At 49.7% G+C, this 143,649-nt stretch overlaps 1 protein-coding gene across 3 annotated transcripts; it reads left to right on the top strand.

Moving 5' to 3' along the window:
- The first annotated feature begins 50,345 nt into the window (after positions 1–50,345).
- P2RY6 (pyrimidinergic receptor P2Y6) lies at positions 50,346–141,740 on the top strand. Of its 3 annotated transcripts, none has more exons than XM_043527595.1 (2): positions 50,346–50,496; positions 133,441–141,740. In XM_043527595.1, exon 2 carries the CDS (start codon positions 133,486–133,488, stop codon positions 134,476–134,478), a length of 993 nt encoding a protein of 330 aa, XP_043383530.1. In that variant the 5' UTR covers positions 50,346–50,496; positions 133,441–133,485; the 3' UTR covers positions 134,479–141,740. The 3 variants fall into 3 exon arrangements, with proteins under 3 accessions (XP_043383530.1, XP_007062367.1, XP_043383525.1); XM_007062305.4 differs by lacking the exon at positions 50,346–50,496 and adding an exon at positions 105,618–105,812; XM_043527590.1 differs by lacking the exon at positions 50,346–50,496 and adding an exon at positions 113,699–113,922.
- The last annotated feature ends 1,909 nt before the right edge of the window (positions 141,741–143,649 follow it).

Raw genomic sequence — 143,649 nt, 5'->3', positions numbered from 1 at the left:
ATTGCACTCCACTACCCCAGCAGCCAAAAAATATCCTTTGAACTCTGAGCGCTGCCTGCTGTGGGGTTGAAAAGTCACAAGAAGCCATAAATCACTCCAGGGGTGTCTGAACCTGAGCCAAGTGTCTGGTTTTAATCCAAAAGTTTTGCAAACTCCACTAACGAGTCAATGGCAATTTTGCTCTAGCTCGAGCAGACTTCAATCTCCTGTAGGTGCCTCTAATCTGGCCCTAAATTCTGTCCCCAGTGATGACATCAGTCGTAGATAGAACCACAATTCTCCTGCATATTCATTCTGAGGACCACTCCATAAGAGTTTCTCTTGTTGAGCCACCTCCCATCCCAGCCCCCAGCCTTGCATTGTTTGGTTCCCCAAAGCCTTGTCTACACTGTGCAAGAACACACTGAAGCAAACCATTGGCTAGAACACCTTCAGTTGTACTGATCCGCCTAACTCCACTCCACGGCAGGTAAACTGCAAACTTAGAAATAAAAGAGAGGGAGTTACCCAATTCCTAGTCCAATGCTCTAATTGTTAGACCCTGTTCCCTGCCTGTGTGCAGCTTCTATTAAGGTTTTCTGAAAGATATGATCAAGGGGGATGGGGACTAAACCCCCCCAAGGGAGAGGGCTGTTAAAAGAATCTTCCAATCTGTGTGCTTCAAAAGTCATTCAATCTATCTTTGCATATTGTAGGATCTTGCTTATGGTGTTTGCATAGAACAATACACATAATTTGGCTGAGGTAATAGATTTTGTGTTTGCTTTGAGTAAGGCCATTCCTACCAAGTTGTAAACTGTTTAGTGCATGTTTAATTTATTAATTCCTGTTCTATAGCAGCTCAACCAAGGAAGTTAACCTATAATCCATGATCATTGCAACGTTTCTTAAGCAGGTTGATAATGTAACAAATCTGTGGCCAGTTAGGACTTCATGGTCATCATGAGGCTACACATGGTGACTGTAGCAAGGTGCATGGAACTCGGAGAGAAGAGCTCGTGTTGTAGTAGGGAAGAGCTTGGAGAAGGCACCCAGCACTCAGTCTGTGTGCACATGGCTAGAATGCTCGCTGCAGTTGCTGCACCTTTGTAAATAGTTCTCTTAATAATAAGCCAGTTTAGTTCACAAGCATAGAGTCCTCTCATATTATTACCCAGCACACAGTACCTGAAAAAGTGACCGCTCAGTAACTCGCAGCAGCATCAGGGCTGGGACTGCTCCAAAAGCATAGCCCCTTCCCCCACTGCCTGGCTGTGGAAGTTTTGGTTTCTAGTTAACCTCTTTGTGGAAAATGCAACAGGAAAGCAAGGAACACAGACTTAGCGAAGGAGTTTTGTATGCACACATTCTTTACCCTTCACAAAGCACACTAAAGGATGACAGATCTTTGAAAAACAACATCATCTTGAATGCAGCCTGCCAGGTCCAATGTCACCCCTCCTGTGAGTGCTGGGTTTGGTCAGTGTCCTTAGGCCAGGCAGCCATTCCTGCCTCCTTAGCCTGGTCTTCTTACATGTGGTGGTGGATGGCCCTTTGTTTTAGCAGTCTCTGTCCCGCTTTTGCCCACATGTTTCTGCTGGGGGTGTTCTGGGATCCAGCCCCACATCTGCTTCTGTGCAGAAGAGTCCTTCAAAGTCTGGGACCCTACCAATAGAAAACCCATTGCTTCAGCAGGGGAGCATCATTCAAAGTTGATGGCCCTTGATGGTTCTGTCACAGCTTTTTAGACATAGTCTTTCCACCAGTTGTCAAGCTCCTGTTACAAAAAGGATGCTCTAATCCACAAATATTTCTGTTCTGTATTTGGGGAAAAACCAGATGATGCAGTCATATAATATCCCATTTACCCTTTTTAAATATTGCCACAACCATTAACTTTCTTCCAGTCTGCTGGAACTTCCCCAGTGCTCCAAGATATATTGAAAAGCAACATATTGTAAATGGTCCAGTGAGCTCCTCAGCCAGCTCTTTTAACACTCTTGAACGCCAGCGATCTGGACCTGCTGATTTAATATCTAATTTTAGTAGCTGCTATTTAACATCTTCTACTGGAATGGAAAGTGTGTCATCATGGGATGACCCAGATACTTATAGGCCTGTCAGTCTGATATCAATCCCAGTCAAGATAATGGAATGGCTGATACAGGACTCGATTAATAAAGAATCATAGGAGGTTAATATAATTAATGGCGATCATCATGGGTTTATGCAAGATAGCTCCTGTCAAACTAACTTGATATATTTTTTGTATGAACTTACATGTTTGAGCGAAGAAGGGAACAATGTTGATGCAATATTCTATGGCCTTGCCTACATGGCTCAGCTGTTCGGACTACTGGGGTGTGAATTGCAGTGTGCACTAGTGGGCTGTGCTGTAACTCCTCCATGTGGATGATTCAGGTACAAACAAAAAAGTATCTAGTTTGCGTTCCCCCCCAAATGGGAAATTGTCATTGAGCAGGTGTGTTTCTAGTAGGGATGTATAATAGTAAACAGTTAAACTGTTAACTGGTAAGCATTAGTCTTGCCGGCTAACCCAGCCTAACCGTTAACCCCCAGCCCTGGGCTGGATGGAGTAGCCCCAGCCCCACCAGCTGGCCAACCCCAACCCTGTGGGCCACGCCGGAGGGAGCTGGAGCCTCAGACCTGGCCCACGCCAGCTGGAGCAGCAGCCCCGTTGCATGCCGGCCGACCCCGTGCCCGCTGGCCGGAGCAGACCCAGCCCCTCTCCCTTTAATCGTTTAACCGCTTAACTTTTTAAACAATATTTACATCCCTTGTTTCTAGTGGGGTCCTGCAGAGAATGGCTCCACTTTTCGCCATGGGGTTCCCCGCCTCTCCTCTTCCCCCCGCCCCAAGGTCCTGCCCCCTGTCCAGGCCGACAGCTGGAGCCTGGTTGGGGAACCCAGGCAGTGTGGGCACCATGCAGCTGACCCTCCTTATGCAGGGTGTGGGGACCCCACAGCTGCACGGCACTTACCATGGCTGGGCTGCGGCTCCGAGGCCCCATCCCCTAGCCAGAGCCGGGTCAGGGAGAGCCACGCGGGCAGATGTGGGGAGCTGCAAACCCTTCACCCGCCCTGGGCGGGGGGCCTGCAGGGCAGGAACATGGGCTGAGGACTCCTCTCAGCCCCTCCACCCCGGACAGGTGGAGGGTCCATGGCTCCCGGCCCACTTCTGGCTTGACGGGGGCCCCGGGCAGAAGTGGCAGGGTGGGGCCACGGAGGGGGCGAGAGCCCCTGGGCCCCCACTTTGGGGAAGGCTCCATCACCCCTGGCAGGCATGGATCTTTGTAATTAAAATGGATGGCAGCATATGGCACTATAAGGCACTGATCAGTAGACAAAGCAGAGCAAAAGTGAACACTACATAACAATAGGCCTGATTCACCACTGTGTTGTTCTGGGTAACGTGGCGAATCAGACCTGCCTACAACAAACTTGACTGCGGTTAAGCAGCTGATGTGCTGAGATGTTTTCTCATTGTACTCCCCCATCTACCTATCACCGTCAGTTGTCTCTTGTCTTATACTTCAATTGTAAGCTCTTTGGAGCAGGGACTTTCATTTTGTTCTGTGTGCGTACAGTGCCCGGCACAGTGGGGTCCTGATCCATGAGTCAGGCTCCTAAGCAGTAAGGGTATGTCTACACAGCACCTAGACACCAGTGGCTGGTCCATGCCAGCCAACTCTGGCTTGCGGGGTTTGCATTGCAGGGATGTTTCCTTGCTGTGTAGACTTTGGGACCTACCTACCTTGCAGGGTCCTAGAGCCCAGGCTCCAGCTGAGCCCAGAAGTGAGCTCAGCAATGAAAGAGGCACTGAGCCCGAGCTCCACGAGCCTGGCGGACATACCCTAAGTTAACACAACTAATAAATAATAAGTCAACTTCAGCCTTGGTGTAAGTAGCTGGAACACCACTGGCTTCTTCAGTGGAGTGGCAACACCCCACACTAGCACTGAATCTGGCCAAATGAAACACATATTAGTGTTCAAAATGTATGGCATTAATGGATAAATGGGAGATTTGCTACTGGCCTCCCTGGGAGCAGTGTTTATAAGGACTATCATCCAGTTTTTCCCCCTCTATTTTTATTTTAATTGTGTGTTACTGTTTAGTCTCTATTTAAAAAAAAATCCCAGGATCCAAGAATAGAGAATTATATAAAATAATAGGAAGGAAGTAACAATTCCTAGGTTACTCAATGGGTTAGATTAAACATAACCCACAAGTTCTTTCTATTTATTCCAGAGCTGCTTTACTCAACCCAAATGTTCAGCTGTTAGGATAAGGCCCAGGAAGGAAGGATGGTCTAGTGGTTAACGTGCTGATTGGGAAACCGGCAGATACAATTCATTTCTCTGCTCTGCCACAGGCTTCCTGTGTGACCTTGGGCAAGTCACTTAAACTGCATTCACACTGCAAAATGACAGAGCTTGGACCTGAGTCACAGCAGGCCTCAGGCTCTGACCCATGCCCCTAGCAGGGCCCTACAACCCAGGTCCTGAGTCCTTGCTGACCGGAGTCAGACTGATTTGTGTGTGGACAGAAGTGGGGGTTGGGCTCAAATCTGAACCAGAGCCTGGGCTTAGTGTGCGGTGTAGACATACTTCCAGTCTCTCTCTGCTTCACTTCCCCACCTGCCTAATGGTGGTAAAAGCACTGAGCTACCTCACAGGGGTGCTGTGGGGATAAATATATATAAGGACAGTAAATAGAAATGTATCGACTTGTCTAGGCTTGAAATGCTACAGTGGCACAGCTGTATGGCTAGAGCACGTTAGTGTAGACTCTACCTATCCTGATGGGAAGAGTTCTTATCCACCCCTCTGAGCAGCAGTAGCGAGCTTGACGGAAGAGTTCATTCATCGACTTAGTGCTGTCTACAGCAAGGGTTAGGATAGCTTACCTACACTTCTGAGGGGTATGGGTTTTTCACACCCCTGAGTGACATAGTTAAGCCCACTTAATTTTCTAGTGTAGATCAGGCCTTAATCTACATTACTCAAGGGATGCTGTCAGATTAACAGTTATATCTGCTATTTTTTAAAAAAAAAACCCGTGTTTTCTTCATTGTGTTAGTAATAACAATGCTAGTTACTAAAACTAAGAGAACGATTAAAAATCAGACTTTGTCCCTAGTTATTCTGTTTGTATTAGCCCCTGCCCCAAAGAGCTAACCATCTAATGAAATAGTTTGTAAAAATGACTTATTTACTTTACAAAACCTAATGGATGGGCCTAACCTCTCTTGGGTTCATTTTTTGTTAAGGATCACCTTTCCTGTGGAGAAAAGCAGACTGGCAAATGATACATGTGGGTTATAATTCGTTATGAAGACCTATGGTGAGTCACACACTGACACTACACTGTGGGTCTGAGGGGGAGATTACAGTTGTGGCTCGTTCACAGAGGTCAATTGGAATTCCACGCAGGGAAGGCCTTGCGGGAACAGGGCTGGTCTGTGCGATTTGCTGGGAGCGAGAGAGTCTCGTTTTGCAATGGAAACCCCCAGGCAGAGAAATATTTTTTACAAACCATTTTAAACAAGATAGACTTGTTCCAACCTGCTTAGCTCACAACTATTGCAGGGCTGAAAAATGTGGACTCCACTCTCTTGATCGGAAGGCAGATCATCTCCTGCCGAGAAGCCCAGGGGTAGGGCACAGGGCTTGACCCTGCAGAGTTCCCAACTAACTGGTGGGCAGGGCTTTGGCCCAGATCCACAAAGGGACTTCAAGGCTGAAGTCCCAGTTGTAGGCACCACTGCGATCCACAAAACCCCTGCTTAGATGCCACATAATCCTACAGGGGCCTCCGTTGCCTCTGTAGAAGTCCCCAAGGCCTCTCAGCATGCGTGCTGCCGCCTCTCTCACACCTAAACCCCAGCGTGATCCTCACACCAGGGGAAGACGGATCATCATGCCTGTGGGGCCCAATCCGACAGGTGTGCGTTGGGCACACCCTATTCCACACCAATGGCTTGGTGGAGGGGAGGAGGCTGACTCTCTGGTAGCCTTGAGCCCAGTGGTTAGGGTACTCTGCTGGGACGTGGGAGACCCCACTTCAGTTCCCCCTCTGTTTAATGAGAAGGGCTCTCAGGGTAGTGCCCTAACCCCTGGGCTATAGAGTCATTCCCATGGTCCTGCTGGCCCAGGGCTTATTTCACTTGGAACAGCTTCAACAGGTGGGATTGAGCAAGCCCCACATCAGCCCAGTGGTTAGAGCACTTTGTGGATCTAGGTCTTTGACCCACAACCCTGGGGATTCGTGGCGGCCCACGGCTGTGAACTCTTTCTGCACTGTCTGCTGGCTGAGTTCCCCCACCGCCAGGAGGTAGCAGCCAGGGAGGGATGCAGCTGGGGATCATGCTGGCTCTCCTGCATATCAGCTGAGGCACGTGGGCGGCGGGTATAATAGGCCAGGAGAGGCTAAGACTCCCCTGGTGCAACCGCTGCTGCCCCTGCTGCCAGACGCCTGGGCCGTGATGGCCCTGCATCTTCCCCTCCCTGCTGGGCGTGGGCTTCCACGGGAAGTTTTGGCTTATTTATTATGCACCAGGCAGGTTCCCGGACGGGCGGCTGAGGAGGGGGTATCTGCTACTCCGCTTCCCAGGTCCCTTGGACTCCCCAGGGAGATTATCGATGAACACGGGAAGCGGAGTAGCAGATACCGCCCGCCCGGGAACCTGCCTGGCCCATATGAAAGCTCAGCGTTCTCTGCCCACCGCTGCCTGGCTGCTCCTCGCCAACACTCTCCACCCCCATCTCTGGAGGTCACCGCTGCTGCTCCCTCCTCTCCTTCCCACTGACCCCCCCCCCACTTGCTGGTTTCTCCTCTCCTTCCCACTGATTCCCCCCCCTCCCATTTGGCCCCCCGCAACCACTTGCTGGTTCCTCCTCTCCTCCCCACTGGACCCCGCCGCCACCACTCACTGGTTCCTCCTTCCCCGGCTCTGCCCTCCCACTGCCACTTGCTGGTTCCTCCTCTCCTCCCCTCCCCACGGGACCCCGCACTCGCTGGTCTCTCCTCTCCCCCACTGCTCACCCCCCCCACTCGTTGGTCCCTCCCTCCCCCGCTCCGCCCTCCCACCACCTCTCTCTGGTTCCTCCTCTCCTCCCCACTGACCCCCCAACATTTGCGCCCCCCCTCACTCGCTGGTCCCTCCTCCCCCTCCATTCCGCCCCCCCATTTGCTGGTTCCTCCTCTCCTCCCCACTGACCCTCCCCCCACCACTCGCTGGTTCCTCCTCTCCTCCCCACTGACCCCCCCCATTCGGCCCCCGCCACCACTTGCTGGTCCCTCCTCCCCCTCCACTCCGGCCCCCCACTTGCTGATCCCTCCTCTCCTCCCCACTGACCCCCCCCCCCCCACTGGACCCTGCTGCCACCACTCGCTGGTCTCTCCTCTCCCCCGCTGCTCACCCCCACACCACTCGCTGGTCCCTCCCTCCCCCCTCCCACTACCGCTTGCTGGTTCCTCCTCTCCTCCCCACTGACCCTCCCCCCCCACTGGACCCCGCTGCCACCACTCGCTGGTCTCTCCTCTCCCCCGCTGCTCACCCCCCCCACCACTCGCTGGTTCCTCCTCTCCTCCCCACTGACCCCCTCCCATTCGGCCCCCCGCCACCACTTGCTGGTCCCTCCTCCCCCCTCCCCACTTGGCCGCCTGCCGCCACTTGCCAATTCCTCCTCCAGTGGGAGGAGGGACGCAGTGAGTGGCAGCCGGGGGCCCAGCAGGGAGCGGGGAGGAAAGGAGGGACCGCACGCAGCGAGGGGTGGCGGGGGGGACGGAGAGGAGGGAGTGGGCGGAGCGGGGGTAGAGCCGGGGGCGGAGTGTGGGCGGGGCCACAGGCAGAAGAGGCGGGCCCGGGAGCTAGCCTCCCCGAGGGGAAACTTCACCCACTGCCCATGCTGAGGTGCCGGGATTTTCCACACCCCTGAGCACCGTCGCAATGTTGTCCGACCTTTCAAGTGTAGAGCAGGCCTTCGACTTGTGACTCACTCTGCGAGCGCCCTTGCAGGAGAGGGGGTGCCCAGCGTGAGCCTGCAGCTGAGAGCAGAAGGAAAGCTCTGTGCGTGCAAATGGTTAGAAACTGGCTGGTCCTGGCCAGCAGCCCTGAGAGAAAAGGACTGTGCCCTCCTTCTGTGACGCCTTCCATCTGAAGAGCTCTACCGACTTCACAATCGTTCATTAATTTACCCCGCCGCATGCTTGGAAGCTGGGGAGCGTCCCCATTTTACAGAGCGGGAAACTCGGCACAGAGCGCGTAAGGCTGCCTGTGCCTTCCCCTCCTCTCTCCACCAAGGGCATTTTCCTTTCTTTAGCCAGCGCCTCCATAATCTGACAGTTGAGCCCATGCTGAAGCAGAGGGACAGGTGTGGTAATTGGGAATAGCCCATTATCAATCCCTAGCTTTTACACAGTGCTTTTAATCCAGAGCTCTCAAAGCAGGCCATTTTACAGAGGGCCAGGGAGGGAAGAACTGGCTTTTGGCATTGGCTCTGCCACTGGTCTGCTGGGTGACCTTGGGCAAGTCCCTTCACGGCTCCCTGCCTCAGTTTCCCCATCTGTAAAATAGGGTAAATGACACTGACCTGCCTTGCAAAGCTCGTTGAGATCTCTGGATTAAAAGCTCTATGAACAGGGCTTTTGAGATCTACTGATGAAAAGCATGGTCTAAGAGGTAGGTATTATTAGACTGGGGAAAAGGTGCTTTTTAAAATTGAATTAGCTGACATGATTTGAAACACCCAGTGCAGACAGGCTTATAACCTTAAAATCATGTTAGCTGGTGGTGCTGTAACCTAATGGAAAGCCTAGGGTTACAGCACTCCCAGCTTACACTGTTTTATAGGAGTTAGGCTGTGTCTGAGCTGGGGTGAAATCCTGGCCCCATTGAAGTCAATGGCAAAACTCCCATTGACTTCAGTGGGGCCAGGATTTCACCTCTGGTGTTTCAAAGCATATTAGCTGATGATTTTAAAAAGCCCCATTTCCCTTCGTCTAGAGAGACCCTCGGTTGTTGCAGGGCCTGATTCTCCATTGCCCTCACCTTGTGTCATCATCCACCCCAGGGCAAGCTGCAGTTACCAAGAGCAGAAAGATAGCATTTCACACATAGCTCTGCACTGGTATGAACGACTGTACAAGGTGCAGGTGAGTCAGGCCCTCTGAGTTCTCCTCTTCAAGGGCTCAATCCTGCATGGGGCCAAGCACTCTGCCCTGATCCACCAAGGCACCTGCTTAGCTTTACTCACACAAGTAGTGACACTGAAGTCAATGGCCCAGAGTGCTCTGCACTTTACACTGCTAAGCGGGGAGGTCACACCGGACAGCAGAGTTTGTCCTGTTCAGCAGACAGACAGATTCCAGATTCTGCAGGGGCTTGTAGACACAGAATTTTAGCAACTCCGTTATTTCATAACCATGGCTTAGCACCAGAGCTGCTGTCAAAGGAGCTTAGTTTTCCTGCCCATTGATGGATCCCTTAGCAAACCACCTTCATATTTAATGTGTGGGAGAGGATGACAGCGCAAGAGAAGCCATCAAGCCGTTCCTTATGAACTGCTGTTTGTTTTAAATAAACAAGAACGCAGGAAAAGGGTATTTATCATCTGAGCAGCACTTGTCTCCGAGCCAAGGCCTGTTAAGGAGCGGCCCTTAGCCTAGACAAGGCAAATTTCAAAGAGGTTAGCAGAGAGACCAAACGTCAAAAGAACATGAGAACGGCCACACTGGGTTAGATCAATGGCCCATCTAGCGCAGTAGCCTCTCTTCCCACAGTACCCGGTGCCCAACGCTTCAGAGGAAATGAACAGAACAGGGCAATTTCAGGTGATCCGTCCCCTGTCATTCAGTTCCAGCTTCTGGCAGTTGGAGGCTTAGGGACACCCAGAGCCTGGGGTTGAGCCCCTGACCATCTTGGCTAATAGCCATTGCTGGACTGATCCTCAATGGGCTGATCCTCCATGAACTGATCCAGTTCTTTTTTGAACCCAGTTATACTTTTGCGCTTCACAACATCCCTTAGCAATGAGCTGCACAGGTTGACTGTATCACAAGTGCTTACTTCTAGTTTTCTCCGGGGGTGCTCCGCCCCTGCTCTGCTCCAAGGCCCCGCACCCACTCCACTTCCTCCCCCAAGGCCATGCCCTCACTCTGCCTCTTCCCGCGCCCCCTCCCCCCCCCCCCGCCACCAAACAGCTGTTTGGCAGTGGCCTCTGATCAGCTGTTTGGTGGCACCCCCGATTAGCTCATCCAGGGAACCGCCACACAGCTGATCAGCAGCGGCAGCACCGAACAGCTGTGGCTGGTGGGTGCCGAGCACCCACTATTTTTTCCCATGGGTGCTCCAGCCCAGTCATCCCTTCTCTAAGATGACCAGTCCCGGTCTTTTTAATCACGCCCAACAGAGCCAGACCTGCCCTGGAACTGTCTATATGCAGAGGAATTGCCGGGCTCATGCTCCGTCCAACCCACTACGCTGTCCCCGAAAGTGGCCAGGTCCAGATGCTCCAAGGACAGTGCAAGAAACCCAGCAGCAACAGATGTGCGATAATCTGGCCCCAGGGGAGTCTCACCTAGTACTTAGCAGCGAGGTTTTATATCCCATCCTAACCTCTTTTTGAAGCATTTAACACACATGGGAATCTAGGGAAGATTAGAGCCAGGGCCATTGGCTGCTCAAGCCACAAACTTCCTACCGAGCTCATATTTTTCCTGTAGCCTAGAATCGCCTGAAGGAATTCTTTATTTTTAAGGAAAGAAGCATCCGGTGTTGTTTGTTCTTTATTGACTCTTCTTTGGAAGTTAATTTGGCCGTTATCACTGGAGCTATTTATTTAAGTGGGCATAGCGCTGGTGCAAGGTACAGGGTGATTAATGGAAACCAAAGGTCTCTCTTTAGCCAGACAACAAGAACAGCAAAACCAGCAGCAGCACAAGCCTCCCCTAATACCGCCCTTACCTGACCAGGAGGAACTAGCTGTGGGAGTGGAACTTGCCCATTCTTCTCTCTATGCCGGTTCAATCTCCATTGAGACTGTTGACAAGAGCGCAGCGGTGATATGAGTTAGCTGGAAGGCACTTGAGGTCACTGATGGGTGGTGGTGCTAATGGGGCTGTTTGGAGGATAATACTCGTTGGTCTGAAATTTTTAGAACGAAGTAGAGCAGTCAGGTCTAAGGTGCCATAGCTGCGTTCTGAGCACAGGTACGTCACCGGGGCCAGTCGAAATGGATTCTCTCCAGCCAGCTCTGTGCTTCCTACTCTTGTTTACGCAGATTGTGTTTCTCCAGCAGTTCTCTCCTGCCTTGGCCAGACCTCACACTAGGGTGCACACCCTGATCGACAACTTTGGTTAGGGACAAATTTCCCTGATAACGCAACAAGGTGCATAATGTGCATTTTACACTGAACCTGTGATGCACATAACATTGGCCACTGCTGGAGGCAGGATACTGGATCAGGTGGATCATTGATCTGCCAGGAAGCATTTAATGTTGATGAGAAAAGCAAGCTGTGCCAGGTTCAAAGTGAGTGGGGCACCTGGTGAGCACAGAGCTGGGAGGAGAAGTCCACAAGAATTGAGGTGTGCCTCGATACCACAGTGAGGTAGCCAGAAGCATACCTAGATTTGTCATCTCCTCCTGCTCTTATCACATGGCTCCGTCAATGTAACACACAGGTGAGCATATTTGTCAAGTCCCCCTCTGTGCCAGTCCATAGAGGATAGGAGTTGTTACAGCCCCTAATTACAGAGGCTTGGTTCTTTGATTAATGTATAGGAACTTATGCTTTTCGCTCTGGGGGTCTCTGGTTCAATCCCCAGTTTGTTGTCCAAGAACGCAGCCACCATGTCAGTAAAGCTGGAGAAATAAGCTGGAGAAAAAAGCTGGATGGTGGATGCATGTTTGTTGGTTACCATAATCAGTGATGCACAGTGTTGGTTGATGCACAGTGACATTTGTGAAACCCCATGAGACCCAAAAGGCAGCTGTGTTCGTAATGCTGCTCCCCAGCCCCCGGCCATGACATCCAGTAAGCTACAGTGCAATACTCACAAAGTCAGAGGTTTGTTCAGACACATCCATTGTCACACGAACATATGTGGGCTCTCCGGTCCCATGAAGTGTTTTGTCCCATTGGATACAGCATGGTACAGATGGGGAGCATTTTGTGGGCTGCAAACCAGGTCATGTCATAACAGCCCCAAGTCCCTCCTCAACTAGCTGGATGCAAGTTCTTCTACGCTGTGTTTGTCTAGCACCGGGCAAGCTGGGACCGTAGTCCATGACTGCGGCTCTGAGGTCCTACAATAATACAAATAATAATCAGTTAATTTAGGCACGGTTTGGGGTGCCAGCATTGTAGCCACTGGGATGTCTCACCTGAGTAAAATTACTCATGTGTGTAAGTATGTGTAACTCGTGACTGGTCTCTGGGTTCTGCCTCTGCATGATCTAGAGAGGACTGGAACCTGCTACAGCCACCCTTTAGGTGAATTCGTCCTCCGACTGTAGAAGCTTCTGCTCTTAACATTAGAGATCCTGGCTTTGACTCCTGATGACAGCCATTGGGAGGGTTGTTCCATTCAAAGGCTTGGGAGCTCAGTGACCAGATACAAACTGGCTAGGTTTGGAAACTGAAGCCACGCCAACTGGGTTTTAAGCTACCTGGCAGTTAAGTCATCTGTCAATAGGATCTGAGCTCTCTGGATTACGAACTAGCTTGTTTGCTCAGTTACTGCAATATTTGCGTTAAAGAAAGAAGCCCGGCGTTGTTTCTTTTCTGTACTTGCTGTCAAAGCCCAGGCTAACAAGGGGCTGCCACAAGTCCGCTGCCCCATGACTCCACGGTGAGTTAACCACAATTCACTGCCCAAAAACTTCACTGATGCAAAGATCGGGTTGAGCAGCAGCATCTTACTCTTCTCGAACCTCAGCTGTACCTGCACTGAAAGCCCTGCAGCAGGAGCAGTGGAAGCTCCTTTAAAGTGGGGGGCCACCGGCGCCTGAACTGTGGCCACGCCCCCCCACGCCACCCCTTCCCCCCGAGGCTCGACCCTGCGCTGCCCCTTCTCCCTGAGGCCCCTCCCCTCATGCCGCCTCTTCCCCAAAGCCCCGCCCCCTCATTCCTCCCCACTCCCTCAACACTCACCCCTATGGCTGCTGAAAAGCTATGCCCTCCCACTTTTAAAAGTGATGGGGCCATGGACCCCTGTCCTCCCCCAATTCCTGCACCCCTACTCTGCAGACTAGGGAACACAGAGTTAAGATACGCACCAGCCCCACAACCTTAACACTGCCCCCTGGGGCTGGCAAGAGGATATTCAGCACACCTGTTCCAACCAAGCCTACCCCGTAATAAACAGCCAGGAGAAAAGCTACGTAAATGTGCCATTTTATGTTTTGGGTTGTGTCCGACAGAACTGTATTCTCTCATTCATGGTGCATTGACTGTCCTCCACCTTTGATCAAACAACCCCGTATTTACTCCACTAACTCCGCCCCGGCCCTTGCTGTGGCACGCCACTTTGATAGGCTCTCTGTGCATGGGGGGCTGAGAGCAGTCTGACTGTTGTTTATTGGAGGGGCTGTATCAGAGGAACCACTTGGCCAAATGAGCCCCCAACTAGCAGAGAAAGGCAGAACAAGAACCAATGGCAAATTCAAATTGAAAATAAGGCACAAATGTTTAACAGTGCGGGTGGTTAGCCATTGCAATAAACTACCCAGGGAAGTGGTGGAGTCTTCATCTCCTGATATCTTCAGATCAAGACCGGATGTCTTTCACAGAATCATAAAATCATAGGCCTGAAAGGGACCTCATGAGGTCATCTAGTCCAGTCCCCGGCACTCATGACAGGACTAAGTATTATCTAGACCATCCCTGACAGGTGTTTGTGCAACCTGCTCTTAAAAATCTCCAATGACGGAGATTCCACAACCTCCCCGGGTAATTTATTCCAGTGCCTAACCACCCTGACAGTTAGGAAGTTTTTCCGAATGTCCAACCTAAACCGCCCTTGCTGCAATTTAAGCCCATTGCTTCTTGTCCCATCCTCAGAGGTTAAACAGAACAATTTTTCTTCTTCCTCCTTGAAGCAACAATTTTCTGGAAGACTCTGCTTTAACCAGACACAAGTCGTTGGGTTCAATATAGGAATCACCAGATGAAATTTAGTGGTGTGTGCTATACAGGTCAGGCTTGATAATCTAATCGTTTCTTCTGGCCTTAAACTCTATGAATCTGTTTGCACCACTGTAATGATGCTGGTTCTGGCAGGACACAGCTGAGAATGCTAGTTCAGGACCAATTGCTTCAAGCAGAGCAGTTACAGCCCAAGGCTGGGGTTTCTGTGCACACCAAGGCAAACCAAACCAGCCAAACAGAGAGGACTTTGGTTTTACCCCACTGGCTAACCGCAAGTCACACAAGCAATTCCCTTAGATGCTCCAGTTTCCCAGTATCCCCACCAGTGCCACTCATTATGGGGACAAATGGTTATGAAAACCAATACCCCAGTAAAAGAAAAAGGGTTCTCTCCATCCCAAAGGACCGAGCCCCAGACCCAGGTCAATCTACAAATCAGATCTTACCCACAAATCACACTGTTGCCAATCCTTTAGCATCTAAACTCTAAAGGTTTATTCATAAAAGGAAAAAGATACAGATGAGAGCTAGAATTGGTTAAATGGATTCAATGACATACTGTAATGGCAAAGTTCTTGGTTCAGGCTTGCAGCAGTGGTAGAATAAACTGCAGGCTCAAATCAAGTCTCTGGAGCACATCCACAGGTGGGATGGGTCATCAGTCCTTGGTTCAAAGCTTCAGTGTAGCAAAGTCCCTCCAGAGGTATGAGGCAGGACTGAAGACCAGATGGAGGAGCTGCAGCAGCTTTTTATATTCTCTTGCCGTGAGGTCTCTGCTTTCTCTGTCCCAAAGGCAAGCTGTCCATCACATGGCCTGGAAAAACCTCAGCTTTCTGTCCGTAGGCAGGTCCCTGCATGCCTTGCTGAGTCACAAGGCGTATCTGCCTTCTCTCAGTGGGTCAGTTGTGTAGCTGATGGTCCTTAATGGGCCATCAAGCAGGCTAGGCAGAGCTGACACCAACTTGTCTGGGGTGTCACCCAGAAGCATAGCATAAGTTTGAAATACAGACAGTACAGAGCCAATATTCATAACTTCAACTACAAAAATGATACACACGGATAGACAGCATAATCAGCAAACCGTAACCTTGTCTTAGACACCTCATTTCACCCCCTTTATATAAGATTTTGTGCCACTACAGGACCTTGGTTGCAACAATGATCTCTACGGTCCCAGTTCAAGTCAACAACATCACAACCACTAACCGTACTCCTGGCTCTGATGAGACACAGCAGTTTTCAAATTGATCTGAATACGCGTGTGGATTTCAGAGCACCTTCAAATATTGGTTCTAACTGGAAAAGTTCTGCTGTTGGGGCAAAAGTTTCAAAAGCCCCTGTTGGCAGCTCCCCGCTACTAGAGCACAACGCAGGCAAACGGCAAGAACGTGCGCAGCAGACACGCTCCGCAGTGTGCCAGAGGCAGGACTGGAACTCAGAACCAGCGAGCATAGCTCCTGCTTGATGGCTACAGCACATTGTCCTGAGAGCCTCTGATTCTGGATGTGCCTGTTGCCCGTCGCAGAGCAGCAGTCCTGCAACACGTGCAAAAATCACCGACGCGAGCTGCCTTGGCGAGGCCCCTGTCACCAGAAGGAACGTTTGAAATAGAGTTTCCCCAAAGGGACAGTGGGCGCCAGACACTAGCTGAGTTGAAAGTTGAGCAGGGAGATACCACTTTGAGGAGGATCAGTGCAATCCTTTGAGACCCAGGTGCATGCAAAACAAAAGACAAGAACCACGTGATTTTTTTTTAAGGGGGGAGCTGTATCTTGCTCAAACAACCTCAAAGTTAAACCACTGACCCCATCCTGAGCCCTGATGAAGTACAGCACATTTCAAGGTGTATTTTAGAGCACTTAGAAAAACTGGCTATTAAAGATCCAACCTGCCTCTGCCTTAACTGCCCCACCACTGTAATGAAGTGTTGCCCTAACCCGACCCTCTCGCCAGTTAGTGGCCAAAATCCTATTACTTCAATGGGAGCAGAATCAAGCCATCTGTTCTTGTGTTAATTGGCTCTGTCTTGGGACTTTCATCTTGACCCTCCCCCTGCATACATTGTTCGGAATTTGTTACATAAACACAGGGGGAAGTGTCCTGTTGGGGCTCTGGGACAATCAGACCATTCTTACGGTGCTTTACATACAAGTGCAGAACTGTCCCTGGGAGACAATCAGACCCCCTGTAACAAGGCTCAGACAACAAACGCCAGATCATCCTAGTTAGGTCCCTTGGCTTCTAGAATCATAGAACTACAGGGTTAGAAGGGACCACAAGGGTCAGCTAGTCTAACCTCCTGCCAAGATGCAGGAGTCTGACCCCCCAGACAGTAACTGTATGACTCTCACAGACTGCGTTTGTCCCAGAACCCATGGGGAGGCTGGTCTGTGTTTGTCCAAACTCAGAGAACGACTCCCAGAACTCTTTCCACTCTACTAGTCCCAGTCTGCGATCTCTAATGGAGCCATTCATTTCACCTGCATCCCGGCACTTGTTCCCCAGCACTAAAGGCAGACAGCAGCTTAGCTCTGTTGCTAAAGGAGCAAACTTTAGCCCTCTTTCCAAAAACCAGTGAGCAGGATCTATCCACCCTGTCAACATACCCTTGGCTGAATAGCATCTGATGGGTAAATGCATAGATTTCAAGGCCAGAATGAAGAGACTACTAGGCCTAGTGTGACCTCCTGTATAACACAGGCTCGACAACCTCACCCAGTTACTCCTCTACTGATCCCATAATTTATCTTTGACTAAAATGTATCTTCTAGGAAGGCCTCCAGTCCTGATCTGAAGACTTCAAGACATGGGGGAGCCACGCTTCCCTTGGTAGTTTGTTCCAATGGTTAATCACCAGCACGGTTTGGGGGGGGGGAAATGTGCCTTATTTCTAATTTGAATATCTCTGGCTTCAGCTTGCAGTCATTGGTTCTTGTTCTGACTTTCTCTGCTAAATTAAAAAGCCCTTTAATACTCTGTATTTTCTCCCTGTGAAATCATAATCAGGTCACCTCTCAATTTTCTTTTTGATAAGCTAAGCAGATTGAGCTCCTGAAGTCTCTCCCGGGAAGGCATTTTTCCCAGCCTGGGGTCATTCTCACAGCTTTTCTCCGCACCCTCTCCAACTTCCCAGCAATTATTTTAATCAGGTCTAACAGGACCAATTCCTGTTCCCACTGAAATCTAGGAGAGTTTTGCCACAGACTGGTGGGAGCAGAAATTTGATCTGCCGAGCGTGACTGTGTAACTTACATGCCAAGATGCCATGGTGAAAAGTTCTGCATAAAAAACTTTTATCAGAGTGAGATGAGGTGGAAACCAAAAGAAGACGTAAGTCACACCAGTTTGGACTCCTTCCTGGGCTGCATGTCGGGGCAGAATCTGAACCATCATCTTCACCTCAGAGCTGCGAAAAAGGAGCTGGGAAGTAGCTCTGCACCATAGGTTGTTTAGATCCCTGCTTGAAAAGAAAATACCAACACGGAGGCGATTAAGACAAATCAAAGAATCTGACTGAAGCCACAGTCCCAACACCTGTTAGCATGTCACAAAGTCAAAGCTTCTGAATAGAGAGTGGGACAAAGGCGCCCTGCCTGACTGCACCTAGCCAGTCAATAACGGTGGCCCACGGAGACTGGACTCTCCTCTGTTATGGTTTCAGCTCTTTGTTCGTGGAACTATTGAAATGTTTGCAATTTAAGAACGAGAAATCTGGGCATTGTCGCTATTTATAGACTTGTTTACAAGAGGCTGCCAAGGCTTCTGAGGTTACGTCCTGGCCCATGAGTGTGTGTTCCAGTCGTGCGGCAAAAATAGAGACACCGTCCTGGAAGGATGTCTGGCCATTACACTGTAGGCTCAGTCCTCAGATCTGGCCAAACGCTTGCTGCTATTTATTATTTCTGTCTCTCTTGGGGTTTTATACTGCTCTCCATCACCTGTAGTATCTGGGCGTCTTCCATGTAAATCAATAGCAAAGTCCCTAGTGGACTTAATGAAGTCTAAAGATATGTCTACACTGCGCCCTAAGGCTTGGTCTACACTGGGGGGGATCGATCTAAGTTACTCAGCTTCAGATACGTGAATAACAGCTGAAGTCGACGTACTTAGATCTACTCACCGCGGTGTCTTCACTGCGGTGAGTCGATGGCTGACGCTCCCCTGTCGACTCCACGCGCACCTCTCGCCCTGGTGGAGTACCGGAGTCGACAGGAGAGCGCTCAGCGGTCGATTTATCACGTCTAGACTAGATGCGATAAATCGACCCCCACTGGATTGATCGCTGCCTTTTGATCCAGCGGGTAATGTAGACAAGTCCTTAGCCCAGGCTCGGACTCTGGTTTGAACCCACCCAGCCCCCTTCTGTCCATACACATTGGTCTGACTTGGGAGAGCAAGCAAGCACGCAAGTCCTAGGACCCTGCTAGGGGGGTATTCACAGCTTGAGTCCCACTGTGACTTGGGTCCAAGCCCTGTCATTTTGCAGTGTGGACACAGGTCAAGCCAGAGACCTGAGTTAGAAGGTCTTCATAGTGCAGTAAGGATGCATTAGCATGGCTGTGAGACCTGGGTCCAGCAATAGTAAACCCATGGGTTGGAAACACTGAATTCACAAGCCTGAGTCCCACAGACCTGGGCTTAGTGTGCAGTGTAGACAAACCCTCAGACTCTTCTCCCTTATTTGGAGGTGTAGCACCTAAAGGCTGCAACTAAGATTGAGTCCACACTGTGCTTGGCATGATAAAAACTCACAGTTGGATGGTGGCTGCCTGAAGATCTTAGCCTAAATAGGCAAGACAAAGGGTGGGAGAAAGGAAGGAGTACTATCCCCATTTTATAGGTGGTCGATTGAGGTAGGGACAGATCAAGGGACGTGCCCAAGATTACCCCAATGTGTGCTCCTGTCGCATCTTACAAGCTATGTTGGGGAGGCCTGGGTCAGAACTTAGGCATTCCTTGAGCGTCTCCTATCTAGGTAGTGGAAGAATTGTTAATGGTGGTTTAGCAGCTGCACTCTTCCTCCTGAGTCAAAAACATGGCCGTATGTTGTTGGAAGAGGTCTTGACCACACGGGATCATCAAAGAGACACTTTTCATAAGAGCAGGGGCATTATTCCCATGTCCTGGCCAAATTCCAAACCCAGAATCTGGCAAGTACATGCTGTCCCCCTGCAGCTTCCACAGGATATCGTCTTCGTCCTCACTTCCTGTCCTGTGTGAATGCACAGCCTTGCTGTGTGGGGTTAGACAGTGGGTGTGTTTGTGGAAGGAAAGTGATCCCTGTACACTCCTTGCCTAAACTGCCATGGTGCAACAAACTCAAATGAGTTAATATTTACAAAGCACTGTGGCATCCTCAAATGAAAAGCACCATGGAAGACCATCGTTTTATTATTCCAGAACTCACCCTTAGGAACCTGGAGGCTGGGTACCAACCCTAAGGAAATTTTTGCCCTTCAGGTTATTTCTTAAGCCTAATGAACACAACAGCAAATTAATCTTTTTTGTTCACCACTAGAAGATGTAGCAGAGAAGACTGTCCTGTGTTTCAGTGGTTCTGAACCTTTGGAGCTAATCCCATAATAAGAAAAAGGCAAATTCCTTGAATGACCTGACCTGCCTTCCGTTTTCTCCCTCTTCCAGGGTACTTCACACATTTCTGAAAAGCAGAACAGAAATACAGAAGCAATGTTACATGGCCATCTTCCCATGACAACTAGGCCCTAAGTTGGTGGGGGGGACATGACACAATGCTTTAGGGAGGGATTAAGTCTTAAATTAGACGTGGAGCATGATCTAGTTAGCTTGTATTTATAGATCAGGCACCAGGATGCATGGTTTCTACTCCCAGTTCTGCTATTTGCTAGCTGCGGGGCACATAACCTGTTTATCTAGCTGTGAAATTATGATAACTGTTTCCTGGGTGGTTTTATTCATTCAGGTTTGTATAATGCTCTGAGACCCTTGAATGGAAACCACAGGTGCCTGGCTCGGCTAAGGAGGCAGATGCTTATTTGTAATGAAGGGGCTTACAAAGCAGGGCAAAATTCCTGCCCATATTGGTGGATCATTAGCTGCCATGCATGCTCTGCATTGCCTTAGGGGGCAGCTACTTTTGTTGCTTGTTTATTCTCCTTGTACAATAAAAGTAAAAGCCCCATAAAAGCGGGTTTTCTTTTTTTCTTCCAGATCAGACCCTAATGTGATTTGTGCTGGGGGGCAGGGAATCCGGACCTGACCATAGAATAGTTTGATGGTCTCTCAATAAACATCTATTGTAGGAGTTCTGGTGGCGCCACCTATTATTAAGGTTGCCTGACACTTCCCATTATAAGACCCTGTTTTCAGTTGCTTATTACTTTGCCAAACTTTAAGTGTTTGGGCTGAAATTTTCCATGCCAGGTGTCAGGGTTTAGGGTGTGGGAGGTGCTCAGGGCTGGGGCAAAGGGTTGGGGTACAGGGTTGAGGGCTGCAGGGTGGAGCCAGGAATGAGGGGTTCAAGGTGTGGGAGGGGGCTCTGTGCTGAGGCAGCGGGTTGGGGTGTAGGAGGGGGTCAGGGCTCTGGGCTGGGGGTGCAGGCTATGGGGTGGGGCCAGGGATGAGGGGTTTGGGGTGCAGGAAGGGGTTCCGGGTTGGGGGGGCTCAGGGCTGGGGCAGGGGATTGGGGCACAGAGTTGGGGCGTGGACTTACCTCCAGCGGCTCCAGGTCAGCAGCACAGCCAGGATGCAGAGGCAGGCTTCCCACCTGTCCTGGCACTGCGGACCGTGCTGCGCCCTGGAAGCGACCAGCAGCAGGTCCTGCTCCAAGGCAGAGGGGTGCAAGTGGCTCCACACGGTTCTCGCTCGCAGGCACCGTGCCCTCCAGCTCCCATTGGCCAGTTCCTGGCCAATGGGAGTGCGGAGCCGGTGCTCAGGGCAAGGGCAGCACGCGGAGCCCCGTGGCCCCCCTGCCTAGAAGCCAGACCCACTGCCTCAGCCGGGCAGCACCACTGATGGGACTTAATGTCCCTGTCGGCGGTGCTGACCAGAGCGACTAGGGTCCCTGGGCGCTGAGCAAGGCGACCCAGTGTCTTACCTGCCGCGACCCAAACTTTGTAAAACACTGCTCTAGCGCCCCTGTGCTTTGGGGCAGGGACTTGACATTTGGCCAGGAGGTGGCCTGCGGGTCAGGGAAGTGCAGTTTGCTGTCCCTGTGGAAATCCCCCCAAATTTGGCCAAATTATAAGCCTTTGAAAAATGGCAGTTGGGACACACTTGGTAGAGACTTGCGAGCGTGTTAGAGCTTAATTCCCCAAAGATTCTGTCTGCACTGAGCATGCCCTAGCCCAGGGGTGAAGAGGACTTTCCCTGTAATTACGTTTTGGGGCTGTATTAGGTGAGGACCAGGTCCAGGCCCCTGAACTGAGAGCAGGAAGCCTGTCTCTTCTGTGTGCTCAGTGCCCCTGCCCACCTGGCTGGGCCCCGGCAGCTTGGAGGAGGAAGCTGCCTGACTTGAATCCAGACCTGGGGAGAAGGGGGAGTAGACTGGGACACAAGGAGGCTGCGGCTGGAAGGGACTGGGACTGGGAATTGAGAGGTGGAGATTGGGACTGGTTGAGTGAGGAGATGAGGAGAGAAAAACAAACAGTATGTGATCACATACTTAAAAGACTTTATCATAATGTATATGCACAAGGGGGCCAAATTAAGGCTGCAAGGCAACCTTGATTCTGAGATTTCCTAGCGTCTGAGTACTTGACTTTGCAACCTCAATAATGGTCTTTTAACATAGCTTTTTGTGCGTGCAACACTGCAAATAGACTGGAGCAATGGTTCAAACAACAAAGCAGACAGTCTCTGGAAAGTGCTGCACTAATTCTAGTCCATACATGTCTCCAGTGAAAAAGCTGGGACAATGAACTACTGGTATCTGTTGCCAGCTTCTAATCCTGGGTGGCACAGGAAAGGCCTGGCCATGAATAAAGGAAGTTACAGTTCAAACATTTGCTGGTGTTGCAGGCATGATGATGACACACCTGGTCCAGGAAATGTCAGAGGAGGCTAAGCATCCCTGGAAGGTATCATTAATCCCTTTGTTCTACAAGTCAGGATTTTTAATTCCTAGTGAATCTGAGTCCATGCGAAGGGCACTGAACACAGAGGTTCCTCTATGCACAGAACAGATACGTTTTTATTAACAGTTATTATAATTTGTATTGCAGTAGTGGCTAGAGGTCCCATCTGAGATCAGGCCCCCCAGTGCTAGACATATAGTGAGAGACTGTCCCTGACCCCAAAGCTTGCAGTCTAAATAGACAAGACATGCCGAGGGTGGGACGAAGGAGGTATTATCACCCCCATTTTACAAAAGGGGCACTGACACCCAGAGAGTGATATGCCCAGGTTGGACATGGAGAACTCAGCCCAGAACTTGTCAGTCCCAGTCCAGTGCTCTAACCACCAGGCTATTCTTCCTCTCTGTGTTGATTAGTGGGGCCTTTGGCACTCTGGGGCTAGCACAGAACTCTACTTTGTCATCATTTGCATTGTTAGTGCCTGGCAGCTCGATACAAAGCAAAGGGACGTCCGTGGCTGTCAAGAGAGAAGGAAATCATGTAGCCCTATTAGATCAATTAAAAACAACAGGCAGATGCACCAGCTGGCCACTGGCAGGCAGCGTATCTCGGGGTTCGAGGAAAGCTGGTGTTGCCTGTGGAAATTGCTTGCAAATATTCTGCCCATGGCTAGGTGGAAAAACCTATTCGTTTCTTTAATCCAGTGTAAGGATCTCCCTGTGGCATGAAATTAGTTTTACTCTTCCACGGTGGGATGGAATTTAATTGAGTCTAATCTGACACAAGATGAGGTGATGGGGGGAGAGAGAGGGCGGGAATGTTTCTGCTGCTAACTCCTAGGCAGTCTGGGAGCTCTGTGCTAAGTGATGCCGACCAACGTGAGCATCACTGGAGGGATTAGAGCAGTGTCCCTGAGAGTGACTTGACAGAGCCGTGACCCCTGTTCATTTCACATTTGCCAGGCTCTCCCTTGAAACTTCCTCTATATGAAACAGAGCCAAGAGCCGTTACCCCTGCTGGTCTCTGACACTGAGTGACACCAGCATCCACTGTGCTTTCTCCTGAACTAGTTTCAGGCCCACTCTGCCTCAAGAGGTTGCTGCACAAAGCAATGCATCACTGTGCTGGGGTGGGCCATTCAGCCCCAAATCTCCTGCTGCAACTTGATAGCATCAGGGCAAACCTTCAGCCAGGAGAGGTGGAAGCTCCCTAAAAGTGTGGGGGGGGGGGCCTGGTGCCCAAACCGTGGCCCCGCCCTCCCACATGACCTCTTCCCCGAGGCCCTGCCCCCGCTCGCTCTTCTCCGCCCCCGCTCGCTCTTCTCCACCCCCTCCCCCTGTTGCTCACCCTTATGGCCAGTAAAAAGGGATGGGTCCATGGCCCCCTGTTCCGGCACCCCTGGCTTCAGCCACTTGCCTGGAGGTGTGTTAGTTGCATCCTGCTCTCTCTCCCTAACAGCAGCCTTACGGCACATGTGTGGAGTCACGAGTCTGGTCTCAGTCCCATTTCCAGCAAACAAGCGTCCACCCTGCTAAATTCCTCTGCCATCTCTGAGGTCCCAAAGCCACTGCACCTTGGTAAATGGAGAGATAGCGATGGCCGGTAGACTGAGCTCCCAAACATAGTCATGGCGACTGAGCTACTTCACAGCCACAGGCCAGCGTGATCCCTCCGGGGCGGGGTTTGAGACACGTTGGCAGGGCTGGGTGTGGAAAGCGGATTGTCGCCCGTGTGCTGTGGATAAATAGAGGACGGGCGAGACCACTTTGAAGAGTAAATATTGATTATCTGTATGATGGTAGTGCCCGGGGGCCTCAGTCAGGGATCAGGACCCCATTGTGCTCGGTGCCGTACAATTCAATGTTGATAAGTACAAAGTAATGCACGTTGGAAAAAATAATCCCAACTGTACCTACAATTCGCTGGGGTCTAAATTCGCTGCTTTACCACTCAAGAAAGAGATCTTGAGGTCATCCTGGATAGTTCTCTGGAAACATCTGCTCAGTGTGCAGTGGCATCAAAAAAGCGAACAGCATGATAGGAAGCATTAGGAAAGGGATAGATAATAAAACAGAAAATATCATAATGCCTCTATATCAATCCATGGTGCACCCTCATCTTGAATACAGCGTGCAGTTCTTGTCGTCCCACCTCAAAAAAGATACATTAGAAATGGAAAGGTACAGAGATGGGCAACAAAAATAATTAGGGGTATGGAACAGCTTCCGTCTGAGGAGAGATTAAAAAGACCGGGACTGTTCAGCTTGGAAAAGAGACTACTGAGGAGGGATATGATAGAGGGCTATAAAGTCATGAAGAAAGTGAATAGAGAGAAGTGTTATTTACCCCTTCACATAACAAATGAACGAGGCATCACCCAATGAAATTAATAGGCAGCAGGTTTAAAACAAACAAAAGAAAGTACTTCTTCCCACAACGCACAGCCAACCTGTGGAATTCATTGCCAGGGGGTGTTGTGAAGGCCAAAAATATAAGTGGGTTCACAAAAGAATGAGAGAAGTTCGTGGAAAATAGATCCATCCATGGCTGTTAGCCAAGATGGCCATGGCTACAACCCCACTCCAGGTGTCCCTAAACCTTCAACTGCCAAAAGCTGGGACTGGACAACAGGATCACTCAAAATTTCCCTGTTCTGTTCATTCCCTGTGAAGCATTTGGCACTGGCCACTGTCAGAAGACAGGATACCATTTCTCTGATCTAGTATGGCCATTTTTATGTTCTTACAACCATATTAATTCTGGTTCCCACCTCTAACTCACATCCCAGTATCAAAACCTGTCTTACATAAAATATACACACTCTCTAGGTCAATCAGTAATTCTGTGTATGATGCTAATAATTCTGTTCATCTAAATCTCATTGTGGTTGTCCCCAGCCCCTTGTACTCTGTATTTGTAATAATCATCTATTATTGTAATGGATTAAATATCCATATATTCACACACTCTCCCCTCTCCGGAAACACCCCTGAACTCCGGACTCCGGAAACACTCACAACCCTGACTACCCACAGCCATTACTATGCTGTCCTAATGAGCTGGTGCCAGGATGACTCATGTTTCCTGGGTGATAAGTGCAGTGCATGTTCTCTCCTGCATCCTCAAGAATTCCTGTTCCAGTTCTGACCCAAATCCCACCCCCTCAGGTCAAGCAAAAAACTCGGCTTTAGAAAATCCCAGCAAAAGAATCAGTGTGATCCATTTCATGCTGGTGTCAAAGGCATCTACTAATCAAAGAGCTACAGCTGTTCCATTTAGTTGTACAAAACACATCTATTTAAACGACCCCTAGTCCCATTGTGATGAGCTCCTCGCCTCTTTTGCCAACTGATACAGCTTCCACCACCTCTTCCCAGCAGCCACATAACTAGCTTGGTCACAGCATAACAAAACCCCCACTGTTCTCCAGACTAAACTCTGCTCCCTATGGGGAGCCCTCTGCATTACTTAAGCCCAGCAACGGGGCTGTGCCAAGGCGGGGTTTATACTGAGGGTAAAGCAGCTGCTGCCAATAGAAAAGGGGTCTCCACGCTGCTCCCAAAGGGACAGGTGCTAAGCAGCAGCTAGGGGATGGGCACAGGACCTCTGCATAGGTATATCAGCCACTATCCTAGCCCGTGGGCTGTAAGAGAGAGGAGCATAGGAAGAACACCCCAGTGGTGAGGGTGCTAGCCTAGGCTCTCCGAGACCTGCGTGCAATTCCCTGCTTTGCTACAGGCTTCCCGTGTGACGTCGGGTAAGTCAGTTGGTTTCTCTGTGCCTCAGCTCCTATCTGTCAGAGCGGGATGGTAGCCCTGGCCATCTGCACTGGTGTGTACTGAGGATAAATACATTAAAGATTTGAGAAGCTCAGATTCTGTGATGATCAGAACCATAGACAGAAAGAAAATGAGCAAAGGGCTGAGTCTGAAAAAACCATTTCTAGCAGTGAGACCCACTGGATGGTGAACAGATTCCCCAGGGGAGTGCTGGAAGCTTGATTGCTTGAGATACATCTCTGCAGCAGGGAATAATCCTGCCTTGGGGCCTGAACCAAAGCCCGCCGAAGTCAGGGGGAGTCTTTCTATTGACTCCAGCAGGCTTTGGGTCAAGATCTCGTCCTTCTCTAATGTCTACAAGTGCAACTCGGATCTCTGCAGTGACTGTAAAGCTCAGATCCGCCTGCTTCAACAGCACTTGAACTAAGGGTGCATAGGGCCTATGACACTCACCGGAGCAGTTCTGGTTCCGTCCAGTAGAGGGCAGTGGTATTTACACACCAGCCAACTTCAATACATGTGAGACCAAACCACAAGCTTACTGGCAAGATGGGTTTTCCCCAATGTTACCCTGCTTTCTAAATTTGTAGGCACTATCTCAGGGGTGGGCAAACTTTTTGGCCTGAGGGCCACATTGGGGTTCCAAAACTGTATGGAGGGCCAGGTAGGGAAGGTTGTGCCTCCCCAAACCCTAACGCTATCTGCCCCCTCCCACGTCCCACCCCCTGACTGCCCCCCTCAGAATCCCTGACCCATCCAACCCCCCTACTCCTTGTCCCCTGACCACCCCCTCCTGGGACCCCCTGCCCCTAACTGCCCCCCTGGGGCCCTGCCCCATCCAACCCCCCCTGCTGCCTGACTGCTGACCCCTATCCACACCCCCGCCCCCTGACAGGCCCCCTGGGACCCCACCTCCTATCCAACCCCCCCGAAAGCCCCTTTCAGAATGTGGCCCTGCGAACATGGGCAGAGGACTCAGGAGGAGCAGGGGCAGCCGCAGAGAGGTGGTTTCCCCTTCAAAGCGTCGCTTCTCTCCGGCCGGCTGTGCGGCCGCCCGCTGCTTCTCCCGAGTCCTCCGCCTGCGTTCACCGCGCTCCCGCCACCCGCACCACCTGCTCCCTGGAGGCTGCAGGGGAGTCTCCCTCCCTGCTCTCCCCTGCCCCCGCCATGCAGCCCCTGGCCGCACGGGGAGCCGAGGCTGCGGGGGAGGGGGAACAGCTGGGGAGGGGTTGGGGAATAGCCTCCCCGGCCGGGAGCTCAAGGGCGGGGCAGGACGGTCCCGCGGGCCGGAGGTGGCCTGTGGGCCGTAGTTTGCCCACCTCTGCACTATCTTCTGTGTCTCCTGCACTCAGTAACACATCTTTACCCCAGCAAACCTCTTGGTTTATTGACGATCGGCTCCTCCTTCTCTTTGTCCATATAATCAGCTGGCCTGAAGGTTCCTGACAGCAGGGATGAGACAGGAAAGCGTCTAGCTGCGGGAGGGGCTTGTGTCCACAGCTGCCTTCTCAAGCGCACAGACACTTAGGCTGGGGCCCTTAAGCTTTGACGGATCTGGATTGTAGGCTGGCCAGAGAAGGACCCTTTTCTTTTTACCTGCCTGTAAAGTGCCCAGCAGCGCTCAGTCCATCACAGTAATAAGAATAACAGCATATTGGCAGCTGTGCCTTGCTCTGCTGGGAGCTCAGGAAAAGCGTATGAGCCAGGATAGCTGCAGGGTTAAAAGTCCCCCTACTAATTTCTCAAAATGCTGCTAAGACCAGGTCTTTCTGACCTGTCCATTGATTTTCCTTCCTCTTCACCTGCTCTCAGTCTAATGAAGGCCCCCTGGTCCTCATTAAACCTTTGAATATTGCTCTGCACTCATATCTGGGACTGGGCTAATGCTTCCTAAACCAATGTAGGTGGCATGGATCCATATGCTCCAGCCAAGCTTGTGATCAAACCAAGGCTTATTATACCCTCCTGTGCTTCCTTACACCGATAGATGTTCAAATCACGGCATGTATAGCAGCTAATTAACCCCCCCATCACCGCAGCGAGGTTGGGAATCATGATGCTCCACACTTGACAGATAGAGAAAATAAGTCTTCTGCCCCCTCCAGTGGAAACATCCATTCCAGCTTCCCCTCGGGTGGAACGGCTTGGATGGCTCTGGCTCCCAGCCCTGTGGACTCAGGGTGGATGTGAAAAGGCAGGGAAGGATCCTCATGCAGATGCTCCCAGGACCAAGGGTGTGGAAATGTTGTCTCCTTTGGTTTTTTTCATTCACCTTATGGGGTTTTTTTTATTCCTATCCTGCTTTCCCTAGTGTCCCCACCCCTTATTCCCTTGCATCTCTATTCTCTCTCTTTCAAGAGAGACCAGCTCAAGGCAATCTGGAGTCCTAGCCACAGCTCATATGCCAGCCCCATCCCCACTGCACCGCGCCCCCCCCCTTCCTTGAGGTAGCAGCAAGCGTTAATGTTAAGAAGAATGAGGCAGTTCACACCTCTTGGAGCTATTGTGTCAGGCTCTGTGCAGACTTAGGCAGGTCTGAGTTACACCCACGTCATGCCTTCAAGCTTTTCTTTGCACCCATGAGTGCTAGAAACATAGGTTTAAAAAAAAATAACAAGAGCTGCACTTCTGATTTCATCACGTGACTCCAAGAACTGGCGCTCTAAACATGGCTTGTACCTGAAGCCAGCCCCGACTAGATAACACACTCTCCTCACTTCCAGCTGCGGGTGATGGCTTGAGGGTGCTGCCTTGGCATGTAGCTAAGCTTCCAGCCCTGCAGGGATGATAGCAGCAGCAGCAGCTTCCTCCACCTTGTGCCTCACCCCGGCTTAGGGGTGAGAAAGTCTTTCACTCCCCAAGGCCATTTGCTCCTTGAACCTGCAGCAGAGAGGGCCAGCACAGAGGTTGTGGGCCTCCATGGCTGAAGCAGGCAGGATAGGAGCTGAGGACTTTAGTGGCGAAGGGCTCCATGTCCAACTACCAACGCTTCCCGCACCATCTCAAGAGAATGGCTCTCTAGCAGTGTGCCAGCATCTGCCTCTGCTACTCCTTAGCCTCTTTGTCACACGCTATCCTGAGTTAGGCAAGTCCTCTGCAAGGTCAAACCTCTCCCCACAGCACTCACTGTACCGTAGGGGGTATAAAGCATGCACTCTCATCCGAGGGCTGAGGGACAGACACAGGGCACTGGCTAATGCGTTTGCTCTCTCGGCTCCATAAACTGATGTGCTACCATGTGCATCCTCCTCTCAGACTTCATTTCATGCGATCTTAAGAGTAACTCTTTCCACCTCTCTAGCCCCTGTTAATTATTTGTGTTTCCATAGTACTTAGAGGACGCACTTGAGCTCCTGGCCCCATTGTGCTAGGCACTATACAGATACGTACTAAGAAACCAGATCTGCCCTGAATAGCTTCCAATCTAAGTAGACAAGAGGGACAAAGGGTAGAAGGAAGGACTACTAACCACATTTATAGATGGGAAACTGAGGCACACAGAGACTGTGACCTACCAAAATCACACTCGGTGTCTGTCAACGCCAGGAATTGAACCAGATCCCCAGCCCAGGGCCATGACCACAAGTGTCTTTATCCTCATTTCATAGACAGGAAAACCCAGGCACAAAGTGATTCAGTGTCTTTCCTGAGGTCCAAACTGAGAGTAGAACTCCGGCCTCCTATCCTGTAGCTCAAGCTATTCCTCTGATTGCCACCGTGACCCTTCATCCCTGGGATGGAGCGGGCAGAAGTTACCTCCTGGTTATGACTTGGGAGCAGTTACTGTGCAATAGGAAAAATCTGGGCCATTGGCGATACGGTTCTGGGGATTTAGCCAAAGACAACAAACGATTGAGGAAATAGTAACGAGTGGCCTGGAAGTTATTTTAAATCTCTCCCTGGCTGGAAACACAGAAAACAACAGAGAAGGCACCTGCAGAACGTGACCACTTTAAACCCCAGGGAGGCTGGGAAACGGGCTGGAAAAATAGACCGGTCAGGGGGTGAGTAGCTGAAGTGGCATTGTTTAACTTCCCTCTGCGTTGAGGGGCTCTGGTGCGCTGTGGGTATGGCTGAGGAGGAGTGTGGCATCATACTCCTTCAGAGCCAGGGGAACTGACCTGCAGGAGATCATGCTGATGTTGTCCACGTTAGCTTCCTCTGAATACCCCTCCCCACTGATAACATGCCACCTGGAGCTGTCTCCGGAGTAGCCACTACTGGGGAGCTGTGGGTTCTGCTCCGGGAGACCAGATCTATAGGAGTGTGGGCTGTTGGAGAGGGAGACACTAAATCCGTACATCTCCCAGCCACCGTGGCCCCATCACATCCCGGGCCAATTCTGCGGACTCTGGAGGTCTTGCAGGAAGCTGCATTGTTGTACCCCAATTCCTGAAAAAGTCGAGTGCTCTAAGGCTGGGTTATCCTCCAATTGTCCTAGTGAGAGTCTAAACACTTGGGGGCAGGGACCGTGCCTGGATGATGCCTGGCGTATTCCTGGGTGCGGGCTCACGGGAGCCCAGGGTTCACGTGTTGACTGGCTGTATGAATGAACAGTGGGGGGAAAAGGAAGGTAAGCGAGGGAAAGCTCAGAGAACCTAGCTCTGTGCTCTGGGAGGGTGGCACGTGGCAGGGGAGCCTCATCTAAGCAGGGAGGGAGGAAGAATCCACCTTCTTATGTTGCAAAAACAGATTCGCATCAGAGAGTGCATAAATTGCATTGTAGGGCTAGGCCAGGCAGGCTTCCAGGTCCCACATGGTGCTGGGGGAGCTCAGGGCAGCTGGGAGAGCAATCAGCGTGTGCTTGTCACATGGGGTGGAGCTAGGAGGGTTCTTGGCTGTCTGGACTGGGAAGATAAGAAGATGACAACCCAAGGTATGTCTACACTGCACTCAGAGGTGTGATGGGAGCACAGGTAGGTAGATCCGAGCCAGCTTTGATCTAGCTAGCTCCAGTACTGATAGCAGGAAGTTGCAGCCGTTTGGATGTCAGCATGAGCTAGCTGCCCAAGTACATGCCCAGGCTCCTGCATGGGTTTGCGCAGCCAGTGCAATTATATGATAAAGCTCGGGTACATCTAAGCACCTCTGACTGCAGTGTGGACGTACCCTGAGACGCTGCAGGGCGAGGGGAGGGCGTATTGGGTGGCGTTGCTCTTTGTTGTTCCAGCCCCAGCTGTTTGAAATTCTCTCCTCCTCTGAACCACTCAATCCTGCTGGGCCAAATTCAGATCTGGCACAAGCAGCTGCAACTCCACTGAAGTCAATTTCTCCTCCTGTCACCAGGCCCTTCCTGTCTTTGAATCCCACTTCAGGAAATGTTCCCCCTACATGTTTCCATGTAGTCACAGCTTTCAGCAGAACTGGGGTAATAACCTTTGGCAGCTCAGATTCACAGACTAGCTCAGTCATTTTTGTTCACTCACAACAAATTCCCCTCTCTGGCAGTGTGGATAGAGTGCTAGACCAGGAGAGCTGGGGTCTAGACAGTGCTGCCACTGCCCTGCTGAGTGATCTTGGGCAAGTCACTTCACTGGTCCGTGCCTCAGTTTCTCCATCTGTGAAATGGGGATAATGATATTGATCTCCTTTGTAAAGCACTTTGAGATCTATGGATGATAAGAATGAGGTACTTATATTTTTATACCCACAGGCAACCACTGGATTCCAGAGCTCAGGGGCTGTATTCCCAGGAGCTAAGGTGCTGTAGAGCCCAAAGTGACACATGCCACAACACAAGTTGCTCGCAAACTTACAGCTATCCCAGTGCTTGGAGAGGGCTAGGATTCCTCTCACCTGCAGGGCTCCAGTTGCACCTTGGCCGAATGTTTTAGTGGATCATGTCAGCTCGGAGCAGGTGACCTATTCAGTGTGCTTTGAGTCACTTTTCAAGCTATTCTTTGGGTGCACTTGCTCTGGAGGTTTATCCTGTAGGAGTTTTGTTATCACATGGCCTAAAAGAACTAAATTAAATTGTGTAGACGGGGAGAAGGCTTGTAGTCTGGAGAGGCTAGAGCAGACTAACATAGAACAATGGCCCTGGGGAATTGGAAATAGGACTTCACGAAGAATGGCTCTAAGTTAGTTAGGTGCCTAAATACCTTTGAGGATCCAGGCCTAAGTGAGTTGCCCAGATCACACAGGAAGTCTGTGGCAGAGAAGGGAACTGGACCCAGGCCTCTAGAGTCCCAAGTTCGTGCCCTAATCACCGAACCATGCTTCCTCCCTATTAGGGACAGATCGGTCCTGCTGGCACATGGAGTTACCCCTCCTGTCACAGCTGGGCTTGCTGGGCCCCAGGGGGGCTCACCCAAAACAGGTAGGCAGCAAACCTGCCTCCTGCTCTCAGGATTCCTGCTGGGGCTCGGAGTAGCTTTCACTCCGCCAGGGGCTCAAGCCGAGGCTGCTGAGGGACTGTGCTGACGCTGTCCATGCCCAGCACCACCCTAACAGGACAGTGCCATGCACTTTGGGGCCGTGGTCACGGGCAGCAGAGCCCCTCTGCAGATGTCTTCAAACCTCCCTCAACTCCCCCCCCCCCCCCCCCCCCGCTCTCTTAGACTCTAGTATTAGGGGAGCAGATTCAAAGGCAGGGGGAGACTTTCCATTGACTTGACTAGGCTCTGGGACAGGCCCCGCTTTGGGGGACAGAAATAGGAGGGGAAGAGGTGGAGCAATGCTGGGCAGATCGTGGGAGGCCGTGTTGCCTAAAGATAGAAATGACACACACAACCTGGCCCCCGGAGCTCCGAAGATTTAATTTTGGACTGAAGTAAATCCTGGAAACAGCCGTGAAATCTTACCAAAGGAAATGGCTCTGCACATCCAGAAGGCAGATCAGGATGTGCCTGTGTGGCTAGAGGAAGCCTGTGAAAAGACAAGAGCATTAATCATGTGTGTGTGTTTGGGGAGGGGGTGGAGGCCCCTTCTTCCGCTGGTGTCAACCGTTCATAGCGCTGAACTCCTTAAGAAGGAAAGTTTGACAGGCCCCTGCCTACTACACAGGGTCCATCTTCCTCCTAGCATCTGAGATCAGAATGAAAGATGGTGAACGTTTCGGGCAGAGGGCTGCAATGCAATATCCAAGCCAGTCAGCGCTGTATCTAGCTACCAGCGAGGGGACTTTGCTAAGAGAAACTGGGAAGGTCTTAAATAAAATCTAAATGAATAATGAACCATCAGGGCCAAATCTGTCATCTTGGCAGGCTTGTAAGAGGTAAGGTAAGAGGATGTGAGAAATGAGCTTTACTGAGATGATAAAGTCCAATGGGCAAAATTTTCAAACGTGGGTGACTAAAGCTGGGGTTGGCAGCACTGTCTAGTAGACAGAGCACTGACTGGGAGTCAGGAGACCTATTCCTAGCTCTGCCACTGAGTTGCTAAACGACCTTGGGCAACTCACCTCACCACTCTGTGCCTCTGTCTACCTTCCTACCCTTTATCTGTCTTGTCAAATTAGACTGTAAACACTATGGGGGCTTGGAGTGTCTCTCACTAGGTGTTTGTACAGCACCTAGCACAATGGGGCCCGGATCTTGCTGGGGGGCCTCTTGGCATTGCTGTAACACAAGTAATAATAAAGTTGGGCACCTACATAAGAGTGGCCCGGTTTTCAAAGGAGCTGCACACCCCACTCTCCTCAGGCAGTGGGAGCTGCAGGTGTCCTGAAAGTCCAAACATTTATTCAGATGCCTGAGCAGGAAAGTCCCCCATGCCTAGTTTTAGGCACCGAAGCTTGGAAATGTTCACCCATCTAAATAGAAATACATGTCCCCGCCCTCTCCCTCCCCCGCTGGTGGTGCCTAGGGGACGGAATTAAAATACGTTTGTAACAATGGACTAGAAGTGACCTTAACTCTGCTTGGAATGTCTCCTGTGTTTGGCCTGGGCTGCGAATTTCCTTTGCCACAGCCTGTCTCATCAGGTTTGTTCCTGTTGAGACAGATGCCAGCATCCCGCCCATTGACGGAAATACTGAAACAGTGACAGGTGTTTAAGTGTTCTGAGAATTCAGTTTCCCATGTTGAACATTTCACTAGTGATCTAAAATGAGAACAAACCACTGCCATTTTCCTTGAAAGCAATCCGGAGATAAGGGGCTGGATGGTGTGTAAGTATGTGCAGGGCTACTGAAGGCAACAGACTGTGCTTGTTTACTCTTTGATTTGCTCTGTGGAGGATGCTAGTGTCTATTGGCTAGGGCACTGGACTAGAGTGCTGCAAAGCTGGGTTCTGTTCTCAGATCTGCCACTGCTCTGCTGGCTGACCTTGGGCAAGTCACTGTGCCTCAGTTTCCCCTCTCACATTCTTTCTGTCTTGTCTATTTAAGAGGTGTGCGCTTCAGGGCAGGAACCGTATCTCACTGTGTTTATACAGTGCCCAGCACAATGACACCGTAATCTCAGTTAGGGCCCTCAAGATGCTACTGTAATACAAATAAATACTAATAGCAGGATGGGGAGCCCAGTAGCTGTACAAACACATAGCAAAATAAGATCCCTCTCCCAAGAAAGGCATCCCAGAAACCGTGTGTAACTACCACTCAAACACCGCAGAAATACAAAAGAAGCCTGTGGCAATGATAGATATCCTAGGAACAGAACAGGAGACGAATGGCATAACTCACATGCCTTGTGCGTGGCAAAATGGATTTATTTCAAATACCTCCCCCTGGGCAAGCTTATAGACCAGCAGTCGTGCATGTTCCGAAGCTGCAGCTTCTTTAAAATGTTACCTAACCAGGAACCAGAGTGGATATGAATCTCCTCCCATTTTCACTGCGCTATATCCGAGTGTCTGTATTGAACTCAGCGACTGGAGTTATCCTGGTATAAATCTGGCCTGTGAGACCTATTCTCAGTATCAGAATTAAAGAAGCAATTGCACATTTGTCACGATGACTAATTAACCATCTTCCAACACTGATGTGATGAAACAATGACCTTTGTGGCCACGCTCAATATCATCAACGTTAAAAAATAAAACAAACCCCACGCATTATAAAACAAACTACAGCTGTACAAAGTGAGCCAAGGGAAGTAACGTGCAAAGCAAGATGCATTATCAAACCCTAAGGCAAACAAAGGGCTTAGCTCGCAGTGGCCGAAGAGCCTATGATCCTTGGTAATACAATTATAGAAAATAGAGTGCCGAATGTACAGAAAATAAAGCAGACACAAAGTCTCACAAGGCCAAATTCATCCACTGCAGTCAATGCACTCACCCCAGGGATTAATTTAATTCATTAGTGGCCTCCTGCTTGACAAAACAAAAGCCTAAGATCCTGGGTCCAGATTCTCAATGGGAGTTAGGCACCTAAATACCTCCGAAAGTCTGGGCTTTGGTCTTTAACTTTATCCAACCACCTCTCCTCAGAAGGTCATTTGCCACTCTGTGCCTCAGTTTCCTCATCAATGGGGATAATGATACTTACCTCCTTTGTCAAGCGCTTTGAGACCTACGGATGCAAAGCGCTAGAGAAGACCTAGGTATTATTCGTAACTCTTTCGGGCCCCATTGCTTGTGAAACGGAGGGATCACTGAGATGACCTATTTTAACCATTGTAAAGCAATGGACCAATGGAGCCTTCAAACTCTCTCTTACACGACTAGCCTTTACCAGTTGAATATTCCCATTGACTGGTTGTGTGCAAGTAAGGGTGTGCAGGGCCAGGATCTGTCAGCCATTGGAGTGCCTCCAGATTTGCATTCGATGAAGTGAGCTGTAGCTCACGAAAGCTTATGCTCAAACAAATTGGTTAGTCTCTAAGGTGCCACAAGTCCTCCTTTTCTTTTTGCGAATACAGACTAACACGGCTGCTACTCTGAAACCTGATCTTGTGTAGCTGAGATCAGAATCTGGGCCACGTTCTCTAGTCTCAGTTAGGGTCTGTCTTCACTGCAGAGTTAACTTGAGTTATCGCCACTCGAGTTAGCCTCGCTCGAGCGAAAGCAGCCCCGCTACGAAATAACACTCCAGCTGCTGTGTCCGCACGGGCGCTCACTCACTCGTCTGAGTCGCTAGGACTTCCAGAGGTGCACCCCATGGTTCCGTGCAGTGCGGTAAACTGAGATGCTCTATGAATTCTTTCCCAGTGAATTGTGGGAGAACTTTGCTGTCCTTCTGGGGAACTGTGGGAGGACTAGCACTTGAGTGGAGCCAGCGTGCATGCATCCGCACTACAGAGCAGCCAGGCTAGCTGATGACGAGCTGTGCTAACTTGAGCTTTAGCAGCCAATCGGAGGTAAAAGCACCATCTCACGCGCGCTATGGGTTGTGTGTGCGGATGGGACTTGAATTAGGGGCAACACTCTAGTTATAACTAGAGTTAAATCTGCAGTCAAGTCAAGCCCTTGGTACCACAATCTAGACAGCAAAATAACAAAGCCACCACATGCACATTACAATCAGTGATGGGTCAAGATCCAGATAGGGTTTGGGGTTCAACCAGAGCTGAGGTGTGTTGTTATTATACAATAGCACCTAGCAGCCCCAGTTGACATTGGGGTCCCATTCTAGTGGGCACTGCACATATACATACTGAGAGACAATCCCTGCCCTGAAGAGCTTACAATCTAGATAGACAAGACAGACAAAGGATGGGAGGAAGGGAGCACTATCCCTATTTTACAGATGGGGAACTTAGGCACAGAGAAACTAAGTGATTTGCCCAAGATCACACAGGGAATCTGCTGCAGAGCTGGGAATTGAACCCAGGTCTCCTGAGTTCCAGCCTAGTGCCTTACCTATAACAACATAATTTCTGGGTTCAGCTGTGACTGAAGTAGCTCAAGCTGTTTTCAGAGATTCGGCCCCCATTTATACCAGACACATGGGCCCCTGTATAGTTTTGCATCCTACACAGAACCAATGTGGTTCAGATCTGGGGATTCATAACTCCTGAAACAAGCAAATAAACAATTCTGGAATTGGAAGGGGCTTGGGCTGGGTTCAAAGTCCTGGTCTGTGCCCGTCTGTAATTACAAATGGAATCTGGAAGAGGAAATTTCTTTTGATTATCCGAAGTGCTGCCAAGTAACTTGTGTAAACTATAATATAACAAAAAGGAGAACTCTTGGGATCAAAGATTAAGCCCTTGTTTGATTCAGTTCCAAACATCACTGGATTTATTGTGATTACCACATTCAGCCTAAATAATCAGTCTAGGACTTGGATTTCTTCTTCAAAGGAACCAGGAAAACATGGGGCAATTCCCTAAACCTTGAACTTTTTTCAAAGGATACAAAGATAAGACATTGGGTCCGGTTTTATACGGTAGTAACTGCCGTCCCGTTAAATAATCTAATTTGAATGCTAATAACTTTGGGGTTGATTTTCAGAAGTGTGGGATTCTGAAGCACTGAGGCCATTAGACTCTCCATGAAACTTGTGGCTCCTTAGGAGCTTTTTGGTAATCTCCCCCCTTTATTTCTGTAGTTATCTAATCGTTGTCGATTAAAAATATCAATGTCCCAACAACTTTAAGCAATCTTCCATTTGTACTCATGTCAGGGCTGTGAAAATACCTTTGTTGGTTTGTTTTTTCTATCAAGAAACCCAACCTAGTGGTATTTGGGGTATTTTACTGGGATTTTCAGGTTTTATTAAAGTTATTATTTTGAAGTTCTGTGAAGAATTTACATGGCCCCTTTACTTATATACACACACACACACACTACTAGAAATATTCAATCTGTGAACGAAAATTTTAATTATTCTGATGGAACCATCAATGTTCTTCTCAGGTCTAAAGGGGGAGGAGACTGGGTGGAGTCATTTGGTGACTGGGAAAAGGGGAGTGGTTAGTAGTTAGAATCCACTGTCATTGCATGTGGACAAAATGGAAACGTGAGCTCTTGGGGGGCTTGGTTTGCTGGAATTTAGAAACTTCTGGAAGGTGGGAAGGGCACCTGATAACGAGGTCCTATAGAAAGCTGTTTAGCTAATCTTACTTTTAGTCTTTAGGCTGCAGAGTATTGAACTCACTAGGTGATTGTTTCTCATCCCAGCAGGGGGAACTGTGAAAGCTGCTGATCAATACTACGAATAGGTAATTAGTGTTCAGTGATTTACTAAACATCGGTGTATGAATTACCAGCACAAAAGAGGTAATTAGTCTGTTCTTCCATTGGGAGACTCATTCATAGTCTAAAAGATATTATCCCTGTTATCAAATTTTCCCTGATATTCTAAATTATCTTCAATAATTTTTCCTTTAAACACTTAAATATTTCCTTTTCCTCCTTGGTATTTATACTTTTCAATTATCTGTCCCCTCCTGGCCATCTCTTTGGCTACACAAAGAAATTAATTCAGATTAAGGTAGGGTATGAATTGAAAGCGGAATACATATGCCTGACTAACTTCCTATGTGAATGCTCTTATTCTGGAATAAGAGTGTTCTATTGTGAATTAGCTTAATCCCTGGATTAATCCACTGGAATAAACTCATTTCAGAATAAGAGCATCCACACAGTAAATTAATCAGGAACAGCTATTCTGGAATAACTCCCTGGGCAGACAAACACTGAGATAAATAATAAATATGTAGTTCTTTTCATCTTTCTATAAATAAATGAATGACCTTAGTCCCCAGATAATTTTTGATGTTTTAACTCACATCTTTCTGTTTATGAGGAGGCCGGGACTCAACATGTTATTCCAGCTGTTATGTCATCAACATCTGAAAGCTTCCTGGGAGATGTTTCTGTGAGTAGAGCCGTCCGTCACATTGGCCTTTCTGGCTGCCATATTGCATTGTAAATTCAAATCTCACTTGCTCTCCAGTCACCATTAACCAGGTTTCTCCCTCCCATTGGATATCGGCATTTCAGATTCTTTTTCCACAAATGGAATAGCTACATTTTCCCAAGCTCGACCTCATGTCACTATTTCCTGCCCATATTTCTAACCTCTCTGTTATTTCTTTGTGCTTCCGGATACTATCAGCATCTCCCCAGTTTATCATTATTAGCTAACTGAGGGCCAGATTCTGCTACCCTTATTCATGGTGAGTAGTGCTTTACTCCTTAAGTAGTCCCATTGAAATCAGAACTGCTCCTTCATTATCATGGGGCTTTAGCCTTCTTCCAGATAGCTAATACCGATGGATCAATAGGTAAGGCTGTAAGAAAATGGCTGGCCGTGATTTTGTTGCAGGAACCAGAAGTTCTATGGCTTGTGTTACACAGGAGGTCAGACTAGGTGATCATAATGATCCCTTCTGACCTTAAACTCTATGACTCTATGAACTGTTAACACACACCACAACTTTTTATAGTCGCCGTAAACTTGAGTGGGGTTGCGACCTGGTGGGCCAGGTCGCAATGCGACTTACTCAGATCTGTCTGGGACGCCCCTCCGTCACGCTTGCCTTCGAAAGGCCAGCGAGACACACTGCGTCTCTTCTGTGCTGCTGCCCGCCTTTGGAAGGCAGGCTGCATGCCTGGAACTGGAACTTTAACAAGCCATGGCCGCAACTTTTGAATAAAAAAAAAAAAATCACAACTGTCTTAGAACATAATAACGGCCATATTGGGTCAGACCAAAGGTCCATCTAGCCCAGTATCCTGTTTTCTGACAGTGGCCAATGCCAGGTGCCCCAGAGGGAATGAACGGAACAGGTAATTATCAAGTGATCCATCCCGTCGTCCATTCCCAGCTTCCGGCAAACAGAGGCTCGGAGCTCTCAGAGCATGGGGTTCCATCCCTGACTATCCCATCTAATAGCCATTGATGGTCCTATCCTCCAGGAACTTATCTAGTTCTTTTTTGAACCCTGTTACTGTCTTGGCCATCACAACATCCTCCGGCAAAGAGTTCCAGAGATGGACGGAGCATTGTGTGGAAAAATACTTCCTTTTGTTTGTTGTAAACCTGCTGCCTATTAATTTCATTTGGCGACCCCTAGTTCTTGTGTTATGAGAAGGAGTAAATAACACTTCCTTATTTACTTTCTCCACACCACTCATGATTTTATAGATCTCTATCATATCCCCCTTAGTCGTCTCTTTTCCAAGCTGAAAAGTCCCCGTTTTATTAATCTCTCCTCATATGGAAGCTGTTCCATACCTCTTACAGTCTTGCAGCCTTATCAATAGGTGTTTTCCATCTCTAACTCATAGGATCAATCAAATGTAACTAGGGACTGGAACTAGCTCGGAGGCTCCTCCTTAGACCCCTCTCCTGCTCGATACCTGCTGTCCGTTGCCACTCTTCCTGTTTGCTTTCCGTCAGCAGGTTTTCAATCCAGGAAACCAATTTCAATCCAGGCCAATTTGATTTAATTTGGCAAGAGAGGAAACACTATCAAATGCTTGACTGAAATCCAAATGTAATTTCACCTCCATTTCCTTTGTCATTCATTTTAAAACGAGGGGCAGACTTTAGGCTGACGCACAGAAAGGCACGGCCCAGGGGGAGGGGAAACAAAGGTGACTTGAAGCTATCCATGTTCTGGGCTGCTGCAGAAGCCACAAAGAAGCCGGCATAAATCAGAGCAGCCCCAGGAATTGCTCTAATTTATAACAGCCTCCCTGCTGCAGGCTAGAATTCCCATAATGCTGAGGTGCATCCAAATCGTCCCTAGACATTTTGGTGCCCTACGCAGCCCTCCCGCGTGGGGGGTGGCCCCAGGCTTTCGTGGAGGGGCAGGAGCAGGGTTGGGAGGCAGGGGGGAACTGCCCCCCAGCACGAGCTGGCAGAGCGGAGTGGGTTGGGGCCGGGTTGCTCCACTTCCTGCCACCCAGTGATTGCAGGGCGGGCCCGACCCCTGCTGTAGTCCCCCGGGACATTGCTCAGGGGAAGGGGTGGAGTGGGGGCAGGGCTGGGGCGGAGCAGGGGCAGGGGCTTTGGGGAAGGGGTGGAGTGGGGGCAGGGCGGAGCAGGGGTGGGAAGAGGCAGGGCTGGGGCAGAGCAGGGGCCAGGGCCACAAGGAAGAGGTGGAGCAGGGGTGGGGGCAGCTTTCCTGGCCGGCTAGGGGATCAGGCTAGCCACTGGAGCAGCATGCAGCTGCGTAGGGCACCAGGAAATTTGGGGCAATTTGGTGCCCCAAATTTCCTGGTGCCCTATGAAGCTGCGTATTTTGCATATGGCCCTGGTTGCAACCTTTAGGGTTTCCACTTTTCTAACTGCTGGTAACTGGACCCTGAGGCCCTGCCCCCTTCTCCACCTCTTCCCCCACAAGGCCTCGCCCCATCAGTCGATCCTTTCTCCCCCTCCCCCAGTCATTTGCTGAATCATCTCCCCTTCCCCCCTCCCCACCCCCCAGGTGGTCTCCCTCTGCTGGGGGCTGGAACAGGAGCTGCTGCAGCCTGACAAGGAGCCTGCCTGCAGGTAGGAGGCGGCCCTGGCTGAGCAGGGGTTGGCGTGGGTTAATGACCCGGTGCTTCCCCCTGCCCCACGATAACCAGACTTTTGGTGTCCAGCCTGTACATCTGACTGGACACTGCCAGGTCCCCTTTTTGACCGGACTTTCCTGTCGAAAAACAGGCATCCGACAACCCTAAATGGCACCTGGACACAGAAGCCAAAAACTGGACTGTCCGGGTAAAACCCTAATCCCTTTCATCACTGACACACCACCGGCACCAGCGCTGCTAAGGGGAGATGGTGTAGGATTGCTTATGCCAGCCCTGTGCTCCTCCTGCTCTGGACAAAATTCTTCCTCAACCCCTTGCAGCACATAGGGGCTAGGTGTAGGGCCGATAATTGGTCTCAAAGCTTGACTGCCAAGATCTGGTCTTTAAGGGTGTGACGCTGCGTCCCCCATGCTGCAGTGGAACGTTGACAAATACACAGCTGGAATCAGTCTGGCTCATCTGTGCATTAAAACAGGTATCGAAATTATAAGAATGTGTTTAGACTTCATTGAATGCGTGTGAGTTGTTGCCTGCATTAATCTCACTTGTAACCTCTGTATTCCATATTGTAAAGTAATATTTGAGTGGTTGTATTGTGAGCCTCTGTTACCGTGTAAATCACCAGACAGGAGAGACACAACTAGTGGGAAGTGCCAATCTGCAACAGAAAGTGTTACGTCCTGCCCAACAGGCACGGTCCATCAACGCCAGAAGGACTATAATGGGATGTTAAAGGGGACAAAAGACTTGGTTGCTCTGCTCTTCTCCCCCATCAAGATGAGTCATGCAAGTGGATTCCCCCCCATCATCTGAGTTTTGCTGCTCAGACCACATGGCAGAAGGGGGTAAAAACCCCAAATAGAAGGAACTGAGTATTTCTGTGCTGCTTGGACTCTGGAGGGCAAGGTTTTCTAGGCATAAGCAAGAGGTCTGTAGCTGTTTCACCTGGGTTAGCCCTAAAGGACATACTGAGTTTGTTTATTATAGAAGCTTCTATTACCTTTTGAAACTTATGATTGTAACTCATTTGTATATCTATGTTTACCTGCTTTAACCTTGTAAATAATTCTCATTTCCTTTTCCTATTAATAAATCTGTATATCGTTTATTATAGGATTGATTACAAGCATTGTCGCTGGTGTGAGATCTAAGGTACAATTGACCTGGGATAAGTGACTGGTCCTTTAGGACTCAGAGTAACCTGAATATTGCTGTGATTCTTGGTGTAAGGGACCATCTATGACAAAGGTTTGTTTGCCTGGGTGGCGAGGCAGATCAGAGTACCCAAGGGGACTGTCTGTAACTCTGTGTTAAGGCTGTTATAATGCCTGAGGAGTTTACAACTGATAATTGGTGGGGGAAATCTAAGTATAGAACACACCGCCAATTTGGGGTTTGTGCCCTGGTTCTTAACGTTGTTGTATGCAGTATTGTAGCCGTGTGAGTCCCTTTTAAACTGCCCGGGGGCAGCAGGTGGGGCTGGGGGGACTTGAATGGTCCCTTGAAATATAATATGCGTTAACTACTTATGCTTAAACAATCTGTTCCACCTTGTATTTGGCTGTGACACTCGGAGTACCTTTTCCAGACCAGAAGAAGAGCTCTCTGTAAGCATGAAAGCTCCTCTCTCTCACCAGTGGAAGTTGGTCCAATAAATGATATTACTTCCCCCACCTTGTCTCTCCGGTTCGGGTTCAATCTGCCCTGCGGTTGGCACTCACACTGTTGAGTCACTGAAGGCCGCAAGCCAAAGGGCTTGCTCCACCTGCCACTGAAGTCAACAGACAGACTCCTTTAGACATCAGTGGGAATTGGATCAGGCACTCATACAACCATGATGCTTAGTAGATGCTTAGTAGAAGGCATCCTTCAGTCTTGAGAGACCAAGGGTATGAGCCCCTGAGAGGTAAAGATTTTACTCAGTTGGTTTTATGGCAGTTGCAAACGTGGCTGAAGAGACCAACTCGAGAGAGACAATCTGACTCTGCCACATCTCTGCCGCACCTCGACCCTTTGGGCTCTGCCTTCTGCGAGCTGTTTTCTCCTCTGCTAGGCTGGACGGCTTCCTCTCGGAACTCCGAGGACCTTTGTTAAGCTCTTGTTTTCAAAGGCTGCGGTCCTGAGTGTGATCATCCCAGTTATCCACGTCCAGGTCCATTTCTTTGAGGTCTCGCTTGCACACATCCTTGAAACGCAATTTTGGGTGTTCTTTGGGTCTTTTTCCAGATGCCAGTTCGCTGTAGAGAATCTCCTTTGGGATGCGCCCATCATTCACTCGGCACACATGCCCAAGCCAGCAGAGGCGCGTGCATGCTCGGTATGCTGGCCCCTTTGACCACCTCAGTGTCAGTGACTCTGTGCCTCCAAGAGATGCCAAAGAGTCGACGAAGGCAACGTGCATGAAAGCTGTTGAGCCCAGGGGTGGCGAGTTGTATGGGCCCATGGTGCCTGTGTTCCACCAATATGAGAGCACAGGGGCCCGGCTCCACCAAAGTTCAGGGGAACCTATGGCCCGCTGCTTCATTTCATCCAGCCCACGGCAAGGCTTCTCGCCGCGGGCTGGAAGCCCCGAGCCTCTGCACCACCACCACCCCCCCCTTGGGGCTCGAGCCGCGAGCACTAGCTCGCCGGGGTGCCAGAAGTCCAGTCGGCTCCGTGCAGTTCCTGGCAGCTCTCGGCATGTCCCTGCCGCCCCTAGGAGCAGGGACAATCAGGGAAACTCCGTGCGGTGCCCCTGCCCCCGGCGCTGGCTTCATGGGCAGCACACATCATGCAGAGCCCCCTGGCCTCTCCGCCTAGGGGCCGGAAATGGCAGCAGCTTTTGGGAACAGAACGGAGGCCCGGCAGGCAGGGAGCTTGCCTTAGCCCTGCTGAGCCGCCTGAGGTAAGTGCCGCCGGGCCGGAGCCCACACCCACTGCCCCAGGTCAGAATCCCCTCTCACACCCTAACTCCCTCCCAGACCCCACCCCCCCACACACCAACCCCCGTCCGGAACCCCCTCCTAGACCCCACATCCCCATCCGCACCCCAACTCCCTGACCCAGCTCTGAGTCCCCTCCCACATCCAAACTCCCTCCTGGAGCCCACACCCCAAAGCTCCTCCCACACCCCAACCCTCTGGCCCAGCCTGGAGCCCCCTCCTGCACCCCAAGCCCCTCATCCCCAGCCCCACACCAGAGCCCTCACCTCCTCCCGCACCCCAACCCTCTCCCCCAGCCCAGAGCCCCCCTCCCACATCCTGAACCCCTCATTTCTGGCCCCAACCCAGAGCCTAAGGGAAACCCTGAGCCTCCCCCCTCTCCCCCGGGCTGTGTATGGCCTGTGACTGGTTTTTCCTGTGGGTCAGTGGCCCCAATAGAAAAAAGGTTCCCCCCCCCCCAGTCTACTAGATAGTTAGGCACAAATCCTCAGAGGTATTTAGGTGCCTAACTTCCATTGATTTCAATAGCAGGTAAGTGACTAAATATCTGGGCCATCACGATTTTTCTCTTACCATTTGTTCTGTTCTCGACGTTAGATTTACAAAACAACAGGTGCCAGGATCGCCTCTGCTTTCCTTCTCTGAAAATCAGCAGCACGTTTAGCCAGCCCTAGAGCCTCCACGACTTTTCCGAAGTAGTTGTCCGCTGTTTGGTAAGTTTGTTGGCTGGCTCCCTATTTAAACAAACAGAAGGAAGTACTTCTTCATGCAAGCACAGTCAACCTGTGGAACGCGTCGTGTGGATGTTGTGAAGGCCAAAACTATAACAGGGTTTAAAAAAATAACCCTAGTTAAGTTCATGGCAGATAAGTCCATCAATGGCTATTAGCCAAGATGGTCAGGGATGCAACCCCATGCTCTGGGTGTCCCTAGCCTCTGATTGCCAGAAGCTGGGAGGATGACAGGGGATCTATCACTTGATGGATTACCTGTTCTGTTCATTCCCTCTGGGACACCTGACATTGGCCACCGTTGGAAGACAGGATACTGGGCTGGATGGAACATTGGTCTGATCTTAACACCTGGCGATGCCTGTCATTTGGAGTTGCTGACATGTGTGTACTGACCATTCTAAGGGTTCCCCTATTTGATCGTTATCAACAGCTGTTTTTACAAGGTGTGTGTTACTTCCTAACGGCCAAACCTCTGTGGCAATTTCCTTTAATCAAAGAAAGGCAGATTTTAAAACATAATTTCAGTATCGCAGCTATTTAACAGGCCTCAGTGCTTTCATCACCCTCCTCCTTTATCAATGGAGCCCTTGGCTTGCTGTTATTTCTTTTGCCCGTGCTTCGTTTGCTAACCACTTTGGCTGCATTACTTCACTCTGCATCTTGGCTGCCCCCTCTTTCCCTGCAGCATTGACTGACTCTGTATATTCTCGTTTGGCTGCTTCCCCATCTGTCTCCTTTACAGATTTGCTTTTCACTCAGGTTCCCAATCAGTCCCTTAGGAAGCCAGATTGCGCTACGGTATTAAAGGGCCAGATTCAGTTCCACAGGAGGAGCACACGGTCCTTTCTTCTGCGCACTGGGGCCTGCTGCATCCCCGGAAGCAGTTGGCCACAGGGGTAGGCTGGCCGCAGTATAGCTGCCCCTGCATCTCCCAGGGCTCCTACAACTGGGAAGCAGTGTTAAGTTCCATCCACCAGCAGAAGATGTCCGAGAGGGGCACAGAATCAGCGCGTCCTCCTCCTGGCCCACCCACGGCTGCACAGCCAGCTCTGGGCACCCCAGCAGAGCAGGGATTGCAGGGGGCTTGTGCTGCAGTTACAGTCCACCCTGCCCCCTCTCCCACCAGGAGCCACATCAGTTCCAGACTGGGCTGGTGGAAGCCAAGAGAATCTGGCCACTAGCCAGTACTCTCCCCACCTCCCTTCTTCCCCTGGGTAATGTGTGACAGCCACACAGACAGCAGCCCCATGCTCAGACAAAGAAGGGTTTTATTCCTGCCTAGCTGGAAACATGCCGAACATGAGGCTACTGGCTGCTGCTGCTGGCTGCTGGCCCTAGACGGTACACCTGCCCTGAGGTGGTGCCTTGCTGAGTACTGAATATGACAGGTGCTTAGGCTGGCATGGCTGTGTACAATATAGAGTGACTATCCCCATAGCAGAATGGCACGGTCCACAATGAACAAGCACCTTGGGGGGAAGGCCATGGCTCAGAAAGGTCCGCTGGAGAGTTGGGTGCTGCATTGGTGCTGGAAGATGAAGGGATGGGTGCTAATGTAACCCACTGGGGAGGGCGTGTTACAGATCCCCCCTCTGCCGAGACACAGAGGATATGAGTCTGTTACGGCCGCTAGCTCAAGTTGTAGCAGCTTAGGCTACAAGGCTCAGGAGGTCCCTGGTTCAATCCTTGGTGTGTCAGCCTAGCCAGGCAAGCAGTCCCAGTAATGCCTGCAGCTGCTCGGGGAGATATGGGGAAAGAAAAGCGAGCAAGGCTCTGAATAACTTTCTGCAGCTCAGTGTGGGCAACTGGCAGGTCTGGAGGCATTGAGCTCTCTATGGGGGGCTGGGCTGAGCAGGGAGAGCCCCAGATTTCATGGCTTGGGGAGTTTGTGACAACTTGACAATGTGGGTAATAATGTGTTTTTAAAGAGTGAATTTTCCACATGCTAAGAAGAGTCTAAGAGGAGCGTGGGATACACAGAAATCAATGAACGTACAGACTAGACAGAAATTGATCACTACAGAGACCCACTGGAGCAAGCTGTTTAAATTAAGCTCCTGATTCTATTGTTTCATTGCATAAAACTTTTAATGAAAAGGGACACGCTCCAGGCCGACTTCCTGGGCTTAAACAATGTCCAGTTAGGGTCCTGGGCCCTGATTCTCTCACTGACTTTGTTTTTACACCAGTCGAACACCCTAGAGCTCAGTGAAGTTGTCCCTGGCTTGCACTGCATTCAGGCGCCCGCCCCAGAAGGCGTTTCTCTCTATTTCAGTGCTGGTGTTGTGCTCAGTTACACAGGGCGTGTTTTCTGGTATGTACACATCCCGGCCCGGTGTGTTTGACTGCACCCCAGCGGAGGCTTGTGATCAGGGTCAGTCTCGGAGTTTCCCTGTTGGCTGGGCTGCTAACAGGCAGCCTGAAGCCAGAGGCTGCATTCGGCTTCATGTCTTTGCTACCTGCAAGTTTCACAAGGATTTTAAAAATTGCACCTGGTGAGTGCAATTCACTCTTGTAGCGTTGACCGATAAGGTGACAACCAGCACCATCATGACGGGGAACCGATGCTGTGCGTGAGCTGGTGTTCTTCTTTTCTGCCTCATCCATAAAGACTGCCTTGGAGGTACAGTCTGTTTGGGTTCAATCCGAGCTTTGATTGTATTCTGGCTCTTTGTCAATCTGGCTCTGGCACCTGTGGTGCGATATCACACGATTTGACAGAATAAATCTAACTGGATATTTCCCTCATATCTGACTGGTCTCTTCCCCGGGTCCAAGAAGGGAGGATCATGTATTATAAAGTGAGAACAGATCTGTCCTTCTGCATAACATCCATTGTTGGGGGCAGCACTGTTGCAGACATGTGGGTCCCAGGATATTAGCGAGACAAGGTGGGTGAGTTAATATCTTTTATTGGACCAGCTTCTGTACAGAAATAAGTCCAATAAAAGATATTCCCTTACCCACCTTGTCTCTCCTGCAGAACATGCAGGCCAGAGGATTTCAACCATTGATTCTTGCATCAAGCCCAGAACTTGTGGTTGAGCTAGTCCGCATCTCTTAGGAAGACAGCCGGTCATGATGTAGGGACTTCAAATGATGGAGAATCCATCACATCCCTAGGCAAATTCTTCCAAACATTTGAGGAGCTGAATTCCCACCTCCTCTTAGAAGAAGTTTGTCTCAGCTGCGCTGCCCATGTCCCCTGTACATATGGCTGTTAACAGTCACAGATATCGAGGCCATCGTGGTCGTCTAATCTATTCTTCTGCATAGCATTTCACCCACTTATTGCAGCCCGGTAATGCGTCTCTTCCCGGCCGTGATTCGCGTGATCCTTGGCTGAATATGTTGTGGCACGCTAGCCTATTTACCTCCCGTCGCCGCTTGCAGGTATGTGCGTGTCCCCCTCCAGGCATTTCACAACTGAGTCACAAAGGACAACTGGCTCCCAGTCCCTCAGCCTCCCAGCAATTACAATCTGTGCCCAGGCTTGCCAAAGACTGAGCGTCCACTCATCTTGGAAAAATAAACAGTGGGTACGTAGTCTGTATACCCTCCGGCCCCGTGTGAGAGAGATGAGCTGCATATAAGCCTCTTGGGGGAGGGAAGCCAGGCCATCCGGAAGAACTTCAGCAGAGAGATGTATGGAATCGTTTCCCAAGGGAACTGGTTAGAAACACCATCCCTGGAGATGTGTAAAACTAGACTGGATCCGACTCTAGGGAACAGCCAGCAGGAAAGATCTAACAGGTCTTTCCCATCGCTGTCATCCACGATTTAATTGTGCATTTACTGCTTTGTGCCTTTATTAATTATTGTGCCTTTAGGGGGCATTTAGTTATTCCAGATTTAATGGTGCATTTGATAAAACACAATCATTTAATAAATCTGTGATGCAGTGGTCTCTCCCCTCCTCTCCTCTTCCCCTGGTAAAATCCAGCTGTTTTGCAAATGAACTGCTTCTTCCCACCCATTCCTGGTAAAATGCAGTTGGTTTATAGAAGCACTGCTCCCTGTCCCTAATTACCAGTAAACTCCAGCTGTTTTTTAGATGCACCACCCTCCCCCCATTACTGGTGAAATCCAATTGTTTTGCAGGTGCATTGTCACAGATTCAGATTCACAGATAGTAAGGTCAGAAGGGACCATCATGATCATCTAGTCTGACCTCCTGCTTCCAGGAGCTGTGTGGAGCCCCGGTACGTGCGGAGCGGGGCAAGCCCCTGACCCCACTCCCCGGTTGGAGCGCTGGAGCAGGGCAAGCCCCGGACCCTGGTCCACAGCAGGAGCTCGAGGGCCAGATTACACCTACCCCCTGTCCCCCCAACCCAGCTGCATTGTCACACCTACCCCCTGCACCCCCCAAAATCCAGCTGCTTTGCAGGTGCATTGTCACACCTACCCCCTGCACCCCCCAAAACCCAGCTGCTTTGCAGGTGCATTGTCACACCTACCCCCCAAAACCCAGCTGTGTTGCAGATGCATTGTCACACCTACCCCTCAAAACCCAGCTGCGTTGCAGATGCATTGTCACACCTACCCCCTGCACCCCCCAAAATCCAGCTGCTTTGCAGGTGCATTGTCACACCTACCCCCAGGACCCCCCAAAACCCAGCTGCTTTGCAGGTGCATTGTCACACCTACCCCCCCCCAAACCCCAGCTGCGTTGCAGGTGCATTGCCAGACTTACCCCCTGCCCCCCCCAAACCCCAGCTGCGTTGCAGGTGCATTGCCAGACTTACCCCCTGCCCCCCCCAAACCCCAGCTGCGTTGCAGGTGCATTGCCAGACTTACCCCCTGCCCCCCCAAACCCCAGCTGCGTTGCAGGTGCATTGCCAGACTTACCCCCTGCCCCCCCCCAAGCCCCAGCTGCGTTGCAGGTGCATTGCCAGACCTACCCCCTGCCCCCCCCCAGCCCCAGCTGCGTTGCAGGTGCATTGCCAGACTTACCCCCTGCCCCCCCAAGCCCCAGCTGCGTTGCAGGTGCATTGCCAGACTTACCCCCTGCCCCCCCAAGCCCCAGCTGCGTTGCAGGTGCATTGCCAGACTTACCCCCTGCCCCCCCCAAGCCCCAGCTGCGTTGCAGGTGCATTGCCAGACTTACCCCCTGCCCCCCCCAAGCCCCAGCTGCCTTGCAGGTGCATTGCCACTTCCTCTCCTCCTTTGCGGCTCCCCTCCCAGCGGGACCCCGCCCGGCAGGGACCCGCCGCGGGCTGGCGCCGCTCCGCGCTCAGGTGGGCGCGGGTGTGCGGGGGAAGGAGCCGCCTGGCAGCGCCCCAAGGGGGTGGGGTCGGGGCCGCGGGGCCGGGGCAGGCGAGCGGAGGCGGCGGCTGGCGCTGAGAGCGGGGCGGGCGCCGCGCGGAGCGGCCGGGCAGAGCGATCCGCGCCCCAGCGCGGGGTCCCCGGCCCTTCCCAGCCCCTCGCCCCAGCGCCGGCCCAGGCTGCCCCTCCGCAGGCGGGGCCCCCCGAGCCAGAGGACGGAGCAGCCGGTGAGTGACCCAGCCCCCCTCTCCGCCTCTCCCCGGGGAGCTGCTCTTTCCGGGGGGCTTGCTGGGGTGGGCGGGCTCCCCGGGGCCGCTCCAGGCGGTCTGAGCGGGGCTGACATGGCCAAAGTCTGCACGCCGCCTTCCCGCAACCAGCCGGGGCAGATCGCAGCGTTAAAGCACCAGCCTCACATCCTGCAAAGCTCGAGACACGGGCTTCGCTTTCAGCAGCTGAGTGGTGCCACTCGCATGCTTAAAGTTATCGCATGGGCAACTGTCCCTGTGTCCTGGCTTTGCACAGTTGCATATGCTTAGAAGACAGCACCTAGCTCAGAGGGGTCCTGGTGGAAACCTGCCCTAGGTATTGTGGTCATACAAATAATACACAATGATAACCACGTAAGCTTTTGCGGGATCAGGGCTACTGGTAATACAATTTGCCTCTGTCCTGAGCTTGAAGGGGTTGGTGGAGGTAAGAGTGTTTTGTGTTGGTTTGTGTTACTCACATTCAAACAATATCAGCGATAAGGAAAACGAACAATTTCTAAGTCACGTTTTATTCAGCTAACCTTCATTTGTGGTTCATGTGCATCAGTATGTTATTAGGTTTCAGAGTAACAGCCGTGTTAGTCTGTATTCGCAAAAAGAAAAGAAGGACTTGTGGCACCTTAGAGACTAACCAATTTATTTGAGTATGAGCTTTCGTGAAAGCTCATACTCAAATAAATTGGTTAGTCTCTAAGGTGCCACAAGTCCTCCTTTTCTTTTTAGTATGTTATTAGTTTTCCCCACTTTTTCTCTGATGTAGTTGGCCGGGTTTGCTTTCCTCTTTGCCCATCCGATGGGGGAGTTTTTCTGAGGGTAGATGTTTAGTGTTGCTGTTTGCAAGAGCGTAGGGCTGGAAGTGACCTCCTGGGTCACGAGTCCAGTGTTGGCCATCGCAGGCAACTCCGTCATGTAATCTCGCTCATAAATGATCAAGTTCCATTTTAAAATCAGTTGGGTTGTTTGCCCCCACTGCTCCTAGTGGGCACCTGTTGCAGGGACTCATTCCTCGGATGGTTAGAATTTCTCATCTCATCTTCCAATTTCTCCTCTAAATTTATTCATGGCCAGGTTCATACCCATTTTTTCTTGTGCCAACACATTCCTTTAGCTAAAGTAGCTCTCTTCCCCCCCTGGTGTTTTATGCCCCTGATTGACCCATTCCATGAATGGGAACAAATATTTACAAGAATCTAGCTGTCTTCAGGATCCTGATCAGTTTCGTGCAGTAAGATCGCTTATATGAGTGTTTGTTAATAATGCTTGCCTCTTACCTAGCGCTTTTCAAAGTGCTTTTCAAATATTAATTAATAGTCTGTTAATTTTCAATATCTGCACTTAAGATGTTGCCGGAATCCGTCTAGTAAGTTGGAAGCATTTTCCTATCAGAATATCTTTCCTGACAGTCTCTTTGAAATGGATTTTACTGACTGGCTCTTTCCGTGATTTAACTCTCTCTCGCTTTCGCAAACCGATAGTGAATTTGTTGACACCCTTTGTGTGTGTGATGGCCTGGTCAGATTTTGGCAGGCACTCAAGTTGTTTGGATCAGTATTGCATTGCTATCAGGATGGAGTCTTCTCTGCTAGAGGCAATTCACTGCTGGGGACTTGTCCAGAGAAGTTAAGTTGGCTTGACAAGCATCTGTGTCCTTAGAGGAACTTGTCAGTGTCTTGTAAAACATGCTGGAAAACATGAAGTTATTGCCATTAATTTAATTATTGCAAATGGGGCTTAAATATAATGGTCGCAGTTCTAGCTGCAGAGCTAAGAGCCCTGCAAATCCGCGCAGGGCTCTGTGCAGAGCTCAGACTGAGGAACTGGGCTGTGCATTGGGACCTCTGTTGGCATGGCGGGGGGAGGGGAAGGAAGCCCACTCCGTACCCCACAGGCACCTTGGCTGCACCTTGGCTGAGGGGGTGCCGGGGAGGAGGGCAACGTGTGTAGAAGACGACTACGCGCATGCTCTTCAGGAGCACACTGGGTCAGGGCGCTCCATGGCCACAGTATCTGCTGGGGTGGGGACCAATATTTGCTCCTCTGAGTATAAACAATGAAGAGATCTTAGAGACTAACCAATTACGGCTGCTACTCTGAAACCTGTCAGAATGAAGGGATCATACTTCAAGTGACTGCATTTCCCAGGGACTGCATCACAAAAATAGGTCATCTAGTCCAGTCCCCTCCTGTGGCGGGACTAAGTATTATCTAGACCATCCCTGACAGGCGTTTGTCTAACCTCTCTTAAAAATCTCCCATGACAGAGATTCCACAACCTCCCTAGATAATTTGTTCCATTGCTTAGCTATCTTTACAGTTAGGAATTGAATGATAAAACGCAGTGCACTGGCCAACTGTTGTTTCTTGTTAATCGGTAAAGGCAGAGGGAAGCTAAGGGCCTGATCCTGTGCTCCTCAGACAAGCAGAAGCTTTGAGTTTTGTCTAAGCAGGAAGTGCAGAACTGGGTGCCGATATTGTAAGAAACCAGCTATAATTATGTAGAGATGTATGGAAAGAATTAGATGCTGCAGATGTTAGCCACCTAGGGTGACTCTGCAAGCTAGACAACAGTGGTATTCATAGAAGTCAGTAAGATCCAGAGGGTGACTGTCAATTGTATAAATTTGTTCTGCTGTTTAGACCCATACTTGGAAATATTAATGTAATAATACCTAGTTCCTATATGGCACTTCACAAAGGAGCTCAGTATCATTATCCCCATTATACAAATGGAGAAACTGAGGCACAGGAAGATGAAATGACTTGTCCTAGGTCAGCCCGCAGGCTAGTGGCAGAGGCAGGAATAGAACCTAGGGCTCTTTTGTTCCAGTCCGGAGCCCTGTCTGCTAGGTGGCATATGAATGGAATCTGGTCAGTGCTTCTGGCTAGTGGGAAGGTCCTGTTTCGAAATGAACATGGCTGGTTTTCCAGGACCTGGCATGGTGGAATGCCAAGGGGTAGATCAACTTGAAAACCAAACCGAGGCCCTGGTCCTGCAAGCTCACTGAAGTCAGTGGCTCTGTGCAAGTGCAAGAGTCTGCCATGCACAGGAGCTTGCAGGCTCTAGTGAACTTGTCTTGGGTCTTTCCTGTTCAGTGGATGCAGGGCAGTGGGGCTGCTTCACCGGGATGACTTGAGTCCTGCTCCCTTTAAGGTAAAGTTTGTACAGCACTGAGCACGATTAGCCCCTGACCTGGTTGACGATGGGTCCGTGGGTGCTCCAGTGATACACACGTGCGAAACCCAACCTGATCAGTGATTGTGGGTGCACAAGCTTTTACACTGTCTATTGACTTTAAAAATCTAGCAATCCTGCAGCTAGACAGTAGTTTAGGGCCTAGTCCCGCAAAGTCCAGAGCACTTTCTGGTGCAAAGTGCCTTCAGCTCCCTCTAAAGTGGCTGGTCCTGCACTACTGAAGTCAATGGGTGTTTGCCATTGGCTTCTGTGAGCTCAGGATTGGGCCTGAAAGTTAACAAGTGTTGTCGCTGCACAGCATCTTGCAGGATCAAGCCCTGAGATACCTAGACAAGTGAATGCACAAGCCAAGTAAAGTCATAGAGTCCTGTCATTTCCCTCCTTGTTTCTTTGTGCCAGGGAGGGTGGGGGGTGACAGGCCTTCTCTTCTTCAACTCCCCTCACCCCGTACAAACCGCGCCATTCTCCATCAGTCCCCAGTGTTTTGGAGAACTGCCCTGCTGAATGGGGCCTGTAGGGAGTGGTGGGGGCCAAGCTGGGAGATGGTCTCTCTGCATCAGACCTTCTGTTAGTGTTGTTAAAACAGACGTTAAGTTTATGAGAATGTGTCTAGTGTTTAGACTTTATGAAATGCTTGTAAGTTGCTCCATGTATTAATTTCATAACATCCGTATCCAGTATTGTAAGGTTACATTGAGTGTTTGTATTGTAAACCTCTGTAACTGTGTAATTCATCAAACAGGAAAGAAGCATTAATGAATGTAAAATGCTGGCTTGCTACAGAAGGTGTTAGGTCTTGCCCACCAAGAAGGCCCATTGAAACCCAACGAGCTGTGGTGAAACAAAGAACAAAAGATTTTGTTAATTGCTCTCCCCATGAAGAGGAGATGTGCACGAGGACTCGTCCCATCAGCTTGATCTCTGGGGGAAAGGAATAAAGATCCCTGACAAGAAGAAACTATCTCTATGCTGCTTGGACTTTGAGAGGGCAAGATTTCTAAGCATAAGGAAGGGATCCCCAGCTGCTTAGCCCGGGTTAGCCCTAGGGGACATATAGCTACCTTTTGGAACTTAATACTGAACTCTTTTGCGTGTGTCTGTTTACCTGCTTTAACCTTGTAAACCACTCATTTCTAGTTTTTAGTTAATCTTCAGTTAGTTTATAATTGGATTGGCTACCAGCCTTGTCTTTGGTGTAGGATCTAAGGTGTAAGTGACCAGGGGTAAGTGACTGGAAGTAACCTGAATATTATTGTGATTTGTGGTGTAAGGGACCATCTATCACAAAGGCAAGCTTACCTGGGTGACAAGATGTACTGGAGTACCCAAGAGGACTGTCTGTGACTCCATGTTCAGGCTGTTGTAGTCCTTGAGGAGTTCACGCTTGATACTTGGTTGGTGAAATCTAAGTTTTGAATTCACAACCAGTTTGAGGTCTGTGCCCTGCTTCTTAACAGGAGCACCAGCATCAGTGCAGACTGAGTGTGAGCCACTCCCGGCAGCTTGACGACTCACAGATGTCCAGAGATGCATTCTGACCGCAGAGTATCCACTTCATTGGTTGAGCCCTTGACCTCTATCCTCCCAGGAACTCACTGCAAATTTACATGCATTATTTCCTGGAATTACTTACTGGGGAGGGGAGGAGATGGGATGGCTTGAGCCACAGACAACAAAGGATGGATACTTAATGACTACAGGGAGAATACAAAAGGGAAAGGGGGATCCTCTTATTAACTTCCTATTGTCCAAGTCCAGGGTTATCTAATAACAATATCTAGCTCTTACATAGCATGATGCATCGGTAGCTCTCAAAGCTCTTTAAAAAGAAGGTCACTATCATTTTAGCAATGGGGAAAGTGAGGCACAGAGCGATAGGCGCATAGAACCATAGGATTAGAAGGTTTTCATCTAGTCTAACCCCCTGCGAAGATGCAGGATTTGTTGTGTCTAAACCATGCAAGACAAGCAGCTATCCAGCCTCCTTTTGAAAACCTGCCGTGAAGGAGCTACGGCAAGCGATTTAACCAAGCTCACCCAGCAGGTCAGCAGCAGCGTCAGGAATAGAACCCAGGCCTCCTGAGTGACGGTTGAGTGCTCTGTCCACTCAGGAATACTGTCTCTCGATGCAATTATTCATCCAGTACAGTCTAAACAAAGAAACTAAACTGGATTTAGGCGCCCTTAGTGCTAGAGGAGTTTTATAAATAGTGGCTGGCTATTGTCAACTAAACCAGCAAGGAAATGTATGTTCTCCCACATTCGAAGAACAATACAAACTTTTTAGAGGCTGTATTTTACTGGAAATGCCAAATTTAGGTGCATCAGAATCTGTTCTCCAGTAAAATCCGATTTGTACAGCTGGGTTGAGGGTGGAGGCTGAGGGAGGGAAGTATAATTCTTAATTTTTGTAATCTAATACCAAGTCTAAGGGGGTGGATGAATTCTAGAAAATAGTAATGTGCAAGGCTGTGTGTGTAGTTCACTCCAGTGGGTATGACCTGAACACCTGCATTACAATGCCATCCAAATACAGTTAGATGCAGTTTGTTGGCAATTTCAACTAACCTGAGTGTTGTAGGGTTTTGTCAACCTTTATTTAAAGGTGACCAGGAAAGGAAAATAAAGTTGGATTCTCCTTTTCTGCTTCTTTTGATTATACAAGGAAGTCTTGACTTTATTAATAGAAGAAGCTTATTTTTCTGTCTAAGGTACTTGAGTGGCCCCCCGTTACTGTAGTGTTGGAGCACCTCACAATCTTTTAATGTGTTTATCCTGGCAACACCCCTATGAGAGACAAAAGTGCTGTGATCTCCATATCCAGATGGGGACCTGAGGCCCAGAGAGATTGTGACTTGCCTGAGTCACTTAGGACGTCAGGGATAGAGCAGGGAATTGAACCGAGGTCTTGCAGTCCTAGCCCAGTACCCTCCCCACTGGACCATCCTTCCTTTTCTGCTTGGCTTTTTTATATCATTTTCTTTTCCTTATAAATATCAGGAATATTGAGTTTTGTCTTCCCCGTATCCACTGGAGGTCTCCATGGGAGCGTGGAGAACTGTATGGGGACCTTTCTGAGGCCTTAGCTGTATTTTTAACAGAGACATGCTCTCCTTATGGGGCCAAGCGTTGGAGTAGAAATGGAGGTTAAGCAAAGTAACAAAGGCATTTAAACAGGCTCACTAAAGTATCCCTTCCCTTCTCAGTTGCTCGGTTTTCACTTCCTTAGTACTTGTTATAAACCTCCTAGTTCTCTAGTCATCCATAGAGGTATCCAGGAAAAAAACCAGGGAAGGCAAGACCTGAAGTTCTAATATTTAAAAACAAAACAAAAAACAAACAGATTTTTTTTTTTGAGGGGAGGGGAGACAGCTCTACTCTACGGACGATCTTTATGCAGCAAAAAAATGGCCACAAACTCCAAAGAACCATATCCCCGTTTGCAGGTCACCTACTTGCCCAGCTAAACTTGCACCCTTGGTGGGATTCTGCTGCCGTCAGTGTAAGTGAAGGGTGTGCTCTGTAGAATTGTAAAATTGAAACCACTTTTTGAGAACCAACCTGAGCTCACTTCTCAGAATGGATGGGGAATTTCCAATACTTTGTGCGTGTGTGTCTCTCTCTCTCTCTGGGTTGTTTTTCTGCATCTCCTGTATCATAGACATTCAACTGGTTTGACTGGTTTAATGGCACAGTCCCCATGTAATCAAGACAGCAGAAGCTGCGGGACGGGATTGCTCTGGGGAATGGCAACAGGTTAGGAATCTCCTCCCCATTTAAATCAACAGTTTCAGTCCAGGCCAAGCTCTCAGTTTTGCAGAGCCAATGGGACTGTTCTTGGCAGTGAGGGTCCATGCTTGCAGATGCTTCTGCAGGATCAGGAAGATAGTGACTGCAAGAAGTTACCATCTGACAGCTGTTCTGTGTCCTATGTGAGCTGAATAGGCAGATCTTGGAACAGTTCCTGTTGGACAAGTGTCCACACAACACAGAAATCACACCCCTTCCCCCGAGTACCTGGTGGGAGCTTCTGGGAAAGGGAATTGGATGCATCTGTATTAAAGGGTTTGCTTACCACGGACTTAAGTGCTGTCAGATGCACAAAGAAGGCAGCCACTGCAATGAGAGAACCTGCATTCCCTCTTCATGCATCCCTCTGTCAGCAAAGGGAGACGGGCTGCCCAGGGTCTGACAGTGTTGTCGTAGCTGTGTTCTGAGTGAGACAAGGTGGCTGAGATAATATCTTTCGTGGGGCCAATTTCTGTGGGTCGAGGCCGTGTGAAAGCTGGTCTCTTTCACCCACAGAAGTTGGTCCCATCAAAGATATTCCCTCCCCCTCGTTGTCTCTCCAGGGTCTGACTGTTCAGTACCTGGTGGTAAAGCGATGGTCGTGGCGAGCACAAGGCAACGTGTTGCTGGGAAGAGTTGCTCAGTAACGTTTGAGGAGCAATTTCTGCACAGCTAGAAAAGATAAACAAAGGAGACTTCCTCTGGTTTCTGTCCGCGTCAGTTTCCTGATTCTGCCACAATCCAACCCCAGTCTGGGGGCCTGGAACTATTTGCCATCATAGCTTCCGCATATACAGCCGAATCTCAGCCCCGGCACACAGCCCGTGCAAACGGGCTGGAGCAAAGCGGGGTTGGGAGAAACACAAGCCTCCCTTCCAGGCTCAGTAGGCCCTAGAAAGGAAGGCCGGTCCAGCGGCTGAGGTGCTAGCCTAGGATTGGGGAGAAATTAGTTGAGTCCCCTACTCTGCCGCAGACTTCTTATGTGACGTTGGGCAAGTCACTTACAGTATGTCTACTCTGCAGTTAGACATCCACGGCTGGCCTGAGCCAGCTGACTCAGGCTCATGCAGCATGAGCTAAGGGGCTCTTTAATTGCAGCATAGGACTCGGGCTGGAGCCTGGGCTCTAGGACCTTGCAAGGTGGGAGGGTCTCTCTGAGCCCGAACATCTACACCACAGTTCAACAGCTCCTTAGCTCGAGTCAGCTGGCATGGGCCACCCATGGGTGTGTGACTGCAGCATAGACCTACTCTCGGTCTCTCTGTGCCTCAGTTCCCCATCTGTACTCTGGGGACAATAGCGCTGCCCTACCTCACAGGGGTGTTGTGAGAATAAATACACTGACAAGTGTGAGGAGCTCAGATGCTATGATAATGGAGACCCTGTAAGTACCTTAGCTAGCTGCTACCTGTGGGGGAGTTTGGCCAATGGGTAGAGCTGGTTGGGAAATCCTGGGTTTGCCCCCTTGAAAAATGTTGATGAAAATGTGGTTTCCCACCCACCCCCACCCCATCACAATTGGTCTCTGAACCCTTTTTGAAATGTGTTGCTTGGAGCAACTCACCTGTCGCCTGGTTTTCCAGAGGTGCTGATTGCTCCCAGCTCCCACCGAAGCTAATGGGAGATGTGGAGAATCAGAACCTTTGGGAACTTCATTGATTTCCAGAGTCCATTCCACCATGTGTCAAACAGACACAGTGATGCTCTCCTCCCTGAGATGTGGTGTTGTGAAGCTGGATTACTCGGCTGATGTTTGTAAAGATCTTTTGAGATTAAAGGGGCTTCTTAATGGCCATAAAGGAGCAATTGGTCCCCACATAAAATAAACATTCCCCTTTGGGTGTTGAAAAGTCGATCTTTTGTGGTTATTCCATTTCTACTTGAACTACCAAGCCGTGAACAGTAAAGGAAATAGGGACAAAGGGAAAAGAAAACAGGAAGGGTGACCAAAGAGGAGCTCTTGGGAAAGCGAAATCTGTCCCCCAAACTCGCCTGTGCTGTGATGCTTGCAGACCACTCCAAACTGATTGCAGAGCTGGCATGGTGTGACTGCTGCTTATCATGCTGATCATAGACTCCTAGGGCTGGAAGGGACCTCGAGAGGTCACCAAGTCCAGCTCCCTGTGCTGAGCCAGGACAAATAGACCACCCCAGACAGGTGTTTGTCTAACCTGCTCTTAAAAACCTCCAGTGATGGGGATCTGACAGCCTCCCTTGGAAGCCTATTGCAGAACTTAAAATCACCCTTTTAGTTAGAAAGTTTTTCCTAATATCCAACCTAAATCACCCTTGCTACAGATGAAGACATTTACTTCTTGTCCTAACTTCGGTGAACATGGAGAACAATTGATCACCAACCTCTTTATAACAGCCCTTAACAGATTTGAGGACTGTTTGCCTCAGCCTACTTTCTCAAGGCTAAACATGCCAAGTTTTTTTTTTTTTAACCTATCTTCATAGGTCAGGTTTTCTAAACCTTTTATCATTTTTGTTGCTTTTCTCTAGACTTTCTCCAGTTTACCCACATCTTTCCTAAAGTAGGGCACCCAGAGCTGGACACATTACTTCAGCCCAGTCCTCACCAGTGCCGAGTAGAACGGAACAATTACCTTCCACGTCTTACATATGACATTCCTGTTAATATGCCCGAAAATGATATTAGCCATATTCACAACTGCATCACATTGTCTCATATTCAATTTGTGATCCACTGTAACCCCCAGCTGTGCTTTGCATTTATCTTTATTGAATTTCATCTTGTTGATTTCAGGCGAATTCTTCAATTTGTCAAAGTCATTTTGAGTTCTAATCCTGTCCTCCTGAGTGCTTGCAGCCCCTCTCTCTGCGTGTGTCGCAAATTTCATAAGCATATTCTCCATTCCATTATCCGAGTCATTGAAGAAATATTGAAATGATACGATGAGCGTGGTACAAATGTATCATAATCATCGTGCTGTTACCTAGGTCTCACCCCACCTGTCTGTATCCACTGGTTGTCTCATCTTATTATACTTAGATTGTAAACTCTTTGGGGTAGGGTCCGTCTTTTGAGAGTCCAGAGGAGAGCAACAATAGGGCCCAGATCCCTGAGTGTGGCCTCTGGGCACTACCTTAATACACACATCAATGAGGCCCGCTTTATAGATGGAGCACTTTGGCCCAGAGAGATGAAGTGACTTGCCCAAAGTCCGACAGGAGCCTGTGGCAGAGCCAGGAACAGAATTCTCTACTTTTCAGTGGCCTCTAAAGAGGGGATACTCTTTGTATGACAGTATCACTGTGTATAATGTCTACTAGGGTGCACCTATGCTACAGCCAAGATCTGAGGTGTGTTGGGATTTGAGGCCTGAGCCAAAACCTCTCAGTGTTATTCAGATGTAGAATCTGGACACTGTGATGCTAGGCCTGAATATCGAGGTTCTATGTAGATGATTTACAGGACTGATTATTTCTGGCTTTCCAAAAGTGCAGCAGGCATCTCAATGGAAACCAAGAAGGACACGGTCTGCGTCCTGGCGATCTTGCAGCCTCGGTTTGGACACAAGTGAGGGTCATTAAGAAACACAGGATGGGACAAGGGTTACAATGATCAGGCCTGCATGGTTTCCTCGGAAGACTGGGCCATGTGGTGGTTCAGATAAGTTAGAATTATTATTAACTTCTGGTGGGCGACATGTCCCTATTGAATGTTTTGGAGGGATTTCAGTTTACAAGAGCTTTGGAGCAGGGCGTTTCAGGGACGGGGTCACTGTGGGAACAAGAACTAGGCCTGATTTTCAGACCTATTGAGTACTCAGGAGAATTCCTGCTCAAGTCAGTGGGAGCTGCGGGTGTATAGCCCCTCTGAAAATCACACCCACTGAGGCAGGAGAAATAGGGGACATTGGGGGTGGATCAGAGGAGGCGGGGATGAGAACGGAGACAGCGCTGGGGATCCAGGTCTGGCCATAAATTGTGTCCGATGCTGATCCCAAACACAATGAAATTTTAGCTCCTGTTTGCTGGGCACAGTGATTCCACTCAGCTTCTCACACTGAGCTATTCAGACTGGAAAGAAAGAACAATGTCGCTGGGCAAAATTACAGTGGGCGTCTGCTGTGTGAACTGCTCTGGGCAGCGTCTAGCCGTAAACAGCAGCAAGGTGTCCGTGCGCTATTCCAGTAGCGAGTGGGAGGGGTGGGATGCCAAGAGGAGTGAAAGAGGGCGGCATTTTTACAGGGCTGCATAACTAGGTCAATAACTGGCACTGCTATGGCCCCATGGTGGGATGGTGCCAGCGAGGGCACGTAGCAGACAGTGTTAAGCAGCTTAATCCAGTTAAAAGTTAAGCACTTTTTTACTGCAAAAGAGCAGCTCTTAACCCACTAATAGCTTGCAAAGCCCTCTGCAGTAGGGACTCCTGCCGAAGTCAGTGGAAGTTCTGCATGTCAGGGACTTGTAGGGTTGAGACCATGTTTTGTTTCTTCATTTAAATACACAGGGCCACATCCTCCGTGGTGTAAATCAGTGTCACTCCAGTGAAGTGAATGAAACGACTTTGATTTAGATCAGCAGAGGATCTGGCTTTTGAAGGGTTTGGGAAAGGCTTAACTGAGACAGCCACAGAAATCAGCGTTTACAGCAACGGATCTGGGACTAGGAGCCTTGGGTTCTCTTCCTGGCTATGATACTGACTTGCTGTGTGGTCTCAGGCAAGCCTCGTCTGTGTGCCTCCATTTTCAAAGGGGAGATGGTGACGCTTAGCTGCCATACAGTGAGGTTTGCTGCACCTAATGGCTATTTGCAGAGCTCTTTGGGATCCCAAGCTGAGAGCGAAGTGTTTATTATTATTACGTGTTAACAGTGATTACTGCGTTTCTAAATAATAGTCCCAGGAGGTTGGAGAATTAGAAGCCACTCAGGAAGAGAGGTTTGTTTCCACTCAATTTAGTAAGAAAACACAAGTGGTATTTTCTGTTTTCATTGAGAATTCAATGGAGCAGCCACAAAGCTTTTATCCGTCCCTGGGAAGCGGGGGGAGTGAAACCGGTGCTCAGCTAAATGACTCAGAATTCTGTGCCTTGTAAGGTCTTTGGGTCAGGGACTGTGGTTTTTGTTCAATGTTTGTACAGCGCCTAGTTCAGCGAGACCCTGATCCATACGTGGGACTGCTAGATGCTGTTGCAACACAAACAATTAACAATAACACAGGTGCCATTGCAGCAAACGCTCATTGTCCGACGGCTGTTACTAGTCCGATAACAATCATTGAGGGAAGTTAAGGGTCCATGGGCCCAGCTCAAAGCCACTGTCTCATTCCGCTCGTGACTGGCACGTGGAAATCTCCAGCTGAAGAAAACCACAGGTTCTGCAATTGTAAATCTCTGCCATTTTTGCTCTTCTGCAGAATCTCAGCCGTCACTTGGGAGCATGCAAGGGATGTGGGCAGGGAGGTATGTATAGGGCCTGATCTCCCTCTTCCCCCACCCCCGGGCTCTCCATCGTTATCACTGACTTGAGTGCAGTGGCTCCTGGCTTACAGCGCCGTGAGCGAAAGGAGGGTCAGGCCCATTGTGTGCAGTTTTTTTTTTTTGGTCTTCCTGCTGTGCTCATTTCTCTCTCCCAATCTAAACAGACCCGTGTACTCCTGACTTGCTAACTCAGCCTGTCAGGAAATTATGCACAGGGCAAGGAGGGGCCATTTCCCCAGTCCCTGCTGTCTAGTAGGAGCCCCCACCACCTGCGGACTGGCCATGAGCAGACACTTCCAGGCAGAGAAGAGGTTGTTTCCCAGTCTGCCTTTGCTCGGTAGCAGAGAATTTCCTTCCCCATCCTCTAACCTTCCAGGCAGGGGAAGAGTCCCTCCCCGCCGGCCCACCAGCATCCTGTTGATGTGTCTAATCAGGTTCATGTCTGGCTTTGCAGTAAACTTTAGAGGAATGTGGGGATTTGGAGGTGGGGTGGGAAGGGAGTTGATGACGGCTACAGGCAGTTAAAGGAAAGGGGCGAGCAGGTAGGAAGCCTGAGACGTCGTTACATTGGGTGAAAATGAGGGAGGGAGGAAGGTGGTGGTGGGGGTCTCTCAAACTGGAAAGGGGGTGGAATAATCAAGGGTTAAATACTCGCCCTTCACAACCTCCTTTGTCGGTCTGGTCTGTTATTTGCTTGGGTTGTGCAAGCCCTTTTGGGCAGGGACCCTGGCTCTCTTTCTCAGTCCCACCTTGGCCAGGCATCCATCCTTTATGCTGTCATGTCCCTCTGAAGTTTGGAGCATAGTCCCAGGGCCGTTTGAGATTGCCTTTGTTTGAATGGCTAACTCCAAGATCCTTCCTTGGCCATCATCGCGTCTGGTCCCGTGTTCCCCTCGGGTTACTGGGCATGTCGCTCAGCAGCAAGGTGGGCTGGATGCTTAGGGCGCCTGCAGTCCAGGATTTTAACTCCAGCCCGCGTCTGGGCACAGGTGTAAATGACAACACAGGGTGCGAGTATGACCCACCCCCGACTCAGGGTGACATGCTGGCCCCCTCGAGCAGTGGGGGCCATATGTAGCCGTTGATGAAGTGGCTACAGCAGAGCTGGCTCTCTTAGCGCCCGTGGTAGCGCTTGCTTTTAGATCCAGACGTCCCAGGTTCGGTCCCCGGTGCTGATGACCCACCTGGAGTATTTCATTGCCTAGGCAGGAATTTGAGCTGGAGAGACTTGCCCGCAGAGCCGGGGCGGGGAGCTGCAGCCGCCTGAGGAAGGTAGGAGGCAGCCCCGGCTGAGTAGGGGCTGGAGCAGATGATGGCCCGGCGCCTCCCCGACTCTCCTGCTCACAGCAATCGGACTTTGGGTGTCCAATCAGTAGATCTGACTAGACACTGTCAGGTCCCCTTTTCAACCGGACTTTCCAGTCGAAAACCAGGCATCTGGCGGCCCCTACTGCTGGTGGATAATTGAGGGCTCAGCAGAGGCCTGTGGCGTATGGCTGACATTACCCTTGCTTGCAAGGGTGCAGCTCCCAGCGAAGTTTCGTGCATGGAGCCAGCAGGGTATTGGGCCCGTAGTCCGGCTGTCAGGTTCAGTACCAGCAGAATCGTCCCTGCAGCTGGCATTCGCCTCTGCTATCCTGCCCTTGCTCAGGAGGTTTTATTTTGCTGGTCAGTTCTCTGGTTACTTTTGGCAGGGCAGTAGCAGACGACGTGCTGTGCCCCTCTAGTTCACAGCGAGTAGCGTAACCTGTTGGAGGGAGGGAATTCTTAGAGACCTGGTGGCCAATGCTCTGTGCTGGGGTTTCCCTTTCATGCCATGAAGCAGACTGCATTCCGAGCGCTAGACTCTCTCTTACGGCTTGTCCACACGGATTACGGGGGTGTGAACTGTAGAGCGCTGTAACTGCCCCGTGTAGACGCTGCTGGCACGAACTGAAAGGTACCTAGTTCACTTTGGTGCAGTCCCGTTTCAAACAGGGCGACGTCAACCTGCACTAGGTACAGATTTACTTGTAAACGCTCTGAAAACTCCTTCTGTATGCAAAGAGTGAGTGCTGCGAGTCGGGGGAGGATACGGTGCATTTTTCATACGTAACGAAGAGATTGAATCCCTGCTTTTAGTGCCGAATGGAACTCAGCTTCATCTCTGGAGGCATGACGTGCACCTGCATAAGAAGAGCTTATTCACTCAGAAGGATCCCAGTGTACTTAGTATGGACACAGGAATCCTCTTACTCGCCCCCAGTGTGCAGCTACCTCTGGGGAGCAGCACAGCACCTGTTCCAATGGCAGCAACGTTACACAAGAGTTTAGAACAGGAAGTAAAGAATAACCACATTCAGCTGAAACTGCAGAGGGATTTCAGGTAGCGGAATGAAAATAAACAGCAGTACGAGAAGAATGTATTAAGGGACAAATCCCTGGGCTTCTCTCTGCCTCATGAAATTGAATATTGAACTGGACTTAGTTCAGGACGATAGACCCTGTCGTGTCTTTCAGCCTGACGGACTTTTGAATGTGGAGGCAGATGAGTAAACCCGAGCCATTTGTTTTCCGTTTCTTGTGGCTGCGAGGATGTTCTGTGGACTCTGAGGCATGTATTAAATCAGTGGTTCTCCAACTTTTGTCTTGGTTTTTAGGGGAGGGATAGCTCAATGGTTTGAGCATTGGTCTGCTAAACCCAGGGTTGTGAGTTCAATCCTTGAGGTGGGCCATTTAGGGATCTGGGGCAAAAATTGGGGTTTGGTCCTGCTTTGAGCAGGGGGTTGCACTAGATGACCTTCTCAGGTCCCTTCCAACCCTGATATTCTATGGTGACCCCTTTCACATAGCAAGCCTCTGAGTGCATCCCCCATATAAAATAAAAACACTTTTTAAAATATATTTAACACCATTATAAACGCTGGAGGCAAAACGGGGTTTGGGATGGAGGCTGAGAGCTCACGACCCCCCACATAATAACCTCGTTACCCCCTGAGGGGTCCCGACCCCCAGTTTGAGAACCCCAGATTAAATGAATTCCTTCTCTAAGGACCAGTTATTCTCCTTATTCGTGTGGCCCTGTAGTTAGATCTCCAGATCCCCTGAATGCAATCTTACAGCTGGGGATGTTTGTTTATTTTAGGAGCTGCTTTGAGAGGAAAGCAGGGCTGTATTTAATGGACTGTGCCAGAGCTCGGTGATCAGACATACAGTACCTTGGCTTCCTTTCCAGCCTAGATGGTGTAATTTCATTAATTTTTCAGTGCAGTCAGGACACTGATCCCGGACTGCCCTAAACTCGCGCTGACATCGCAGGCAGATAAGGGAGCTTAGCACGTTGCAGTATTGGGCTCTTACCTCATTATTTGTAAATTTGTCTCACTAAAAGGCACACTATCAATTGACCAAATTAGGTTCAAAAGTACATGGGGTATGTGTGTAGGGGATGGCTACAAAACCTAATATTAATAGAAATGAGTGGGGGTGGGGGGAGTTATCTGCCACTGGGAAAGTTTGGGGGGGGTGTTTTTGTTTTGTTTTAAAAGAAGAATTAATTGCACTCTCTTGCAATGGTTGGAAACCCATCACAGCAATCTTAGGGGTTGCCTTAACCACAGAACCATGGGATAGCTGCCAGATTTTCCCAGAATGCACGCATACAAAAGCAGTCAGGCAGTGTGGTAGGTGTGGACATACAAACATGGCTGACCTATGGCTGTGTCATGGGGAAGGGAAAAACAGGTGTGTGAACAGAACTTATTATTATTATTATTTATTATGTGTATTGTGGAAGTGCCTATAAGCCCCAGTCTTGGGTCAGGACCCCATCGTGCTAGGCGCTGCACAGACACAGAACAAAAAGACCAAGTCAGGCAAGTGTCACAAACTGTACTTCAAAGCTGAGATTTTCAAAGCTGCCTAGTGGACTCAGCTGCCCCAAGGCCATTAATCATAATGAGAATTAGGCATCCATATCCCTTTGACAGCTTTGAAGCTCTCAACCATAGCATAGGTGTGACCCACTGCTGTGTGTTACAGGGACTTCTCTGTGCCCAGTCCACCAAGGATGTGAGGCTGGTACAGCCTCAGCTGAGGAGCCCGAGTCTTTAGCTCAATCTGCTACAGCTGGAGCCAGTGCTTTTAGCTCTGGAGGTCCCAGGCGTGTCAGCCAACATGGCGGGCGTCCCACGTGCCTGGCCTTGGCTGTGTTCTGGTGGCTCATTATGGTGTGTGCACGCAAACTGTAGACTCTCACCCCAAAACGATAATGTTCCCCTTCCTGAGCTGGCCGATTGGTCGTTCTGCTAAAAGGCCATTATAAAATGTAGGACGCTTTTCTTTTTTCCTAGCCTTAACATTTTTTTTTAAGAATTAGTCTGATTGCAATGTTTATTTTTGATTTCTCTGCTCTTGGCTGGCTCTGGAATCCTCGGCCTGAACTCTCTCGGGAGCTCAGCCCAAGGGGTTGGGGTGGGCCAAAGATGGCCTCTCAAATTGTGGCCCCCACCAGGGGCTGCTGTGAGCAACATGCCTGGGCTACTCCATCAGCTCTGAATAGGCAGAGCCAAATCCACTCTCGACCTACTCAAGAGAGGTAAGTCCCAGGCAGACTGCGAAGAGCTACAAAAGGATCTGTCAAAACTGGGTGACTGGGCAACAAAATGGCAGATGTAACTCAATGTTGATAAATGCAGAGTAATGCACATTGGAAAACATAATTCCAACTATACATATAAAATGATGGGGTCTAAATTAGCTGCTACCAGTCAAGAAAGAGATCTTGGAGTCATTGTGGAGAGTTCTCTGAAAACATCCACTCAATGTGCAGAGGCCGTCAAAAAACGCAAACAGAATGTTGGGAATCATTAAGGGATAGATAAGAAGACAGAAAATATCATATCGCCTCTATATAAATCCCTGGTATGCTCACATCTTGAATACTGCGTGCAGATGTGGTCGCCCCATCTCAAAAAAGATATATTGGAATTGGCAAAGGTTCAGAAAAGGGCAATAAAAATTATTAGGGAGATGGAACAGCTTCTGTATGAGGAGAGATTAATAAGACTGGGACTTTTCAACTTGGAAAAGAGAAGACTAAGGGGGGATATGATAGAGATCTATAAAATCATGACTGGTGTGGAGAAAGTAAATAAGGAAGTGTTATTTACTCCTTCTCCTAACAGAAGAAGTAGAGGTCACCAAATGAAATTAATAGGTGGCAGGTTTAAAACAAACAAAAGGAAGTATTTTTTTCATACAACCCACAGTCAGTCTGTGGTTCTCTTTGCTAGAGGATGTTGTGAAGGCCAAGACTATAACAGGGTTCAAAAAAGAACTAGATAAGTTCATGGAGAATAGGTCCATCAATGGCTATGAGCCAGGATGGGCAGGGATGGTGGCCCTAGCCTCAGTTTGCCAGAAGCTGGGAATGGGTGACAGGGAATGGATCACTTGATGATCACCTGTTCTGTTCATTCCCTCTGAAGCACCTGGCATTGGCCACTGTTGGAAGACAGGGTACTGGGCTAGATGCACTTTGGTCTGACCCAGTATGGCTGCTCTTATGTTCTTATGACCTCGCCACTCCCCCAGCATGACCCTGTGCCAGGGGCTGTGCATGGGATCAGCCAAGGGCATTACGCTGGCCCCATGCTTCCCAAAGGGACTGTCCAGGATCAGAGGTATTCCCCAGGAGGTGGTTAAGCAGCTAAGGGACTGCATCGGAGGCTAGAATTGGGCCCCAGGTCTGAGGTTTGCATGGCTCAAAAGGCTTAGGAGTCTGTGTGCTGCGTCAGCTACGATGAGTACGTTTGCAAGCATTTTGATATGAATCCTTCAAGCCTTTTTCCATTCCTCGTTTGCCATCATCAGCCCTAAAAGCAGCTTATCTATGGTAGGTAACAAATGAGTAATGGTAGCACACAGGGCCATATGCTCGTAGGCACTCTTGCAAGATGTGATAAATACCCAGGCTCAGTGTCTTGTGCCAGGGGAAGGCAGATGCTTGGTATGATACCACGCCAGTCTCTGGATCAGACTTGCCAATGCACTGATGGAGTGGGGCTTTACCTGAATATGAGCAAGAAGCTGTGGATTGTGCAGGGGGGAGGTTCTGTTTCTTGCCCACAGGGTGTCTTTTATTTTGTTTGTTTGTTTTTTAATCAATAAAATGATGCCATCTCTTTTTTTTTAAATCCTGATCTGTTGGTGTATTTAAAAAGGCTGTCGTGTCAAAATGAACACGATTCCCATGTCGCTGTACCAAGATGGCTCCGCTCCATTCTGGAGGGACCATTTCTAGGACTGAGCAGGAAATTTAGTTTCCATTCATTTATCTAGCAGTCGGATTACAGGTCTGGGACCCGAGAATTCCAACTGCTAATCCTATGCCTGACACCACCTCCTTTCCGTTATCTGGGGCCTAGTCCAAATGGGAGCTTTGTTGTTGATTTCAATGGCAGCAGCATTGTGACGTTTATCTGTCTCTGTTTCCCCCCCTCCCCCACTGTACAAATCTTTTCCGTCGAGGTTCTTTCGCTTGTGCCCGTCGCCATGATATCAGGATGCCTGGGAAATAGCCCATTGCTGGGTGAAGTGACTTCCAGGTGTGGCTTGTAGTGTTCTGAGGATGAAAAGCCCCCAGAATTTTATGCATAATTATTAATTATGCATAGGCCAGGCCAGAGAATTCACCCACTGATTCCTTCCATAGCCCATGTCTTGTGGTTGAGCTAGGGTAGACAGCCAGTCTTGATTTAAAGACTTCAAGTGATAGAGAATCCACAGCGTCCCCCGGTAGCTTGTGCCAATGATTAATGACCCTCCGTGTTAAAAATGTGCATCTTATTTATAGTCTACAGTGTACTTATCTTATACTCATTATTCTGTCTCCCCACCCCGCCCCGCTGGGAAGTGCTAGTGGTGTGTATTTGTTCACTAGACCAACCACTCATTTCACACAGGTCCCCCAATAGCCATCAGCAATGTGGTGGCTTTGGGGCATTGCCCACCTAACCTTGACTCTGTTCAGTGATCAGGCTAGATGCTTCCTAGTCTCCTGAACCATCAGGTCCCCAAAGTGGGCAGGTCCTGAAGGAAGGAAGAGCAATATGACAGTGGATTTTTTAATGGGGCCTAGTCTTGACTAGTGTGGTGCTGAGCTACTCCCATCAACGTCAGCGGGAGCTGAGGACTCCCAGCACCTTCTAGGGGATGCTCAGTACCTCACAGGATGAGGATTTCATATCCTTGTTTAAATTTTTTGGCGCTGATAAAATATTGCAGGATCGTGACCACCGAGATAACCATTCACAGTCTCCCAGCGTTCACTGGGAACGGCTGGTGTACTATGGCAGGATCCAGTGTGATGCAGCTGTGACCCTAATAACCCCTCAGTGCCAACTAGCAAAGTGTTCATTGCTCTGTAACAACAATTCCTGACAGGCCCAGCAAACTTACTACACCCAATGCACTGCTTCCATGGTATTTATCCAACTAGGGTCAAGTGAGGTATCTGATAAAAGCTATTGTCATACTGACCTTCATAATCACTGTGCGATGTATGTACAGATGTTCTTTAAGGAGTTGCTTACAGATATTGGAAAATAAATTTTGAAGTCTGAATCAAAATAGGATTGACAAGCAGGTTTTGACCAGACAAAGGATGTATTATATTCACCTGTCGGTCTTGGATCCCATGCAAAATAAGCATTGTAAGCCCACCAAATATAAGCCTATTTGCATAGAACATCAGTATGAGGATGTGAAGGCAACATGGAGCAAGCCCACCAGGGAATAAACCATGGAGGTCATCCTGACACTGGGGACAAAACAATGGACTTTGAGGATATAAGAGGAAGGTAAAAGGACAGCACGTTTTGCATTCATGAAATGGGGATCCCAGTCACGTTGATTGGAGATGCTGGGAAGTTGCTTTAGGTGAGGCAAAACTACTTTAGACAAGGGTTTTAGCCTGTTAAAGTTAAATTTAGACTCTAGGAACCACATTATACCTTTTGTTTTATATGTAACAATTTCTATGTCCATTATTATCCTTATTCACCACCTCTTAAATCTTGACCTTTGATAATAAACTTGATTGTACTCACTATAAACATATCTCAGTGCTGGGATGTTGGCGCTGATCCTTAGTTAAACTAAACAAGCTGGTGTGTGCCCAGTTTGCGGGCCATCCGTTTGTAAACGGACTCTTTCAGATCTAAAGGGACGCTTCTGATCATCTAGCCTGACCTCCTGCATAACACAGGCCATAGATTTCACCCAAGCCCAACACTTTGTGATTGCGCTAGAGACTCTCTCCAGTCTGGATTTAAAGACTCCAAAGGATGGAGGAATTGACTGCATCCCTTGGTAATCTGTTCCAATGCTAAAATATCCTCAAAAATATACCTCTTGCTTCCAGTTTGAAGTTTGCTCATTTCTTGCATGCCCTGATGTTGAACTTTTGGGGAATGGAGAAGCTTTTTAAAACTTCTTTACTCAAATAATAAAAAAGAAAAGTAGTGCCTATCCCTTTAAGTGACAAGAGACAGCCGCAACATACTTGCGATTGCTTTGATGTGACTTGAAAGAGACATCTGCTTTGAAAAAGTCAGCTGGAGGCTGCGTTAAAAATATTTGCTGACATAAATATTTACCGTGTAAATTTAACTAACTTGCCGAGAACAGAAAGGGCAAGAAAAATTATATTCTGTTTACTGTGAAGCCTGATATTATTTTACACGTTGTCATAGAAATGTAGGGCTGCAAAGGACCTCGAGAAGTCATCTAGTCCCTGTTCTGAAGCAGGACCAAGGAAACCTAGACCATCCCTGACAGGTGTTTGCCAACCTGTTCTTAAAGACCTCCCGTGAAGGGGATTCCACAACCTCTCTCAGAAACCTATTCCAGAGCTTAATAAATCCTTATAATAAGCGATCTTTTCTAGTGGCACCTAGAGCCGTGCTGAGAAGTAACCTCCCACCGCTGCAGCTACGCTTTACTGTTAGCACCCTAGCTCGGGTCAAGCTAGAGCAGGTGAGTCTCTGTGAACTGGGAATCGTCCCCCTAGCTCGAAGCGTAGACATGCTCTTCGGCTCTCTGTGACATCTGTCTCTTGGCTCTGCATTGCCGAGCCTTGTGATTTAGGCCCCGATTCAACAAAGCACTTAAGTATGTGGTTTAACTTTAAAGCGTGTGATTAGCTCCCATTGTGCAATGGGATTTAAGTACATGCTCGAGTGCGCTGCTGAGCCAGGGTTTTTCAGCATAAAGAGTTGGAGCCCAAGTGTACGGAAACCTATGGAAAGACACTAGTGGCTTTGGATCAGGCCCAAAGAGTTCAGTGTAGGGGTCAGGAAGGAAATTCCCTTCCCCCACTTGGGGCAGCACTGTGCAATTGACTAGGGGCACCGTGGCCACTTGTGCCTTCCTGAGTAGCAGGCGGCGCAGGTCGCTGCTGGAGACGGCACCATCCTTCCCTTCTGAGCAGCAGGTTCTGTATCTTCGTTCCGTTGTGCTCTCCTTCTGTTTGCGTAGGCTGAGGGGAAAACAGGTCCCCTAACACATTGATCTACACCACTAAGTAGGTGTAAAATTCTGTCTGGTGCCTTAAAAAATGACGAATCACCGTCATCTCGACATCAGCAAGACCCTTCGCTACTGCACTGTTGCCAACTCTTGTGATTTTATTATTTATGAGGCTTGTGTTAGTTGGCGATTTTCTTAAAGCCTCAGCTGCTGAGGTCAGGTGACTTATGGGAGAATCTCAGCTTTTATTTCAAAAGAAGCAGGTTTCTAGCCCTCGTAGTGGCAAAGAAAAGATTGAAAATGGGAATCCTCAAGGCTGAAATCCCGGAAGAGGCATGAAAAGACCCCCCAAATTATGACTGTTTGTCTCATTGTTTTTAAAGCCCACCTTGTGATTTTGGGGGCCTGACTCATGATGGGTGCCTGCTTGGAGAATGTGGTTTTTATTGCAGAGCAACGAATTCTTAGGAAATGTAAAAATGGGGACATAAGATTCCTGTGTCGAGCCAGAGATAATTTGGGTCCAAAATGAGGAAGTGTGATAAACAGACAGTAAGAGTGAAACATACCCAATTTCCTGCACTGCCTAGAAACAGCAGCGCAGCACTGGAAGGCCGGATAGCTGCCAGCGTGTGACAGGGAGAAGTCTCCCACTAAACAGGCGGTTTTTCTGTCCCCTCAACCCCTTCACCCTACCCACCCAGCCACATATCTGCCTAGCAGTCGGGGTGCACAGTTGTTACATTTCAGGAGCATTGACATTGCTGGACTGGATCAGACCCACCATCTAGCCCAGCACCCTGTCTCTGACAGTGGCCAGCACCAGATGCTTCAGGGGAAGGTGCAAGTGGGGAGATGTGCCTGCCCCCTACCTAGCTCTCATCCTGGTCTCTAACAGAGATTGGCTAAGCCCTGAAGCATAAAGTATCCCATTTATATCAGTTAACTCTGGAGAGTCTTGATCTCCGTATAAATGCCCAATCCCTTTAGAGCCGCTCCCTAGAAGGGAGTGGAAAAAATCCTCTAAAACTCCCCAGAGGGCCCCTCAGACAGCCCCCAGTCTTGGTTTAATTGAAAAGCTTCTCTTTAGGGGGAGAAATGTCACTCCCTTGTGCCTTATGGCACCCCTTTGTCCCCCCACTGTGGCTTTTTCCCCCTTATCTTCCTGGCTTCCCTCTCTACGCCCACAATAACGCAGGCTCCTCTCTTGGCTAATCAGTCTCCCCCTACCAAGGGCCTTTTTCAGCTGCAGGCAGCTGGCCCCTAGGTCTGCCCTCTGGAGCTGTCCCAGCCTCACATGGGGCTGCTGTGGCATTTCTGCTGCACACAGGGCTGTGGCTGGGGGGTGTTGACACGGTTGGGAGAGGGTCCCTCATGTTCCCAGTACAAATATTTGCCTGTGAAAACAAGAGAGATTGACAAATCTGTCCTGAGCAAAGTCCTAATTTGTGTGTGTGTGATGAGCACAGCTCACAATCGAATCCCTTTTCTGCCAACCCGTCTGCCCCCCAACATTTCATAGGACCCAAAGAGAATGGGCACAGCCTAGGTGGGGGGCAACCAATCCATTTCTTGGGTGGTCTTGCACCTCCCCTGGTGCCTTTTGACATGAGGCCTCCAAATCCTAAGTAGGCTAGAGGGTTGTTCTGCAATAACATCCTTATTTGAGCCAGGACCCCATTGCGCTAGGCGCTGTACAGACAGTCAGCCCCTGCCCCAGAGAACTTTCAGTCTGTTTGTATTAGGGGAGTGGGTGGATCTGGGCCCCGTTGCGCTAGGTGCTGGGCAGTCATAGAACAAAGACAGTCCTTGCCCTGAAGATGTTACAATCAGCCAGTGATTTGCCAAAGAGGGAGTCGCGTTACCGTTTAATCTGTTCTGTCCCTCTGTCTGACACCGACATTGTCAGTTGTCTGGGGCAGGGGCCATCGGCTTTGTTGTGAGTTGTCTGTACAATGCCTAACAGCCCGGAGCTGTGGCTGGGTTCCTACGTGCCACTGTAATAGAAGTAACATCAACACTGGATTCACGGCGCAAACACGTCTTGGGGAGGCCTCTGGCCGATGGAGAGTCTTGTCCAATTAAATGTCCAACAAGCGGAGGAGGGCTGCCAAGCTGTGAGAGCCTTGATGATTTTTGTTTTTCGAGTGATCTTTTAAAAGCCTCCTCGAAACTCACTGCGGATTCCTTCCCTGCCGGAGTGAGACACGCAATCGCCTTCAGAGGTCTCCCTCTGAACGAACCCCCTTCTGCTTCGTCCCCGCAGCTGCAAGCGGCTCCATGTGCCGCGTGTCAAGTGCCACGTGAAGGGAGGGGTGTGTCTGGGTAGAGCACTGGATGAGCAGTTAAAAATCTGGGTTCAAGTCTGGGCCTCACCATCGAGTCTCTGTGTGAGCTGGGGAAAGTCACTTAATCCACTCACTTCCCTATCTGTAAAATGGGGATCATGATAATCCTTTTCTCCCACCCTTCTTCCTGACTATTGAGTTTGTAAGCTCCTTGGGGCAGAAGCGGTCTCTTTCACTATGTATATGTACAGCGCCTAGCACACTGGAGGCCTGATCGCTGTTACTGTAAGACAGATAATAATGGGAGGGCTGCATTAGAGACCAGCTTTGTAGCAATGGCTTCTCCAGTACAACATGTTAACCCAGCATACAGAGAAGGGTTTTGAGATGATGTAGGTCTCTGGCTGACAGAGGGTCTCCGTGAGAGTCCTCGCTGATGCCTTACGGCAGCAGCAGCGTTAAGGGGGAATTAAAGGATAATGGTTTTCGGACGACTGATTGTGGCTCTCTGCCCCAGAGTTGCTACAGAAGGCGGAGATTCCTGATACGTTTGGGTCTGTGGAGGGGATCTGTAATGCGCCGGAGCCCGTGACCATGATGCCGCAGTATAACGGGCGTTGGAGGGAGAGGAGGGTTGCACTGCCTCTGGGTCTGCGACCAAGCCTGTGGCATAATGCAGCGGGCGAGGGACTCACGCAGCACTTCATGCTTCAAATAAACCAATCTGGCCAGGCGAGAGCGCTCTCCTGTGACTGGGGACAGCACGTCCCCGCGTGCTTCCTGGGTCTGGTGTTGCCAACTCTGCGTTTTCTACTTGCTCTCGTTGGGAAGCTGTGAACAAATGGAGCGTGCGACTCTTCCACGGGAGGACTCAGGAGGTGGGTGAGGTAGGGAGCTGCAGGGACTCTGTGGCCACGGTTAATATCATACAAGCTGGGGTTCCTCACTGCTCTGGCCTTTGCCAGGCTAGCCACGTTTACAGCCAGCAAGCACCCTCTGTGACCCACCATTGCCTGCATGCCCACCGAGCAGCAGGACTCACAGCCGTGGAGTTGGGTGGCCCCAGGAGAGGAGGAAAGAGCTGGGCAGGGAGTCCCATTGCTAGCCCCAGCACAGCTTGGGAAGCCTGATCCTCGGACAGTGCCCTCCAGTATTTCGAGGATATTGACACACTGAGATGGGTCGCACTTGCTTTACTGCACTGCCCGCTCCCGTGTCATGCCCCTTGCTGCGTGCTTCCCCGAGCCAGCGAGCTCTGCTGGGGAGCAGTAGCAGATGCATGTGGGCAGGAAACACCCTAGTCCTCGAGGACAACAGCTCTCATGGGTGGCTTCCCCTTGTAAGACAGCGGCTGGCTCCACACACACGTGGAGAAAAGCAGCCTGGAACATCCACAGCACCTCTCAACCCGTCACCGTCCCACGGGTGAGGGGCACTTGGCCTGGTCCAGCGTCTGCCCTCCTCACAGCTCACTCTGGCACTTCCAAGGGACACACAATTCTGCACTTGCTTCTGCTTCCCAGTGCTCTGTCTGTCCCGCTCTGCGACCTGGCTATCCAGCAGCAGCAACCAGACACCGGAGGATGCAGCAACCTGCAGGGCCAGGAAGGTCGGCCATGTGACTCCAGAAGCAGGGGATGATGGTTATTGAATAAGAAACCCCCTACTCCTGCATGGGAAGGGCAGGGAAGCTTTTAAACAGTACCCATGCTGCTCTGAGGGATTGTGGGATAGCTTCCCAGAATATACTGCTGAAAACACAGGCAGGGAGCTAGGTGTGGGGTAAAAACCTGCTCATGGTGATAGGACAGCTGCTGTGTGGACACACCCCGAACTGTGCAACTAGCTACACAAATGCTGTACTAGCTGTGGAGAGGTGATCAGTAGGGGGAGCTCTTCCTTCTCTGTCAGTACTGAGCCAGCAGGTTAGGGGGCGCTGTGCTTCTGAAGGTGGAGCCCTGCAACTGGACAAGACCAGGCTTCAGGCTCGGATCGGGCATCGCTCAGGACTTGTCTGCAAACGGGAACGTTCAGTCCGGGGCAAACTGGGGACTGTACCCTGCTGCAGTTGCTTGCTGCGATCTGTCTGCGTACCCTGCTGTGCACTGTTTCTCTGGCCTAAATGGAATCCGCTCCGAGTGCTGTCCAACCACAAACATGGTGAAGTTTGCTCCCAAGTGAGCAGGTTAAAGCAGGTGGAGCGGATCCTGTGAAGCAAAGCAACATTATTGACGATCCACCAAGAGCTGCCCCCAAAAAAGCACGGGCTGATTTTGATGCCGGGGGGAATCTACGCGACAATGAAGGACTACGGGAGGGTGAAGTGCGGCCGTACACAGCACAGATGACCATAATGGAAAATGAATGGTATGTGTTGAGCTGGTGGGAAAACAGAGTGCTGTGTACCCCAGATTGGCCATGGGAGCGAGAAGTGTGCTAGGTATTCCAGCCAGCAACAGCAAGAGGATCTTCAATGTGTCTGGAAGGACCAGCGGCCAGTGGAGGACTGTCCGCAAGCCATCAGCAGTGGACTCTGTTCTTTTCTTAAATGACTTTTAAAAAAAACAAAACAGCTTTTTAAATAACTTTTAACCTTTTGTTTTCTGTTAAGTGTTTAACAGCTTTACCTATCCAGTCTAAGTTGACCAATTCGGGGCTAAAATTACATTTATCACAGATCAGTACAGGATTACTTAATTTTTGAAAGACGGTGGACATGCATGATACCCGGTTTACAGTAAGAAACTATATTGATTTTAGAATCCTCAGTTTCAGGTCAATGTTAACGTTGCTCATTGAGGCTAAGAGGTGTCTTGGCGGGAGGGGGGGTGTCTTGGACTTTGAAGTCAAGAGGTTCGAGGACAATATCGTCCGATTGTGGGTAACCCCATGCGTGTTGGTAGCAAAGCTGGGGTGCCCTCTCCCACCTGTAATTATAACATCGTTCTAGGTATTTTAAGTATGTTGCACTTTCCAGTACTAGTGGGAAGACAGTGGGGTTGTTCAGAACTTGCTTTAGGGCTTCTGTACTAGTACATCTGAATGTTAGTTTGTGGCAAGCAGGGGTGTGAATCTTGTGCGTGTGCACACACACATACACGTACAAGCCTGCCATGGACTGAGGACTTGTCTACATGGGGACAGCCAAGAAAATTAATCTGAATTAACTAAAGGAGTGGATTTGAAGCGGGTTAGTTAAACTGCATTAAAACCCTGTATGGAAACTGTTGTTCAGAACTGGGGCTTGTCTACTCAGGGATACTCGGGAAAATTAATCCAAATGAACTTTTAAAATGGATTAGTTTAAACTGCAATCCCTATGTGGATGCTCTTAGTCAGAATTAAAATGGCCTTAATTTGGTTTAGTTTGGAAAATGGAATTTGGAAGCAAATTAAACTAAATTGAACTAAGGCTAATTTAATTCTGAGTGAGTGTCTGTGCCGGGGTATAAGGTGATTTAACTAATCCACTTTAAATTCATATCTTTAGTTAATTCAGATTAATTTTCCTGAGTATCCCTGTGTAGACAAGAACTTTGGGTGTGCATAGCAGTGTGCACCAAAGTGCTGTGCGGTAATTCCCTTGTGTGGACACACAGGCATGAACCTAAAGGTCCTGACTTAACTCCTGAGTGCACATCTCCCAGTCCAAATGGCAGGATAGTGTAGATGTGCCCTCAGTGTGGTCTTAACTTGGTTTAGTTTAATTAATTTTGGAAGAGTGTCCACAGAGGGGTTTAATGCGGTTTAACTAATCCAGTTCAAATTCACACCTTTAGTTAATTCAAATTAATTTTCCTGGATGGCCTCTTGTACATAAACCTTGGGTGTCTGTGTGCACCCTGCTGACTTGTGCATCAACTGGACTGGATCCAGTTGGGACTGGAACTGAACTAGATCAAAGCACATTAACAAACGGTTAATGGGCACGTCAGCAAGTTGCAGTGCATGCAGTCTTATTAGCTGAGACAAACAGGAGTGAGTTTGAATCAACTGAAAGCTTGAGGAAAAATTTTAGAACTATGGTATAACACAGGGGTGGGCAAACTATGGCCCAGGGGCCACATCCGGCCCTTCAGATGTTTTAGTCCGGCCCTTGAGCTCCCTTCGAGGAGTGGGGTCGGGGACTTGCCCTGCTCCACACGTGCCATGGCTCTGCGCATCTCTCAGAAGCAGCAGCATGTCCCCCCTTCAGCTCCCCTGCATAGGGGCATCCAGGTGGCTCCGCACGCTGCCCCCTCCCCACGCACCACCCCCTCAGCTCCCATTGGCTGGGAACCGCTGCCAATGGGAGCTGCAGGGGCGGTGCCTGCGGGCAGGGCAGTGCATAGAGCTGCGTGGCCGCACAGGAGCCAGAGGGGGGCCATGCCGTTGCTTCCAAGAATTGCTTGAGGTAATCACCGCCCGGAGTCTGCACCCCTGGCCCTCTCCCCTAGCCCTGATCCCCCTCCTGCCCTCTAAGCCCCTCGGTCCCAGCCCAGAGCACCCTCCTTCACCCCTAATCCCTCATCCAGAGCCCTCACCCCCTCCCGCACCCCAACCCCCAATTTCTTGAGCATTCATGGCCCACCATACAATTTCCATACCCAGATGTGGCCCTCGGGCCAAAAAGTTTGCCCACCCCTGGTAAGACTCCATGAGAGTCCATTACGCGCATCGGATTGTTGGTGAGTGCTACAGCAGATCTGCTGTCGCCCGCATTAGGGAATGATGTGCAGCAATGTATACTAAAAACGACGTTTAATTTGTACATTTGAGGTTTACTTCTATACTTCTGAAGCTCTGAACTTCTTGTACTTAATTCAAGTCTTGTATTCCTCTGCAATTAACATGAAAGATGTTAATTAATAACTGAACCTTTCATGTTGAAGTTTGAAATTCCTCACTTGTTCTCATGTCTGTCCATTAACTAGGAAATAAGTAGGAAGGATGATTTGATTAAAATGAAGACGCTTGTATCGCTACCAGTAATTTTGGTTAAGCCTTTTGTAGTTAATTGTTTATGAGAGCATAATTGTTTGTCAGAGCTGTGCCTTGCTGCTTAAAGATCTTGAAATCAATGCTGCGGCTGATGTCTCCTCAAGAACTGCATCAGTCTTTTTGCTGTCTGTCGGTAAAAATGGGTTATCGACTCCTTACATAAAATGTGAACGCTGTTCTTTCATATTTCTTTTCATTAATACTTTGTACAGGAAGATGCCTTCATGGTTGATGATGATTGTATGCACTTTGCTCATCAAACTGTTACAGTCAAACATGATTCGTGCACTTTGATCAGAAAATATCATACTGCCTCTATATAAATTCCTGGTACGCCCACACCTTGAATACTGCGTGCAGATGTGGTCGCCCCATGTCAAAAAAGATATATTGGAATTAGAAAAGGTTCAGAAAAGGGCAACAAAAATGATTACGGCTTTGGAATGGCTGCCGTATGAGGAGAGATTAATAAGACTGGGACTTTTCAACTTGGAAAAGAGACGATTAAGTGAGGATATGTTTGAGGTCTATAAAATCATGACTGGTGTGGAGAAAGTGAATAGGGAAGTGTTATTTACTACTTCTCCTAACACAAGAACGAGGCGCCACCAAATCAAATTAATAGGCAGCAGATTTAAAACAAACAAAAGGAAGTATTTTTTCACACAACGCACAGTCAACCTGTGGAACTGTTTGCCAGAGGATGTTGTGAAGGCCAAGACTATAACAGGGTTCAAAAAGGAACTAGTTAAGTTCATGAAGGATAGGTTCATCAATGACTATTAGCCAGGATGGGCAGGGATGGTGTCCCTAGCCTCTGTTTGCCAGAAGCTGGGAGTGGGGGACAGGGGATGGCTCACTTTATAATTATCTGTTCTGTTTATTCCCTCTGGGGCACCTGGTATTGGCCACTGTCAGAAAACAGGATACTGGGCTAGATGGACCTTTGATCTGACCCAATGTGGCCGTTTTTATCTTCTTATGATCTAGCCTCAGTGAGGTGTGCACTTTGATCAAAGTGTTACAGTCAAACAGTTTGTTAATGCACTTTGATGTGGACTAGATCAAAGCACATTAACAAACTTAATGCGCACATTAGCAGGGTACACAGGGACACGTGGAAGGTTTTGGGTCAGGCCGGAAGCAACTCCTCATGCTTGGACTCATCCAAGTCGGGATTGCTTCTGGTCTGCTTGGGTGTCTGTTGGATATCAAAATTAAGCCCAAGCAGACCTCTAGCTGAAGGTGTAATCTGGAGGCTATGTCTGTACTGCACTTTCATTGGCAAAACGTTTTGTCTGTCAAGAATCTGGAAAAAAACCCCACCCCCGACCGACCGACCGAAGTTTTACCAATGAAAAGTACCAGTGTGAACAGCGCTTTGTCGGTAGGAGATGCTCTCCCGCCGACAAAGCTGCCGCCCCTCAGGGGTGGTTTTATTTTGTCAGCAAGAGAGCTCTCTCCTGCCAACAAAGAGCGGCTACACCATGTACCTTACAGCGGTGCTGCAGTAGCCGCACAGCTGTGGTGCTGTAAGGTTCCCAGTGTAGACATAGCCGCAGTTACCATTCAAAATCCTCCGGCACTTTTCACAAGAACATGGTGTGTCTTGGCCAAATCTGAATCGGTCAATTGCACTCTGCCTTCCTGCCATGGCCCCTGCCTTTCACATCGGTACCCCATTCCTCATTTCCCGTCCTAAATGGGGTGGCTGTGCACTCTTGCAGCATTTCACCCCAGAGGTGGCTGTGTTTCTAGAAATTATTTTGGGGAAGTTCTCTGGCCTGTGTTATACAGGAGGGCAGGCTAGATTATCACTAGGGTCCCTTCTGGCCTTCGGATCTATGGTGGGTGATTTTATTCTTGCGTGGCATCAAATTGTGCTCTGTTACACCCATGGAACCCACTGACTAAAAGGGAAGCAGGATTTGGCCCACGATTTAACTCTGAAAGGTGCTTGGGGATCATCTGGTAGGAAAGGGTTCATTTGTAGAAGCGGGTCATTATTCAAACACAGTCACCAGCTTTCTGGCTGAGCTGTACTGGAAAGTGCTTCCTGTAGTTAGTCAAAACTCCCACAGGACTCCCTGGCTGAGTCCCATTTATGCTGCTGCTAGAGAGTGGAAGGCCGGGGCTGGCAATCTGAACCCATTCCAGTACTTGTAATGGGGAACAAAGGAGTCATGGTACTCTACCGTACAATCTCTACCCCTGGCTGGCCGGACCTGCAAGCAAGGCCAGCAGCGAAATAGTTAACGACTTCAATGTATCATCAGCGTTTTATGTTTCAGAATTAATACTCCGTTAAGCTGAATGGAGGCAGATCGCACCTGTTGGGGCTGTCTGTCTGTTCCAGGCAGGGTGGGTTGGTGGGTTGGTTTTAAAATGAAAGCTTAAATTCTGCAGCAACTACTGGAGTCCCCAGTAAAGTGTGGCTGGGCTGTGTGATCTCTCAGTCCAACGACCCCACCCCAGGCCCTTCCATGGCAATACAGAACTCAGCTTGCCTACTAGATCATCCATCCTAGATACGTATATTTTGTTTTTAACAGAAATGCTGCTTTCCTTCCATCAAGGAGATGCTTTGGCTGTATCGCTGGGTTGTTTGGTCGTCCCCCACCCCGGCTCCGTTCAGCAACTTCTGGGAAACCGGGCTCAAAGGTTTCTCAAGTAAAGACATTTTGGAGCCATTCATTCACATGAGAGGCAAAACTTCTGAACATCTGGTGTCAGACATGGACTCCCTCTGTCGGGGGTAACTTACCAATGGGAAAGGTGGAGTCTTTTGCTGAGCTGTTTAGTGCTTTTCAGAACAAAACCCTGGAAGATGCCAGCTGCATTTTAATACGGTGCAGGGAGCACTTCGAATGCCTGCTCTTAATAAAGATCTTCAGCTGGGGCTTGGTGTGTGGGGGATGTGTGCTTTCCGGTGCTACAAAGGAGAGTACAAGCTTCCCCTTCTTTGACTTCTGGCAAGGAGGGTATAATCGGCACAAACCCTTGCAGAATAGTGGGATGGTTTTAGATCATCCATCGTTTTTTATAACAGCAAACTAACCATATTATACGAATGCACTTTGCATACTCTTTTTCATTGTTTTCCCATCTGCTTTTTAATCTTCCACTCTTTACTAAATATTACTGCTTGTTTGCATTCCAACCGACATCAGGGACCCATTTTGCTAGGCGCTGTACAGACATACAAGAGAGTCCCTTCCCCGAAGAGCTCACAGTCTGAATAGACAGTCAGTGTTCTACCTCTGGACCCAGAAGAGCCGGAGAGCGACATGGAGGGAGCGGATATAAACACAGCTGTCTCCTGTACTCCCTTTATTGTTCCAGCTGCAAAACTGATGCTAACACGAACATGAGGCTTTGCACTGAGGAGGAGCCAGTGATCAAACGTTTAAAGGGACAGGACGTTACACAAAGGATGGGAGAAAAGAAGTTATTCCCATTTTACAGACTGGGAATCTTAATTTTTTGATGCATGTATGTCCTTATGGGAAAGTCCCATAGAATTGAATGCAAAAGGTCACCTTTCTATCTTTTTTTCATTTCTCCTATGGAATTAATAGATAATTTTATCCCTTGGACAAAGCTATGAAAAGGATCTAATTATTCACTGATTTCTACAGGATTTGATAGATGTTTGTACAGGAACTTGTATGTTTCATCCCTACTTGTGGCACTAGACTGGGGACTCAGAGACCTGGATTTTATTTGTCGCTGAGCTACTGGCAAGGCATTGCACTGCTCTGTGCCTCAGTTTCCCCATCTGTAAAATGAAAATAATGTCATCTGTAGCGCTCAAAGTGCTTTACAAACGAGGTCAGCATCATTATCCTCATTTAACAGATAGGGAAACTGAGCACAGAGGGGCGATGTGATGGTCACCCAGCAGGTCGGTGGCAGAGTAGAGCTGAGTCCCAGTCCAATTCTCTATCCACTAGGCAACGTTGCCTAGACTCTCACATGGGGTATGCAGAATCACTGGCTACCTTTGGAAATCTGGTTTAAGGATTCCATCTTGTAAATGCTTCTGTTTCTTCCTGCAGCTTGTGACCTTTATGCCTCTGTTTGATAGATCCAAGTTTTTGGCATAACAAGTTCAATGCACCAGGAGCACTTACTCATCTCTGTAGCAAACAGCGATTTGGATGCACCACGTTAGGTAAAACGCGTTAGCAACCGAAACCCCATGATCACGTCTTACGGACTTGTTTCAAATCTTGCTTTCCCAAACCACATCAGAAACTCGTACTATTTCCATAGAGGGTAGTAATAGCATTTGGCACTTGCATAATGCGTACCATCTCCAAAACACAGTGCAAAAAGAATTAATCTGTGATAGACTTCACCGCAGATAGATGTGGCTACATATCATATCACTTGTTTCCCAGAATGGTGTTTGTTTGTTTTTTGGGTTTTTTTGTTTGGTTTTACTCAGTTTAAAAAAAAAAAAAGTGAGAGTGAAGAGTTCATTTGCCTTCCTGGAATTACCCAGCAAACTCTTCCAAAATGAAATGAACAGTGTGGCAACGCAGTACGCCCATTGTACAAAGGTACTGTACACTGCAAAACAGACAAGAGACTTCACTACTGAAATTTTAATAGGCAAATACATTTGCTTTTCCCATTGGCTTTCAAACGCACACATTTCCCAAACAAGAGCCCTGCTTGGTTGGACAGCTGCCAGGGATAGCTCATAGGCTGGCGATGTTTCTCCGATGCAGCTTTATTTTCAAGGGTCAGCAGCGGCAGGTGACCTCATTTCCCTCCTTGCTTCCCCCCATCCCCTGGGTCCCCCACTTGCCCCCCTTCAAACCTTCCCTTTAAGACTGTCTTATTTCTGTTAAGAGTTCAGGCTACAGACAACCTCCCCATGCAGCCTAGCTGCGCTGCTCTCTCTGATACATAGAGAGACAAGGTGGGGAAGTTGATCTTTTATTTGACCAACTTCTGTTGGTGAGAGAGACGAACTTTCGAGCTTACACAGAGCTCTGCTTCAGGTCTGGGAAAAGCATTCCAAGTGTCACAGTGAAATACAAGATGGAACAGATTGTTTAGCCTAAATAGTTAGCATGTATCCTAAGGGACCATTCAAGATACCTGATATGTGTAGGCAGCAATAGGGGACAGCAGAGAGATTCCTCTGCCTGCAGCACCAGGCTGTCTGGGTGCCCTGATTTTGCCATGAGTCAGGCTTTTCCGGCATCCTGATTTGCACCAGAATGGGCAGGGTTGTGCCCACTGGTGCCTAGAACATTCCCTGGAATTTTGGAATTGATTGCCGCAACACGACAGCGTTACCGCATTGCAAACAGAAAATGCTGTCACGCTGAGTACTAGCCAGGGATTTCCCTACCCGCCCCCGAGGGGGTGTTCACCACCCCCCCTCCCCGAATTTCCCCAACACCCCCCACCCCCCCCAGTTTTGTGAACTAGTTACATGCGGTGTTGCCAATGTAGTGACTGTTTGGAAATTTGAATTGAAATTGAAACATTAATACACACTTTAAAAGCAGATACAGTGTGTGATAAAATACATGCATCTGAAAAAGTATCATAGATTTGAAAAGTATGAACAGAGACTAGCTTCCTTACGCAGCTGTTGGTTTTTTATGACAATATCAGTGCATTCATTTCCATGATGCTGGCCAACCTAATAATTTCAAATTATGATTTGTAAGCAAAGTCTAAATGAGCTCTCCCTGACAGCTAGTGATGAGCTGGAGGCTGGGGGGAAAGGCTTCAGGACCAGATTGTATTTACATTCACACCTAATCTACCTAGGTATCCAGCAAACACAGCTGTGTTGCCCACGTGACAGATTTTGGCTGGGGTTGGGTTACAAATCACTTGAATATGGGGGTGTGTGTGTGTGTAATGAAATGTTGTTGTTCTTATTGTATGAGTAAAGGGCAGTAGAACTGTACTTAGCCTGGGTTGATTGAGGGCATCGAGAGAAAGGGTGGGGACAGGTGTTTTGCTTGATGGTCTGTCTGAGTCACAAGTAGGATTTGACCTGCCCCTCTCCACTGTTTAAAGACAAAGCTGATTAGGCTCCATAGATAGTCTTTGTTTTTGTTAACTGACCTCTACAGCTGAAATCACTGATAATCAGGTCTAAGTGCTTAGACCCGCTGTGGGACAGTGTTTCTGTGGAAGAGATGGCCCACTCTGCACTAGCAGCGAGGTTCCCCCACTGAGAGCTCAGCTGAAATCACTGAGAGCCGGTGGAACCTCAAGAGATCAACTCGCAGAGCTCTCGGTGGCAGGTGGCAGAAGAAGGTGACGGCGCAGGGCCATTGGCAACAGAGCAATGGCATGAATGGTGGCACAACGAACAACAGTGGCCAGAGGAACAGTGAGCAGCTGGAGGAACGAGCAAGGTGCCTTCTTGCCCCCCACCTCGGAGATGAACTCAGGTGAAAGCACCTCTGAACTCTGAGTCTCCACTGACCAAGGGCAACACCGGTGAGTGTTAATGAGGCTGTTAAGAATGCTGGAGAGACAACACAGTTCATGAGAACAAACATGGCCGTGGCATCATACTTTCTATTTAAGCAAGAGATACCACACACCACAAACTGGAGGCCAATGTTAAGTGCATTGTCACTTGTTCATCCTGAAGTTGAACACTGGTTCCAAACAAGACCAGCAAATGCTCACTATCTTTCTGCAAGAAACTCAACTGACTGGCTAGATGCATGTGGTGCATGTGAGTGAAAGACTCAACAGTTGAAAAAGTGAAGAACTCTCTCACCACATTCGAAAAATTTGCATACGTGGCTGATGAATGCACCCATACAAATGGTCATCAAGTATTAAGTCATTGTGTACGTTATCTTGATGTCAGTGGTAGGCCAGTCGATGCAGTTCTAGACGTTCAAGTTATAGAAGACAGATTGGCTGCATCTGTAACAACCCACATCTTAGAAGAGTTAAATGCTTGTCAGGGGACCCCAAACAGATGGCTGCTTGTGCATCTGATGGAGCTGCAAACTTCTCTGGAAGACATGGTGGAGCATAAGCTTTGCTCAGAGAAAAGTGTAACCCTAGTCTCTCCTATACACACTGCAGAGGCCATCTACTCCAACTAGCATTAGTACAAGCTGCAGATTCTTCAAAAGACATTTAAAAAGCTATAAATTTAATGTCTTCATTATATTCTTTTTTCAGCAAGAGTCCAAAAAGACTGAATATCTTGGAAAATATAGAAGATACACTGGGACTGAAGTTCAAATTAGTCCAACCTGGGAAAACCCTCTGGCTTTCTCATGAGCGATCCTTGGCTGTTGTCTTAAAATTACTCCAGCCATTATTACTGGCTTTGAAAAGTGTCTACCAAGATGGGATGGATCTAAGTAGTGAGGCTGGTGGATTACTTTTGCTACTACATTCAGAGAAGACTATTGCCATTTTCTCTCTTGTAAGTCTACTCTTGAAACCACTTGGGTCATTAAACAATGCCATCCAGGCATCTGCTACAACAGTAGTAGATTTTTGTCCAGCAATAGAAGCTACATTTGGATCAATCAGAGAGCTGTCCATTGAAAAAGTACTGGAAGAAGCAAAGACTTCAGTCCAGAAGTTGACAAGTGAAGGCATTTATATTGAATCCGTAAGTGAAGAGGACAAGAAGTGTGTGTTAAGACAACTGAAAAAGTACACAGACTTGATTCTTAAAAATCAACAACGGCAACTTCTAGATTCTATTCAACCTTTTATAAGACAGATCCCTGTCTTATAAAACACCGACAGCTGAGTGGAGTGAGGCACTACCAGCAATGGGGCTGCCGTGTGCTCAGGACAGAATAGAGAATTTGAACAGAGAGTGGAATATCATACGACGAATGAATGAAGATTTGACTTCAACTTCTTGTTTATCATCGCTAGTGGCTCGACCCAATCTTTGTGCTCTGTTTCCTGGGCTGAAAGAAGTAGGAATTCATCTCTTGCTATTCCCAGTCACAACAGCTACAGCTGAGCGTTCTTTTTCATCATTGACTAGAATTTTGTGTTTTGAGAGAAGTCGCCTTCTGTCTGATCATGTGAATGAATTAATGAGCATATCAATTGAAGGAACGGAAGTACTGGACACACGAGAAGCCACCAAAGATGAATGCATTGCATTCAAGAAGTTCATTAATAGAGTTGTGCAAAATTATAACAAGACACCAAGAAGGATGTAGATGTAGTGCTTTATAGAAGGCTGGAGTAGCCAACTTTAATTTGTGTGATGATTTTAAAATCTAATAAAATGGTCATGAAATATTTTTCAGTTTTTACTATGGTGCCATACAGCCCACCTTCACCCTCACGGTCTCACCCCTCATCGGCCCTGACCTCCCCCCCATGTAAATTTGAACACCCCTCCCCCCCCCAATTTCAATTCCTGGGGAAAACAGTGGCTAGCCCTCACTTCGCTCAGCCAGCTAACCCACCAGCATCTCTTGCTGTAGCTCCTACGTGCTGCTGGAGAGGACACCTATCCAAGGGCTGACCCAGCCTCGCTTGCGAGAGGAGATCCTACTGGATTTCTCAGCTCATGGTGCAGTGATCACAGATCATTATAACACCAGCGTAAGTCATCTGTTCCCTAGAGAAATGTCATGTGACTAACTTTATACATCACGGCTCAGTGCCACTGTCTCGGTGGGTCGGTAACAACCCTGATCTTCAGTAATAAATGAGACTGTCTCTTTTATTCTTTCTTTGTCCCCTTGAGATTAAGTGTCCTATAAGGGAGAAAAGACAGGACCAGAGGACAGAGAGATCCAGTTCTGGTGATATCTCTAGGACCGGCTTGTTTTCTTTTTGTCAAAGCATGTTACCAGGACTTAACCATGTTCCTTTCCTAGACCTCTGTGTGAATCACGTAGCAGGACTGCAGTATTCATCAGCTACCCTCCTTTTGTACAAAAATCACATGACGCTTTCATAGCGCCTTCCATCCAGGGAGCTCCAAGCGCTGTGCAAACTAATCCCCACAACCCCCCCGAGGAGGTACAAAAGTATCATCCCCATGTTACAGAGACATGAACTCCACGGATCTCAAACATAATATGGACTCCATCTTAAAAGAGACGGTTTAATAATCAGGGTTGTAAGACCTTTGTAGAGCCATACAATTAATGTTAGATGCGTCTTCATGAATCTCATGCTCTTCTGGTTCCCGAGTATTACCATATTTATTAGGGGCTTGTTGCAGGAAGTGCTAGCTGAATTCTCTGGCCTGTCCTATGCAGGAGGTCAGACTAGATGATCGCAATGGTCTCTTCTGGCTTTTACAACATATGAATCATTCACAGTTGTGTAACATCCCTGTGGGAACAACAACAATGCTGCAGCGTAGCCATGTGGTGCCCTGCTTACAGTTGACATTAGTAATTGGGGTTCTGGGCTTTACAATGGCATCTGCTTAGTGCAGTAATATCCTGCTCTGCGCAGACTGGGGCTGATTTGATTCCTACCGGTGCTTTGAATGAATCCACTCAATAGAATAGCCACCTAATAACAGTGCTGCAAATCTAATGGAGTGCCCTGCTCCCAGCAGCGTCCTTTGATGCCGAAGGGAAATCATGTTAGCATAGTCTGGGTCTGAAAGAAGTGGGCAGCTTTCAGGGAAGGATTTTGGGGGTTGGCGATGGGATGCAGAGTCTCTCCCTGCTGGCTTGGGCCAGCGGTTCAAATCTAGCTCAGAGCAGTAGAGATGGATGGCTCATTACTGGCCTGTTAATTGGCATCTAGATACTGTGGGGGTGAATTGGCATCGGGATTAATTGGCATCTAGACAGCATGGGCATTTGAATTCCCAGGTGGAGAAGCGATCACGCTGCCAGCACAGCTGGCTGTAATTGGGCTACCTTGTTGGCATTTTCATCAGAGTGGCCAAGGCTTGACTGGGCCCTGGAGACTGACCTACACAGCCAGCCCTATAGATGGTCTCCTCCCGGTTCAGGTGTGGAGCGCCCTGATGGGACAGGGTACGGGAAGTTGGTTTTGCTACTGCCCACACCAGCTGGGATAGAGGATTTTGTTCCCCCAGGCTATCAACCAGTGCTAAATCCCCACTGGACTGAACAGGAATGTTAGAGCAACATTGGCGGCACTCATAGTAAAATGAGATCCCAAGGGGTTAACGTGGTAACTGTCTGATGCTCCCCAGATTCGTGAAGGTTCAGAGTGAGCCCCTCGTGGATTGGTCCATTGGCTTTCTCATTGGCTGTAAAATTTCTACAGCAGGGAACTACTCGCACTGACTTTAACATTGCTTAACTGGGAGACAGGATGTGGAGGGCATGGATGGGTTTGGAGCTGAAATTGTAGATATCAGATGATAATGAACTGAACCCTGGGGACTACAGTTGGGTTCTGGAGATCACCTTTTTCCTCGTGCGGCGGTCTGAGGACCAAGACCTAGCACTCAGTCTTACTCCTCTCCCGTGGAGTGAATTTTTCTCTGCAGATGTAATCAGTAGTGCTGTGTCCTTCCAACAGGAACTGAAAGGTAGGGGACGACATTTCTTTCAGTCCAGTAAGGTCTATTATTTGTTCTATCCCACCTGACAGTCAGCCTGGAAACTCACCCAAGCTCTTCCTTTAATTTCAGGTTCTGTCTTGGCTTTTACCCTTCTTTGCTGAACATGCTGTTTGTCCACAGGAGAAGCAAATGCAGGGGGAGAGGGGGGTCATTTTGTGTGTGGGGGGGTGGCTATTATTTGATTGGGGGTGTGTTCCACAGAAACATACCTTTGGACTGATATCGAGGCAGGCTCTTCCTCCCCCTTGTTGCAATGGCAATCATGTTAACAAATCTAAGAGGAATCATAGAATATCAGGGTTGGAAGGGACCTCAGGAGGTCATCTAGTCCAACCCCCTGCTCAAAGCAGGACCAATCCCCAATTAAATCATCCCAGCCAGAGCTTTGTCAAGCCTGACCTTAAAAACTTCTAAGGAAGGAGATTCTTCCACCTCCCTAGGTAACGCATTCCAGTGTTTCACCACCCTCCTAGTGAAAAAGTTTTTCCTAATATCCAACCTAAACCTCCTCCACTGCAACTTGAGGCCATTGCTCCTTGTCCTGTCATCTTCTACCACTGAGAATAGTCTAGAACCATCCTCTTTGGAACCACCTCTCAGGTAGTTGAAAGCAGCTATCAAATCCCCCCTCATTCTTCTCTTCTGCAGACTAAACAATCCCAGTTCCTTCAGCCTCTCTTCATAAGTCATGTGTTCCAGTCCCCTAATCATTTTTGTTGCCCTCCACTGGACTCCTTCCAATTTATCCACATCCTTCTAGTAGTGTGGGGCCCAAAACTGGACACAGTACTCCAGATGAGGCCTCACCAATGTCGAATAGAGGGGAACGATCACGTCCCTTGATCTGCTGGCAATGCCCCTACTTATACATCCCAAAATGCCATTGGCCTTCCTGGCAACAAGGGCACACTGTTGACTCATATCCAGCTTCTCGTCCACTGTAACCCCTAGGTCCTTTTCTGCAGAACTGCTGCCTAGCCATTAGGTCCCTAGTCTGTAGCGGTGCATTGGATTCTTCCGTCCTAAGTGCAGGACCCTGCACTTATCCTTGTTGAACCTCATCAGATTTTCTTTTGGCCCAATCCTCCAATTTGTCTAGGTCCCTCTGTATCCTATCCCTACCTGCCACCATATCTACCACTCCTCCTAGTTTAGTATCATCTACAAATTTGCTGAGAGTGCAATCCACAGCATCCTCCAGATCATTTAGGAAGATATTGAACAAAACCGGCCCCAGGACCGACCCTTGGGGCACTCCACTTGATACCGGCTGCCAACTAGACATGGAGCCATTGATCACTACCCGTTGAGCCCGACAATCTAGCCAACTTTCTACCCACCTTATAGTGCATTCATCCAACGTGTTGATCTTTAGGTCTTGGGGAATTTTAGCTGAGGCAAGCTGCGTGCTTGCACAGCGAACGTTAAATATTGAAAGATGCAAGCTGATTGCCTGAGCTAAGGTTTCTAGGTGTTTACTTTGACTCCCAGTAAAACGGGAAGTAACACAGCAGGGTGGGAGTCATGCAGAAAGACCTCCGGTAGAGCAATAAAATTCACGTTAGACGCATCTTCACGACTCTCCCAGCCAGGTGAGGGTTGGCCAAAATGACCCAGCATTCCAGAACACAGCGTGCTATTGCTCTTCTCCGATATACACAGCTGCAGCCCATGCAGCCACAGGCTCCAGCCCGTGATCTTTCTTCAGCTCCAAGCCGCTAAGCTATCGCCTCTGTCTCCTGCCCTCTCGCTTCACGACCAGTGTGGCTGCTGATGGTCACTCCGTTACATCTTGTGAGGCTGTCATTAGCCTCCAAATAGCTGGATGCCCAAGGCCAAGGTCAAGGCTTTGTCGTTCGATACAGGATCCATTTCATAAGAATGAGAAGCCTATGACATTTCTAAAGTCTGGTCTCTAGCAAAAGCTTGGGACTGGAAATGAACACCAGGGACCCCTTGCCAGCTCTGAATCTCTGCTTTCCAATGCAGGTAGCGTGTGTTTCTAGCCCAGGCAGGCCCTGCAATATTGGATCGCCAAAGGGCACTGGCCTGTGACTATCTTGCTCTCTTGCCCTGCCTCTGTTCTACTTTGATTTTGGTCGCTGTCTTGTGAACTGCGAGAGCCCAGTGTCACAGCTGTGTGGACATGGAGAGCTGTAACTGTCCTGTTTCAGTTCATGGGACCTAGATTGCTAATAGGGTAAAGCACAAAGCTTCTGATCGCTAGTTATTCCCGGGGTATTGGCTGTTGTGAATGAAGTGGTGGGAAGGGGAAGTGTGGTTATGAGCAATGTGGATTTCAAGGCTTGGTATCTCATGATCTAGACCAGCTGTAGAAACTCTCTGGCATGGGATGAATGTGGATGCTTTTAGGACCAATAAATTTCTCTAAGCATTTGTCCTGGGAGTGATCAGAAAGGAAGGGTCTAGATCCCAGTGAGGTGTATTAAAGGTGATGGAACAATTGATCACAAGGCAATGAGAGGACTTGTTCTGTGATACACTTCATGCCACTTGGGGATTAATTACACAACACGGCAAGAGGACATCTGTCATTTAATCTCCTTTACGAACCAAGGTTGTCTTGACACCTAAACAGAAGCAGGTCAGTCTTATTCTTCCATCTTGGATTGTGATCAGAGCTGGGAGGGAAGCGGTTTTCCTGTCCCAGGAAAATTTTCGAGATTCCAAAATTTTTTAGTGTTCCAGGTGAGGATGAAACCAAAACCCAGAGAGAGAAACCCCAAAATAACCAATAGCCCAGCAGTCAAGGCGCTCAGCTGAGAGGTGGGAGGCCTAGAGTCAAGTCCCTGCTTTGCCTGATTCAGATAGGGTGGCCAGATGTCCCGATTTTATAGGGACAGTCCCGATTTTGGGGTCTTTTTCTTATATGGGCTCCTATTACCCCCCACCCCCGTCCTGATTTTTCACACTTGCAGTCTGGTCACCCTAGATTCAGAGGGAGTGCCCTGACTTGGACTGATGGCTAGTCTAGGGGGAGGGGGGGAGAGGAGAGGAGGCTGAGTGTGTGTGTGTTTCTCTCTCTCTCTCTTGTTTGGATCAGAAATTCCATTCTGGCTCTGATAAACCTTCCCAATGAGTGTTGTGTCAAGCCCGATAGCTTCCCACAGTATGACAAATTGGCCTTTTCCTATGAAAAACCCTTATGGCTAAAAATTCCCAATCAGCACTACTTGGGATCCCTACAAGCTAAGCAGGCGAGGAGCAGATCCATTCTTAAATGGGGGACGACAGAAGGTTCAAGGTGCGAGGGGGGGTGGTGTCCAGTTCACTGTCCTATCAGAATCCCAGCACGGTGCAAGGGACAACTGTCTTGCTGGAGACGCTGTCTTGTGGATGAGCAGAAAAAACAGGGGTCTCCTGACTAGCTGCAGTCCGTAAGGATCCCATGGCCCTCCTTGTCAAAGGGTATCCCAGGTCAAATCCAAGCTAAGGTAATGGTGTTCTGCCTATTTAAATCCATCCCCTGCCGTGTCCCTTGGAGAGGGTCGTTTTCGCTTCCGGCCCTAAACTTGTTGTCTCATGTTGCTGTCAAACAGCTGCTACATTTCAGTGGTGTCTAGGGTAATCCCTAATTTGTGGGGCAGCTTTAAGTGCTTTGAGGGGAACTGTAGGACAAGGCTGTTGTTATCTGGGATTTCAGTCAAACCCTTGCATTGTTCTGCTCAGCCTCACTTGCACAGTAACCGAACACTGTGGAATTAACAAGCCTTTTATTCCTCTGCTGATGAGCAGGAAATGAGATGCAGTAGATTCTACCCTTGGCACGTGCATCACATTAATCCCCCAATGTTTTGGGTAGGATCTGGATTTGTTCTCTGGTTCCAGGGCCTGTCTGGTGTTCGATCAGCCTGCTCGTTTGCTGCGCTCCCATCTCCAAACTCAGGCACGTCACTTACATGTGTTGATATGGCAGGTTTTAATTATTAACAAGTACGGCACTGTAGCATTTTATGTAGTGGTTCCCCAGTGTCCGAGGCCGGGATCTCCCTCTCCAAACCTGAATCCTGGCTAAGATGTGGGCTAACCGGGTCCTTGCTTTTTCCCAAGGTGTGACATTTGCTAGTCCAACCTTTCATAGAATCATAGAATATCAGGGTTGGAAGGGACCTGAGGAGGTCATCTAGTCCAACCCCCTGCTCAAAGCAGGAGCAATCCCCAACTAAATTATCCCAGCCAGGGCTTTGTCAAGCCTGACCTTAAAAATATCTAAGGAAGGAGATTCAACCACCTCCCTAAGTAACGCATTCCAGTGTTTCACCACCCTCCTAGTAAAAGAGTTTTTCCTAATATCCAACCTAAACCTCCCCCACTGCAACTTGAGACCATTACTCCTCGTTCTGTCATCTGCCGCCACTGAGAACAGTCTAGAGCCAATTTCTTTGGAACCCCCTTTCAGGTAGTTGAAAGCAGCTATCAAATCCCCCCTCATTCTTCTCTTCCGCAGACTAAACAATCCCAGTTCCCTCAGCCTCTCCTCATAAGTCATGTGTTCCAGTCCCCTAATCATTTTTGTTGCCCTCCGCTGGATGTTTTCCAAGTTTTTCCACAGCCTTTGCCCACCCCTTCGTCTTCTGCAACCATTTTTTTCCTTCCTAGTACAAACCCATCTTCCCCTCCCCAGGCCAGCCTTGGACGGAAGCAATGCAAGCAACTGCTCTGCTGACTTCAGCATGGAGCACGTGCAACTAGAAAGGGGAAAACTGTGTTGGCCAAATCCTCCCTTTGATCACGTCGAACATCGCCAGGGAAATCGGTGCATGCACTTCTCAGAGGGCAATAGTTGACCCTGTGCCTTCTGCTTCTCTGCGAAGTGACTCCTCTCTGAAAGCTATGGAGCAGAAGAAGCCAGCTGGGGCTTGTCTGTTTTGCTCTGTAAGAGAGACAAGGTAGATGAGGTAATATCTTTTATTGGACTGTCGGTGAAAGCGACAAGCTGTCGAGCTTATGCAAAGCTTCTCTCTTTCACCGACAGAAGCTGGTCCACCTTGTCTCTCCAATATCCTGGGACCAACACGGCTACAGCGCTCGCTCTGTAAGAGGCAATTTTCAGCAGCGAAATCGACCACCTTTTTAGCTCTTTGGTCGAGCTGGGTGAGCGACGTGGCTTTTAAGTGCTACCCAGGCAAAAACCTTGCCCCTCAAAAATCCCAGTGTCCCCGGGTGAGAACCTCAGGAAATGTTGGCCAGATCCCACCATGAAACATCCTGGAGTTAAAAACCCAGCAGGTCTGGAAATACCAAGTGAGGCGAGTCTGATTTTAGGTGCATTGGAGAAGAGCCTCTCCTGGGGCCTCCACTCTTGTTTCCCAGAATGCTGTTAACTTCTTTCATTCCTATCTCTCTGTTCCCTCCCTCCCAGTTCAGGCGAGGATCTTGTCTTCTAGCCAGCTACTCAGGGACTTTTCTAGCCAACTGGCTGCCTGCTGCTGTCTATACTTTGGAGGTGGGACTCAAGCGCATGAGCCGGTTTCTGGTTATGTTTTTTTCTTGCCGCAGTCAAGTACCCAACACACACCCCAGGTTAGGGTGCCTGATTAAATGGGGTGCTCTGGGCAGCTGCCTCTGAAAAATCGCTTTGCTTTCTATCAGGGATGGTCTTGATCCATCCCACGCCACAGTCAAACCCCCTCCTCACCTTGGGTATATTTGGTTCAGATCTGAATTTTACGTGCCTGGGCCATCTCTACTGTTATGGTCTTTCTGCATAATGTGTGTTTGCCTTGGAAACTTCGTTATCTTTCTTTGCTGCTTGATTTGTTTGGCGTGTTCCCCTCCAAAGGGAAAATCGCATGCGACAGAAACGCTTCCAAAGCGCGAAACTCGATTGCTCTGGCTCCTTGAAAACGTCTGTCCTGGCTGCGTTTGGCCCTCAGAACCAGTCTGACAATGCTACAGGCCCACAGAACTGCTTCTCTCTCCAGGACCTGACGTGCGCAAGCAGGGAGCTGAAGACCCATGCTGAACTCTGCTCTTGCTGTGTTGCTTGGTGAGGAAGGCTAGTCCGGGGCTTAGGGTACTAGTTGAGGACTTGGGTTCAAATCCCCGCTCTGCCACAGACCTCCTGTGTGACATTGGGCAAGTCACTTAGCTTCTCTGGGCCTCTGTTCCCCATCTGTGCAATGGAGTTAATAGCCCTGCCCTGCCTCACAAGGATGTTATGAAGGTAAATACATTAGAGATTGTGTCTTGCTCAGATACTACAGTGATGGGGGCTATATAAGTATCTAAATTAGGTGTAATACAGTGGGATTTGGTTTTAGTTGCACCTGCTTATAGGGTGAAATATCCAGAGGAGGGACCCAACGCTAGGCCTGCGTATTCCCACAAGCCTTATGCTAGGCCCTCTGCATGGGGGTGAATTTGAGTGGCGCCTACTCCTTCCCCAAGGCATCTGTGCAGGGGTGACTATCACCTGTAGCGATCACTACAGGTCGACAGCCCCTTTCCAAAAGCTACTCTGGGGTGGTGCGGACGTGTCTCTGCCGTCGCTGAGCCCTGGGATACTTGACTCTAACGGTCAGCTTGACAGTCTTTGCTTTCTTTCTGGGGCAGGAAAAAGTTTTGCTCCTTTTTGAGAGCCCCAGGGCCCCAGGTTAGGCATGTTGCAGCTTCTGGGAGTGACCACCAGAGGCAGTGAAAATGTGCCTAGCAGAATTCCTTCCCTCCTAACAAAACTGATACTTTACTTGCATGCCTAGGTTGGATTAGGCAATTGCACGGATCTGGATTTAGTGATCATGCTGATACAACAGCCAATTAAAAAGAAAATGGTTTGTATTATGGTAGCACCTAGAAGCCCCAACTGATCTCACGGCCCTTTTGTGCGAGGCGCTGTACAAACACATGGGGAGAGACAGTCCTTGAATGAAAGAGATTATCAGCCAAACAGACAAAGGGTGGATGGGGAAACTGAGGCAAAGAGGGAGGAAATGGCACAGCTGTGAACAGAAACCAAGTATCCTGTGGCAAAGGGGGAGGAGCATTGGGGTTGGGGTGGGAGGGCAATCTAAACAACACCAGCCTTGTTCTTCCAAGCTCCACCAATCTCTGCTCTTCCCAGGGGGGTGGGGTGGGAGAGAGATTCTCTGTTCTTCTCTTTGCTTTTAGCGAAGGGGCAGAAATCCTCTACTGTTGAAGAGGAGAAGGAGAAGCAGGTTAACCCGGAGACACTCGAGCAGCTGCGGCCTCTAGAAAGCATGATCTGGAGGCACCCTGCCAAACCCGGCACAGTGACCGAACCGTAGATGCACCCGTAGAAAGGCAGGAATGAATGGCTTCCTGTCAGCCCAAGCCAGGCAAAGCTTTCCAGTCCTGGAAGGTGATGATGGAAAGCACATGTCAGAACTCGCACGTGTGCTGTCCCAAGGCTGGCTGACACCCCGGCCATATGACTTCCCAAAGACCTTTGTGCTGTATATTCAGCTAAACCCCATCTCCTAGAGTCACTAGCTGCTCCGTGAATGCAGAGCATCCAACAACAACTCCACTTGAGAGAGTGGGTAGCCATCCAAGGGTGAAGCCCAGGGGAAGCAAAACAGGAAGGGCCTGATCCTATGAGGTGCTGAGCACCGGGAGCTCCAGCTGACGTCCAGATGTGGGACTCAGCCCCTCACAGAATCAGGTCCAAAAGGACTGACTGTTTTTCCTGCAGGTGCTGAGCCCCCATGTTGATTTCAGTGGCTGCTCCGAAGAGCCAGCTGCCCTTGCTTAGATGCCGAGCTGTTGATACCAGTGCCGAAGTGTGGGCACCTGGGTTGAAATGTTTCTTCTAAGCTACTCGGACAAGTGGGTGAGTTTGGCAGGGTGGTGAGAATGAACCCCCAGCGGCAAGGTGGAAATCTCTCCGGCAGGCACCGTCCGCCAACACGCTAGTGGTCCAGTCCCTCGGGGCACTGGGGACGGGACAGGAAGCGGGCAGGGTGCAGACTGGAGAAACGATCAAACCCGGCTAAGGGGAATGACACCCAGGCCAGCCAGGCCCCACTGATGCTGAGGGCCAGGGGGATGTTACTGCATTGCCCAAGGACATTGACCTGGCTTACGCCAGGGTACCAGAGAGCTGAACCCTGGCCTGCTGTGTCTCGGGCCTTTCCTGCTTAGTGAAGATCAGTCACACGGGGCCTGAGCTGTGAAGTCAATGGAAAGGCTCCCACTAATGGGATCAGGCCCATGGAGAGGAGACCCACCTCTATTCCCTGCCTCCCCCCATCAGAAATGCTCATAGACGTCGGAAGAGGGCCAGCTCCAGTCAGCAAGGGCTCTGCTGTCCTTAGCTCCTCCCATATCCCCCAGCGGCGGAGGGACAGTGCAGTGATGTCTGTAGGAGTGCAGCTTTCCTCAGGCCCCCCGCAGATCCCACGTGTGCGCCATCCCCGTGGGCTGCCGCAGGGTGCCCAGTGCAGGGTCTCCGCTGTTCACTCTGCAAGCACCACGCAGCCTGGCTCGCATCCAAACCGTTGCCCTGGGGCGGGAAGAGGAGGAATCACTGTATGCTCACATAATTACGGAGCAGTCCTGCTAATGGAAGGTAGCCCCTGGGGCAGTGATAATCCCCCCCCCCCCCCCCCGCACTCTTGCATAATATGAGAAACTAGCACCCTGGCTTGTTTACAGTCTATTTGTTGGACTGAAAGGAGGCGCTTTCCTGAGAGTAAACGCTTCTGTGCTCGGTTACCCAGCTGCACATTCAGAGCCACTAACTCGCTGGACTGTGGGCATCACAGGACAATCTGGCCCTTGTGTGCAGAAATGGGGCAGGGTGCTCAAAGGAGGGGGACGTGGAGCGGACAGGGGATGATGTGGAAAAATTGGAAAGAGTCCAGCGGAGGGCAACAAAAATGTTTGGGGGACTGGAATACATGACTTATGAGGAGAGGCTGAGGGAGCTGGGATTGTTTACTCTGCGGAAGAGAAGAATGAGGGGGGATTTGATAGCTGCTTTCAACTACCTGAAGGGGGTTCCAAAGAGGATGGAGCTCGGCTGTTCTCAGTGGTAGCAGATGACAGAACAAGGAGCAATGGTCTCAAGTTGCAGTGGGGCAGGTTTAGGTTGGATATTAGGAAAAACTTTTTCACTAGGAGGGTGGTGAAGCACTGGAATGCGTTACCTAGGGAGGTGGGGGAATCTCCTTCCTTAGATATTTTTAAGGTCAGGCTTGACAAAGCCTGGCTGGGATGATTTAACTGGGGATCGGTCCTGCTTTGAGCAGGGGGTTGGACTAGATGACCTCCTGAGGTCCCTTCCAACCCTGATATTCTATGATTCTATGATCCCACTAGAACGCAAACGCCACCGACAGGCCTTTTTCTTGAGGCCTCTCTCTACCAGTTGTGACTGCAGAGCTGGCAGAGCCCCGGGGAGTATCGCTGCTGCCCTCCACCCCAGAGGGGGCTGCAGTTTGCTGGCGAGTGAAATGATCTCTTGCCTGTCTCGTGTCTGGGCCTGATCCTGCCGTACTGGCTCCCCCATGAGGCCTGCTAAGTGCCGAGGCCGGGGGAGTGTCAAGAGTCACTACTCCCACCTGGTGTTTTGGATGTGACTATCTGTCTAGATTAGGCGCTTATCTGGCCCTCACTCCCCTAGCGTCTGAGCACCTCACGCCCTTTTAACATATTTGTCCTCACCCCACCCCTGGGAAGCAGGCCCGGGCTGCACAAATGGGGAACTGAGGCCCAGAGAGACTAAAGGTATGTCTACACTACCCGCCGGATCGGCGGGCAGCGATCGATCCAGCGGGGATCAATTTATTGCATCTAGTCTAGACATGATCAATCGACCCCCCAAGCGCTCTCCTGTCAACTCCTGTACTCCACTTCCACGAGAGGCGCAGGCGGAGTTGACGGAGGAGCAGCAGCAGTCGACTCACTGCAGTGAAGACGCCAAGGTGAGTCGATCTAAGTACGTCAACTTCAGCTACGTTATTCACATAGCCGAAGTTGCGTAACTTAGATCGATTCCCCCCTCCCCCCCCAGTGTAGACCAGGGCTAAGTAACTTGCCCAAGGTCATACAGAAAGTCTGTATCGGAGCCGGGAATTGAACCCAACTCTCCTGAGTTCTTGGTAAGTTCCTTAACCACTGGACCTCTTGCAATGCTCTCTGGTGTTACTCCAGTTTGAGGCTGGCGTAACTCTGCTGGAAACAACAGCGTTACCTACGGACAGATGTGCGGAAACGCGAGTCATAGCCGCTGTTGTCGAGCTCCATCGCTAGCTCCTTCCTTCCAAGAATCTCCAAATATTCTTCTCACGCTAACCCCGTTTGCAAGTATAACGTAAAGCATCACCTCCTCATTTCCCCCACCCCTCTGTGTACTGACACTGCCGGGTGGGTAGGAAAAGTTCACCTGCCCCATGTGATTTATTGAAACTTTGGGGTTCTTGATGCAACCAAGAGCCCTGCTCCCTCTTGTCCTGCCACGGTGAATACCAACCTTTCAAAACCCCGGCTTTTTTCCTTTTGCTGCTCTGAAAGGGAAATGGGGACGCTGGATGTTTTCTGGCTTCGGCAACCTAGGCCCTGCAAATATCTGTGGGCTTGGCCAAACAGCGGTTGTCGTCTGTTTAAACTCTCCTCGAACTCCTTGGCCGGGCGTCAGCTCCTGCGGTTTGCTGTCCAAACTGGAGTCCCATTCCCAACGTGCTGAATCACTCGCAAGGTTTATTTGTTCAGTGAAATATCAATACACAAAAAAGGCTGGATGTGCGCCCTGTGCCTCCGGAGACTTCGTTAAGGACAGTGTCACTGCTCCTTCCTGGCCCTTGGCCGCTGCGTTGCTATTAAGCAATTACTGATGTATTTGGCGCTGGGTTTTCCAGGAGCGTGACTAATATCCTCTCTGTAAAGGGATGTGGGACCTGGGCTCTTTCAGCTCTGGTTGCAATCAGTCGTGCGTTCGCATTGTCTTTGCCATATTTGTGCTACTGCGGTTGCTTCGTTTCAGGGAGGCAAATTTCCACGCTTGCAACTCAGAAGTGGTCTGCCGCTCACAGGCAAAAGAGGAGGGTCTCCTGCTTATGGCTCTATGATCTGGCTGCAGCTCCCAGCCCTTTCTCTGTCGGCCTCGGGCTTGTCATGGTTCGTCGCTATTGTCCTTGTGGAGCCATATACACCACTGCAAAGTGAGCGTGAAATGAACCTCTTCTGATCCGGTGGCACTTCACGCCCACACTGTACAGGCCCGCAAGGCAGGGCAACAGAAAATCCGGCTCCCTGTGTCTCGGTTCCCCAAGTGTAACACGGGAAGTTTACGCCTTCCCCACCTCGCAGGGATGTTGCACTGACGCGTTCCGTGATGACTGTAAGATGCTCAGATACGAGAGTAACAGGAGCCAAGCTAGGATCTAGCTCTGTGGTCCCCAAGCTCTGGGGTGCATCCTCCTAAAGGGGCATGGAGAAACGTCCGGAGGGGCGCCACCCAGCTCTGCTCCGGCCCCAGCTCTGCTCCGGCCCCAGCCCTGGCTGCAGCTCAGCCCCCAGGCCACAGCTCCGCTCCCGGCTCCACTCCCAGCCCGGGTGGGGCGCAGACCCATTCCATTATTGGGGCAAGGAGGGCGCGAGAGGAAAAGTTTGGGCACCACTGATCTAGATAGAGAGGTCTGTAGCGATGCCGGTGTCTGTGCTCTAGGAACAAAGGAAGAGCTTCAACCTACAGTCCTTCATGCAGGTGGAACTTCCATTATTATGTTCAATGCTAACAGTGTGCTCAGAGCTGTACAATACACACAAATAACAACTGTCCCTGCCACAAAGAGCTTACAGCCTGAAAGGCAGATGGGATGCATGGGATACCCAGAGTCTGGAGATCATTTAGGTGGGGTTTACTCTCCCAACACATTCTGTGGTGATGGACACCAATGGGAGAAGCTGGGTGCATTGTTCAGCAACTTGCTTCTTCTCGACAGCAGGGAAGAAGTGGGTTTTGTGGAGAGACTGCATGTAAAGAAGTTTGTGGTGCTTTGTTGAACTGGGATGGGGGAGTCATCCCACAGATAGGGGGAAGTGTGGGGAGAACACACAGAAATGGGAGTCAGAGAAGAAGATAAAGGAGCATTGAAGTTGGCATCAGGGATGCAGTAGAGGGGTAGATTGGGTGAGACGGGAGCTGAGGGTTGATCAGGGCAGATCAGGGTTGGAGCTGTGCAGAGTCTCGAACCTTTAAACTGATTGTATGGGACGAGCAGAGGGATGCGAAGGGGTCAGGGGGGTTTGACATGGTCGGACCAACAGGTCGGGAAGAACATTGTGGCAGTCATCAGTAGACCGAAGGGGATGATGTGGGTCTCTAGGGAAGCCAGACAGGAGAAGATGGACACAATAACCAAGAGGGAAGGCAACGGTGGCATGGACAAGCATTTCCACCCAGACAGAGAGGAAGGATCGGCTCTTGTGTATGTTGTGGAAGAAGAAGCATCAGGATTGGATGTGGCCTGGATGTGTGGGGAGCAGGAGGGCTGAAAGATGACCCCACAAGTTGGGATGGGTGTCGAGAGAAGAACAGGGAAGAGGAGAGAATTGGAGAGATAAGAGGTCTCTGCTTTGGTCATGTGTTAAGCTCCTGTTGCTTCTCCTCCTTATATAGCTGTATCCCACCAGCAGAGGCAGCTAGCTGAGGTTCTCCTCATTCCCACTGGCTTTTACAAGTCTCCTCGCTCTTTGCCATGAAAAGAGTGAGCACGTGCAGAAGCGGCCAAATATGAGGAGGATTCATGGATTCCAAGGCCAGAAGGAACCATTGTGATAATCTAGTGATCTCCTGTATAATGAGCCATAGAACTTCCCCCAAAATAATGCCTAGAGCAGAGCTTTTAGAAAAACATGCAATCTTGATTTAAAAATCATCAGTGATGGGAAATCCACCACAACCCTTGGTAAGTTGTTCCAGTGGTTAATTACTCCCATTGTTAAAAATTTACAGTTTATTTCCAGCCTGACTTTGTCTAGCTTCAACTTCTAGCCATTGGAATATGTTAGACCTTTCTCTGCTAGATTGAAGAGCCCATTATTAAATATTTGTTCCCCATACAGGTATTTATAGACTGTATTCACCTCTTAATCTCTTTGTTAAGATAACTGGATTGAGCTCCTTGAGTCCATCCCGATTAGGAATGTTTTCTAATCCTTTATCATTCTTGTGGCTCTTCTCTGAACCCTCTCCCATCTATCAGCATCCTTCTTGAATTGTGGGTACCAGAACTGGTCAAAGTATTTCAGCAGTGGTTGCACCAGGGTCAAATACAGAGATAAAATAACCTCTCTGTTCCTATTCAAGATTCCCCTGTTTATGCATCCAAGCATCACATTAGCCCTTTTGGCCACATCGTCACACTAGGAGCACATGATCAGCTGGTTATCCACCATGATGCCCAAATCTTTTTCAGGGTCACTGCTTCCCAGGATAGAGTGCCCCATCCTATAAGTTTGTTCCTATATGTATACAGTTACATTTAACTGTATTAAAATACATTTATTGTTTGCGCCCAATTGACCAAGTGACCCAGATCGCTCTGAATCAGTGACCTGTCCTCTTTGTTATTTACTTCTCTCCCAATTTTTGCGTCATTTGCAAACTTTATCAATGATGATTTTATGGTTTCTTCCTGGTCATTGATAAAGATGCTCAATAGTAGAGGGCCAAGAACAGATCCCTGCAGGACCCCACGGGAAACACACCCCCTTGATGACTATTCCCCGTTTACAGTTACATTCTGAGACCTATCAGTTAGCAGGTTTTTAATCCACTTAATGTGTGCCAGGTTAATTTTATATAGTTCTAATTTTTAATCAAAATGTCAGGCAGCACCAAATCAAATGTCTTACAACAGAAGTCTAAATATATGACTTCAGCACTCTTACCTTTATTTTCCATTTGTTATATATTTTTATTTTTTACAACTGCTTTCACTTCCCCTCTAAACCAGGTTGGTGTTTTTTTTTTTTTAACCAGCCTTCTTCCTCACTTGTGTGATTGTGGCTTTTTAGCTATCAATAAGGTGTTCTTAAATGATTGCCAGTTATCACTCCGATTTTTCTGATTAAATTCTTCCTTCCAGCTGATTTGGCTCATAATTGCTTTCATCTTTGTGAAATTGGCCCTATTAAAGTACCAAGTATGTATATTACTGGTCTGAGCTTTATTCTGCATGCACATTAGAAATCTGATCAGGTCATGATCACTTGTACCTAAGCTACCATTGACTTTTAGTTCTGTGATCAGCTCCTTTGTATCTGTTAGGACGAGGTCTAATATAGAATTCCCTCACGTTGGCTGCAACGCTTTTTGAGTTAAGAAACTGTCATCTACAATGTTTAGAAATTCCAAGGCTGTTTTAGTACTGGCAGCATGAGATCCCCAGCACCGGTCATTCACACTGAAGCCCTGCATGATCACACAGGTTTTTTTCCCCTACGTATTATAGGTAATTCCATCAGGAAGTGGTCGTGCTGTTCCCTAGCGTGATTTGAAAGTCTCCAGCAGATACAACCAAGACCCAATCTTGTGCTTTCTCTGTTAGGACGTTGATCCGTAAGCATTCAAGATCATTTTCTTCTGAGTTACCTTTGACATAGAGTGCCACCCCCCCTCCCCTTTTGCCCACTCAAGCCTTCCTAAATAGATTATAACCAGCGAACCCTGGCATCTACCAGCTCTACACAAGCCATCGGCCAGTGGTCCGTGGGCTACCTGGAGAGCAAGTGTCCATGGACAGGCCGTAGGGCAGGAACCATTGCTCTTATCCCTCTATAGGGTGTCTTTTATAGCCTAGTCCATTTGATGACAATAACTATCCTCCTCTGCTGGAGCCAGGTCCCTTCCAAAGGCAGGTGTGTCCTTGAGACTCTAATAGACGAATCTGGCCTCATTAACCTCACATCACTGTTCTCTGTTCAGTTCAGGTGTGGATCCAATTTTAATTGTAAACAAACAAATGCAATGGGCTGACCCCAGTCTTCCTCCCCATCCCCGTCGCTGGCCCTCTAGCTCCGATTTCCACCAGTGCAGCCAGGGTAGGGCTTACTCTGTCTGTGACTTACATAGCGATTGTTATCACTAGCACACTTGATTGCTGCAAAGCTCTTCATTCCAGTCTTTCTCTGCTATCCTACATCCTCTTCTCTGGACCCAGAATGTGGTTGCTGGACTCCACTGACAGGCCAGATTTGCTGATCCTATCACTCTTGTGCTTGTTCCTCACTCTGGCACCCGAGACATCAATCAGTTGACTTTCCGGTTCTGCTTCTTTTATTTCCAGCCCTTTGCAGCCTATATAACCATCTCCTCGGGCTGAGCTCCTACTGCTGTTCCCCCACCATCCCAGCACTCAACCTGAGCAGAACACAATATTCAGACCGGCCCATCTGCCCCGTTGAGCTGAGCTGCAGGGATGCTGTGTTCTGCAAGCATGGGGGCAAGATGTTCGCTCTTTGGGTAAACCCCCTCTGCCCCACCAGCCAAGCACCCTGTCCCATCCGCCTCCCTGAGAACAGCGGTGGTAAGTGATGGACTGTGTGTAGGAGGCATGAGGCTAGGTGAATAATCTCCCAGTGGCAGCCAAAGCCCCATTGCTCAGCATTTTTAAAATCGGCTTGAACAAAGATTGCTGCCCTGGGAGGGAGGGGTCTGGGTGACCTCACAGAGATGGAAAGGAACCTCTCTGGAGGCTGGGAGCAAGGCAGGAGGTGGGAGAGTCGCCTTGGAGGTGTGTTCACAAACTTGAACCTGCAGGAGCCTCTTTGCGTCATGAAGTGAACTCCGGGTTCAGCCTGTGACTCCCCATCACAAACCAGACCCTGTAGGTTTCTCGGCTCTGCTCCTCCCTCTCCAGCGACAGCCTGAGGGTCCTCTGGGCTTCTGGCAGCTGGCCTGGGGCACCTTCCTCTCCTACTTAGGTAATAGGGTGATGCGGGGGGGTGGGCATAAAAATGTCTAATCTAAGTAGATCAATGTCTAAGCAGATGGTCCGGGGTGCAGGTGTTATCCTGCAATTCAGGAGACTTAGTTTCAATTCTCACTACGGCCACAGCCTCCCTGTGAGACCACGGGGAAGTGTCTCTTTGTGCCTCGGTTTCTCCTGGTATAAAATAAGGATCGTGCTTCTCTACCTCACAGGGGTCTGGTGGAGATAAATCATTGAAAGACTGTGAGGTGCTGGGGTGGTTGGCAATAGGAGCCCTGTAAGTTTTGTATGTAGGTGCAGCAGGAGATTAATTCGCTATTGCTTGTAAAATGCATAAAAGACAAAAGGCATTGTACGAATGCTGGTGTCTTCTATTCCTGGCTGCCTGGATTACCGTATTTTCAACACTTTATCATCTCTAGCGACTTGTATGTAATAGAAGCATTTAAACACTCTTGATGCAAAGTGTGCACTATGTAAAATCTGAGGACCTCGCACTTTGGCATGCAGACATGGGTACTGTTAGATTTGTCTGCGAGCAGACCGATGCATCTTGTTCGGGTGTGTGTACTTTATAAACCTCAGCGGGGCAGGGAAACAAACTAGCCCTAAGTTTGCCTAGTTTAATTTTGATCATTTAGGGCTCAATCCAATTCTAATGGAAATCAATGGGAATCTTTCCCTTGCTTTCAGTGGGAGTTGGACCTGTAGCATCTGATGCTTTTTACTGCTACTGTTTTTTAAAGAGAGAGAGAGTGAGTGTGTGTGTGTGTGTGTGTGTGAGAGAGAGAGAGAGACAGACAGACACACACACACATTTCAAATCTTCGTTGGCTGATCTGTTCTCTTCCTCTTCCTGATGTGGCTTTTATTCCCCATGGAATGGTTTGGCTCCAGTGGTAGCTTGGGAAGTGGGTTGAAGTTGAATCATAGAATAGGCTGGTGGCTACTGAGACCACTGTTGTGACTGACTTATGCACACACCCCTGTCTCTACTATTATCTTCTACTGTATATATTACAGTAGCCCCAAGGGGTTAAATCCTAATTTGTAACCTCCCTGGGGGCAGGGCTTGTTGCCTGGTCCCTGACTAATCCTGGGCCATGGACGGATCACAGCTGCTCGGGAGCCCTTGCTGCATTAGACCTGGCCCCGTGGCTTGTTTTTCACGGTTAGACGTAGCCCTTGTGCACCACTTTCCTCGTCGGAACCCTTTGCAAATGTTACAGAGAAAACCCCGTCTTTAGAGGAAGGATTCCAGTTAAAGAGCATTAGGACTAAATACCAGGACCGAGCCCAAATTCATCCCTGCAGCAACTCTGTTTTGTGGGGGGGGAGAAAACCTGGATTTGTGCTGGAAATGGCCCACCTTGATTATCATACACATTGTAAGGAGAGTGATCACTTTAGATAAGCTATTACCAGCAGGAGAGTGGGGTGGGGGGAGAGAAAACCTTTTGTAGTGATAAACACCCATTTTTTCATGGTCTGTGTGTATAAAAACGTCTTCTGTATTTTCCACAGTATGCATCCGATGAAGTGAGCTGTAGCTCACAAAAGCTTACGCTCAAATAAATTGGTTCGTCGCTAAGGTGCCACAAGTACTCCTTTTCTTTTTGCGAATACAGACTAACACGGCTGCTACTCTGAAACCTGTTAAGGTCAGTAGATTTACACCAGAGAGTGAATTGGCCCCTTAATTTGAATGATTAGAATGGAAACCAGAAGGACTCAGGAGCTCTGCTGTTGGTGTCAGGCTTTATCCAAGGTTCCCTGCCGTTCTTCCCTTGTCATCTAAGCTGCGCCACCTAGTGGCCCCATGCGTGGAATGCACCCCTCACCACGCCCGCTGCATCCACGCTTATGGGGCTTGATTCTCCTTGCAGCAGTGTAACTGCGTTGATTGAGTTGTTCCTGATTTACACCAGCATAGCCATGAGGCGGAGCAGACCAGTGGTACGGGCTCAAGGACAAAGCAGATTGTTTCCCCAGCTGGGGGAGGTGATAGTATGACATCTTGAATTCCTGTAGCCCTGCAGTAAAGGGTACAGCAGGGCTGGTGCCTCTCCTTGCTCAGTACCTCTTCCCATCCTTTGCTAAGAAAGCTCACAAACGGGGGGTGCTTTGGGGTCCTCAAATGCTCGTAGAGCTCCAGGCAGCCAGACAAATCTTTCCCATATACGTTCGGCTAGACTAGTGCCCAGATGTGTTTTCAGTACAGACCTCACCCCTGGGGTGCATGCCTTTCTGAGCTCCCACCTGCAACGGCTCTGTGGGGTTTAAGCTAGTGCAGAGTGTGTCTTGCCCCCTTTTGTCAGCATCATGCCCAGAGAGCATCTAATGCCCGCGCTCTAGAGGGTGCACTGGCTTTCTGTTCATTCTCCTATGCCACTCACTCAGCTGAGGGTTTTTTTATCCAGAACCGACTGAATAGGAGCTCTGAGCTGGATGCTGTAGCGAAGAGGGCTAACGTCTGGATGTATAAATGGGGGAATATCGAGCAGGGCCAGGGAGCTGCTGTTTCCTCTGCCTATGGCACTGCTGGGACCATTGCATCCTCTTCTGCGGTCCACACTTTGAAAACCAGTGTCAAAACTGGAGAGGGTTTAGAGAAGAGCCACAGAAAGTATTTGTGGTCCTTAGAGTGAGAGACTTAAGGAACTCCATCCATTTAGCATATTGAAGAGAAGGTTGAGAAGGAGTTGAACTGCAGTATAAATACCCACACAGGGAGAAGCTTTTTACCTTTTAGAGGGCTTTTTACCATGGGGCTGGAAGGGACCACCAGGTAATCGAGATCAGTCCCTGTGTAGTCGGCCTGGCTTGGCCTTCATCTCTTTACGTCTCCTGCCCCGGGTTCCCTCCGGAACCACCACTCCCAGGCAATCCTGCTATTGCCTGCGGGAGCTGAGCTCGCTCCTGGGGTCCTTTGAGTCTATTTGCCTCCAGTTCCCGTCCCTGCCGCTCAGAACCAGCTACAGGCCACTGACACAGGGCAGGTGTCCAGAGCCCCTCTCAGGGCTGCAGTGTTTGCCCTACACAAGGAAGGGAAAAGGGAAGGCTAGTCACTGCCTCGGGCTGGGCTGCCCTGGCTACTGGGCTCCATAGCAACCTCTCCTCTTGGACAAATCCCTCCCCTCTCTGCACTGTGGCCAGCTTCACCCTTTTCAGTCCCCTTCTCCACACGGCGCCCGCTTTGCCAGTGTGCCCGTCTGGCACTTCCAGAGTGCAGAGACACGGCTTAGCTGGCTGTCAGTGTGTCCCTGTCACATCCCGCTATCGCAGGTGCCCCCGTCATATCATCCCATTCAGAACGTGGTCAAGTTCCATCTTCAGACCATGTACATCGTGTGCCCCACTGCTCCTGTTAGGAGGCCGCCCCAGACCCTCACTCCTCTCATGGTCAGAAACCTTCTGATTTCCAGCCTGAATCTACTCCTGGCCAGTTCCTACTCTAGCTCTTCTCCCTCCCTGGTGTTTGCCCCCTGGATGTAGTTATAGACCAGTCAGGTCCCCTCTCAGATTTTGTTTAGCTGGACTGGCCAAACAAAACGCTTTTAGGCTATGTCTACGCTCGCACTTTTGTCAGTATAACGTATGTCGCTCATGGGTGTGAAAAAACACACACGCACCCCCGAGTGACGTAAGTGACACTGAGAGAAGCGCCAATGTGGACAGCGCCGTGTCGGCAGGAGAGCGTCTCTCCCTGACGTCGCTACCGCCGCTCACTGGGGTGGTTTAATGATGTCGACGGGAGCGCTCTCTCCTGTCGGCATGGAGCAGCTACACGAGCGATCTTACAGCAACGCAGCCGCACGAGTACAGCTGTGCCGCGGTACACGCTCTTGTCTAGACGTGGCCTTAGTTTTCCCTCAGTAATAATAATGCTGTGACGGAGTAGGGAGTATTGACCTGGGAATGTTGGGTGGGAGTTTTACTGGGACTGTCTGCACTGGTGCTGGATGGTGGCGGGATATCAGGGGTGACTTCACTTGAGGGACATGGGAGAGCATGTAACCTGAGCCCAGAAGGGGGTTGGGGCCAGGTGACACCTTCTGCCTGGGAAACTGGAGAAAGGCTGGAGGAAGAGCCGGGGTGTGTGGCTGGGGATGATGGCTGGAGGGGGTTTCAGTTTGGAGCTGGCTGGGGAAATGGAGGGAGGCCCAGAATGGGGTCTGGGCTCCCTACCCCACAAGATGGACCTGACTGAGGGGTCCTGTTTCTGTACATACAAGCTCTGTTTTGGACTGTGTTCCTGCCGTCTAATAAACCTTCTGTTTTACTGGCTGGCTGAGAGTCACGGTGAATCGCAGGAAGTGGGGGGTGCAGGGCCCTGACTCCCGCACACTCCATGACAAATACCTAGCTCTTATATAGTGCTTTTCCCCAGACAAAGGTATAACAAGATCCAATATCGTATGTTGGAAGTCAGCAACATTCAAACTGGAAAGAAGATGCAAATTTTTCACAGTGAGAATAACTAACCATTGGAATAGATTATCACAGAGTGTGAATTCTGTATCACTTGGGGCTTGACATCAAGGCTGGATACACTCCTGTTCACCAGTACGTTGTTCAGAGAGAAGGAGGAATCACTGCAGGGGTTTCATTGGCTGTGTTACGCAGAGGTCAGACTAGGGGTTGGATCACTTGATGATTACCTGTTCTGTTCATTCCCTCTGGAGCACCTGGCATCGTCCACTGTCGGAAGACAGGATACTGGGCTAGATGGACCTTTGGTCTGATCCAATGTGGCCGTTCTTATGTAGGTGATCATAGCGGTCCTTTTTAGCCTTGAAATTTATGACCCTGTAAAGTAATTTGCATTCCAGCTATGTCAGAGACAGCCACAGAAGAGCTCAGATACCATGGTGAGGGGTGCAGTAGAACAGAACAGCTGTTCTACTGAAGTCAGCTGGGAAGCTTTATCTAACAGCCCCTGGACAGGACATCCTCAGCTTGGGGGCCCTTGCAATTCATCTCCCCTACCGAGCTTCGACTGGGCACAAGTCAGTTGACTTCCAGGGCCAGGAGTGAAGCTCGTCTGCTCTTTCAGGCCGTTACCCAACGGGAGGAATTCTCGGGAGGATCTGGAGCTGTTCGGGGAAGCGAGTCTATTTAGTCTTTTTTTTTTTTTTAATTTGCATACACGTTGCACAGTCCAGTTGTGTGGCCAGATTGTTTGGCCATCGTTGCTGACGGATGGGTTAGACACTGATGTGATGCTCAGTGCCTGGGATATTTAAGGCCAATTAATTGTTCTTGGCTTGATTTCCTGGGCACTTCAGTGGGAGCCCAGAACATAAGAACGGCCATATTGGGTCAGACCAAAGGTCCATCTAGCCCAATGTCCTGTCTTCTGGTAGTGGCCAATGCCTGGTGCCCCAGAGGGAATGAACAGAACAGGTCATCATCAAGTGATCTATCCCCTGTTTCCCATTCCCAGCTTCTGGCGAACAGAGCCTACGAACACCGTCCCTGCCCATCCTGGCTAATAGCCATTGATGGACCTATCCAACAGGCAAATAAATAGCCCAGCACCTTTGTAAGGCTCTTTATTTGTATCCAAGCCCAACTGTTGTTTGGTGCATGTGAATTAAATCCTGACACAACCAAATAAATATGATTTAGGCAGTAGATCTGGAAAATGACACAGAGAAGGCATCAAAATCCAGGGTCTCCCATGCACAAGGCATGCAGTCACTTGAGCAGCAGTGAGCCCCAAAGACCAGAAGAACTTGGTGCTGATTCATTGAGCTCCTCAGAAAATCTGGGTGGAGCCCTTTGAAAATTCTGGGCTAATTAGCCCCATTTCAAGCGATAGCAGCATGGTGAATCTTTTGTGTCCAACAGTATAGGTCAGAATCCAGACGAAGGGACTGGATCCCATGAGTTACACCAGATGTGACTGGATCATGGGGCGTTTGTATAATCAGGAGTCAGTACACCAGGGGGACAGGCTGGTGGTTGATTAAGAAGAGAGTTTTGAACAGCTGGGGGTTGCGTATTTGGATTCAGCGATATGCAAGGTTATATCATCGGGGAAGGATGTTCCCTTTCGTGAAATATTAGCCAGCCTTTAGTCCCCTTCACAACAATGCTATGTCTTTTTTCTTTTTAAGGGAAGGTTGTGAAGGGGTCCTGGCAAGTTATTTTCCATACATTTTACTATTATAGTCCTTTTTTAAATAACTCTGGAAGCTGATGCCTGCTTCCATGCTGGACTGGTGTTTTTTCCATCACACACACACATTGGCTTGTTCTGTCATTTGTTCAGGAGTTCTTGGCTGCTGGTGGGTGCACGCAAGGGTGTGTGTGTGTGTGTGTGTGTGTGTGTGTGTGTGTGTGTGTGTTAAAATCAGTATTAGGACCTGATCCTGCAAGGGCAACCATATGGGCGGACCCTTGTACCCATGACTTCAACAGGTCTTCAGATGGGCACAAGGGCCCACTCGGGGGAGAGGAGGATCTCTGCAGGATCAGAGCCTTAAAGAGCTCACGTTTAAAAACAGCATGAATAGCTGAGGCATGACCTGCTGAGATGCTGGCATTGAAGTAAGTGCAGCTGTGCCATTTTACACCTGGTGAGAATCTGGTCCATGAAGTCAGTGATGCTATTCCCCTTCACTCCAGCTGAGGATCTGGCCCAACATTCGTGAAGCATGGGACAAACGTTACCACAGAGGTGTTCTGTAATGATGCTGGCACAGTTTTTAATCCCACCAGTGGCATGGCGGGATGGGTTATTGCTGGCGTTGCACAAAGAGCTGTGTATGTAATTTATACTGTCTTCTCCAGATTCGCTCCTAGCTGGGTCAGCAAGGGACCAATCCCCCTGCACTGTAGAAGCCTTTGAAAGTGCTCCTTGCTAACCTGACCAGGGGCAAAACTGGCTGCAGAGAGAAATCTGTCAGGAGATCGGGTCCTATTCCCCGCTCCCCTGCTGTCTCCTCAGATGAAGTCCTATATTTTCTAAAGTGGCCTCTAACTTCGGGATTTTGTACACCTGGGACCTGATTTTTCAGAACTACTTAGCTGCTTGCAGCTGTTATTGACTTCAGCTGGAACTATGGAACCCCTGAAAATTAGGCCCTGGGCACCTTAAATTGGGCACCCAAAATTAGAGGCCGCTTATGAAAACGTGGGTGTTCACTGCCTCAGTGTCCCCACCTTTGAAATGGGTCTGTCGGACCTGATCTCAAAGCTGTACCTGACATGCATAAGAAATTGTGTATTCAAGTGCTTAGAATATTTAAGTGCTTAGAGTTCCATGCCTGGATGCTGCAAGAGAAGAGCAAAATTTCATTATCGTTATTACAAAACGGCTGATATTCGCGCTGCCTTACAGAAATGCTTATGCAACTTTTACAGCAGCAGGCTCTGCGTTCTATGCCGAATGGACAAGCATTTTCTGTTTCCTCTCCTGTGATGTTTCTTTGCGCTGCTTGAATGATTAAAGGAAGTCTTGCCACAACAGGAAAATCACTTAGCAAAACTCTCAGATGCTGGCCATGTTTTCAGGGGCTGAATGACGGGCTTTTCTTTGGTAAACTTGGATTCATAAGCTCTGCACTACAAAGCAAGTGATTAGAAAAGAAATCCATAGAAATTAGACTAGCAATACCAGCCTGAAGATGGTACGGGAGTGGCTTTTATATTTTGTTCCTGGAAAATAATCTTCATGGGTACTTTTTGCAAAATACTGGTAAGTTATCAATCTCTTTATCTCTTCTGATGTTTGATATTCCACCCGACAGGTATGTGAAGTGGCTTCTGTGCTATATAGGTAGGTGGTAATACTAGGGATGCAGGGTAACATTTTCAAAAGCACCTGAAATGACCCAGGAGACACAGGGTATTTCTGCACAGCAAAACAAAAACCCCCACTGCAGTGAGTTCAGAGCTCAGCGCTGTGAGGCTACAAATATCAGTGTAGACATAACCTGCTATTTTTAGCCCTCCAGTGCAAGCCTGATTCACTTGACCCGGATTCGGAGGCTTGCTGCAACAGGTTTGGTGGGGGGTTTTCTTTTTGCTGTGTAGATGTACTTGAAGTCCCACTGACAGTCAGTTTACTGGGAGCTGGATGGTCACACCTAATATACGTAGCTCCATTATTGAAAATTCATGGGCCTTAGGAGCTTTTAAAAGTTGCACCCACAGTGCGTACTTCTGTAGATCTGAAAGTGCTTTATAAAGGAAGTATCATTCTCCCTGTGTAACAAATGGGGAAACTGAGGCACATAGCAATGAGGCGACTTGCCTGAGGTCACACAGTGAGTCGGTTGTAGAGCGAGGTGTAGAACCCAGCACACTTGACTCCCAGTCCTGTGCCCAATCCACCAGACCACGTGACATCCTATGTATTAGTTTTTCGTCGTAAACTGGTTAGTGTTGCTCTGTTGCCATGTTCAACTCAAGAGGTGGCTGCATAGTGGTGGCTGAGGTAAAGAGTATCCTGCAGGCTGTAAGGTGCTCTGGAAATGTAAGCTAATTACTTGTGCTTTATTCCGCTACAGAGGTGCTTTATTCTGCTACTTTGTGCTTTATTCAGCCACAAAGCCCTTTCTTTCCATTGTTCTTTTGACACAGCTTTATTAACACGGCGACAAGGAGGCTTCCTGTGACCCAGCTGCTGCTTCAGTGACACTGTCGCCATTCCCAGCACCTTGGTATTGGGGTTTGGCCCGCGCAAAGCAAGTGGGAACCAGGATGCCCTCCAGCCCTCCTGAGATGCATGGGGGAAGGAGCACATCGGCAAGGGGCTGCCCTGTGTCTGAGCAGGCTGGGGCTGATGCTAGTGGGACTGGGATCTCCAAGAACTGCTGCAAAAATGGGAAACATTCCTGCCCCCCGCCACACACACACACACCCCAATCTCTTCTGTTTCTCACAAAAAACTTTAACTGGTTTGGAATTTTCCAACCAGCTGAGCTTTCTCATCACTGTAACCAAGCAGAGCAGCTCTGACAGCGCTAGGAAGACAAAGGCACTGGCTAGCAAGGCATGGATTCTGTTCCTGAAATGTTTCAGTCCCTCCAAGATTGGGCCCCGTCATGCTAGGTGCTGTAAGTACACGTAGGAGGAGCCGGTCCCTGCCCTGGAGAGCTAGCAGTCTAAACGGACAAAGGATTAGCGGGGAAAGAGCAGCACAGAGAGGTAAAGTGATTTGCCCGTGGTCAATGGCAGAGCTGGGAATAGAGCCCCACATTTCTTGCTACTTCATCCACTGCTCTATGTACTAGGGCAAACTGCTGCTGGACCAAGTGTACGACAGGAGAATGCAGTGTCATTTCCGAAGCGCCTGAGGATTTATTTGGTGCACTCCTTCCAAGGGCAAACAATGGGCTTTGTATTTCTAGTCTCTCTCTATTCTATCCTTAGGTATTTATCCTGCCCTCATCATCACAGTATCTGAGCACCTCCAGTCATGTATTATGTGACAACCCGTGGAACTCATTGCCAGGGGATGTTGTGAATGCCAAAAAGATAACTGGGTTCAAAAATGAATTAGAGGAGTCCTAGCAGGATAGGTCCATCAATGGCTATTACCAAGAGGGTCAGGGATGCACCCCCATGCTTTGTGTGTCCCTAAACCTCTGACTGCCAGATGCTGGGACTGGCTGACAGGGGATGGCTCACTTGATAATTGCCCTATTCTGTTAATTCCTTCTGAAGAACCTTGTCCTTGGCCACTGTTGGAAGACAGGATGCTGAGCTAGATGGACCATTGGTCTGACCCAGGAGGGCCGTTTTTGTGATGTAACTGACATTTGTCACATGTGGTTCATTCTCTCTGTATCCCTCCCCCAGGGGAAGAATTGCGCATAGAGTGGAGGGCTTTTATGTCCATGTTTCTTTACATTTACATTAGAGAAGACAGGTCAGAGAACTGTCTCTTGCCCCGGGAGCAGCAGATGGGGAGGTTTTGATCGCCCTTAATTTCTGGAGTTCATTCCACTGCTTGGATCAGCCCCCCCAGGGAGCTTCACCCTTATTGCAGAGCACTCCACTGTGCCAGAGGGGGCAGTTGTTGACCATAGTCTTCATCCTAGAGCTTTAGATAATCTTAGGCACCCTGGGCCCAGGCCATGGAGCACCGTGAAGAGATGGACCAAGCCCTTGACCCTGACTCTCCGGGAAGCCAGCGTCGGGAGCAGAAGACAGGGACGATGCAGTCTTGGTGGCCTGGGTTGCTGAGGAGACGCGTTGCTGTATTCTGTAGTAGCTGGAGGGAGACATCCTGTCTGATGGGGGTGATACTGAATGAGCCCACCAGATACAGGGAAATCACCCCCTCCCTCCCTGGAGTCTGGTGGCCAGATAGTCACCAGGGCATCCCAGGAGCCTCTTTGGGTACGTCTGCACTGCAGCAAAAAACCCACAGCACTGTCTCTGAGCCTGGGTCAATAGACTCGATCTGGCGGGACTCAAAATTGGCAGTGTAGCCGTTTTGGGCTGGGCTCCAAGACCCACCCGCCTCGCAGGGTTTCAGAGCCTGCCCTCCAGCCCGAGCCTGAATGTCTACACTGCTATTTTTTGACCACCCCCCCGAGCCGCCCGAGTCCGCTGATCCGGGCCAGCAACAGCCGTGCCACAGGGCTTTTAATGCAGTGCAGAGGTACCCTTCCAATACAGAACTCTTATTACCGGGGCGCCGAGCAGCCTCCCGTAGGGGGAATGGAATGGATGGTGCGTGAGCGCGCGCGAGAGAGCAGGGGATTAATAGCGGATACTCAACCCCAGGCCTGGCCCAACTCCCCGTGCAGCACGGGCAGACGCCCTTTATGGCTGGCCTGCTGCACCACGGCTAGTCTCGATCTCTGCCCCCCAAGAAAGAGCTCTGTGCTGGCTTCACAATGACGATAACGCTTTGACTTACAGTTAGCTCTTTCTGCCGGGGGATGTCAACGGGCTTGGCAAATCCTAGCGTGTGTAGCCTCACTACCCCCCCGGGAGAAGTAAGCCGCGGTAGCCATGTTCTTGGGGGCAGGAACCAGACTCAGAGAGGTGGAGTGATTTGCATAAGGACCCAGGAGTACAGTGCTGGCAGAGTTGGGAAAAGAAGCCAGATCCCTGGGCTCCAGCCACAAAACAATCCCTAGCAGCATGCTCAGAGAAGGTCTGCTGGGGATTTAAACACTCCCTGTTCAGAATCTCAGCTGCTGCCGTACCCAGGCTCAGGAGCTAGAGGTGCAGCCTGAACCCCCGGGAGTCCCAGCCACCTCTCCCCCAATCTAATGACTGCAGCAGCCAGTTCTCGAAATGCCAAACACACTCTCAGCCCAGGAGCAGGACAGTCACTTGGGCTGCGGCCACGAGCTCTTCCTCTCATTGGATTCCTTCTCATTTTTGTTTCCTTCTTGGCCCCGGTGAGCCACAGCCTCGGGCTGTCGGGGAGGGGATGTGACACCCAACACATGGCCATTAGAGAGGCTGGAATTGAAAGAGGAATTGGTGGCACCAGGCCCAGCTGCCTTGCAGTAGTTCAGCTCATTGCAATCACAGCACCACATCTGCATAGCCAACTGACCCAGCCCCTGTATCATCCACACGCAGGGCCAGCCTGTCACCCCTTCCCGGACCACCCATTGCCCCTCTCCACAGGGTGCAGGCTCCCAGGGCGGGGAAAGCACCCCTCCAGCCCCTCATCCATTCCCCCTTCCTCCCCCCAGGATTGGAGACCCCTGCCGCATAGGATCCCCCACTGGGGGGAGCAGCTGGCATAATGAAGCTTATTGGTGCAGAGGGAGGGTGGGGCTGTCCCCTGCCCTGCCCCGCCCCGCTCCCAAGAGCTGGAAGAATGAGGGAGGGGGAATGAAGATCCTTTCTGCATCAGGAGGATGGGGACGGACAATGCAGTTCCTCTTCCCAGCTGCCAGCGGGGCTCCTCTCCCAGCTGCTTGGTGGTGGGCAGGAAGGGCAATGGGTACTTTAGCAAAGCTTTTGACACGGTCTCCCACAGTATTCTTGTCAGCAAGTTAAGGAAGTATGGGCTGGATGAATGCACTATAAGGTGGGTAGAAAGCTGGCTAGATTGTCGGGCTCAACGGGTAGTGATCAATGGCTCCATGTCTAGTTGGCAGCCGGTGTCAAGTGGAGTGCCCCAGGGGTCGGTCCTGGGGCCGGTTTTGTTCAATATCTTCATAAATGATCTGGAGGATGGTGTGGATTGCACTCTCAGCAAATTTGCGGATGATACTAAACTGGGAGGAGTGGTAGATACGCTGGAGGGGAGGGATAGGATACAGAAGGACCTAGACAAATTGGAGGTTTGGGCCAAAAGAAATCTGATGAGGTTCAATAAGGATAAGTGCAGGGTCCTGCACTTAGGATGGAAGAATCCAATGCACCGCTACAGACTAGGGACCGAATGGCTAGGCAGCAGTTCTGCGGAAAAGGACCTAGGGGTGACAGTGGACGAGAAGCTGGATATGAGTCAGCAGTGTGCCCTTGTTGCCAAGAAGGCCAATGGCATTTTGGGATGTATAATTAGGGGCATAGCGAGCAGATCGAGGGACGTGATCGTTCCCCTCTATTCGACACTGGTGAGGCCTCATCTGGAGTACTGTGTCCAGTTTTGGGCCCCACACTACAAGAAGGATGTGGATAAATTGGAGAGAGTCCAGCGAAGGGCAACAAAAATGATTAGGGGTCTGGAACACATGACTTATGAGGAGAGGCTGAGGGAACTGGGATTGTTTAGTCTGCAGAAGAGAAGAATGAGGGGGGATTTGATAGCTGCTTTCAACTACCTGAAAGGGGGTTCCAAAGAGGATGGCTCTAGACTGTTCTCAATGGTAGCAGATGACAGAACGAGGAGTAATGGTCTCAAGTTGCAATGGGGGAGGTTTAGATTGGATATTAGGAAAAACTTTTTCACTAGGAGGGTGGTGAAACACTGGAATGCGTTACCTAGGGAGGTGGTAGAATCTCCTTCCTTAGAGGTTTTTAAGGTCAGGCTTGACAAAGCCCTGGCTGGGATGATTTAACTGGGACTTGGTCCTGCTTCGAGCAGGGGGTTGGACTAGATGACCTTCTGGGGTCCCTTCCAACCCTGATATTCTATGATTCTATGATTCTATGGAGCCCATCCCCCAGGAGCCTGGAGTGGGGGAAGTCTCCAGTGGGTTCCAAAGAGGAGGCCCAAGTGGGGAAATCCAGTGCCCTCCCTACCCCAGAGCCAAGAAGGAGCAGGACAGGGTAGAGTCTGGGTGAATTTCACTGAGTGACACAGCTCCTGCTAGACACCCTTCCTGCAGGACAGGAGTTAGGATTTAATGCACTAGCCAGGAGACCCAGGTTCAATTCCCAGATCTGCCCCAGACTCCCTGTGTGACCCTGGGCAAGTCACTCAGTCCCCATTCCCATCCGTACAATGGGGATAACAGCCCTGCCCTGCCTCACAGGGGTGTTGTGAGGCTAAGACTTTAAAGAGTGTGAGGCGCTCAGATGCTCTGAGGATGACGGCTAGGTAAGTAGCTTACAGAGCTAGGACTAGGATGCCAGGAGGATCTCTGTGGGCTTCAGCAGATGGGTTCTGTCTGATGGCTGGCAGATATGTGCAAAGTACTTCCTGCCCTATATGCAGCTCATCACTTCCTCTTTGCAGTCCTTCTTCCCTTGCTGTCCCTTGCCTGTGCTAAAACAGCAGGGAGGGCTCTTAGACCTTAGCAGTAGTGAGCGTTTTCCCCAGTGGCAGCCATTTTACAGCAGCACCGGTTCAAAACCCCTAGTGTAGATTGAAAGCAGCTGTGCACATGGCTGGATTTTGCGGCAGGAGGGGCATTGCCCCCTGTGATGGGTTGGGTCACAGAAACCCCCTAGGGGCTGCCACCTGATGTGCTGAGACTAGCCCGAGCCCGTTTTCCCTGCCAGCTTGGGACTTCAAAATCCCGCCTGGTTGTGCCAGACACGCCAGCCTTCTGCAAACACAGACCCAGGTCTGAACCACATCCCCCAAAAGCTGCAGGCTTAACTGAAAACAGCTTAAGAAGGGCTCCTGTCTCCAGCACCCAGTTGCCCAGTTCCCAATGGGGTCCAAAGCCTAAATAAATCTGTTTTACCCTGTATAAAGATTATACAGGGTAAACTCCTAAATTGTTTGCCGTGTCTAACACTGATAGAGAGATATGCACAGCTGTTCTCCCCCACCCCCATCCCTCCGCTATTAATACATACTCTGGGTTAATTAATATGTAAAAAGTGATTTTATTAAACACAAAAAGTAGGATTTAAGTGGTTCCAAGTAATAACAGACAGAACAAAGTGAATTACGAAGCAAAATAAAATAAAACACGCAAGTCTAAGCCTAGTACAGTAAGAAAACTGAATACAGATAAAATCTCACCCTCAGAGATGTTCCAATAAGCTTCTATCACAGACTGGACGCCTTCCTAGTCTGGGCCCAATCCTTTCCCCTGGTACAGCCCTTGTTCCAGCTCAGGTGGTAGCTAGGGGATTTCTCATGATTGCAGCCCCCTTTGTTCCACCTCTTTATATATCTTTTGCACAAGGCAGGAATCCTTTGTCCCTCTCTGGGTTCCCACCCCTCCCTTTAAATGGAAAAGCACCAGGTTAAAGATGGATTCCAATTCATGTGACATCATCACATGGCCCTGTAAGACTCCAAGCCATAGGCGCTGACTTCTTCTGGCGCCGGTGAGTGCTCGACCCCGCCCTCACCTCTGCCCCCGGCCCGCCCCCATTCCAACTCTTCCCCCAGAGTCCCTGCCCCAACTCCGCCCTCTCCCGCCGCCCCCATTCCAACCCCTTACCCAAAGTCCCCACCCCAATTCCGCCCCCTCCCTGCCCCTATTCGACTCCTTCCCCAAATCCCCACCTCTTTCCCCACCTCCTCCTGTGACCGTACCACGTTCCCGCTTCTCCCCCCTCCCTCCCAGCGCCTGCTACAGCTGTTTGGCAGCAGCAAGCACTGGGAGGGAGGGAGGAGCGGAGACACTCTGGGAGGAGGCAGAGGAGGAGGTGAGGCAGGGCGGGGGGAGATTTGCACCCACTGGCAGCCAAGCACCCACTAATTTTTCCCCCGTGGGTGCACCAGCCCCGGACCACCCACGGAGTCGGCGCCTCTGCTCCAAGCCCTCATTCCTCCCAGCCTGGCGCACAGGAAGGCCTGCCGGCAAACAGAGCCGTCCACAGTCAGTTGTCCTGGCTGATGGGAGCCATCAAGATTCCAAACCACCATTAATGGCCCCCACGTTGCATAGGACCTCGGTTATAGTTCATATTTCTCGGTTCAGATACAAGAGTGATACGTTTGTACAAAAAGGATGACCACGCTCAGTAGATTACAAGCTTTGTAATGACAAGAGACCTTTTGCATGAAGCGTATTTCGGTTACATTGTATTCACACTCAGTAGCATATTTTCATAAAATCGTATAGAGTGCAACGTCCCATGCCCCCAACCTGCAAGCCTCAGGCAGGCCGCCTTAGGGCACGTCTTGGCTAGCAACGGCAGCGCTCTAAGGTGGCTGGAAAGAAACCACCCCCATGAGGGGAGTAGCTCCCAGCGCTCGTGCACTGTCTACACTGCCACGTTGCAGCGCTGAAACTTGCGGTGCTCAGGGGGGTGTTTTTTCACACCCCTGAGCGAGAAAGCTGCAGCGCTGTAAAGTGGCAGTGTGGACAAGGCCTTAGTGCAGCGGTGGCCAGCCTGTGGCTCTGGAAGTTAATATGCGGCTCCTTGTACAGGCACCGACTCCGGGGCTGGAGCTACAGGTGCAAACTTTCCAATGTGCCGGGGGTGGGGGGAGGTCTCTGCTCGACCCCTGGCTCTGCCACAGGCCCTGCCCCGAGTCCACCCCTTCCTGCCGCCTCCCCTGAGCCTGCCATGCCCTCGCTCCTTCCCCTCCCCCCAGAGCCTCCTGCACGCCACGAAACAGCTGATCGGGAGGTGTGGGGAGGGAGGGGGAGGCGCTGATCGTCGGGGCTGCCGGTGGGTGGGAGGTGCTGGGAGCGTGGGAGGCGGAGCTGATGGGGGGCTGACGATGTATTACTGTGGCTCTTTGGCAAAGTACATTGGTAAATTCTGGCTCCTTCTCAGGCTCAGGTTGGCCCTCCCCTGCCTTAGGGCATGGCTACACTTGCAGATGTAGAGTGCTGGGAGTTAAACCGGCCTTCAGAGACCGCAGCAGGGAAAACGCTGCCGTGTGTTCACACTGTCAGCTGCAAGCGCACTGGCGTGGCCGCATTAGCAGCCCTTGCAACGCCACAAAGAGCAGTGCATTGTGGTAGCTATCCCAGTGTGCAAGTGGCTGCAACATGCTTTACAAATGGGGCGGGGGAGGTGGAGTGTGACAAGGAGTGTGTGGTGTGTATGTGGGGGGAGAGACAGTGTGATTTGGGGGGCTGAGAGTGTGTCAGCATGCTGTCTTGTAAGTTCAGACAGCAGCAGACCGCCCTCCCCCCGCCCCCGACACACACCACACACACTCACAACAGTCACGCTGACACCTGGGCATTTCAGCCGGGGCGCAGCAAGCGTTATGCTTCTCGTGGAGGTGGATTATCAAGAGCACTAAAGCTGCAGAGTCCAGGCGCTCTATGTGCCTTGCCAGTGTGGACACCTCAGGAGTTACGGCGCCCGGGGCCGCTTTAATGGGCTCTAACTTGCAAGTGTAGCCAAGCCCTACGTGTGCAATATAAGGAGTTCTGCAGAGGAGACAGGAGACTGCTCCCAGCTTGCGCCCCTGAGGCAGGGAGTCAGAATTTTGTTTATAAAGACAGGTTTCAGAGTAGCAGCCGTGTTAGTCTGTATTCGCAAAAAGAAAAGGAGGACTTGTGGCACCTTAAATTGGTTAGTCTCTAAGGTGCCACAAGTACTCCTTTTCTTTTTGTTTATAAACACAGTGATTAACAGGTGATTAAGATAAGAAAGGGCTGTTAGGATGTTTCCTAAAGTTAAATGATCTGTTCCAAGCTTGGTGAACTGCAAAAAGTAGTCTAAATGATAGAAAGTAATTGTAGACTAATTACTAATATCTTTCTATGAGAAGATAACTGATTTTTTAGACAAAGGAAATGCAGTAGATCTAATCTACCTGGATGTCAGTAAGGCATTTAATACAGTTCCACATGAGAAATTATTAGTTAAACTGGAGAAGATGGGAATTAATATGAGAACTGAAAGTTGGATAAAGAACTATTTAAAGGGGAGACTACAACAGGTCACACTGAAAGGTGAATTGTCAGGCGAGAGGGAGGTTACTAGTGAAGTTCCTCAGGGATCAGTCTTAGGACCAATCTTATTTAACATTTTTATTAATGACCTTGGCACAAAAAGTGGGAGTGTGCTAATAAAATCTGCAGATGGTGCAAAGTTGGGAGGTATTGCCAATATGGAGGGGACCAGAATATCATAATGAAGATCTGGAGAACCTTGTAAACTGGAGTAATAGAAATGGGATGAAATTTAATAGTGCAAAGTGCAAGGTCATGCACTTGGGGGACTAACAGCAAGAATTTTTGCTATAAACTGGGGACTTATCAGTTGGAAGTGACAGAGGAGGAGAAAGACCTGGGTGTATTGGTTGATCACAGGATGACTAGGAGCCAGCAATGTGATACGGCCGTGAAAAAAGCTAATGCGGTCTTGGGATGCATCAGGCAAGGTATTTCTAGTAGAGACAGGGAGGTGTGAGTACAATTACACAAGGCACTGGTGAGACCTCACCTGGAATACTGCGTGCAGTTCTGGTCTCCCATGTTTAAGAAAGATGAATTCAAACTGGAACAGATGCAGAGAAGGGCTACTGGGATGATCTGAGGAATGAAAAACCTGCCTTATGAGAGGAGACTCGAAGAGCTTGGCTTGTCTAGCCTAACCAAAAGAAGGCTGAGGGGAAATATAATTTCTTTCTATAAATACTTCAGAGAGATAAATACCAGGGCGGGAGAGGAGTTATTTAAGTTAAGCACCAATGTGGACCCCAGAACAAATGGATATAAACTGGCCATCAACAAGTTTAGGCTTGAAATTAGATGGCGGTTTCTAACCATCAGAGGAGTGAAGTTCTGGAGCAGCATCCCAAGGGAAGCAGCGGCGGCAAAAAACCTAACTGGCTTCAAGTCTAAGCTTGATAAGTTTATGCAGGGGATGGTGAGATGGGACTGCCTACAGTGGCATATAGCCAGTCTGCGACTGCTAGCAGCAAAAATCCCCAACGGCTGGAGATGGGACACTAGATGGGGAGAGCTCTGAGTTACTACAGAGAATTCTTTCCAAGTTATCTTCCTGGTGAGTCTTGCCCACATGCTCAGGATCTAACTGATTGCCATATTTGGGGTTGGGAAATAATTTTCCCCCAGATCAGATTGGCAAAGACCCTGGTGGTTTTATGTCTTCCTCTGCAGCATGGGACCTGGGTCACCTGCAGGTTTAAAATAATGTAAATGATGTCTAAATAGTGTAACTTGAAGTCTTTAAACCATGATTTGAGAACTTCAGTGACTCAGCCAGAGGTTATGGATCTATTACAGGAGTGGGTGGGTGAGGTTCTGTGGCCTGCAAGGTGCAGAAGGTCAGACTAAATGATCATGATGGTCACTTCTAACATCAGTAAGTGTATCTGAGTAAGAATAAACATTACAATTTTAAACCTAACCAGTGTCCCTTAAGTGACTTACCACAAGATGACAGAACATGTTAGTATTAGAGCTGAGTGGGTCTAACATTTAATTTTCTTTCTTGATATAGGAATTAGATACAGTGCTCCTGTCAGATAATTTCTAAGTTGTTATCTGCAAAAAAAACCATATAGTTTTCAGTTGCCTACGTAGTCCTGGAATCATGGTTAAAGTTGCCCTCCTCTCCCCCTCCCCCCAGAAAAATCTGAAATGGTGCCCCTCTGGGCAGGCACGGAATTTTCCCCTCGCACACACATGCGGCCCCATTGGCCTGACTGGAGCTGCTCCTCCCCCAAAAAATATAAAAGTCAAACTATGCCTATGGCTGTGCACCTTACTCCAGCTTCAGGCAAACTCCACCAGCACAAATAATGCGCTGTAGTGGCTGTGTCAGTGGGTAGGAAGTTGGCTAGATTGTCGGGCTCAACGGGCAGTGATCAATGGCTCTGTGTCTCGTTGGCAGCCGGTATCAAGTGGAGTGCCCCAAGGTTCGGTCCTGGGGCCGGTTTTGTTCGATATCTTCATTAATGATCTGGAGGATGGTGTGGATTGCACCCTCAGCAAGGTTGCAGATGACACTAAACTGGGAGGAGAGGTAGATATTGGAGGGCAGGGATAGGATACAGAGGGACCTAGACAAATTGGAGGATTGGGCCAAAAGAAATCTGATGAGGTTCAACAAGGACAAGTGCAGAGTCCTGCACGTAGGACGGAAGAATCCAATGCACCGCAACAGACTAGGGACCAAGTGGCTAGGCAGCAGTTCTGCAGAAAAGGACCTAAGGGTGACAGTGGACCAGAAGCTGGATATGAGTCAACAGTGTGCCCTTGTTGCCAAGAAGGCTAACAGCATTTTGGGCTGTATAAGTAGGAGCATTGCCTACAGATCGAGGGACGTGATCGTTCCCCTCTATTCAACATTGGTGAGGCCTCATCTGGAGTACTGTGTCCCATTTTGGGCCCCACACTACAAGAAGGATGTGAAAAAATTGTAAGGAGTCCAGCGGAGGGCAACAAAAATGATTAGGGGACTGGAACACATGACTTATGAGGAGAGGCTGAGGGAACTGGGATTGTTTAGTCTGCGGAAGAGAAGAATGAGGGGGGATTTGATAGCTGTTTTCAACTACCTGAAAGGTGGTTCCAAAGAGGATGGATCTAGACTGTTCTCAGTGGTACCAGATGACAGAACAAGGAGTAATGGTCTCAAGTTGCAGTGGGGGAGGTTTAGGTTGGATATTAGGAAAAACTTTTTCACTAGGAGGGTGGTGAAGCAATGCAGTGGGTTACCTAGGGAGATGGTGGAATCTCCTTCCTTAGAAGTTTTTAAGGTCAGGCTTGACAAAGCCCTGGCTGGGATGATTTAGTTGGGGATTGGTCCTGCTTTGAGTAGGGGGTTGGACTAGATGACCTCCTGAGGTCCCTTCCAACCCTGATATTCTGTGATTCTATGATTCTAAAATCCCCAGTATAGACAAGGCCTAAGACACGCTTTGGACCAGTTAATGAGCTCCCATGGCAATGAGATAGCCCAGCCTGGCTAACCAGGACCATGTTCCCAAGGCTTCATCTGCTGGCAGGAATCTCCAGGGCTGTGCAGATCCCATGGCACCCGCTCATTCATAAATCCCTGCTGATGGGTGCAACAACAGGAATAGTGGTGGCATATGCCTGGGGCCAGATTCTGCAGTGGTGGCCTGTAGGAACCCCAGAGTAGCTCCATTGGCTATTACTCTGGATTTACACCAGTGTCACTGAGAGCAGAAGTTAGTCCACTGTGTATAAAATTACATGGATAGACACTTAAGGCAAAATGTTCGAACTTGCGGTGCCTAAACAACAGAGGTCTAGTTTTCATAGGTGAGCAGAATCTATCACTCACACGGACGTCACAGGGACTGTGCAGCAGCTCTGAAATTCAGGCATCAGACCACCTGCACTGGTGGAGTTCTATGTTAACCGGATATTATACTACATAGCATAAAAACGTATGTTTTTACGCATGCGTGTGTGTACATATGCATATGTGTATCTCAGAATAGCAGCCATATAGTCATGAGACGAAAGCTGTATCTGCCCGGTTAATTTCACTTTTACCTGATATCATACAAAGTGGCACCACACAAAACTTGTAAAGGAACTGTACAAGGAAATCATCCAAGGGAGAGGGGGTCAGCGCTGTTAGATGGGAGTCCAAGACACGGCCTGTGGGCCGGATCTGTTTTCAATTGTGTAGTCACATAGCCTGCATGGCACAGTCAGATGCTGTAGCTCAGCTTTAATATTAAACAAAAGGTAAGTTTCTAGCCTGGCTGCCGAGAGACCCTTCCCAATGTGAATCAAACGTAATGGATGCAGTACGGCTTGCCTGCGTCTGCAGATAGCCTGAGACAATGGCTTAGAGGGGTGAACTCCCCTGACCCCTATTACTCTGACTTTAAGTGACATGTCAACTTTAAATGAGCAGATCTGGGCTCCCATGTTTAAGAAAGATGAATTCAAGCTGGAACAGGTGCAGAGAAGGGCTACTAGGATGATCCAAGGAATGAAAAACCTGCCTTATGCGAGGAGACTCAAAGAGCTTCACTTGTTTACCCTAACCAAACGAAGGCTGAGGAGAGATATGATTGCTCTCTATGAATACATCAGAGGGATAAATACCAGGGAGAGAGAGGAGTTATTTAAATTAAGCACCAATGTGGACACAAGAACAAATAGATATAAACTGGCCATCAACAAGTTTAGGCTGGAGCAGCCTCCCAAGAGGAGCAGTGGGGGCGGAAAACCTAACTGGCTTCAGGCCTGAGCTTGGTAAGCTTATGGAGAAGACAGTGTGACAAGACTGCCCACACTGGCATACAGCGGATCTGCGACCGCTAATAGCAAATATCTCCAACAGCAGTGATGGGACACTAGATGGGGAGGGCTCTGAGTTACTACAGAGAAACCTTTCCCAGGTGTCTCGCTGGTGGGTCTTGCCCATATGCTCAGGGTCTAACTGATCACCATATTTGGTGGCGGGAAGGCATTTTCCCCTAGGTCAGTTTGGCAGAGACCTTGGGGGTTTTTCACCTTCCTCTGCAGCATGGGGCATGGGCCACTTGCAGGTTTAAACTAGGGTAAATGGTAGATTCTCTGTAACTTGAAGTCTTTCGATCATGATTTGAGGACTTCAGTAACTCAGCCACAGGTTATGGGTCTATCGAAGCAGTGGATGGGTGGGGTTCTGTGGCCTGCGGTGTGCAGGAGGTCAGACTAGAAGATGACCACGCAGGTCCCTTCTGGCCTTAAAGTCTGTGAGAACTCATTAATCACTGCCCATTCTAGAGGGTAGGGTGGGAGCTGCTGCAGGGGGGGAAATGCAGAGGACAGGACAGAGGAGACTGAGAGAGAGCAGGGAGAAGGAGAGAAACAGAAAGGACGGGGAAAGGAGAGAAACAAAGGGCAGGAACAACAGTGGCCACAAGGGGAACAGACTTTTCGCTCTGATGACGACTGCAGCGGTAACACCTGCACTAACAGTGAATAAATGTTCAGTCACTACAAACAGGCTGTACTTGTCCCCTCAATTTCTGTGCAGACCTCCTCCAGCCACCAGTGGGTGTGCAGGGTGCTCTGGGGGGGTGGAATATATACACCTGAAATGATGCTCCAGCCCCAGGCACCATAATTACCCTACAATTCCACCGTCTCCCCTCAGTGCATTGGACACCCCTCCTCTCGTCCATCTCCACGGGCCGGGGCAGCGTTGTTACCTCTACCGCTCGTACTCCGACTGCTCTAGTTTTAAATGTCTCACGCAATGGAGTGTTTTTCCCTTGTCCTTGGGAGTCCGTTCCACGGCCCATTACAGCTCGCCATTAGGAAGTTCCTGCTGATACTCAACCTAGAGTCTCCTTGGCTAATTGTTCATAAATCTTCCTTTCTACGAGGGCTTCTTGCTCTCGGTTTAACTAAGCTTTTTCGTCCCAACAGCGCTCTTGGGACGAACAAGCTGGTGTCACGGGGGTTATATTGCTTTCTGTAAATACATCTCCCTTCCAATGGTTCTTCTAGTCCTTCATTTTCTACCTGTGAGAAATTCCTACTGTACTAGGGCTGTCAATTAAGCGCAGTTAATTTTGTTTTCCGTTAATTGCAGGCGTTAAGACGTTAATTTTTTCGTCAATTAATCGTATAAGTCTGGGCGGGGAGGGAGACATTGGTGGGTGGGGTGGGGGGGGCAGCATGGGGCTAAAGCCCCAGCCCAGAGTTCGGGGGGGAAAGGTGCCGAAATCCCAGCCCACAGCTTTGCCAGCAGCCGGGGAGGGGGGCCTGAAGCCCCAGCCCTGGAGCCCCAAGTGGGTCTGGAGCCCAGAGCCCCACACCCTGAGGGGGGCTGAAGCCTGGAGCCCCACGCCCCAAACCCCCTACCCTGAGTGGGGCTGAAGCCCTAAGCCCCTCGGGGCTGAAGGTGTGTGTGTGGGGGGGATCACACTTTTTTTAAGTCCAAATGGGGTCACCAGCACAAAAGACTTGAGAGACGCTGCCATAGAGAACAGGGGCCTGGCGAGCTCAGCCTCCCTGCCTCAGCCTCTCCTCGCCGGCCGCATGCAGAGTCCCTGAGGTGAAATCCACCCTCCCTTGCAAACAAGGGCTCGCTCAGCTGAAGGGAGTTATGCAAACATCATAATCGTTCATTTGTAAGTTCTCCTTGCATGATAAAGATTGCACTGCAATATGTGAACGAGGTGAATTGAAATGATGTTTCTTCTGTTTATCTTTCTTACGGTGCAAATATTTGTAATCAAACTGAATACTATAAAGTGAGCTCTGTGTGCTTTGTATTCTGTGTTGTAATTGAAATCAATATATTTGCAAATATAGAAAACCCAAAAAAATATCTTTTAAAAAAGGATTCTATTATTGCTTAACAGTGTGATTAAAACTGCAGTTAATCACAATTAATTGTTTTAATTGCTCGACAGCCCTAATTCCTCGATAATGAGTCAGACCAACCGTAGCACCCACCGGCCCCAACCAAGAGCAGCGCCCCCTTGCGCCAGGCGCCGCACAAGAACAGAGCGAGACGGCCCCTGCCCCAAAGGCAGTCTAAATAAGACAAGGCAGACAGACCACGGAGGGGAAAACAGAGGTGAAGTGACTTGCCCAGGATCACACAGGGAATTAGTGGCAGGGCTGGGAATAAAAGTCAGGTCTCACGATGCCCCGCTTGCTAGCCCATGCTGCCGCCCCTGGTCTCAGCAGTGCTGGGCTAGAGGGTTCCTTCGGGTCAGCTGCAAACCCCACTCTCTCACGCTTGTGGTTTTGTCCCGAACTCTCCCAGCGAAGCTCAGGTTTCAGCGGCTGGTTCGCTCTCACGTTTGTGCTTTTTGGCCACCTCATTCCAGCCAGGCTTGCGCAAGGCACGAGGCTGTCAGTCTGGTGACCTCCTAGTGGCTCCGGAGCCCATCTGGCATAGGCCCCAATCCTGTGAGCTCTCCCAGCCCGCGAGATGTTGAGCTCCCCCCAGACGCTCAGGATGGGGTTCACAGAGCCTAGCATGGCGGTGACGTTATCCTGCCCACTAACCACACAGGCCCCATGCCAGCAGGGCTGGCCAGAGCACAGTCGCAGGGCAGACCACACATCTGTGGGCCGGATCCAAGTCACCGCGGCTCCAGCAGGAATGGCTTTGACGCAGGGCGTCTGGCCCCGCTTGCTCTCTTGCGTCACTGACGGCGATTCTCAGACACTGGAGTCGTAACTCCCCAGAGGACCTTTCGCCTCGACCCGGTGTCTTTTAGCTAACCAGTTATTGTTAGCACGACAGCATGTCCCGGCCTGACGCGCTCCAGGGGCACGGCCCGCCTGTGGGAAGCAGCCGCCAGCAAACCTGCTGGGACAAGGAGATTGAGCTCTTCCCAGTCTCCCCCGTCCCCCTGCTAACGGCCGATGCTTGGCTGCCATTTTGGTCCCCTTGCTGGCTCCTGGACCTGGCCTGGCAAGACAGCTCCTCCCCCCTCTCTTCCCTGCTCCTGTCGCACTCACTGGTAGGCCAGCCCGAGTCAGGCCTCACGATTGGCGCTGTGTGTGTTCAGCGCAGCTCCTGGCAAGCGCTCGGGGCACCCCTGTGTCGCAGAGCACAGTCCCCCTGCCAAGGAGGAGAGGCAGTTAACACACGCTCCAGCCCCATGGCACTCGATAGATAAGGAGCCAGGGCCTGATTCAACTCCCTTTGCAGTCAATAGGCTCCCATGGAAGTCAGTGGCGACTGGAGCAGACCCTTCTCTGGGGATCTAGTTACTCTCTGCCAAGATTATGCTGCCTGTCATCCCTTTATATGCTCTTGCGGCATTTGTATCCATGGCCCGTTCCAAGAAGGAAGGAAGGAAGCTGTCTGTCCATGTTAGGAGGACCTGTTATTGTTACAGGATCTAATAATTTCTGGTTCACATCATACTAACCCATCACCATTGGACTATTTACTCCCGTTGCTGTTTGCAGTGTTGTAGCCATGTTGGTCCCAGGATACTAGAGACAAGTTGGGTGAGGTGATTTCTGTTATTGGATCAATTTGTGTTGGTGAGAGAGACACGCTTCCGAGCTACGGAGAGCTCTGCTTCAGGTCTGGGAAAGGCACTCAGAGCATCACAGCTAAAGGGTGGAGCAGCTAAGGAGTTAACACGTGTTGCAAGAGACCATTCAAGTTGAAGTGGGCAGGTAGTACTTCTACAGTCATAGGCCAACAGAGGAGTTAGTGGGTTACAAAGTTTTGTAATGAGCCATAAATCCAGTGTCTCTATTAAGTCCATCATTTTTGGTGTCTAGCAGAGCTATGAATTTAAGCTCCCAGGCTTGTCTTTTGAAGGCGTTGTGCAGGTTTCCTTGGAGGACGAGGACTGAGAGGTCAGATATGGAGCGATCGCTTTGTGAAAAGTGTTGGCCCAGGGGTGAGATGGTGTTTTTGTCTTTTATCATTTTCCTGTGTGAGCTCATTCGCGAGCGGAGTGATTGTCTGCTGTCCCCCACACAGTTGTTATTGGGATGTTTAGTGCACTGGGTGAGGTGCCGTCACACGTGGTGATGGACATTTTTAGGACTCATGGAGCTTGAAAGGTGTGTTGGGGGTGGAGTATGGAACATTGTAGCAGCTGTGATATTTCTGCAGGTTTTGCATTTGAGGTTAAGGCAGGGACTGGTGCCACTTTGTGTTGGTGGGTACTGGTCTGTGTGGAGCTGGCTCCTGATGAGACTGCGGGGGTTGTTTGACGGCCAAAAGAGGCCACAGTGTAGACAGGGCACTGAGATCTTCCCTGGATGGTGCCTGGATTGGGTGCAATGAGTGTAGCGTGCCAGTGCTGTTAATGCACTGGATAAGCGTTGTCACAAGGCAATCATAGTGAGCCATGGCCAGTTCTGGGCCATTTTACACTAGATGGCATCTTCCATAAGTGCGCTGTTTACCATTGCTTATTGGGGACCATATTTTCACTTGTCTGTAGCTCAGTTGACTTCAGTGAAGCGATGCCGCTGCTCATTTATGCCAGATGAGTGTTTATATTACACTAGCGCCCAGAGGCCCAGGTCGGGATCAGCCACCCACTGTACCGGGCCCTGAGTGAACACAGAGGTAGACACAGTCCCTGCCCCTAAAGAGTCTAAAATCTAGCTCTCTCAAAGGGCTTTATACACTTGAATGAATTTGCTTGGAGAGTGGGATAATACAGTGGAGGGGAAGAGATGGAGACATGTTTTCAGAGGCATGGCGAGATGGCAGCAGCTGCAAGGGAGAAGGCACTTGCACTGACAGGGCAGCAACGGGAAGGAGAAGGATTGTCGTGTGGTTAAAGCACTGGATTGGGATCCAGGATAGCTAGGTTTGATTTGTGGCTCTGACACAGATTCACTGCATGGCTTTGGGCAAATAATTTAATCTCTGTCTGTCTCAAAGCCCCATGGAGAGCTAACCCTTCCTTGCTCCCACTTTTTGTCTCTCGTCCGTTTTCATTGGCTGCGCCTTGGTGCAGGGACTCGCTGTGCATGTGTACAGCACCTAGCACAACGGGGCTGTGATCTCGTGTGGGGTCTCTGGGCACCGGAGCGGTATTAATACATCATGAGGGGAGGGGAGGAGGCTGGTGCTAGATGAATGGGGAACAGAACGGGAAGAGACAAGGTCCATGAAGGATATTGAAGCAAGAGGGGCAATTCTGTGCAGTCTGGGGCTGGATGGTAATGTAGAGGGGTGGGGCAGACAGGAGAGCAGCCTCACTAAATCAAGACGGGAGGAGACTCTATGCTCTGGCTCCGCACGTAGTTCTGAGGTCAATGCAGGAATCACTGGGTGAAATCCTCTGGCCTGGGCTACGCAGGAGCTCAGCCTTAGATGATCACGTTGGTGGCCTTCACATCTATGAGCTGGACCTTGAGCTGAATGAAGGGCCAGTGGGGTCATTTGTTGGATAGAGGTGATGTGCTTGTGCTCCTTGGTCCAGGGCTAGTTTGGTGTCAGCATGGCTATCGTGCGTGCCGGTGTATCGACCGTTCCTGGTGTGGAACAAGTTCCTGACTGTCCCGTTCTGTTTTGCTTGCAGGCTCTTCTGCCGCGGCAGGCCTGCTGGGTCTAGGCTGAGCCCGGCATGGAGATGGAGAACCATACCGTGGCTGCAGCGACGAACTCCTGCACCTTTCATGAGGAGTTCAAGCAGATCCTGCTGCCCCTGGTCTACTCTGTGGTCTTTGTGGTGGGGCTCCCCCTGAACTTCATCGTCATTGTGCAGATCTGGCTCTCCAGGAAGGTGCTGACCCGCACTGCCATCTACATGCTGAACCTGGCCACGGCCGACCTGCTGTACGTGTGCTCCCTGCCGCTGCTCATCTACAACTACACGCAGAAGGACTACTGGCCCTTTGGGGACTTCACCTGCAGGTTCGTCCGCTTCCAGTTCTACAGCAACCTGCATGGCAGCATCCTGTTCCTCACCTGCATCAGCGTCCAGCGCTACCTGGGCATCTGCCACCCGCTGTCATCCTGGCACAAGAAGAGGGGCAAGAAGTTTACCTGGATGGTGTGCGGCGGGGTGTGGATCATCGTCATTGCCCAGTGCCTGCCCACCTTCGTCTTTGTCTCCACGGGCATCCAGAGGAATAGGACCGTGTGCTACGACCTCAGCCCCCCGGACCACTCCGCCAGCTACTTCCCCTACGGCATGACGCTGACGGTCACGGGGTTCCTCATCCCCTTCGTCTTCATCCTGGTGTGCTACTGCTGCATGACCAAGATCCTCTGCCAGAAGGACGAGATGATAGGCCTGGCCGTGCGCAAGAAGAAGGACAAGGCCATCCGGATGATCATCATTGTAGTCATCGTCTTCGCCATCAGCTTCTTCCCCTTCCACCTGACCAAGACCATCTACCTGATCATCCGCTCCTTGGCGGGCGTGCCCTGCCTGGTCTTGCAAACCTTTGCCATCGCCTACAAGTGCACCAGGCCCTTTGCCAGCATGAACAGCGTCCTGGACCCCATCCTCTTCTACTTCACCCAGCGCAAGTTCCGGGAGAGCACACGCCACCTGCTGGAAAAAGTGAGCTCCAAGTGGAGGCACGACACATGCCGCTCCTACAAGTCGTAGGCTCCGGGGAAAGGAGAACGAGGGGGGCCTGTTCTGCTGCGCGGAGGCAGAGGACTGAACGGCTGCGGCTTTATTGCAGCCAGCCCTGCTTTACCCAGCAACAGAGAGAGAGAGAGAGAGCAGGAGGCAAGGACTGATGGTCCTGAGCATAGAGCTGGGAGCCAGGAGCTTCTGAGTTTACTCCCAGTTCTGGCCATGGGTGGGTCACTGGGCCTCTCTGGGCCTCTGTTTACCCATCTGCAGGATGGAGAACAATATTCTGTAAATAACAGGTAAAATGATGCTGACCTGCCACGCCTTGGTCAGGGCCTGGAAAGTGCTTTGAGGCTGGACCATGCTAAGGACAGTTTATCCTTAAAATTCCAGCAAATGGCCTGAGCTGGGAGAGGTTCCAGAACAGCTGGAAAGAGGGAAGTGAAAATAATTGGGAGCAGGTTTTGGGGCTGGGCGAGGTGGTGTCCGAACGCAGTATTAGTACGGCTACGGTGGTGCACCGCAGCTCTCACCTATGAGGAGGAGCGGGGCTTTTTGCAGATCTGCTGCTCGCTCTGTGGATTTCAGCAGAACCGCTGCGGGACTGGCGGTCCTTGCCACAGATCTCTGACTGGCAAAGCCCTAGCAACCACGCGTGGGGCTTTGTGGTGAATTGTGCTAGTGACGCTGATTACAGTGGGCCCCACTCCACGCCACTGGAGTTGCAGCGCACACGGGTTTGTCCCAACGTGTTTGATTCAGAGTGATGTTTCCAGTAGATTTGGGAAATCAGTTATTAGCAAGTAGTTCAGTGCTTCCTCTGGTTTACAACTACCTAGATTTGGTGGACAAAAATCTCTCTCCACGTCAGTCCCCTAGAGAGGAGATCACCTCTGAGAACTAGCCGTTCGGGAATAGGGGAATCAACTGCTACTTGCCAGTGCACAAATTACTGGGATCTGGTCATCTTATCCACCAGCCAGTGTTTTTTCACTGCTTTGCCACAGTAACTCAGCTGAGTTTCCCAAGCAGAAAGCTGCTTTACTAATGCAAGGAAAACCTACACTGGGAATTTAGAGACGACAATAGGTCTCTTGGGACCACATGAGTCTACAAAAGGATTGATCCACATGGGAGGGCAGGAAAAGGGAAATCTAGCGAGTACATCTACAGTATTATTGGCTGTTAACAATGAGGACACAATCATTAAGCTAACCTGACTACAACAGTCTGATTCAATTTTATCTAGATCGTCTTACAACTCTCATCACCGTAATATCTGAGCACCTTACAATGCGATCTTCCTGGTTTCTACTGTTTAAAGATTCATAAGTTGCCTGACTGGATCTAACAGGGCTCGGGTGTGTTTTTATTTTGTTTTATTTTATTTTATTTTATTTTTGGGCACCCTCATTATAAAAGAATTCTCACATCATCTCCAGCATTTTGAACGAAGATCTAGTTCATGGGAAATTTAATCTTGTGGGGTTTTTTAAAAAAGGAACTAGACACCAGAATATTTTTAAAGAATTTCTAATATAGCTGCAGTGGTTTTATGATATGCTGGTTTAGTGTGTATGAGCATATCTCCCTCTAGTGGCAGATCCTAGATATAAGACTGCTATTTAATTTCGCTCATGCAATAGAGACCTGTGTTTTTGAATATCACAGGTTCAGTCCCCACTGGAGTTAGCATCTGGGCAGCCACATCTCATGACAGGCTGCGCTGGGCTTTTTAAGCAAATCAACTCTGTTGTGACACATCACTGAATAACATTTAATTTGGGGGTGGGAGTGGAAGAAATGATTGGAATGACTGTCAATGCTTACGCCTGAGATGGTTCTTGATTAGCAGCAGAAACTAACCAGTGAGTATGGGCAGGGTATGAAATAAGAGTTGAAGAATTTAACTGAACAAAGGTGGAGTCAACATCCTGGGCCAAAGCTAGCCCTGGGGTAATCTAGCACACCGCGGATAAAATCACTTTGAAGTTTGTGGAGTTGCATCTGCTGACAGTGGGGGACAGTGAATTTGATGCAGTGGGGAAGCATAGGTGCTGTATCTTCCCATGCTGGGTGCATCTGAAATCAGCGTTGAGAAAAGCAGCCAGACGTCTCCTAGGTACTACTCTGAGCAGTAAGGTGTCATCTGTCGACCAGCACTGTCACATCATAGCCACTCGTGACATTTGTCCTCTGAGCTGTTTACGGGATGTCTGCCACATTGGCCTCCATACCAGGGATTGATCCAGGGATCTCCAGAGCTAAAAGCAGAAGCACTTACACCATGAACTAAGGAACCTAGCCCCTCTTGTGGGCAGCTGTAACAGCTTCTATCGCTGCGGGTCAGCACAGCAGTGGACCAGATATACACGCACCAGTGGATGACACTTACACCACACCTGGTGGACTTGTGTCCACACAGCAGCTATGTTCCCAACACAGCCACACTCTGCTTCATTTAACCTGACTTCTACTGATACCATTTGCTTTTCCCTGTCTCAGTGCACCAGATGTGCTCATCTTCCTCTCTACCCCGACCTACCCCTCCTCTTCTCCAACCCACCACTCCCATGGGCCGGGGGTAATGAAGGCTGGGGGACCCAAACTCCTGCTAATGCTCCCCACCGCAGCCCTGGGCCTGGGCCATTGCAGGGCTCAGAGCTCCTCTGGGGAGCCTGGGCTAGGGATTCAGCCCAGGCCAGCTGGGGCTCAGAGCTCCTCCAGACTGCTCCAGGCACCAGCGGGCTGTCTGGGGCTCAGGGCTGCTCCGGGGGCTGTCTGGGGCTCAGGGCTGCTCCGGGGGCTGACCGGGGCTCAGGGCTGTGCGAGCGGGCCAGCCAGTGAGAGCAGGGTGGCAGAAGGGGCCTCAGGCAAAAGGGGAGGACGGGGCAGGGCCTTGGGCAGAAGAGGCAGGGCAGGGGGCTAGCCTCCCCAAACGGGAGTTCACGTGCCGCCCGTGGCCGGTCCCTTCCAGGCCTCACACCTCTCCCAATCTCATCCCCCCGCCAGCTCCATCTCTCTCTGCAACCATAGAATCCCAGAAGCGTAGGACCGGAAGGGACCTTGAGAGGTCATCTAGTCCAGTCCCCTGCACTCAAGGAGGGACTAAGTAATAACTCGACCATTCCTGACAGGTGTTTGTCTGACCTGCCCTTAAAGCCCTCCAGTGATGGCGCTTCCACAACCATTGCCATGAGCAGCACTCTAGTCATTTGCACTGAAGAATAATCCCACTTCCCCGACAGGAGCTTCTTTCCCATGAAGCTTTGCACGTAGCTCATTTGCATAATGCTCTTCACTGTAGTCCTTTGTGGCAAAGGCTGTGTCACCGTCTGTGTTTGTACAGCACCTCTCACAGTGGGGCTCCGAATGAGACTTTGGGGGACTTCCGAAATCCAAATGAATAGTATAATGTGAATCCACCCCGACCGCACTGTACCAGTGCATTGTGGGAAAACTATCCCATAGTGCCTCAGGAGGCAATAGCGTGCCCAGACTGGCACCAGCAGCATGTGCAGCAATGCCTTCTGGGATGTCCTAGCACACACACAGCTGGGAGGGAGCAGGCCGGGCCAAGCCAGTGATGCAGGCCTGGGGTGGGGGTACCGTGGACACTGCAAAGGAAACATTGTGCCAAAGCAGTTCTAGGAAAGCATCCCCGGGCTGGACTAGGGTTCAGGCACCGGTGGAACTGCTGCCATGGTTGCTAACCAAGTGTTAGCGGTGGAGGCAAGCCAACCAGGCCGCTGCCTGGTTACAGACGCAACTAGAAGTTGTACTATGGACGTTGTAAGGTCGAAGGCAAAGCACCCACTGAGCCAACAGGTGACACGTGGCCACATCCACACACACAAATCCCGCAGGGTGTCCATCGCTGGAACTCTTAGCCATTCACTGGACACTACGGCTGCAAACGCTAGATCTGACTACCAGTTCTTGCCCACCTAAAGCTCCCACTGAACCCACATTGGGCCTTACCTAGGGGGAACAGAAAGGCTAAACCGCCACCATCTGGTGCATGTGTTTTGAGACGCTGTAGAGGGACTTTGTGTGGAGTAACCGTGGCGTTACCAGCTGGTCCCCAGATGTAAATCTACAGTCCAGAATTCACCTTTCGGTACAGGCGCTGACTTGTAATTTTCCCCGGGGTGCTCCACCCCCACTCTGCTCCTCCCCTCGAGATCCCACCCTCGCTCCTCCTCTTCCAGCCCCCGCTCCAACCCCTCCTCAAGGCCCCCGCCTGCTCACTGCTCTCTGCCCTCCCACTAGTGCCTCCCCCAGCCTCAGAACAGCTGATCAGCGGTGGCGCTTGAGCCCCAGAGCACCATAATCAGTGCCTATGCCTTTAGGGCTGACCCAAAGCCCAATGACATCGGTAGGAAAAACTCCCATTGACTCAATGGGCTTAGGATTGGGGCATTTCTTCATGTTGATCCCGGTGTCTGAAAAGCTCCTAGGGAGAGTGCTAATGCAGCTATTTGGCCTGGAGGAACCTGCCCCAGCTTGGCAACTCCCCAAAGTGGCCCTGTCTCTGGAGTTGAATGACTGGTTATCAGGCCTCCTTCTCCTTGGTGGAGATCACTGGGTTTGACCGACATTTGCTTGAGAGCAGCGCCCTCTATCTGGGCCATATCCAGGCTTGGGGTGGATAGGACCACTTCCACCATCAGCAGGCAAAACTCCCAGGTGCTTTAGTGTCTCTAGGTTCAGTGATACTCAGACTTCAGTGGTTCAGGAGCCAAATTAGCCATCAACAGAACCCAGAAGAGCCCCAGGAGTGTGAATTCATTGTTTCATTTACTATTTTTATATCTATATAATTATTCTCACAGCAGAATGGCTGACCAAGTAGTCTGCAGTTGGTTAATAACATAGTAAAAGCCTCCTGATTGGTTAATAATTAAATCACCCAGGGTTTTAATATCATGCGCTACAAAGAGCCGTGGGAAACGTAGTAAAAAGCCACTTGCAGCTCCCCAGCCTCAGTCTGAGTATCACTGCTCTAGCAGGTAGGAATCTGCACTGGGACTCAGGAGAGCTGGCCTCCTGTCCCGGCTCTGCCACTGACCTGCTGTGTGACCTTGAGCAAGTCACTTCATCTCTTTGCGCTTCTGTTTCCTCTCCCACCCTTTGGCCTTCTTTTCTGTTTAGACTGTAAGTGCCTTGGGGCAGGGTGCATATCTCACTATTGCCTTTCTGCAGTGCCTCGCACGATGGGGCCCTGATCTTGACTAAGGCTCCTAAGCACTGCTGTCAGACCAAGAACGATAACTAGCTGAAGGCCCGTGCTGTCACATGGGTAAGTCGGAAATTTGTGTGTATCAAAAAGCTGAAAATGGCTGAGGGCTTCAAAATTGGAGGGTAACAGACTGCGAATCCAAGTGCTGATTGGACCTGATGCTAGTCTAAACACAAAGAGCTCTCAGCCAGGCTGGTGGCTGGTCTCATCACTGGACTCAGCACTTCAGAGGGACACCCAGACAGATTGAGAGCCCTGCAATCTTTTTCTGTAGCTAATTAGTTGTCCCTGACTACTCTAGGCCTGGATTTGGGCTTTGAGAAGGCCCAGAAGAGATGTTTGTAAAGAAAGATCATAGACATGTAGCTGAGTGTCAGTTTAGAATTTACAGACACGATTTCCCTTTGTCCATTTCTTGTTTTATTTATAAATGTCCTCTGAACTCTATGGTCCCAGGGAGCCCTTAATAGCAGTAAATGGGCTCATAGCGCTGCCCTGGGACAGGGTTTCAATTTAATATGTGGGCTGGCTGGCTTTTATTCCACTAAATCAGGGGGTTTCAACCTTTTTTCATTTGCAGACCCCTAAAAAATTTCAAATGGAGGTGCGGACTCCTTTGGAGAACTCTGACATAGTCTGCGGACCCTCAGGGGCCTGTGGGCCACAGGTTGAAAGCCACTGCCCTAAATTAACTCTAGGGATGAAATGACCAGCTGGCTGCATTTGTTACTGGAAACTAAGTCTGGGCTGAGGACTCACGCTGGTTGCCCCAGTCCCTTTAGCTGCTTTGTAGGCAATGCAGAAAATACTAACTGGTCTTTTCTGAACCCAGACGTTCTGGGCCAAATTCACTGAAGTGGGTACAAAGCCACTGAAACCCATAGAGTTGCACCAGTATAAACGTGGTGTACGGGAGATCTGGATCAGGTCTCATGTAACTTAGGCTTGGCTTGTCCGTTGTGAAAAGGTTCTATCCACTGTAATGTTACGAGTGGCCACAGTCCCTAATGGGCTTAAGTAAACCTCACGATGAGTTATGCTATGTAAATATATCGTATTGTGCCAGTCTGGCATGCAACAGCACCCTGCAGCATAACACCCGCTTCCCGGCCCCCGAGCCAAGGACAGGAAATCCAGTTCCCACCCCTGCCTGCTTTCACTATTTGACCATAACCAAACCTCCTCCTTTAAGAAGGGGAAGATCAAACACAGGGTATCCAGATCTGAGCAATATAACATGCCATGACTGAAGCTGTACAAACTCTTATGTTCCACTGTCCTCCCAGGACAGGGCACCAAACAATGACCAGGGTGTGCAAAGGGGAAAAAACTTGCTTGTCGCTGTGAGGAGGAAGAAAGGGGTGGAGTGGGGAAGAGGAGGGAGAAATGTGGGTGACCAACTGCATGGGAAGGAGGAAGAATGAACTGACCCTTTAAATTTTAAACAGATCCCTGTAGGGTTTTCCCTCCCTAGTTGTGTAAGGGTGGATTTATTTTCCATGCTCTGCTTTGCATTGTTCTGCTCCCCAGACAGAAAAGAACAACAAATCCTGAATCCGACTGCAGACCCTGCTTCCATAGTCCCGTCCTCTGGGATAGTTTTCTCTCTGTTGTTTTTTCCCAGCTGCTAGGCGCTTTCTTCTTCTTTTTTAAATAAAAACCAGTGGCAGGATTTTACTTTCTGCTAGTAATATCTCATCCTGCCTGATGATGAGCTGGAAAGATCTGGAGAGCTTCAGATAGACCCAGACTAGAGTTAAGGCCTGCACCACGAAGTTCTCATCTGGAGGGTAAGAAGAAATCCAGCGCCTGATCCAAAACTCTTTGAAATAAATGGGAATCTTTACACTGAATTTAATAGGCTTTGGATCAGTCCATATGGAACAATGAGATGCATTATGGGGATTGTAACCTTCCTCTGAAGCATCTGGTCGGAGATGGTGTACCAGCTTAGATGGGTCTGCCCGTGATAGAGATGGGCCCAAGCCGCACACTTCAAACCCTGTCCATTTGGGTTTCAGAGTAGCAGCCGTGTTCGTCTGTATCCGCAAAAAAAAACGGGAGTACTTGTGGCACCTTAGAGACTGAGGCCACGTCTACACTACCTGCCAAATTGGTGGGTAGTGATCGATCTATCAGGGATCGATTTATCGCGTCTAGGGTAGACATGATAAATCGATCCCCAATCACTCTGCTGTCGACTCCGGAACTCCACCAGGGCGAGAGGCGGAAGTGGAGTCGACGGGGGAGCAGTGGCCGTCGATCCTGCCCCGCGAGGACGCGAAGTAAGTGATTCTAAGTCGATCTAAGATACGTCGACTTCAGCTACGCTATTCTCGTATCTTAGATTGATCCCCCCTCCAGTGTAGACCAGGCCTAACAAATTTATTTGAGCATACACTTCCGTGGGCTACAGCCCACTTCATGGGATGAATAGAATGGAACATATAGTAAGAAAATATATATATACATACAGAGAAGGTGGAAGTTGCCATACAAACTGTAAGAGGCTAATTAATTAAGATGAGCTATTCATCTTAATTAATTAGCCTCTTACAGTTTGTATGGCAACTTCCACCTTCTCTGTATGTGTATATATATATATATATCTTCTTACTACATGTTCCATTCTATGCATCCGATGAAGTGGGCTGTAGCCCACGAAAGCTTATGCTCAAATAAATTGGTTAGTCTCTAAGGTGCCAAAGTCCTCCTGTTCTTTTTGTCCATTTGGGCTCATCTCTGCTTCGGCAAGGTGATGGTCCCGTACCCCTAGCAACTGTAGGTGCTGCCCTCTTTTCCTTGCCAGGCCTGATAGTACTGCTGCTTTTGACAAGGGCATCATCACCGCCTGAGACGGACAGACGCGGGTCGCTCGCGACGTTCTATGCTCTCACTGCCCCACCTTGGGAAGCACTTGCAGCTAGTGGGGTGTGGTTTTGATCGTGCGTCTTTGATCAGTTCATCCCTTGTGTCGATGGTGAGCTGTCCAGTGCATGTGCCTTGCATGCATCGACCGTCCGGTGACTCTGGGTTGTGCTTGGTGGCGTTGCTAGCACCGTGCTACTGGCAGGGCCCTGTTTTACCACCTCCCTCTCAGACATAATTTTGTAGCACTGAGATGAAGATAAACTATTGTATTGTCCTTTCAGAATTACTAATGGAAATAAAATGGAGATTCCTGTACGTCAGCGTCAGTGTGGCTCTGTTGATGCTCTCTGATGTTCTCCAAGGAAAGGGGCCATGGACAGCAGAGATGGTGCCGAGACTCAGCAATCTAGCTGAAGAACAGTTGACAGCGTTGTTTTCATTTTGATAGCATCAAAGAGGCTTCCAGGCCCCCTCTAAGGGACTGATAAGGGGAGTGGAGATATTTCAGATACTTGTTCATCACTGAAGTGCAGCCACTTCTGGCACAGAAGACAGTACACAGCAGAGATTAACAGCACGGTGCATAATAGTGGGGATGGAGTGAGGGATTTGGGGCAAAGACGTTAGGGCAAACCTGCTTCTCTTGCACACACAAAAAAGGTGATCTCCACACAGAATGGAAGTTTTTAAAGAACCTGTGGTCCCAAATGTTCTGTCACTGAAGTCAAAGGGAGTTTGAGCAGGCTTCCCCCATCGTAAAAGACAAGGAGGTTGCACAGGGGTCCGTGAGGCCAAAGTTTGTCCCCTGCAGAATCTGTATTCTAAATTATCATTCAGAAGAAGGTTGGAGGCGGGGGAACTCAGCTTGGCTCTCAGATCCCAGTATGAGTTTGTGGCCGTTAGAGAAAAAAAAAATCTGTTTGTACTCATGATCTAAGCCCGTTTGATCTGGAGTCTCTGAGACAGGCCAGAAGCATGGAGCCTCTCAATGCCATTGTTACCCCTTCAGAGTAGAGGTGCACATTAAGATATTTCAGTGTCTGAGTGCCAGGGCCCTCTGCTTGACAGAATTAGAACCACTTAAT

This window comes from Chelonia mydas, chromosome 1 (assembly GCF_015237465.2).
Source record: "Chelonia mydas isolate rCheMyd1 chromosome 1, rCheMyd1.pri.v2, whole genome shotgun sequence".
NCBI classification, from domain to species: domain Eukaryota; kingdom Metazoa; phylum Chordata; order Testudines; family Cheloniidae; genus Chelonia; species Chelonia mydas.
Note: the sequence above shows the minus strand (reverse complement) of the source record. Positions and strands in the feature narration are given on the sequence as shown.

Bases quoted from the DNA above. Each gene is read 5' to 3' on its own strand.
- P2RY6 (XM_043527595.1), top strand. From the start codon at position 133,486: ATGGAGATGGAGAACCATACCGTGGCTGCAGCGACGAACTCCTGCACC.